General features: G+C 37.7%; 4 protein-coding genes across 4 annotated transcripts in view; 1 reads left to right on the top strand and 3 right to left on the bottom strand.

Annotated features, from left to right (window-relative positions):
• Positions 1-5,344: 5,344 nt before the first annotated feature.
• Positions 5,345-20,563, bottom strand: GOLT1B (golgi transport 1B). The gene is made up of 5 exons (XM_023554178.2): positions 20,398-20,563; positions 14,919-15,010; positions 13,376-13,554; positions 9,670-9,751; positions 5,345-7,082 (listed from the first exon to the last, which is right to left on the bottom strand). The coding sequence occupies exons 1-5, from the start codon at positions 20,420-20,422 to the stop codon at positions 7,044-7,046; spliced, it is 417 nt and encodes a 138-aa protein (XP_023409946.2). The 5' UTR covers positions 20,423-20,563; the 3' UTR covers positions 5,345-7,043.
• A 233-nt stretch (positions 20,564-20,796) lies between these two features.
• Positions 20,797-57,518, top strand: RECQL (RecQ like helicase). The gene is made up of 15 exons (XM_064284495.1): positions 20,797-21,396; positions 22,860-22,907; positions 28,267-28,464; positions 29,742-29,921; positions 40,551-40,657; positions 44,047-44,245; positions 48,535-48,701; positions 50,170-50,251; positions 51,307-51,455; positions 51,542-51,659; positions 52,164-52,302; positions 53,995-54,086; positions 55,176-55,395; positions 55,758-55,887; positions 56,522-57,518. Exons 1-15 carry the CDS (start codon positions 21,381-21,383, stop codon positions 56,669-56,671), a joined length of 1,995 nt encoding a protein of 664 aa, XP_064140565.1. The 5' UTR covers positions 20,797-21,380; the 3' UTR covers positions 56,672-57,518.
• On the bottom strand, positions 55,612-80,803 carry PYROXD1 (pyridine nucleotide-disulphide oxidoreductase domain 1). Its single transcript, XM_003405683.4, has 12 exons — positions 80,622-80,803; positions 77,176-77,256; positions 73,895-74,014; positions 71,130-71,258; positions 68,852-68,925; positions 65,356-65,516; positions 64,521-64,621; positions 62,980-63,118; positions 61,906-62,018; positions 61,168-61,290; positions 58,602-58,739; positions 55,612-57,820 (listed from the first exon to the last, which is right to left on the bottom strand). The coding sequence occupies exons 1-12, from the start codon at positions 80,703-80,705 to the stop codon at positions 57,572-57,574; spliced, it is 1,512 nt and encodes a 503-aa protein (XP_003405731.1). The 5' UTR covers positions 80,706-80,803; the 3' UTR covers positions 55,612-57,571.
• Positions 80,804-144,127: 63,324 nt separating this feature from the next.
• The window catches only part of IAPP (islet amyloid polypeptide), an 8,992-nt gene continuing 8,940 nt past the window's right edge, over positions 144,128-144,179 (bottom strand). Inside the window, 1 exon segment of the mRNA XM_023554167.2 lies at positions 144,128-144,179. This exon segment is cut by the window's right edge and continues 274 nt beyond it. The gene's annotated coding sequence lies outside the window, so the exon portion shown is untranslated.

Raw genomic sequence — 144,179 nt, forward strand, 5'->3', positions numbered from 1 at the left:
ACGTAGGTCTTAACTACTAGGGTTTCTTCTACGGTCTTGCCAGCCAGTGCCGCTTAGGAGAGGATAAATATAGTACAGGTAGTCCCCGATTTACAACATGTTCATACGATGTACAGCACTTAAAACATTATGCATATTCTAAGTAACATGTACTACATACAATGTTGCAGTGTGTAATTTGCTCATGTTATCATGCTCATGCCAACCCCCAAAGACAAAGTTCAGATTTATAAAGATACTGATAATAAAAAGTAGTAATAATGAGCACTAAAAAAAAAAAAAAAAGCTTTTTGACTTATGTCAGATGACTTACGATGGAGTCGTGGGTCATAAATCAGGGACTACCTGTAACTAATGACTAAAAGGTTAACACCAAACATTTGATAACATTTTAATATTTTTTAGATATTAGTTTTTAGGGTTTTAATCTTGAGGGATTGTAGCAATTACAACAAAAAAGCAATAAAAGAATATACATGTGTTTATGTTTTAAATAGAGTCATAAGTGAAATCCAATTACTAAATTGCTTAGCAAGCAAGTAAAATGCCTTTCTCCCCGCTCCACACCAAAAACACACATAGGTTTTTGAAAGAGGTAGAGGAAAATGAGTCACCAATACAGTGTTCTGGACTTAAAACTTTAAGGAAAAATAAATGAATGTGGTTTGCTTATAATAATTTAGTTTATAAATTCAAAAGCGGATGCTTGATGTCAAAGCTGCCATTTTCAGCATAATATGCAGAAATGAGAATGGTTTTGACATGTTATCAATATTGTAGTCTTATCAAAAATAACACGTTAGAACGCATGTTTCTTCTAAAAGGATTTCCAAAGGGCATTGACTACCAATAAAATATTTTTGCTAAATCACAGAACTTTTAAGATTTCTACACATCTAAACCTAGAGATGAACTAAGAGAAGTTATTTGGTAACTGATCTTGAGTAAAATCACTGGATTTTATTCTGCTGACAATATTACCAGGCAGTGGGCATTGCATAAATTGAATCCTAAACCTTTTTTAAAAGGCACATTCAATGAAGACCATTTTCTCTTCACCTCTCCTGTTATCTAGATTTTCATACTTGACTGGAGGGTACCCGGGCCCCATTTAAAATAACCAACTGTCACTCTTTAAACTTATTCTTTCACGTTCAGTGATTATTGTGCTCACGTAGAAAACAGCTGCTATCTTGGATAAGGTTACTTGGACAACATGGGCTAATTATAACAAAATATCCAAATTACCTTGATGACAGACCAGGGAGGATTTGGGTAGGTGTCGTACAAATGAGGTGGTGGGTTCAATCTCCTACAATGGCTCTATTTTCTGCCAGGGCCACTCTTCCCCTTCGGCCAGCTATCTCACTAACAGATGGAAGAAGTCATTTCCCCAGAGGTCTATCATTAGGAGAGACTTTAAGGACACTGAGAAGGTCTGCTACCCAAATAAATTCCCCATTCATTGGCCAGTGTCTTTACCCAGTCATCCTTTCACTTCAGGCTTTGATACCTAAGGAACCCACACCCAATATGGTTGTCTGAAGAGAGATAAGGGGAGTGTTATTTAGGGAGTTGGGTGTTGATTAAGAAAATGGAGGCAGGGAAGGCTGAAGTTCACCTACTTCACAATTATACCTGGATGGGAATATTTTAACACTCATTTCCAAAATGACTGAGCATAGTGTATATGATATGAATGCGCACCACCATTACTACAGGATAACTCGAAGTGCATGCCTGCTAATGGTGTGCTACTAGATGTCATGTAAGTACAGCACAAAGATACAGGGCAAATAGAGCAGAAAGATTTTGGATAAAGATGCAAACAATGAAATACTAATAGCTCTTTGGGACTGTTGAGCCTTGTAAATGTTGGTAGCTCTGAAATTTGAAGGATGTAAGAATCCTATGTGAATTACGTTGAACACTAGGCGTTGCCAGGTATCATCATGCAACAGGAAGATGAGGCAGTCAGTAGTTCTACTTCCAGCCTATGTTCTTGGGCCAGGAATCTCAGGCCAATACCTAGTATTTGCACAGCACTTTTCAAACTTGACAAAGCCCTTTTACAGCCATTCTTTAATTCAATCTTCACAAAAATGTTGTGCAATAGATACTGTGTTTCATTTAGGAGCAAACAGAGAACTTGACTTGACTGACATGACACTAAGTGGTAGAGTTAGTGTTTTATCACCAAAACCTGGGCTTGTACTGCCACGAGACACACTGCCTCACAGGATCACAAACATCACACCAGAAGCCTTTTCTTCAGATACTGGAATTACCCATTATTACCAGCACTGTTCACATATGTAAGAGATCATTCTGCAGGAGAGCCCTCTTGTTGCAGGGTGTTATTTCTGGCCTTTCTTCACTTAAGGAATAAAATCATCTCATATTAAATTTTCTCCTTGGGATAGCTCTTCATATTAGCATTTCCAATTTCAAACAAAGCCACAATCTTGAAAAAGGAGAAACAAAAAACAAAGCCCTCCTAGGTTTCATTCCATATTGGAAAGGAAATCTGAGAATCGCTAATTCAGTCCAGTCTCAAAACTTTAGCAGTGGGTTTCAGGTCTGCCCAGCAGTCACATTTTTTCCAGTAATGAAGGGCAATCAGTCTGTGGGCATGGTCCTTCCCTTTGTCTATGATTCCTCTTCTATTGACGAGCTGCTGATGGAGCAAAGTAAATCTCAGATCACAAGGGATGCTAAGCAGGGGCCAGAACAGATCACTAGATTCTTGGTGATTCTATGAGACTCTCTTGAACACAAGAGGTGACTGATGAGTGGGGACAGCACCAGATAAGCCGGAAGAACTAACTTTCCTTTATCCAATCAACATTATTGAGCACCTACAAGCACCAGGAACTGGAGATACCAATATGAGTAAGAACAAATCTTGAGCCTCAAAAATCTGTTTTCCAGAGGAAAGCAGCCTCATAACCAAATAAATACAAAACAATCACTGGCATGTCCCAGCCCATCGTTGCTGTTATTGCGTCAATTCACCTACCAAGGGTCTCCCATGCCCTTGTTGGCCCTCTTCATTTCACTAAACACTAACTCTACCACTTAGTGTCATGTCCTCTTCCAGCAATTGATCCCTCCTGATGACATGTCCAGAGCAAGTGAGTCAGACAATGTTCTACTTACCAGGTGCCAACCACTAGTATTTTGGCTATAAGAAACCCTGGTGGCACAATGCTTAAGCATGGAAAGCTTGGTGGTTCAAACTTACCCCATGGCTCTGTGGGAGAATAGACCTGGTGATCTGCTCCTGTAAAGACTACAGTCTAGGAAACCCCATGAGGCAGTTCTGCTCTGTCATATAGGGTCACCATGAGTTGGAATTGACTTGACAGCACACAAAAACAGCATTTTGGCTTTACCAAAATTTATGATCAAAACACAGCAGATGTTAATGGTTTCATTTAGGTCACAAATACATATTATATATTCTTTTCACTTTCAGAAAAAAGTATTTAAACATTTTCTCCTCTAATTTCTAAATTGTCCTTTAAAAAAAAATTGCAGTTAACGGTAGCAATTATAGTAACTTTCAGAAAACTGTCCTAATTGCTTGTAGCAATAGCAATTCCATAGCAGGCTTCTGAATACACAAATAGTAGTGGCAGTTCCAAATCTCTAGGTTCACATTAAAAAAAAAAAAAATCTCCCAACAAAACTACAATCAACTGGAAAAAAATATATATATACATACACACACACATATATATATACAGGAAACCCTGCTGGTGTAGTGGCTAAGAGCTATGGCTGCTAGCCGAAAGGTGCATAGTTCAAGTCCACCAGGCACTCCCTGGAAACCCTATGGGGCAGTTCTACTCCGTTCTATAGGGTCGCTATGAGTCGGAATTGACTCGACAGCAACAGGTTTCTTTTTTGGTATATATATGTGTGTGTGTGTGTGTGTGTGTGTACACACACACAGAGTTGAAAAAGAAGTCATATTTTGAGACAAAAATTTCTGAGTTAAAGCTGATGCCATTTTTTTTCTCCAAAGATACCTTCTGAAAATCGCCATCGATCACATAACTGAAGACAGAACAGTTCCAGTAATTCTTGACCAGAAAATAACTCTAGACCACAAATTATTCTACCACTGTTTGTTTCAGTTGTGACTCATGGTGAGTTATTTGGAAATACAGCTAAGAATTTAGGAGTAATGTTAAAGCTATGAACTCCTCATGGCCAAGAGCCGTGTCTTACTCTCCTAGGTCTCCTGAATTCAGCATGGGCATTTTACCACTCAGGAGGTACTCAGAAAATGTCTGCTGAATAACCAAATGGTTACTGGACCTGAGAGTCTGAATTTCTTAACAGCACATTGCCCAAGGTAAGTGACTTACTCTTTTTATAGTTTGTAAAATTAAGAGTTTTCTTGCATACCTCAAATACGTTTGTATTTGATTCCATTTAAAAAATCTGACAATTAAATTTGAAAAAGATGTGATGACCACTTTATAAGAAGCAAATTGCTTATAATGCTTACTTTTAAATATGACGTGGGTTATTTGGCAATGCCAAATTAATTTTTAGAATTTCGTAATAAAGATACACTTGATCACCAATTAATAGAAAAGTACCCTTTTATTGAGAGGTAAGACAAGTGTATTTACAATATCAATTGTTAGGTCATATAATTAGACTGTGAGACTTGTTAAAGCAGCTATATTCCAGGAATTGCAATTTATAAGGGGAAAAGAAAAACATTCCAAATACATGTATGTTTCTGTTACAGAAAATACATTTGAACAATGACAGAAACACTTAAGGCTAAGTAGTATTAGACCTTTTCCTCCCTCTCTAAGGAATAATTGAAGTACATTTTTGTCACAAAGACAGAAGACTAATTTTGGAAAGGAAGAGACAATAGGATGAACACTGCTTTCTGTCCGAAGACTAGTATGTTTCACAATAGAACCTCATCAATGGTGCTGAAAGAGAAATATACAGTGCTGCCAAGCAGTCCCAAACTCATCCTTTGGATTCATTTTAAACTGAAAGCTGCTCCAGCCTCTCAATTTTACTAAAGACTGGTAGATTGTCAAATCCTTTCCATGCTCCTATCCAATAATGCTTTCTGAAATAAGACTGCTGAAAAAGGGAGCTCTGTCACAGTGCAAAGAACATTTTGATATTTATGTCTACAAAGGAATTAATATAGGTGTTCCTTACATTAACAGATACTATTCTTGCTCTAAAAAGGTAGAATTATCTAGTCACTTAAATAGTACAGATCAGTCAAAAATATGTATGTTAGAGTCCTACAGGGCACTTTTTATAAGTCAATCCCCAAAGTGTGTACATTTATATATATTTGACACTCTCCAAGTGAAGCTGATGCTACTTTTTTTTTTTAAAGAACATTAGATACAACACCAGGTCTCTTATTATTCCATGAACTATTGAGGTAGGAGTCTCCATCTGTCCAATATCATTGCATTTTCACAGACTATATCATAAATCAAATGCCAGAACCAAAAAGACAGTAATCCACAAGACTGAACCATCAGGCTATATGCCAAGTCTTTCCTTCTTTAGATGAGCGAGGTTGGGAGTTCTCTGGGCATTAAGAGATTAAATTTAAGAATAACGTAAGCCGTAATATATTTTGTACACGTTTTTAAATAAAAATCACAAACTCTGATTATGATCTTATGCATTAAAAGGCGTTATGGCTGTTAAAAAAAAAAAACAGTGCAATCATTAGTGATAAAACAACTAGTACTGTGGCTGTTGAAAGGTGTCCCTAGATCTACCACGAAAGCTGCTACCATGGGAAGCTACTAAAGAAACGACTGCGCTTTCCTAGTGCCTGTCCAGCAGCAACGGTAGAAAACATTTTTTTTAGTGTTATGTTTTTTAAGAAGCTACAGCCAGTTTAATTACAGTAAAATAACTGCAGCATGTGAATTCAGAAATTTTCCCCATTACTCAAGATGAAGAGTGCTCACATAAAGCATACATCATGGATATTGATTTTTATGTTATGAAAAAGCTGAAAATAAGGGGAAAATGCAGCTTGGATGAGTAGCCCTTAAAAAATTGCCATAAGTTTAATCTTTTAACATCTTACATGTTTTAAAGTAAAGACCGCCAGTAATTATTTTATGAAAAACAAAATAGTAAACTACAGCTAAAAAAAAAAAAACTACATCACAACAGGGAAAAATACATTTTCTTTGCATTATTCAGTACCTTAAATAAAAAAACTATTCACTGAGACAAACCTGTAATAGATTACTTCATGGTCAAGAGTGCTGTCTGTTAAGTGAACAATACAGGCAGATGCTTAGGAGGTCAGACTCCCAAGAAGTATGAGTATTTCCAGAGTGTGTTGCTGACCAAAAAAGTGCTGGTCAGTTGTAATACAGGAAAGTAAAGGATGACTTTTGAGCATTCTAACAAAGAATATCTAGCTCAGATTTTCATCTGGCTTTAAAACATAAAGATTCAGAAGAACCATAAAAGTTTTATTTTAACCACGTTTAAAAAAAAAAAAAGTGATTCATACATCAAAACTGGTTTTTCCTTGGTTTTAATACAATAAAATGACATAATCCAATCTAAGTCATGCATCACCGCTTTCAGAGACACAGTGCAACTGGGAAGACCTTTGCCGTCGCAGTGGACACTTCTAAAAAGCAATGCCTATGGGTGCTCCCGCACCTTCGCAATGAAAGGCACAGGCACCACAGTTCTCTAGGGATGGCTGCGTTTCGCGCATTGTGGAAAAGTAATAAAAACAGCCGTCAAGAGTTTCAATATGGATTGTAACACAGATTTCACCTCCTTCAGTTTGCTTGCTGACTTCTTAGCTTAGGTCACTTGATTACAAACTTGTTTTCACTGCTTCTTTGCTAATTGCTGTTGGTACTTTGTAGGCTATACGTTTTAAACTTCTTTAAAGAACATTACAAGCTATTTCATGTAATTTAATTTTGTGCTGGATAGTCTTCAAAGGATTTTATAAATAATACAATATTTTAAATGAGTCTTCAATTCAGTTGTTGTTATACCATATTGTTGCTTTCTCCAACTTTATCTACAAACTGTAAAGAGAAAAAAAAATTAGAAAAAAGTCTATAGCACTGTACATTATATCATTTCAAATGTTGATTAAAAAACCCAGCTTTACAAGAAGATTTGTGGAAATTTAAAGTATGATGGACAATGATTAATCCGATACTACTCACCACCATCTTCTGACACATAAATGTTTGTTAAAAAAAAGAAAAATTCTAAAATTTGTTTTCTGAATGACATGTCATACACATGAATTTAAGGGTGCAACATGATAAATGCAACACAATGAACAAACCAGATAAATGATGTTAACACTGACAGTTTAACAAAAAACATAAAAATAAATTAAAAAGTGAAAATATCAGCCATTCATGCATTAATGAACCCATAAGATATTTCAACTGACCATTACTGTGGATCTCTTCTGGGCCTATGTAGTCTTTGAACAAACAGATTTAACTCCATTAAGTTCAATAATTACAACAGCTGTTGACTAAAAATACTCTAAATGTGTATTCTGGACTTCAGACTGAAAGTGGCAACAACATCAGAAATAGATGTAATGATGCAAGCATAAATTTATAATTACTGATTATAAATTTTAGCATATATTAATTTAAGTGGTTATTTACATTGGTTCCTCCACTCCATATATAAAGCAATTTAGCTTTCTTCAGCATTCCAGATGGTGATCCAAAGATTGAATCAAAGTATATAATTAGTGGACATAATAAAAATTACGTAACTCAAACGGTTATATTATCAAAATTCAGCAATCATCTTAACTGTTTCTTTCATTTATTATTTTCATTTTTACTTAAGCATCTATTATAATTAAGTAATGCTAGGGAATGTCATCTACACTATTGGGCGCCCATTTATACAAGTACTACAGAATTCTTAAATTAAGGGCATAAATAGCAATTACAACTTTATAACTAGAAGTATCAGTAAATTCAAATGCCATTTTAAGTATAAACAACATTGACAATTGTATGAGACTGGAAGTAAATGCAAATTGCAAATGAAATCAGAATATACCTGGATAGGCCAAGTTCCAACATTTTCTATTACCACAAATAGGTGGTTGGGTCCACTGAAACTAAGAAGTTGCTCTGAATGTATTTGTAGATTCATGAGAACTTTAAAGTAAATATAAAAGGAGAAAAAGCACAATACTCTCTCTCCAGGGATAGCTTAAAATATCTAGGTTGCCTTGGCTGTAGGTTCTGATTCTAAAATTGACCTAGGGATGGAAACAGGATTAGATTTTTGTAGTATTTATTCTTCTAAGGGTAAGTCATCCTTTAGCTCTTTTGGAATTCAAAAAATGCTATGGTTTATCTCTTTAAGATTAACAAAAATCTGTAAGTAACTTTAGGAAATTGATGGACTCTCTGGCACCGCACTAGAACTTGTGATCTTTTAAATTTGTCTTCAAGGCCAGTTCATCTTAGTTGTTCAGGACAGATGTGGAACTATGAAATTTCTAAAGAAAATGCAACTGTGGGTCAGATCTACAGCCAAAAGGATTGCCCCCAACTCAGTTGAATTCCAGATTACCCAGATGCTTTTGAAATTTAAGGATTTAGTTTAGTTTTGAAATTTAAGGATTTAAGCTAAAAGGAAGTCAGCTGGAATCCTTGAGGTCAATGCAATGCCATCCTTCATTCATTCATTTAGCAAAAATGTGCTGAACATCTTTTATGTGCTAGGTATTGTGCTGGATGGGCACTGGGGATAGAACAGGGACTAAAACAGTCTGTTTCTGCCCTCAAGGACTGTAACATTTCACATATAAACCTTTTTCCTGACAACTAAAACAGAGGTAGCGTTATGATAAAGGCACGTGCAGCGTATACTATAGAAGCACGGCCCAAGCCAGTCATAGGGAGTCAGGAAAGCTTTTTCTGAGAAGGCAATGAGGAAGGTGAATCTGAAAGACCTTTGAACCTCCTGCAGAGATGTAACAGTCTTCAAACTAGTAGGCTGGTATCAAGGATTTGCTGAATGAATACTGAATGAAGGGAAGAAACTTCACTTGACAATTTTTAAAACATTGTCTTTAGCCTTTATGAATTATCTAATTTGACACCCTTTATCTTATCAGGATAGAAACTGACGCCCACCCTGGAGAAACCAGATTGCTGAGCTGTGGACAGAATTGGGAACAGAATCATATCATCTGATTCCCAACATGCTATTCTTTTATTGTCTTAATCCACTCTATTTGGTGATGTAGTCTGAGAAAAAAACATTCGCAAGAAAAAATGGTGTCATTTTATATATTGTTTCTAAAATGAGAGATCATATGAAAGTTAACTGAAAAATGCCTTGAACCCTCAAAGAGAAAGGTAGCATTGCACATTAATCTGGATAACATTTAAAATAGAGAACAATATTAAAAATGCATACAGTGAAATACAATTTCAGGGTTTATACATTTAGTGATGGAAACCATGATCTCTATGATGTAAACATTTATATGGTAATCAAAAAATTATCAATTACTCAATCAAGTATCAATTACTCACATTTCTGTAAGTAAAAAGCATCAAAAAGTATTTTATTTTGATAGTTTAAGACTATAATGCTAAATACATGATTACTTACTGATCTAATTCCAGGTAAATTCAAGAGGGATCCAAGGACTGGCACTCTTCTAATAAAGCCAACAACCACAGGGAAGAAGCCCCTGGGAGAGGAAAAGGACAAAGGTTCTTAGAATTTGTATGTTCTCTATCACCAAAATAAACTGCTAACCAAACAAAAAGAATGGATCTTGTTAAAATTTTGAATATTTCAGGAATGGCAAACTTGGAATTATAAATTACAACAAACGTCATTAGACAATGTTGTGATCATCGGTAGAAACTCAAGAAGAACATGAGGCTAAGCTATGTGGTATGCTCAGGCATATCAGTCGTCTCAGTTCAATTGCTGATCATTTCCTCAACTATAGTGAGATGTGTGGGCGGAAAGGGACCAAAAGGAAAGGGCTGGAGATAACATATGGGAAAGACTTGAAAACAGTAGCTGCTATCATTTACTGAAAATTACTAAGTGGTAATATTTAGTAACAGTAAGTGTCTAACATTTAACACTCTTGACCGTCTAGAAGAGTCTATAAGAGTCTATAAGACTTCACATTCAGTCTCATTTTTTGGTTGAAATACAAGCCCTCAGAAGTCACACAGCTTCTAATCAGTTTAAAATTAACTGTGGATCAGTTAACCCACCTCTATACAGGAAGAGTAAGAAAGCATTTATTTAGATATTTACAGAATAAACTCTTTCTGAACCAAAATTAGGTATAAAAACTGACTGACTCATGGCAACCCTGTGTGTCAGAGTAGAACTGTGCTCCATAGAGTTTTCAATGGCTGATTTTTCAGAAGTAGATCACCAGACCTTTCCTCCACGGGGCCTCTGGGTAGACTCAAACCACCAAACTTTCAGTAAGCAGCTGAGCACTTAACTGTTTGCAGAACCCAGGGATTCCAAAATTAGGTACATAGGAATGAAAATACTACAAGGGATAGAATTCAAGAATTAAGCAATAAGGTTAAATTAAAAATATGCAAGAAGTGAAAACATATGGAATAAAAGAAGAGTTAAATAGAAAGCAGAATTTTTTTCAATTAGAATGCAGTTCTTATTTTGATGGTACGTATACATGTTTCGAAAGCAATCAATTATTTCCTAGTAGCACTAAAATTCAAGATGGTAATTTTTTTGGTTCCAAGTTTCAAGTATTTCTTTAAACATGAAAATGTGTGATTTCAAGTGCTACCATTTAGGTATATAAATATCCAGAAAAACAATGCTTAAGACCCTTGGCACTATATACCATATCTCAAACTAAGAATATCTCATAACAAAATCCAGTAACGATAAACAGAATCTTGTACCAAAACCTTCTCTAAACACCATGAAGCCAGTGTATTTTTCCAAGTTTATCAGTGATGCTAAGACCCCTTATTCTTGTTCATTTCTAAGATTAGCTTTGGTTTTTATTCCTGAATGCTAATATTACTATATAATTAAGCCAACGAACTTCTCTTAGTGTCCTCAAAGTAATTAAGTTTTCTGCTGTAAGGCACTCCTGCCATAACTCCTTCCTTACTCTCTTCTCTTAGCCACATGACCCTTCCTCCTGGGTCTTCTCTCCTTAGTCTCTTCCAACATTAAGAGTTAACTTTGTTACTATTTTCCAGGATTCTAATCTTACCATTCTACATTCTCTCTCTACTATATTAACAGCCTCTTAACTGGCGTCCATGTCTACAGCCTTTCTCTTTTCAGTGCAAACTTTATCCTGATATTAGAACAATCTACCTAAAACATCCACCTGGTTATATTATGTCTATCTTAAAAATTTCTGTGGGTAAAGAAGGTATGAGTCCTCAGACTGGGTGGGACCTCTGAAGTGTTGTGCATCAAATTTGGTCACAGGATCAAGTATACTTTTCTTAGCCATTCAAAGAACTTTTGCAACCTGCTCCAAACTTCCTTTTCAGTCTCTTCTCTAACCATTTCATTCCATTCATCAGAGTCTCCTGTCTCACTAGACTATTCGCTCTTTTTAGAAGAAGCCATGTACTTCCACATCCCTATACTTTTTTTATGGTTCAGTGGTAGGATTCTTGCCTTCCACGCGGGAGATCTGGGTTGGATTCCTGGCCAATGTGCCTCAGGTGAAGCCATCGCCTGTCTGTCAGTGGAAGCTTCTGGGTTGCTATGATTCTGAACAGGTTTAAGTGGCTTTCAGACTAAGACAGTCTCCATAGTAAGGCCTACTTTCAAAAATCAGCCACTGAAAACTCTACGAAACACAACTGTCAGATCTTGTTGTGCGTGGGTTGCCCTGAGTCAGGACCAACTCAATGGCAGCTAACAATAACATTACTCTGTCTAGTAAACTGTCCTTCCCTCTCATTTATAGGATGGATGCCTACCCACCTTTTTTTTGAGCGTTCTTTGTAGTTTTTTTTTAAATAATTTTTATTGTGCTTTAAGTGAAAGTTTACAAATCAAGTCAGTCTCTCACATATAAACTTATATACACCTTACTACACACTCCCATTTACTCTCCCCCTAATGAGTCAGCCCACTCCCTCCTTCCAGTCTTTCCTGTTGTAACCGTTTTGCCAGTGTCTAACCACCTCTACCCTCCCATCTCCCTTCCAGACAGGAGTTGCCAACACAGTCTCAAGTGTCCACCTGATACAAGTAGCTCACTCCTCATCAGCATCTCTCTCCAACCCACTGTCTAGTCCATTCCGTGTCTGATGAGTTGTCTTCGGGAATGGTTCCTGTCCTGGGCCAACAGAATTTGGGGACCATGACTGCCAGGATTCTTCTAGTCTCAGTCAGACCATTAAGTCTGGTCATTTTATGAGAATTTGGGGTCTGCATCCCACTGTTCTCCTGCTCCCTCAGGGGTTCTCTGTTGTGCTCCCTGTCAGGGCAGTCATCGTTTGTGGCCAGGCACCATCTAGTTCTCCTATCCACCTTTCAAGGTCCAATTGATCAGTTACCATTTTCTACCTCTCACTAGATTTAATCCGTTTTTTAATTATGCTCTTATAATACTCTGTAATGGCATAACTGCTATATCCTACTGGTATCTTTACATGTCTATTTCCCATATTAGCAATAAGAAATTCCCTAAAGCAATTTGGCACTTAGTTCATCTCCTGTGAGTAATACAGTACCTGAAAGATAGAAGACAGACAATATACATTTCTCAAATAAGTGATTAAGACTACCTTTACTAAAAGGCTTTTTTCACGTTGTACACTATTGTTTATTTACTTGGTAACTGGCAAATGCAAAATATTAACTGATCAAAATCTCCCATAGTGTGTTTGGCAAAGAATTTTCTATTAGGTATCTTCAGTAAATGATTTATGAACACATGGCAGTAACTATAAAAAATAAAGCTCTATGCATTAAAAAGCTGGATCTACCCATATATATATATATATATATATATATATATATATATATATATCTTTCTTTAACTGTTTAGTTGCTGTATTAAATGTAAGGATTGTGTCATAAAATGAATTTTATTGCATTACAGTTACTTTACAAGACTATTTATGTCCTTACTTAGGCAGTCAATTGCATTTGATCAAAATTTTTAGAGTTGACTAAATGGTGTAAATTGTAATAAAAGACTCAATCTAAACAAAAATCCATTAAAGAAAATAATTGTCTCCTTACTCATACAGATGCAAATATCTGGATCTTTGTAATAATAATCTAATATTCTGGTTTACTGAAAGAGAAAATAAAAAAATGATTGCCTTACCTGAACAAGAGAAAGAACCCGTAAATTTCGAAGATCATGCCTATCAAAGGCCAACCAACAAGGACTACAAATACACCACCCAGGAAAAATCCTGTAGCTTTCATTTTATGTTTTTGGAAGAAGAATCTGAAGGTTCTTTCTAAACCAATTACAAAAGCCAAGCCAGCTACAAATAAAACCTAGAACACAAAGAAAATGCAACATAAAAAAAGTAGTTAAATATGCTGCATACATTTGAGAAGCAGGATCAAAGCTAAATATAATAAAAAGGAGCACATTTGTTCGGCTGTTAATGTGGGCAACTAGCCAGGGAACAAACTACAATGCACAACCAACAATCAGAGCCAAGGAGTGGACTGAGCAAGTGAGAGTTGTAGCTATATTCCACTCTTCTCATTCTTCTTCTATCTTGATTTAATGGAGAAAAGGAGAAACAAAGAAAGATCAGGCTTTACCACAGGGCATCTGCATCTTCCCAGTAGTTTTCCCAGTTCTAGCTGGATGGGGACAGTTTAATCAAGCAGATGGCAAGGGATAAAGAGGGAAGGTCCTTTGGATGGGAGAGATTCTGACATGGCCAAGTTGAGAGCAAAGGAAACCATGCAAGGCCAGGAAAGAGTATAGTTTTATTAATTCCAGAGTATATGGCGGCAGCAGAAATAAGAACACGGCCACGTGTTCTCAAATATACATACATTTTATACGTTTTCAGATAGTGGACAAGAAATGGTGGTCCACAAAAGCTTGCTTTACTCCCAAATGCTTGCTCTCCCTCACAAAATTTTTTTAATGAGAAATATTTCATATAAATGCACATGAAGCCTAAAGCTTAAGTTTCATATTAAGAGATACTGATGATGTTTATATTACCATTTATTATAGCATCAATTTTGAACAACTTTGTTATCCTTTATCTCTTCCTATTTCTAATTAAAAGCTCAAAAGAATATACCCTTCAAAAGATACTTAATCATTTTTTGTGACTTTCTATTATCCTCTTAAGAGATATTATTCCTAGAACTCTTGAACCTCCACAAATGAATAGTATAGTACATATTTCAAATGAACTATATAGATCTTTCTAGAAAGTCAATAATTGAGATATATATTTTAAAAGGTTTAAAAAGTTTTTAGAAATCTGTTTATATGACACTGTTGAATCAAATGCAAAATCTCAGATGCTTAAAGTCAAAATATTTTAACAAGTTTACCAAGACAAAGGGTATCACGCTCTCTATTTTGAACTCCCATTCAGAGGCAGCCCTCAGTTAACCTATCACAAATCAAACACTTAACAGAGTAGTTCTGGATTTAGAAAACCTCATTAAGAGTTTACCTTTTATTTAGACAGAAGGATGACAGGTTTCATTCCTGATGGAAATAGAGAGTGTAATGGGAATTTTTACATATTACTAATAGTGAATTATTTCCTCAAATTTAATAAAAAACTAAAAAAAAAAAAAAAAGATTTTTAGCAGGTATTAATTCATTTGTAGTTAAATTTCCTTATGAATTTAGTTAAAATATATATTTAAAAACTCACATTTCCAATAGCCAGTAGTGCTTTGTCAAAAAAGAGAATCATTCCAAAGAACAGGAAAAACACTCCAAATCCTGTTAATCCCATTCCAATTTCTGCAATATAAGTTACACGGTTAAGGGTAGAGAAAAATTACAGTCACATTAAGATCTCTGTGCTAAGTAACAGAATTGATCAGTTTTTCTTTGGGCTGATATAAGGGAATAGGTCCCCAACATTGCAGGCTAACTCATAATAACATTCATTAAGATCTAAAACAAATTAATATCAGCAAATTACCTCAAAATTTGAAATATGAATGGAAATGTCTTACAAGCATAGCAATATAAAAATAAGAAACCAGGATTCTAAACTTTTGGTAATATTTTTTCCCTCCCCAGAGCTCCTCTGCACCAGACAGGAACGCATGGATTTCCTGTAAGGATTTATCTCCCTTCACATTCTATGACTATCATTTATATATTTATATCATTTATATCTGTAGTTCCTCCTTTGCCCTCTTAAAATGAATGCCTTCTTTAACCTAACAGAAATGCTACAGTACATCAGCACAATATGCTCACTTAATTATATACCGCTTTTCACAAGGGTGACAAGGAATATGTTGAGGATTATGGTAGCTGTCTCCCCAAAAGTTAATCTTCAGGTGGTTAGACATCATTTTTAACCTCTCCTTGATGATGTAAGGGTTTGCTACTAATTTATTTAAATTGAGTCCATTCACACATGTAGTCTAATGAGTACTGTCATCATCTCTCTGAAGTTTCAAAGAAAACTGCTTTACCTAATATTAATATTCTCGATGTTTACTCATTCATTCAGAAACAATGAGTTGTTAACAATAGATGCCAGGAACTGTTCCAAGTACTGAATATACAGTAGTGGACAAAGAGTAAGCTTTGAAGTCTATGTTCACCCTGTCTAAAAGATTAATCATTTTATTGACTTTACATTCTTTCTCCAGACTTTATCTTTCTAGTCTGAAGAGCCTTAATTTTCAAAGGTGACAGTGGTACTCTCCTGTTTATGCCACAAAACAATCCACTGAGCCACCTCCTGGATCATTTTAGTTTTGTTTTCAGGAAACGGCCATCAATCCTTATTTTACCTAGAAGCACTTTCTGCATAGACTATGAGTCAGAGGATAAGCCACCGTATTTTTGGAAACACAATTTTAAATCACTATTAATGATTTTTGACCTCTTACCTTTTTTTTGTCTGAGCTCCAGAAAGCTAAAATTTGGGTTACACCTACTTTAGAAAAAATCTTTAGCCATACAAAACTGTCTGCTGACTTGAAAATTTTTATTAACTTTACCTTTTTCCATAGTCCCCATCTCCTCAATTTATAGATAGCTACTGCCTTCCATCCTAGCCATTCCTTTCTTGCAAAGTTAGCCTAGAAGAATTCAGGTACACCAGTACGTGCAGTCCAGAAGCAAATTTCTATGGAAATTTGAGCCTGACGCTTCCATGTTTAAATGCCTTAAGAAAATCTACTGAGCTGTCAGACCTAACTTACTGGAGGAAAAGATGGACAAAAGAACAAGCAAAATTCCAAAAAGTAACTATTTTGTAGTTTGGATTTAATTACTGGCACTTGAGTTATCTGAATATGTCTAATTTCTAACTTTTCACAAATTATCCTAATGACTGTTGTTGTTAGGTGCCGTCGAGTCAGTTCCACCTCAAAGCAATCCTATGAACACCAGAACAAAACACTGCCCAGTCCTGTGCCATCCTCACAATCCATTTGCAGCTGTTTATTCTCAGTTTGAGTCGTACCATATAGGCAAATAAAGATCCAGAAAGCTTTACTCTATCCATGTCATTAAGATCGATTCTACTTTGAGGAGGCAGTTCTTCCCCGGTCGTCTTTTGAGTGCCTTTCAACCTGAGGGGCTCATCTTCCGGCACTATATCAATGTTCCACCGCTATTCATAAGGTTTTTACTGGCCGATGTTTTTCAGAAGTAGACTGCCAGTTCTTTCTTCCTAGTCTGTCTTTGTCTGGAAGCTCTGCTGAAACCCGTCTACCATGGGTGACCCTGCTGGTATTTGAAATACCGGTGGCACAGCTTCCAGCATCACGGCAACATGCAAGCCACCACAATAGGACAAGTTGACAGACGAGTGGTGGAATCCTAATGATTACATAAAAATTTTGAGATTTTGCTCATCATAAAGAAAATTATATGTGTTGCGAACTTATACACTAGATTAAGCATTACGAGGTGCTTAACATACCTTATTTAACTTCATCCTCCCAATACTACAAGGTAGGTATCATTCTATCATTTTAGAGCTGGTGGAGTTTGAGGTTGAGAGAACATTTGGACCCAGATCTGTTTGGATCCAAAGCCCATGTATTTAACGATTATGCCATGCTGCTTTCCACAGGGATTTTTTTTTGGAGGGGGGTAAAATATGTTTGGTTTAATAAAACTTAAGGGCATTGGACTGTAATAAACTCCTGAAGGAAGTTTCTTTAGGTGACAGATGTTTAATATGATTAATTCATTAGCAAGTAAAATGAAGGAGATGCCAGTAGCACTATTAAACAATGACTGCAGTAAAAAAAACAATGTTTGAACATGGTTGCACATTTAATGAAGTGTTTTTATAAATATTCTGTAATTCTTTTAACAAAACTGTGAGGCAAAAAGTAGCACCACCCCATGTTTCATATGGGTAACCAAAGACTCAGAGTAAGTCACTTGCCCTGGTTACAGAACCAGCAGGTGTGTGGGGTGGTCTTGGTGGTGGTGAGTCAGGCCAGAATTCAAATCCAGTCTTCTGACTCCACAGCCAACGGTCTCACAACTACAGTATGGTAACCAAAACATTCCGATTACTTTATCCCATGTAGTCCAGCAGGAAAGGGTTGCCTGTAACATCTCGGCCAGAACTGGCACTGGCATGACGCTGCCAAGTATTCCCTGCCCTGAATGGACCAAAAGAGGCTCCAACTGGCCTCTCTATGCCTGTTTCTCTTATCCAGAATTCTCTTCTTCCCTATCCTCATGCATTCACGTGCCCCAAAAGAATCATATGCAGTGAAATAAATTTAACTCCCTCTTCAGCACCATCAAACCTTCATGCCTCCTGCCCACAAGGTACTGACAAAAAAGAACAGTCTGAAAAAAAGCAATATAATAAAACTAATTTGTTTAATTTAAAAAGCTCATTGTATAAATTTTATAAGAATCATCTCATCACCAATGGCAATCACTGTATCATTTCACATCTTATTATTTTTTTTTTAAGGCAGCATTGTCTTTCCGTCTGTGTCCTTCAAAAAACAGGGGGGCATTAAAAAAAAAGAATTCTATTTAACTCAACTGAATGCCATGGTAGAGTTTCAGGCAATGTAGACTTAGAGGCAGCTCAGGAACTCCTCCTTCCTCCTGATCCTCTCAATAAGCCTTGTTTTTTAGGGGTGTGTGTGTGCTATTTTAGAATCCCTTAAAACGATCATAGCTTTTTACTCTTTACTCTGATCAGGGCTTGGTGACCCTTTCTCAGAATCAGAATCCCAGAGTAATCTTGGCAAATCACTTTTGTATGATGGCCAACTCCTGCAGTTAAACACACACATACACAAACACAGTTTGACAGAAAAAGCTTTTGGTTCACTAATCATTTTATGTTTCAATCCACTCTCACCTCAAACATCTGGCAAGTAAGCAGAGTAAAATTTTATCTTTCTCACCAATTTAATAAAGTGAGAATGCTTCCTATTCTGCCCATAAAGCAACTCTGCCCCGCTAGCTCTGGCTTTTGGAAGGATGTAAATCAGGTACTCATCCCCATAATAAGTCTTCAATGGAAGAGAATTTCTAAAAACAGGGTAAGTACTACATTTATAAAAATCTATTTAATAATTACAAACTGAGATAGGAGAATACAGTTAGATGAGAAACTTATGTAGCGATTAAGTCCTTGCTCTGAGTAACAAGTGGGATTAGGAATAAATCTAGCAATTTTGTATATGGCTTTACTAATCTCCTTGGACAACTTAATTCTAATTTTGGATTTCAATCAAGAAGCCCCATACAATCCCTCAAAAAAAAATCAATGCATAACAATTTTATAAGACGAACATCTACTGTTTAAAGTATTTTTGCTACGGAAGATCTATTCTTAGATCTCAAATAGATTATATCAAGTGTTCTTAGATACAAATGTGATACAGTGAAAAGAACAAAGGTTTTTGGGCTAGCAGGATCTAGTGTGTCATCTTCTTTATGAACACATGGTGAATCTCTTTGAGACTCATTTAATTCGTAAATTGCCTCGATGTGTAAAATCAGCCTCGAAGGCCTCTTGAAGAATTAAGTGCAATAATGACTCATATGAAAGTACTCAGTAAACAGTTCCTGGACCAGGGCAGGTGGCCCCAAGGTGCAGACCCAGTTCAACTTCAGGAGGGAAAGGAGCCTGAGTGGGGTTTCTCATTGCGTGTAGGGTACCTTAGTTCTGTGAAGTTCAAGTCAGCTATAACTTGAATCCAAAGCTTTAAGACTCCACTTTGAAATAGGGTATTTAAAATTAAGTTCTATTTTCACTCCAACAAACTGTTTGATTCTTAAAATCTTAATTATCTGAGTAAGTTAACTGGAATAAGAAAAGAAAGGGATGGCAAATAAAGCAAAGCGAAGTAAAAATAGACTACCGTGTCCATCAAAAGGAAGCACTGGGCTTGGAGAGATTTGTACACACAAAAATCATTAAGATTGACAAGGGGTAGGAAAGTAGAAATGTATCTAAAGAAAAAGAAACGGCGATGCTAACTTTAGAGATGAGATAAGCCTGGAGAACTTCGTGGCAGGCAGAAAGGAATGCTAAAATAATCAAACCTTCCACAAAGCACAATATACAACTTTAACGAATGAAATCCTTTTAACTGACGCAAAGTGTTTTCGCTACTGCTTCTACTACTGTTGAAACATTAACGAGTAGAAAAGTGAAATTGTTGAAAGGGATTTTTGGAAGGTTGAAAAACAAGCGACAAAAGCGAATATTCAAATATGAACACTTAGTAGGTGAATATTTAAAATACTACTAACAACTTGTAGAGGACCCTGAGTACGTCATATGCAGAAACGTCCCCGGGAGTGGGCCGCGGGCACCACGCAGTTTCTCTTGTGGCCGCCCCCAGGAACAAAGCGCCCATCTCATCCAGGGCGAGAGGGCGGCGCGACCCAGGCGCGAGACAGACACTCAGCTAAAGCTCCACCTCCCCAGCTCGGGCGTCTCCCTCGTCCCCACTGCCTCTTCCCCCCAGAACCGAGTCCGCCACAGCAGGTCCAGCACCTGCTAAGGCAGCTTTCTAGGTTCCGCAGCCCCAGCGCACTCACAGGCCGCCGCCCCCAACGCGCAACTTCATTCATTGACCCGGGCGGGCGAGACCCACCCCACCCGAGCGAGGGGTGTGGGGGCTCGCGGCGGGGGAGGAGGTGGCCACGGAGCAGGAGCTTACTCTGGGTATCGGTTAAGGAGATCATGGCTGCAGTGGTGAGGCCAGCGGCGGGAGCAGATGCAGCGGTAGCACGGGGAGCGCAGGGTGTGTAGCTGAGTCGGGAAAAACGAACCCGGGAAGCAGCCCAGGCAAGAGCCGCCACGTCTTCCGGAAACACGCAGCCACCCCCACCCTAGATCCCAAACCGTTTCTCACTGGCTAAAGCGCCTCTCAATTTGACCCAATCGCAGGTCGTCTTGTTTGGCGACGCTCATGGCGGCCACACCCCCGGACCAATTAGAGAAGGATGTCACTTGCGATTGGTTGAACGGACCGACCCGGAAGGGTGGATTCTCTGGTCTAGGGAGAAGGGAACCTGTGGCGGGAAGGCTTTATAAGAGAGCGGCTGGAAGGGTGAGTTAACAGTCTCGAGTCCCGGACGCTTTGGGGGTCGTAGTCTAGGGACCTGGAGGGTCCTCCACGAAGCCCATGGGCAGATGTTCTGGGGGTAACACCTGATACAACTTCGAGGTGCCAGTGGTGTGCCCTCCTTTCATCTTTTCTTTTCCTGCCTGATTGCAAGGTCCTTCCACCCACACATTGACAAGGGAGAAACAAGGGCGTTTCCTTGCTCTCATGGAACTTGGGCCGTAGGGACACACTCATCTGCCAACAGTTCTCCTGTTTTTACAGCTTTTTCCATGCAGGAGGCTTGGGCACCAAAACTTGTTTATTGAAACCAAAACCAAACTCATTGCCTTCTAGCGGATTGCGACTCCTAGCTACCGTATAGGACAGAGTAGAACTGCCCCATAGGGTTTCCAACGCTTTACCGAAGCGGACTGCCGTTATCTTTCTCCTGATGAGCGGCCGGTGGGTTGAACCGCCAACCTTTTCGATTAGCAGCCGAATTCTTCTTAACCATTGTACCACCAGGGCTCCTTGCCTGTTTATTGGCAGCCAACTTTTATTGGGAAACACCATGGAGATGCTTCTTCCACCCTATGCTTCACAGTAGAAGTATGCTTCACGTTAAGTTACTGTTTCTAAACGCAGGTGACGGGAGAGGGGTGTGTGTGTGTGTCTGATTTCACTTGTGGTACCTCAGTGTTGTTTTCTTTTGCATCACATCCGTCTGCTGGCTGTCGCTTCTATAATTTTTCCTGTGGTCGTCTAGCATATACTTTGATAGATCTGCTTTTTTTTTTTTTTTTCCGGATGCATGTTGAAATTTTGCTATTAAATCACACCATTTGGGGGATAATAGAGCTTATGAGCAGTCTTTTAGCGGTTTAATTATAGTCGTTTATATTTGTGAGGAAGAGTTGGTTATAGATTGTATCCTTGCATAACGGTAGAGATAGGCCCTGCTTTCAATCTCAGCAAACCCGTTGAGCACTTTGCTAGGCTCTGTGAATACAGATATGAACAGATTGAACCTGTGTTCTGCTGCAGAACTTTACACTCTAGGGAAGGAGAATTACGTTCCCAGAAAGTGGTGGAGAAATGCTCATTATTATATATAATTAGAAGTTCTAGGTTTACTCCCCTGCTTAAAAATCTTTTAGTGGAGTGGCTATTCCAATCTCCATAGCAAGGCATAAAAAACCCAGCCAGTTTGTCTTTTCCAGCCTAATGGTGGCTTCAGAATTCAACGTAGGAATAGCTCAAGGCTGGTAGTCTGAGTAAGGGTAGGGTGGTGCTGAAGCTTCTTTTGGATAGCATTCTAAGTTTTATAAAATGCTGGTTGTCCATATCAGAGAGCTGGTGTTTAGGGGGAATCAAGCCTCATCATCTTTCACTTGCCCTGTGCACTCTAAATTTTAGTCATTCTTAGATACTTGGAATTCCTTAATACAAACCATATTTTTCCCCACCTCTCAGACTTTTCTGTGTTCTCTCCATCTGAGATCTAACCCCTCCATAAAATGCCAATTAATCTTTGAAGATTGAGTTTAAGTTTTAACTCTTATAAAATTGCGTTGAACAAAGTAATTAATTTGATTATTTAGGTGGGTTTTGCTTAATGTGGGGGCATTTGAATCTATCCAACTTGTTATCTATAGGATAGTTCTGTAATTTCAATTGTACAGGTAGTAAAAGAGGCTTAGAGGAACAGGGTAGGTAATTTTACCAAGGCCACACAATACTTTAGTGCTGGAACTGAAATTGAACTGGCCTGTTTAACCTTAAATCTTTGCTCTTTTTTGTTGTATCACTTTATATCTGGTATGGGAAGGGTTATTGACATTGAACCTGTCATGTATATGTTTATGAGACTTTGGACACTTCTAAACCTATAGAATTTTCCTTGAAAGTTAGTATGGGAAAAATCATGTATGTAGCCTTTATTGAAAAGGTTACCGCAATATATGGTATACTTTCTAATGATTTTTTGTGTGCTTTGTAGTGACAGATTATCATTGATTATTATCAACAGTACTTTTTTAAAAAAATTGTTTTACATGTTCTTTTATTTATAGAAAGAAATTTGAATCTCCAGTTCAGTTTTAGAATGGCATCCGTTTCAGGTTAGTAGAAATAATTACATTTTGTAGTTTGTTCTGCTTTATTTCTAGTTATTGTTTAAAAAAATGCTTGTTTTTAAAATTCTGATTATAGGAATGACATGTTTTGATTGAATTCAGGAAACCTAAGAAAGTAGAATAATGTGTAAATCACTTCTAACCCCACTACTCAGGTTAATACTGTTAACATTTATATGTATATTTTTCAACAAAATTTGTAACATTTTATACATATTGTTTTCCAGCTTGGTTTTAAAATACAGCATATATATAAAACATAGAGTAGTTGTTGAAATAAATTCTGTTTATACTGCTCTGTTGTTTCAAAGTGACATTTATTAATCTTCTAGTGCTGAACTTTTAGGCTATTTCCATTTTTAAAATGTAAATAATACTGTACTGAACATCTTTGAATCTAAATCTTTGTGTGCTTTTCTGATTTTTTCTTAAGATAAATTCCTAGAAATTGAGCTATTGAAAGTGTTTTTAAACATAAAGGATTAAGAACATCTATTATTCTACCTTTCCCAGGCAGCCACTTAGCATTTTCATCTATTATTTGTTTCTATAAACTTGTCCAGATTGTACTTTATTAGTGAGATCCTGATATCTATTTGATTAAGATGTGAACGGCAGGAGTGGGAGACTTATGCTATGGTCTTTTTTTAGCCTTTTGTAAGGTATAGTGAACATGGCCTCTGTTACTAGCTCTGCAAGTGGGTTAACGAGATTAGGTTGTTTTCAAATTTGAAAGAAATGTTTTTCTTAAATATGGACCACACTTCTCTACCCCACACACAGAATTTTACGATTTACTTAAATATAAATATGAATTTTTTGTTCTTAATTGCTGTTGAGTCAATTCTAACTAATGGCAACCCCGTGTGTGTTAGAGTAGAACTGCTCCATAGGGTTCTCAAGGCCGTGACCTTTCAGAAGCAGATCACCAGGCCTGTCTTCCAAGGCATCTCGGAGTGAGTTCCAGCCACTAACCTGTCAGCGATTAGTTGAGTGCTTAACTGTTTGTGCCACCCAGGGACTCCATACATATGAATACATAGTGAGAATACAGATGGTTTTGGCCATCTATATGGCCAAAGGCTTGTTTTCACAGGCTGAGGATTAATAATAATTGGTAACAATGTCAATTATATTAAATAATGACCCAAGTGATGTTTACTTAGAGACAAAAAAGAGTGTTTAAGAGATGTTACTAAACATAGATGGAACAGCATGGTCATTTTAGATTGCGTAAGTTATTCCACTTAACAAGACATCATGCATCATCAGTGGGATATAATTTAAAAATCAGCGAATAATGAAATAGATAATTTTTATTTAAGAAGGAGTAATTATTGTTGTTAGCTGCCGTTGAGTTGGCCCCAGACTCATGGAAGCCCCATGTGTTACAGATTAGAACTGCTCCGTAATTTTTTCCTGACTGTAATCTTTATAGATGCATATTGCCAGGTATTTTCTTCTGCAGAGCCTCTGGTTGGGATTGAACCACCAATCTTTTGGGTTAGCAGCTGATTGCAAACCACCTGCACCACCCTGGATCCTTTTACTTTGGTTAATTTCTTCAAAATATTGATCCCCTTTCAAGTAAGCTCACCTGTTCTGTTGCTGTACCCACTTGTACTATACTTGAAATATGTCTTTGAAATCGCCTTCAGACAGTTTGTTGCTGTGGATTTGATGGCTTTCAGAGTGGCAAATCACTTTCCTTTCATTGTTAGTTTCAGTTTGGGATGTTGCTAGAAATAGTGCTGTTTCTGTCTGCATTGGCTATCAGCTGAGGAAAACCGGAGCGTTCAATGTGCTCTTCAGATACAGCGGTGGTAGGTAATAAGCCCCATGCACTTGTAGTCCTGCTCCGCTGTGGATTAGGTGCTGGTGAGATCGTTTACCAGGCTTTTCAGTCTCACCTCCTGTAGTAAAAGTCTCGTGTTATACAGGCCAGCATTAGATATTGTATGATTTTAAACAATAATATTAAAACACCTCGATTTACTGCAACTACCCATACTTTCTTCTATTCTGAGTCTGTCAAAGTTTTATCCAAGATATGATGATATTGTAGCGTGGATATATCTGTATCAGGTGGGGTTTGATCAGCGAAGCAGAACCACTGTGAATGATGTAAGGGATTTATTATAGAGATTAGACCTTATGTTTATGAGAACTGGCTAAGTACTGTATGTGTGTGTGTATGCACACATACATATGTACATTTATACATATATGTTGCTCCTTTGTTTAGCACTGGGCATGAAGTCAGCAAAGCCAGCAGTTGGGAAGAGAAGATTGATATAAAGTAGGAGAAGTAACCCATGAGGAGAAATGTCTTTATCAGTCCCTCACTGTTCCAAAGCTTCCAACTTGGGTGATGCAGGAGACCTGTCAGGGAGCCAGTGCACTTCACTATGGAGCTGCAGACAAACCTGGCTGAGGCTTCAGAGAAGCTGGAGGGGAAAAACTGATAGAATCTGAAGGAGCTGCGGGCCCAGCTGCTTCCCCAAGACTATCTAGCAGGAGCTGGAGGTATGGGCCTAGCTGCTGCCCCATGCCAGTGGGGAAGCCAGTCCTGACTATACCGACTTCCTTAAATATAGGAAACCTGGTAGTGCTTCACTTCTACCTTCTAACTCCCTGGCAGCCCTAGAACTGTGCAGGGAGGGAAATTCTAGGAAATGTGGTTTTACTTAGCTAAGTTCTCACAGTACAAAGGCTCTAGAGTCTACCCCTTATCTACTTGACACCCATGCACTATTCTTTTAACCATACTTGATCTCCACAAAAAGTTAGCAGCAAAATCATGCTTTTGCCTCATATGGTGCAGCTATCCTATGTACAACCAAATACAAATTGACTCTCTTCCCCAGAAAGGGTACAAATTCTCTTTTTCGTCTTTGGCTGATGCTCATCCTTCTTCTTGCTGAATCACATCCCTCTTGCTAACTGTGTAGCTTAAATCCTGAGATTTAAGTAGCCTTAAATCAGCTACTATTAACGTGTCCTGTATTAGTAGATGATAGGGGACTAGAATAGGAGACCAAAAAAACCTTGGTTAACGTATATACAAATATCAAAATAAGGAAGAAATGAAGAAATGCTCATAGTGATTACAGTTATTGTTTTTACAACTGGTCATGTGGTCACAGCTGGTATTTATAAAAACCTTTTTCCACTACCCATTTCATATTCATTTTTCCTCAGCGACACTTCACTCCTTGAAGGGCCTGGGTCGTTAGCTGTCCTGCATGTATTGACTTGTTATACTTTTCCACTGTCTGTAATCACAGGAAGTGGAAGTACTAAGAGATGCCCTAAAGGGTCTCCTGTATTCAAGACATACTCCTCCAGTTTCCCTGTAATAATCAGGGTACTCACCCCAGGCAGTACAGTGGCTCTCTTCTTTGCCTATTGATTTACTGACAGGAGGAGCCCAAGGTGGCCTGGTGGCAGTCTCAATGTCCAGTTTAATGGAACCATTGCTTTGTCGTCTAATAGAAACATTTCTGATACCTCTAGATGAGCACAGCCCAAAGTTGCTGGCATGGAAAGCAAAAATTTTACTAGTGGATCACTAGTGAAATGAAAGGGCCCACTCTCATTTCCACTTCTTGATTCCCAGGCCCATGAATCCTGACTGTGGAAGGAAAAGCACCGGACACAGATTATAGCATAAGTCTTGCCACCCAGCTGGTACCACAGTTGAGCCTTAAAAATACCATTCTATTATTTTATCAAGCCAGCTGCCCCAGGGTGATGGGAAAAATGGTTAGACCAATTCATTCCTTGAGTCTGAGCCTTCTGTTAAACTTTATTTGCTGAGTTCTTTAGTCAGGAATAATTCTGTGTGGAATACCATGATGGTCAATAAAGCATTCTTTGAATTCATGGATGTGGCAGATGCATGGCAGGCGGGGAGGCACGTCCATATCCAGAGTAAGTGTCTATACCAGCGATAATCCAGAGGACACTCCCTTCACCAAAGCTATGAGCCGCATGATCCAATGAATCTGGTGGTGTTTGCGATGACTTTGACAAATAGGGGCGCTGTCGGGTGCCTTGGCACCATGGATGAGTCACAGCATTGACCGTTAGGATTTTGAAGCAAAGCTATGCCATCCTCCACAGATAACTATCCTTTAGGGCTTGCTGGATTTTGCACTGAGAGGTGGCAAGGGTAGATCCTTAAAAGGGTTAGCAGTCCCGTGGAGGCCCAGGTGGTACAAACAGTTAATATGCTTGGCTGCTAACTAAAGGGTTGGAGGTTTGAGTCCACCCAGAGCACCTTGGTAGAAAGGCCTGGTGATCTACTTCGTAAAAATCAGCTCCTGAAAACCCTGTGGAGCACAGTTCTACTCGGACACACACTGGGTCGCCATGAGTTGAATCAACGCGATGGCAACTTTTTTTTCCCCCCGATCTCATGCAGTGTTCTCTTGTGGCCAGCCCTAACCCAGAATTGGGCAGAGAAGGGAATTCTAGCAGTTGGCATAATACAAAGCCACCACCACCTCCTATTTTATCATAACCATAAGATTTCCTCTTATGAAGAGAGTTTCAAACTGGGCACAGATTACTGCAGGCAGATGAATTAGAAGGCGACAAAGACATCTTTCAAATTTGTTCAGCTTCCACTGATGTGCCAAAAGGAATGTCACTTTGACTTTAATACTTGGATTGATTAGAATCATATATTGCGGCTTCTTTTACTACTTGGATTGAATACATTGAGGCCTCTTTATAAATAAGTTACAATGAAGTTGTAATACCAATTCCAATAGTACACTTGATTTCTCTTTTTATTTATTACACTATCATGTTTACAATCATGAACTTCTTATTATGCCAACAAATATAATGTTTTCTGGAAACAATAGTCAAGGAGTTAGGTGGTTACTTTTTGTAGCTTTCTCTTGCTTCACAGACTGGTGACTTTACTTAAATGATTTAGGATATTGCTGGACTGCTTCTCTACAACATAATAATAAAAAATAGCTATCATTTATTAAATGCTCAGCTATGTACCAGGCACTGTGCCAAGAACTTTCAGTATGTTCTCTCACTTGATTCTTTATAGCAGTACGATGAAAGTTGGGTATTATCCCCATTTTACAGATGTGGAAATTGAGGCTTAGTTAAGCAGCTTGCCTGAGGTCACTCAGTGGGTAAGTGGAAGACCTGAGATTTACCTTAGGTCTGTATGACTCCAAAACATGTGCTCTTAACCACTCTGCTGTACTATTGATTTGCCTGTAGTTTAGATGGTGAGGAAAATCCAAAAATCAACAGAACCTTAAAATTATAACTTAAGTTTATTAATCATTGTATCTTTTTATCCCTCTCATAGTTCTAACCGAGGAACTGGAGTCTATAACCAACGAGCTACATGCAGTAGACATTCAAATTCAAGAACTTACGGAAAGAAAACAAGAGCTTATTCAGAAAAAAACTGTCCTAACGAAGAAAATAAAGCAATGTTTAGAGGATTCTGATGCTGGGGCAAGCAACGATTGTGATTCTTCCCCTGATACTTGGAATAAAGAAGGTTTACTCTTTTTTTTTCTTTTAAATTTGCTAGGTTTTCTTTTTTTTTTTTCCTTCTCATTTCTTTAAACTAGAGTTATATTATTCTGCACAAGTCAGTGCTTCCCATTATGCTTAGGAGTGAAGTTGGTCATTCCTAAAGTGGAATGAGAAACTTGGAGGCAGACCATCTTTACGTACTTTTTGTAGTTTTTTGAATTCAGCTTTTATTACTCAGATGCTATGATTATTTCCAAATATGATTCTAGCAACATTAATCAATGTTTGGAAAATAATGTATTTTGTTAAGCTAAATTTTCCAAGTTTTAACTTAAAAAAGGTAAGCAATTAAGAAAAAAAAATATTCAAACTTCTTCCCCAAACCTAGTTTATTTCCCTGCCCTAGTGTCCCAGCTGGAAACCCTGGTGGCGTAGTGGTGAAGAGCTACGGCTGCTAACAAAAAGGTCCGCAGTTCAAATCCACCAGGCGCTCCTTGGAAACCCTATGGGTCAGCTCTACTCTGTCCTATAGGGTCACTATGAGTCAGAATCAACTCCATGGCAGTGGGTTGTTGTTTTGTTTCGTAGTGTCCAAACCATTCTTGCCGTAAGATCTTGCTAAGCCTCGTGTTTATCATTAATTATAAAGAATACCAGAGCTCTAGAAGGAAATCCAAATGTTTTGGGGGGATTGTTTTCCAGTGATTTGCTTCTAAGCAAGATAGGTATATCATCAGTTCCAGACAATTGCAAACCTTTTCCCTGGTATTTGAGTTTTGTATGATACTATGCTGGAGCCCTGGTGCCTCAGGGGTTAAGAGTTCGGCTGTTAACCAAAAGGTTGGCAGTTCAAATCCACCAGCCACTTCTTGGAAACCCTATGGGGCAGTTTTCCTCTGCCCTCTAGGGTCATTATGAGTTGGAATCAACTCGATAGCAGCGGGTTTTTTGGTTTTGATGTCATACTCTGACATCTCTGATCAACATTCATACTGTTTTACAAATACCTCATCAAACACCATCTTTTGTGTAGGTTAATCCTTTACTGGCAAACAGTTTCCTTTTCTTTCTGATGTAGTATTTCTTAAAATAGATCATTTAATTTGTTTTTCCTTTGCTTTGCTTTGCTTAGCTTAGTGAGTTAAACTAATCTCAAAATTATTATAAAACTTTAATGTTCCGAAAGTATTAAAAGTCTTATATTTATCTTATTCTTTATTATAAAGCAGCCACTCAAGTTTGTGTTTCATTTACAATCCTAATAGTTCTAACAATTTTAGCTTACTTTTCTCTTTCTAGATTTTCCATGGTCTGATAGGGTTAAAGATGTTCTGAAGAATGTTTTTAAACTCCAGAAGTTCAGATCGCTTCAGCTCGAAACTATTAATGTAACAATGGCTGGGAAGGAGGTATTCCTTGTTATGCCTACAGGAGGTGGAAAGAGCTTATGCTATCAGTTACCAGCATTATGTTCAGATGGTATGTATGAATAAAGATTAATTTTAAATTGAAGAAATGTCATTTCTCTTGATATCTCTCTCTCTCTCTCTCTCTCTCTATTTTTTCGTTATTGTGCTTTAAGTGAAAGTTTACAATTCAAGTCAGCTTCTCATACCAAAATTTATACACACATTGTTATGTGACTGTGGTTGCTACCCCTTTATGTGACAGCACACTCCTCCTCTTCACCCTCTATTTCCCATGTCCATTCAACTAGCTCCTGTCCCTCTCTGCCTTCTCGTCTTACCTCCTGACATCTCACCTCATGTATCTACTTGAGCTAGGAAGCGCACTCTTCACAAGTATCATTTTATGTCTTATACTCAGATCTAGTCTCTGTCTGAAGAGTTGGCTTTGGGAAATGGTTTTAGTTTTGGGCTAGCTGAGAGTCTGGGGACCACGTTTTCTGGGGTCTCTCCAGTTTCAGTCAGACTATTAAGTCTAGGGGGTCTTTTTACTAGAATTTAAGTTCTGCACCCCATTTTTCTCCTGCTGTGTCGGGGACTCTGTTGTGTTCCCTGTCAGGGCGGTCATTGGTGGTAGCCAGGCACCATCTAGTTCTTCCAGTCTTGGGCTGATGGAGTCTCTGCTTTATGTGCCCCTTTCTGTCTCTTGGGCTCATATTTACCTTGTGTTTTTGGTGTTCTTCATTCTCCTTTGCTCCAGGTGGGTTGGGACCAATTGATGCATTTTAGATGGCTGCTTCCTAGCTTTTAAGACCCCAGATGCCACTCACCAAAGTGGGATGCAGAACATTTTCTTAATATACTTTGTTATGCCACTTGATCTAGATGTCCCCTGAAACCATGGTCCCCAGACCTCCACCCCTGCCACTCTGTCCCTCGATGTGTTTGGTTGTATTCAGGAAACCTCTTAGCTTTTGGTTTAGTCCAGTTTACTGACTTCCCCTATATTGTGTGTTGTCCTTCCCTTCACCCAAAATAATTCTTGTCTAGTTAGTGAATACCTCTCTTCCTCCTTCCCTACCCTGGTAACCATCAAAGAATGTTTTCTTCTGTTTTAAACCATTTCTTGAGTTCTCGTAATAGTGGTCTCATACAATATTTGTCCTTTTGTGATTGACTACTTTCACTCCACATAATGCCTTCCAGATTCATCCATGTTACAAGAGGCTTTGAAGATTCATTGTTGTTCTTTATCGTTGTATGAGTATACTATAATTTGTTTATCCATTTGTCCATTGTGAACTGTACTGCAGTGAACACGGGTAGGCATATATCTGTTTGTGAGATGGCTCTTATTTCTCTAGGATATATTCCGAAGAGTGGGATTGCTAGATGGTGTGGTACTTCTGTTTCTAACTTTTTGAGGAAACACCAAATCGATTTCCAAACTGGTTATACCGTTTTACATTCTCACCAGAAGTGTATAAGTGTTCCAGTCCTTCCAGAACCTCTCCAACATTTATTATTTTGTGTTTTTTTAATTAATGCTAGCCTTGTTGGAGTGAAATGGTATCTCATTGTAGTTTTGATTTGCATTTCTCTAAGGGCTAATGATTGTGAGCATTTCCTCATGTATCTGGTAGCTGCCTGAATGTCTTCTTTGGTGAAGTGCCTGTCGGTTTCCTTTGCCAATTTTTTAATTGGGTTATTTGTCTTTTTGTTGTTGAGGTTTTACAGTATCTTATAGCTTTTAAACTTTAGACGCTGACTGGATTTGTCGTAGCCAAAAATTTTTTCCCAGTCTGCAGGTTGTCTTTTTACTCTTTTGATGAAGTCTTTTGATGGGTATAAGTGTTTGATTTTTAGGAGCTCCCAGTTGTCTAGTTTCTCTTCTGGTGTTTGTGCATTGTTAGTAATGGTTTCTGTTCTGTTTATGCCATGTTGTAGGGCTCCTAGTGTTGTCCCTATTTTTTTCTTTCATGATTTTTATTGTTTTAGATTTTATATTTAGGTCTTTCATCCATTTTGAGTTAGTTTTTATGCATGGTATGAGATATGGGTCTTGTTTCATTTTTTTGCAGATGGATATCTAGTTATGCCAGAACCATTTGTTGAACAGACTGTCTTTTTCCCCAATTAATGGAGTTTGGGCCTTTGTCAAATATCAGCTGCTCATAGGTGAATAAATTTATGTCTGGATTCTCAATTCTGTTCCATTGTTCTAACTATCTGTTGTTATACGAGTACCAGGCTGTTTTGAGTACTGTAACGGTATAATAGGTTCTAAAATCAGGTAATATGAGGCCCCCCACTTTGTTCTTCTTCTTCAGTAATGCTTTACTTATCTGGGGCTTCTTCCCTTTCCATATGAAGTTGGTGATTTGTTTCTCCATCGCATTAAAAAATGCCATTGGAATTTGGATCAGGATTGCATTGTATCTGTAGATTGCTTTGGGTAGAATAGACATTTTCACAATATTGAGTCTTACTATCCATGAGCAAGGTATGTTTTTCCAGTTGTATAGGTCTTTTTTGGTTTCTTGCAGTACTGTCTTGTAGTTTTCTTTGTATAGCTCTTTTATGTCTCTGATTAGATTTATTCCTAAGTATTTTATCTTCTTAGAGGCTGTTGTAAGTGGTATTCATTTGGTGATTTCCTCTTCGACGTTCTCTTTGTTGGTGTAGAGGAATCCAACTTATTTTTGTTATGTTTATCTTGTATCTTGATGCTCTGCTGAACTCTTATATTAGTTTCAGTAGTTTTCTTGTGGATTCTTTAGGGTTTTCTGTGTATAAGATCATGTGATCTGCAAATATAGATGCTTTTACTTCTTCCTTACCGATCTGAATGCCCTTTGTTTCTTTATCTAGCCTAATTGCTCTGGCTAGGACCTCCAGCACAATGTTGAAAAAGAGTGGTGACAAAGGGCATCTTTTTCTGGTTCCCATTCTGAAGGGAATGCATTCAGACTCTCTTGATTTAGGATGATGTTGGCTGCTGGCTTTGTATAAATACCTTTATTATGTTGAGGAATTTCCCTTCTATTCCTATTTTGCTGAGTTTTTATCATGAATGCGTGTTGAACTTTGTCAGATGCCTTTTCTGTGTCAATTGATAAGATCATGTGGTTCTTGTCTTCTGTTTTATTTATGTAATAGATTACATCAGTTGTTTTTCTAATGTTGAACCATCCCTACATACCTGGTATGAATTCCACTTGGTCATGGTGAATTATTTTTTTATATGTTGTTGAATCCTCTTGGCTAGAATTTTGTTGAGGATTTTTACATCTAAGTTCATGGGGGATATTGGTCTGTAATTTTCTCTTTTTTGTGGTGTTTTTACCTGGTTCTGGTATCTGGGATATGCTGGCTTCATAGAATGAGTTTGGGAGTATTCCATCCTTTTCCGTGCTCTGAAATACCTTTTGTAGTAGTGGTGTTAACTCTTCTCTGAAAGTTTGGTAGAATTCTCCAGTGAAACCATCCGGGCACAGACTTTTTTTTTGTTGGAAGTCTTTAAATTACCTTTTCAGTCTCCCCTTTTGTTATAGGTTTATTTAGTGTTTCTACCTCTGTTTGTGTTAGTTTAGGTAGGTAGTGTATTTGTTCATTTTCTCTAGGTTTTCAAGTCTGTTAGCGTACAGCTTTTCATAGTGTTCTGTTATAATTCTTTTAACTTCAGTTGTGTCTGTTGTGCTATATCGCTCACCTAGTTTCTTATTAGGGTTATTTGCTTCCTCTCCTGTTTTTCTTTTTTCAGTTTGGCTAGTGGTTTATTGATTTTGTCGGTCTTTTCAAAGAACCAGCTTTTGGTCCTGTTTACTCTTTCAGTTGCTTTTCTATTCTCTAATTTTATTTAATTCTGCTCTAATTTTTATTTGCTTTCTTCTGGTACCCTAGGGCTTCTTTTGCTGCTCTCTTTCTATTTGTTTGAGTTGTAGGGTTAATGTTTTGATTTTGGCCCTTTCTTTTTAGATGTGTGCATTTATTGCTATGAATTCATCCCTGAGCACTGCTTTTGCTGTGTCCCGAAGGTTCTGGTAGGATGTGTTTTCTTTCTCATTTGATTTTATAATTTCTTTATTCCATCCTTAATTTCTTTTATAACCCAGTAGTTTTTTGAGCAAGATGTTGTTCAGTTTCCGTGTGTTTCATTTTTTTTCCCTTGCTTTTGATTTCTACTTTTATGACTTTATGGTCAGAAAAGATGCTTTGTAATATTTCGATGTTTTGGGTTCTTTTAAGGCTTGCTTTGTGGCCTAATATGTGGTCTGTTCTGGAGAATGTTCCACGTGCATTGGAAAAGAAGGTATACTTGGTTGCTGTTGGATGCAATATTCTGTGTATGTCTATGGGATCAAGCTGGTTGATTGTGGCATTTAGATCTTCTGTGTCTTTATTGAGCTTCTTTCTGAATGTTCCGTCCTTCACTGAAAGTACTATGTTGAAGTCTCCTACTATTATTGAGGAGCTGCCTATCTCTCTTTTCAATGCTGTTAGAGTTTGTTTTAGGTATTTGGGAGGGCTGTCGTTGTGTGCGTAAATATTTATCACGTTTATATCCTCCTGGTGTACTAACCCTTTAATCATTATATAGTGTCCTTCCTTAGTCTTTGTGGTGGATTTTACTTTAAAGTCTATTTTGTCAGAGATTAATATTGCCACTCCTGCTCTTTTTGATTATCGTTTGCTCGATATATTTTTTCCACCTTTTGAGTTTTAGTTTGTTTGTGTCTTTGAGTCTAAAGTGTGTCTCTTATAGGCAACATATAGATGGATCATGTTTTTTTTATCCATTCTGCCACTTTTTGTCTTTTTATTGGTGCATTTAGTCCGTTTACATTCAGTGTAATTATTGATAGTATGAGTTTAGTGCTGTCATTTTGATGTCTTTTTTTGTGTTGTTGACAGTTTCTTTGTTCCACTTAATTTTCTGTGCTGAGTCATTTTTCTTTATATATTTTCTTTTCATCTTTTTCCTTGTTGATTTTGTATTTGCTGTTTTTCTTGTTTTTTATTTTGACATGTAGGATTGTTAGTTTCCTTTATGGTTACCTTAATATTTATCCCTGTATTTCTAAGTTTAAACCAGTCTTTTATTTCTTTATATCACCTTGACTTCCTCTCCATATGAAAGAACTATGACTACATTTTTTAGTCTCTTTTTTTTTGTTTTAATGTTGTCATCTCTTACATATTGACATCTCTGTTTTCCTGTTTTCAGCGTTTTAGCTTTGATTTATTTTTGTGACTTCCCTATCTGTGTTTTTATCTGGTTGCTCTGTCTTGAGTTCTAGTGTTGGGTTGTTATCTGATGTTGTTGGTTTTCTAACTGGAGGACTCCCTTTAGTATTTATTGTAATTTTGGTTTGTTTTTTACAAATTCTCTAAACTTCTGTTTATCTGGAAATGCCCTAATTTCACCATCATATTTGAGAGAGAGTTTTGCTGGATATATAATTCTTGGCTGGTAATTTTTTCCCTTCAAGGCTTTATGTATGTCATCCCATTGCCTTCTTGCTTGCATGGTTTCTTCTGAGTAGTCTGGGCTTAGTCTCAATGGCTCTCCTTTGTAGGTGACTTTTTGTTTATCCCTAGCCACTCTTCAAATTCTCTTTATCTTTGTTTTTGGCAAGTTTGATTATAATGTCTAGGTGACTTTCTTTGGCATCTAGCCTATGTGGGGTTCAATGAGCATCTTGGATAGATATCTTCTCATCCTTCACGGTATCAGGGGAGTTTTCTGCCAACAAATCTTCAAGAGTTCTCTCTGTATGTTGTTATCCGCTGCCCCCCCCCCGCCACCTTCTGCTACTGCAATCACTTGTAGGTTATTCCTCTTGATAGAGTCCTGCATAATTCTTAGGGTTTCTTCATTTTTTTTAATTCTTTTATCTGATTTTTCCTCAAATAACTTGGTGTCAAGTGCTTTATCTTCAATCTCTCTAATTCTGACTTCCATTGCCTCAATTCTGCTCCTATGACTTTCTATTGAGTTGTCTAATTCTGAAATTTTAGCCTTCTGCATTTCCATTTGCTGTCTCTCTGTGGGTTCTGGCAGCCTGTTAAATTTGTCATTGTGCTCTTCCATAATCTTCTTAAGTTCCTGTGTTGCTTTGTCTCTGTGTTCCTTGGCTTGTTCTGCATTTTACCTGATCTCCTTCCTTGTTCTCTTGAAGAGTTCTGTGTATTAATCCTTTGTTTTCTACTTCCAGTAATTCCAAGAAATTCTCTTCCTCCGGAAGATTTCTTGATTCTTTCTTTTGGGAACTTGCTGAAGCTTTCGTGGTCTGCCTCTTTATGTGATTTGTTATTAACTGGTGTCTCTGAGCCATCAATAACTTATTTATTTTATGTTTTGCTTACTGTGTCCTAGCTTCTTGTTTTGTTTTTCGATATGCCCAAATATGCTGCTTCTGTGAGCTAGTTTGATTATTGGTGCCTTTGAAGCTCTAAGATCTTGTCATGAGGTGGTTAGATTTGTTACTAGTTTTTTTTTATATGAGCCCAGGAGTCCATTTACTTTTCTTATATGGATTCAGCTCAGGTGTCCATGTAGTCACCAGGTGTGTAGCGCAGGCTCTGATCCACAGTCCTAGATGGGCAGGGGTGATTAGAGTAGGCACAGGCATCTGGCTGTAGTAGGGGGTCATGTGCTGAGCAAGGCAGGGGGCTGACAGCCACCTCTGTCTGGGAGGAAGGTGTGTCCCTGTTCCCTGGAGTGTGTAGGTGGGTGGGTTTTGCATCTGGACTATGGGCACTCAGTGCTGTTGGCTGTAAGGACTGGGAAGCACTACTTATCCTTGGACCCCTGTTGCTGGTGGCTAGGTGGCGCAGGTGGAGCCACCAGTCCTCAGGCCCCTGATGTGAGTACGTGAGGACCCTGCTTAATGGGCAGAGTGGTGTCAGATGTCACCCACCTGCCACATAGCTGATGCAGTGAAATTAGGCTTCAGGTATATACCCTGTTGTATTGTGCTAATGAAGGCCTACACTGCTGATATAGGTTCACACAGGTCTATGCAGGGGTAAAAGGCATTTAAAGTCCATGGACCCTTATGTCTGTGCCCAAGCAAAGGAGCTGTACTTGTCCTGAGTTTCTGGCTTAGAGGAGCTGGCACATTATTTTTTCCTGCTTGTTAATTTGTTGCCTCCCCCAGGCCGGGAGAATGCCTCAGGGCGCATGAAGGGCCCTACTTCTGGCCCAAGGGAAGCATCAGTCACTGAAGCCAGCGTGGGACAGGTGCAGAGTGGGGAGGGAGCAGATAAATGGGAGAGAGGTTCTTCCCAAACAGGGTGTTTTTTGATCTGCACAGTAGGTTATATGGGTACTTATCTTTTGCCAATTGAGGGCCGCTTCTCGCTGATTCTGGAGGGTTAAGCAGATTCTCTGCTGCTCTGTCTCTCCCAATGTGGAAAACGTGTCCCAAATGCCACTGCTTGCCTCACATTGTATGGTAGCCATTCCAGCCTGCAGGGTGCTGGTTCTTAGCAGGTCAGGTCTGGCAACTCCACGCTGCTTCTGAACCATCTCTCTCCACACTCCGCCGCTCAATCCGATTCCTTAACTTTGCCTTCGATGTTCAGGGTCCCTAGATTGTCGTATATAATTGATTCACTTGTTTTGGGGGGTCTTTGTTATAAGAGGGACCACCGGAAGCATCTGACTACTCCGCCATCTTGGCCTCACCTCCCTTTTGATATATTTTTAAATATTTTAAAAAATAATATCTAGCCACATATATGTAAAAATCAAATGCATTTTTGTTGTTTTATTCATACATTTGAAGGGTTCTCATGAAGGGGAAACAATAAAAGCTTCTGAGAGTAATGCTTTTTATCTAGTTCCTAAAACATAATTTAAAAACATGATGTAAGGGAAAAAGCACTGGCAAAGGGTTCAGTAGACCTGGATTCTAATCCCAGATTTTTATTGAGTATCTGCTGTGGTGGTAGGCACTGGAGATACAGCAGTGAGCAAAATGGGCACAGTCTCAATTTCATGGAATTCATAGAGTCTAGCAGTGCTTTCTCAAACTTTTGTGTGCATAAGAATCCCCTGGGGATCCTTTAACATGCGGGTTATGATTTAGTGTGAGACCCAAGTCAGGTTTGAGACGCAAGGTTCTGCATTTCTAACAAGCTCCCAGGAAATACTGATTTTGCAGTTGAAATTAGCAAGGGTATAGCGCAGAGGTCGGAATCTTTGGGTGCTGTAAATGGTTAAGTGCTTTACTGCTAGCCAAAAGATTGGCGACTTGAACTCACCCAGAGGCACCTCAGAAGTTAGGCCTGACTATCTGCTTCCAAAAATCATAGCCTGCAAACTCTACGGAGCAGTTCTACTTTGCACATATGGGGTTGCCATGAGTCAGAATCACCTTGAGGGCAACTAACAACAACAAAGAGCAGAGGCCAGCAAACTTCTTAAAGGGCCAGAGAGTGAATATTTTAGGTTTTGTGATCCATGTGGCTTTATGGCAATTACTTTACTCTGCCATTATAGCCATTACAGCATGAAGCAGCTATGTTAAAAACCTGTTGCTGTTGAGTCAATTCTGACTTATAGGGACCCTGTAGGACAGAGTAGAACTGCCCCACAGAGCTTCCAAGGAGTGCCTGGTGGCTTTGAACTGCCCACCTTTTGGTTAGCAGCCGTAGCACTTAACCACTATGCCACCAGGGTTTCCGAAGCAGCTATAGGCAATGTGTGAACAAACAGATGTGGCTGTGTTCCAGTAAAACTTTAATACAAAAGCAGGCAGCTAGCCCTTGGTTTGCTGACCCCTTATCTAGAAAATACATGTAATTGCAAGTATTTGCAATAATGGTCTGGGGATAAAGGTTTTAATAGGGAACTAAAGAATCTGTGTGATAATCTGACCTAGGGGTATCAGGGATTGCTACCCTGAGGAAGTGTCATTTGGGCTGAAAACTAAGATAAGTAGGCAAAAGGGAGCTGGGAGAAAAAAAGTGTTTATTCAGGAAAACAGCATGTGTGAGAGCCCAAATGTAAGAGAGAACATGCGTGATACAGTGCATGCAGTAACTTAGAAGAATTGTCGTATAGTAGGCAGTGGTGAGAGATGCAGAAAGAGCCTTTTAAGCTATTTTTAAAACTTTTCCTTAGATTAGTGGTAAGCTGTTGAATGGTTTTAGACAGGTAAATGACTTGTCATGTTTGTGTTTTAGAAGGATAATTTCAGCAGATGAAAGGGTTTCAGAAATACTTGGGAGGTAGATTCCGTAGGACTTGGTATTGATTGGATGTGGGGCAAAGGAGAAATTTTAGGCTTGAGCAAATGGTGAGATTGTTTGCTGAACTTGGATGCACTAGAGAAAGACCTTATTTAGGAATGGGAAGACAAAAGGTAATGAATTCAACTGGGGACATGTTGAATTTAAGATGCCCCTGGTGATGCAATGGCTAAGCACTTGGGTGTCAACCTAAAGGTTGGCTGTTCGAATCCACCAGTGGCTCCTCAGGAGAAAGACCTGGCAATCTGCTCTCATAAAGGTTATAGCCTAGGAAACCCTATGGAGCAGTTCTACTCTGTCCTGTAGGGTCGTTATGGTGTACAGCAATGGCATAAAACATCCAGGTGGACTGTTTGCGGGGGTATTTGGGTTTAAAGGGTGGATCTAAGAGAGAAAGCTAATGAATGTAGGACAAGGAGTGTGGAAACTGGCTATGAAGGGAAAAAGATAGAGAGTCATAATTTAGGTGTCTAGGGTTTTTTCAAAGATGAGAGAGATGTGACCATGTTTAAATACACTGAGAAGGCACCAGTAATGAAGAAGGTGAAAATACAGGAAAGAGGGTGAAATCTTGGTAACGTCTTAATCTGAGAATGTTTATTTAAATGGGTCTGCTCCCCTCTCCCCACAAGGAGCCCTGTTGGCACAGTGGTTAAAGTACTCAGTTGCTAACTTAAAGGTCAATGGTCTGAATCCACCAGCCACTCCACAGGAGAAAGATGTGGCAGTCGGCTTCCTTAAAGATTATGGAAACCCTATGGGGCAGTTATTCTATGCTGTCCTATAGGGTCACTGTGAGCTATGAGGTTATTACAAGGAACAAACTGCAGAAATGTATGCTCATATGATTTTAACAATGTAGAATAGCTCTGGCAGTTATGAACAATTTCTGTCATAAGAGAAAGGGGTATATTAACAGAACTTCATTTAGTCAATAAACTATTCACTGATTTCTACTCAGAATAAATGAATGTGGTGCAGTAAGTGGAAGAATACTCACACAGCTGCCCTTCTCAGCTATATAGGTTGCTGTGTTTTCTTTGGAAAGCTTTGGGATGATTTTTCCCTGATACAACTGTGTGTTCTTTGACCCAATTTACATTATTTTACTGAGATTACCAATACTGATTGTTAAAAATGATAGCAAATTAAACATTCAAAATGTTGATATCTGTCTTTATTTTTATAGAAAATGAATAAGAGAAGAAATTTCTCTTTAGTCTCGTTTTTGTTTATTTGGCTTATACTCACCTCCTATGACCAAATATTCTTATCTACCTTCTTTATTAGTGAGGGTTAAAAATAGGTGGTAGTTGCATTGAAAATTCGCCTGAATCGATGGGTGCTGCCCACAGGCTATGGGTTATGGTAAAGAAGTTGAATGGTGGCAAATCATTCTGAAGATGATGTACAGTTTAAAGTGGATTTTTGTCTTTTTTAGGTTTTACACTTGTGATTTGTCCATTGATCTCTCTTATGGAAGACCAATTAATGGTTTTAAAACAATTAGGAGTTTCAGCTACCATGTTAAATGCTTCTAGTTCTAAGGTAAGTTGCTGTGGCTTTTTAAAAAAATTTAAACTGTTCACTGAAGTAGGAGCCTTAACTGCATTTGAGTTGCTTATAAAATTATAAACTGACAACTATTTATATCAGGAGTTGGCAGACTACTGCTCACGGGCTATTTCCGGTCCACTGTCTTATTTTTGTCTGGCCTGGGAGCTAAAACGGTTTTAAAAATATTTTTAAGTGGTTAAAAAAAAGCCATAGAAAAAATGTCTTGTGAAATATGAAAATTATATTACATTTAAATTTCATTGTCTGTAAATAAAGTTTTATTGAAACTTTGTTCATTCACTTATTGTCTGTGGCTGTTTTCACACTATACTGGCAGAGTTGAGTAGTTGCAGTAGAGACTGTGTGGCTCACAAAATCTGGTCCTTAGAGGAAATATCTGCCAACCTGTGTTTTGTATTCATTCTAAAATCAAAAGCAATGATTTCTAATTGTGCAATGTAATTAAATACAAAAAATGAATTAATGACAAGATACCCTACCCCTGGGAAGTTTCTTCTGTTTGGGAATAGTTTACCCTCATGTGAATAAAAGCATTGGTGTAGAATAAAGCATTTCCCTGCTATTCTCTTTTAAAAAACATATTACTGAAATTTTCAAAACTATTTAAAAGTAAAGAGAATAATAACTGCCATGTACCTAGTACCCACCTTTGACAGTTATTAACATCTGGCCGATCTTGTTATATCTGTGTACTCCCAATCTTCCCTTCCTCCTCTCTCTCTGCATATTCATTTTTAACAATTTCCAGACATCTATCAGTTTTTCATCTAATGGTTTTAGCAGCCACTGATAATTATTACTTGCCTTAGATCCATTATTTTGTTAAACCAGTTGTCGTTGAGTCAGTTCTGACTCATGACGACCTCATGTGTTTCAGAGTATAACTGTGCTTTGTAGGGTTTTCAATGGCTGTGACCTTTCATAAATAGATTGCCAGGATCTTTCTTCCCAGGCTCCTCTTGATGGAGTAAAAGTGTAAACCTTTCTGTTTAGTAGCCGAGCCCTTAACTGATTGTACCACCCAAGGACTCATTAAACCCCACCCTCCCCCCTACCCAAAAAACCCGAAACCATTGCTGTCTATTCCAACTCAATAGTGACTCTATAGGACAGGGTAGAGCTGCCACCATAGGGTTTTCAAGGCAGTAAATCTTTACCGGAGCAGACTGCCACATTTTTCTCCTGTGGAGCAGATGGTAGATTCCAACCACCAACCTTTTGGTTAGCAGCCAAGCTCTTAACCACTGTACCACGAGGGACTCATTATCTTTCCTACTTTATATATTATCTAGACATTTTCTGTAAAGGAACTTTTTCCTCATTAACTCTTTGCAGGATGAAAATACTTGGTTCTTTCTCTTTCTTTGCCAGTTTTCAAAATGAGTTGATTTCCCAGCATTCTCCAAAGTTGGTCAATATATTCTTTTATTTTGTTCAGGTGTTAGAAAATTATTTATAATAGATTTTTCACATATTTGATGTACTTCATTTTTTGAATTAAAAAAAAATTTTTTTTTTTCAATTCATAGTTACTATTCTCTTTTATGCTGAAGTAGTCTTTTGATAGCTTCCTTCTTTTATAACAAGATATCCCATGTTCATTTTGTACATTTCCCGCCCAGACGCGGAACCAGCCATTTCACTAAGTAGCCCTGGTCCCTTTGGTTTTTCTCATATATTTTTGTTTCATTTAAACTCTTATATAATTACATTACAACTGCTCTCTCATTCAACAGAATGAATCTGTTGAGAACATCGACCTTCTATACTTTCTTAAAACTGAAGAAGAAAGAGTAATAGTGATAGAAAGTAGCTTAGAAAGTTGCCAATAATTACAAGTTGGGGAGGTAAAAGAGAAAACATAAGTCCAGTCCAGTTTTCTGGTTGCTTTCACTAATAGTTCTTAGGGTACAACATTTTTTTGTGTTTTCAAACCTTGGTTCTCCATTGATTCTGCCAGAGTTTCTGGTTCTAGTATTTTATGGCACCTGCCCGTTTTTGAAAAAATAGCCTTATGTTTGCTTCCCTAAGGCTTCTAGGACATTTAGAACCAGTCAAAATGTTTAATACACTTTAGCTATTTCTTAACAGAATTCAGGGTATCTCTAGGAGTTAATGAACTACTTTTTTTGATGGGCTGATGAAAGCAGTTTCGACTGTCTCTGTTTATATCATTTTTCGTGGTTTCTTTACACGTTTTGGGCCCATTAGGTTAGAAGGGAAAAATGGCATCTAATTGCCAAATATTATATAAAATAGTATCAGAGCACTAAGAATGTAATAAATATTACCTTACTTTTTTTTTTCCCTTTGGTTACAATCTGAATTTAATGAATAAAATATAAAACTGTATGGCTTTTATATTTAAGAGATCATAAGTAGATTTGATAGCATTATTAAAGTAGCTAATAAGGAAAAATTTTGTTTATAGATCTGTCTATGAAGTGATTATAAATAAAATGTTAAACTTAATAAAACCTACCTTTATAAGGAACCCTAGTGGCGTAGTGGTTACGAGTTTGGCTGCTAATCAAAATGTCAGCAGTTTGAATCCACCAGCTGTTCCTTGGAAACCTTATGGGGCAGTTCTGCTCTGTCCTATAGGGTCACTGTGAGTTGGAATCAACTTGCTGGCAATGGGTTTGGTTTTTTTTTTGGTTGTAATCACAGCTACTTCATTTAGCTCACATGTTGGCTTTTATTATGAACTTAGAATTATGCCTTCATAGCATAAAACCAAAAAACCAAATCCATTGCTGTTGAGTCAATTCCAACTCATAGCGACCCTCTAGGATGGAGTAGAACTGCCCCATAGGGCTTCCAAGGAACAGCTGGTGGATTTGAACTGCTGACCTTTTGAATAGCGGTTGAGCTCTTAACCACTACACCACCAGAGCACCAGTAAAACTCTAAAAATCAAACTCATTGCTGTTGATTCCAACTCATAGCCACCTTATAGGACAGAGTTGAACTGCCCCATAGGGTTTCCATGGAGCAGCAGTGGATTTGAACTGCCAATCTTTTGGTTAGCAGCTGAGATCTTAACTGCTGTGCCACCAGGGCTCCAATAGATGCTCTTTATTGAAGTGCCTTTTCACATTCAATTTTTGTTCTCTTTGTTGTCAAGCAAGGTTATATTTTTGTCACCAACAATTTGGGTTTAAGTAAATAACTAAAATGCTGTTTACACAGCTGCCACGAAGTTTAAGTACTGGGGCATGGTTTCCACTTTAATGAACTAAACAGCAGCTGCTAGAACACCCCAAGGCCATTGTGGCGTAATGTCTTCATTTAGCACTTAGTATTGCAGTTTGCTAGCTTAGTTATGCTATCATTGTGTCTGTTTTGCCTTTTGATAGGAACATGTGAAATGGGTTCATGCTGAAATGGTCAATAAAAATTCCAAGTTAAAGCTAATTTATGTGACTCCAGAGAAAATTGCAAAAAGCAAAATGTTTATGTCAAAACTAGAGAAAGCTTATGAAGCAAGAAGATTTACTCGAATTGCTGTGGACGAAGTTCACTGCTGTAGTCAGTGGGGACATGATTTCAGACCTGGTATGTACGCTTTATCTATAAAATGCTTTGATGTTAGGGTCTGCTTTCTTACTCAGCTTTGTGTGGTGGGTATCCCTGCTTCCGATAACATTATCCTCTCAGGTAGTTACACCTACTCCTCACTTATCGACTGTCTCGTTGTCTGACATTCACATTTATGACAATAGTAAACAATTTACTATCTATTTTGTGTATTAACAATGTACATCTGGCAGTATTGGATGCCAAGGTGCGAGGCAAGAGTAACACTGACTTTGATGGTTACAGTTATGTGATAGTTAAGGTTATGTACCAGTCTGGCTGGGCCATGATTCTCAGTGGTTTGGCAGTTATGTAATGATATAATTTGGCACTTATGTAATGATATAGTCATCTCCCTTTTGTGATCTGATGTAGTCATCCTCCATTTTGAATAATGCCAGTTTTCACATAATAACCTAGTCTTTGGAACCTAAACATATCGATAAGTGAGGAGTGGGTGTATTACTCATTTTCTCTTTCCCTAATATGAGGGGGACCAAGAGGCAGTACCTACTCTTTGTACTCCCCACTGCAATTTATAGTCTAATTGCCTTTATCTTTTGAAATGTGTGTCTGTTAGCAAATACTTACACTCTCCCATGTTTGTGGAAATTACTAACCTCACATTTGTTGAGGAGTTTGCATCTGCTCAGAATTTTCTTCTTTAGTCATTATCCTGGGTGTCTTCAGCATCCACACCCAAATCCTCAGTGTTAAAGTTCTTTGAGATATTTTAGCAACCCTTTTCTTCACTCCACCAACCTAATCTTCTCATAGCCTGAAGCAGTTTACTCAGACTTGCTCTATGCAACAGTCTGACATTCAAAATCCTACTCCCTGATTTCAACCTCTTTTCCTTCAGAACTTGCTGTACACACTCTTCTGGACCTCCTGGTCCCCGCTTTTCATCCTTCCTTACTTGTTCATGGCTCCAGTCACCACATGACAGTCACTGGCTTTGCCACCCAGCCTCTGCCCTGTTGCTTACTTCTGTTACATTCCCCCTGGACTGCCTAGCCATTTTACAAGTCTGCTTTGGGCACTGTGCTTGGTTGGCATGCTAGATCCATCTAGACCTCTGCCTTCTCCATTTCTGCTTTTTGGCTACTAAACATTTGTGGGAAAGGAATTTGCATAACTGCATTAATTTGTACTTTTTCAGTTTTCGTCATACTCAGCTGTCTTTTTATTTGTCCCTATTTCATTTCCCTAATACATTTCTGAAGTTTTTTATACAACGAACTTTCTCTTGAGGCCCTATCTCATACTTAGCACGTGGCTCCTACCTCCCAGAAAATAGATGCCATCAGATGTGATTCCTCTTTCCAAACATTGCTAATCTTTTTTTTTTTTTTAAGGCAGAAAAGGCTATTTTTTAATATAAAGGTAACCACTCCCATTCCATCCTTTCTTGCCTTGCTCTGTCAAGTTCCTTCTTCCTACGTGTTTAGTTTTTTTTTTAATCCCCTCCCTAAAACAAAAAGAAATTAGAACAGCCTTCTGACCCTTTCCACCTCTTTAAGGTATTGCCCTATCTTTGTTCTTTACTTTCAAACTTCTAAACTCAACGTCTTCATTTCTACTTCTTTCCCAACTCATTGAATCATTTCTGCCTCTACCACTCAACTGAAAAAGTCCACGGTGATGCCACCTCTCAAGGGCTTAATCCAGTGTCTCATCCCCCTTCATTCTCCTTCCCACTGCACTTCAATAGCATTTCATTCCGTTTACCTCTCACCTTGCTACTTTGTCCCCACTGGGTTACTGTGATGTAAGGCTCTTGGTTTTCTTCCTTTCCATTCTCCCCCACGTTGCTCTTCTTTTACTTCCTTAAATATTAGTGTTCTGTAGGGTTCTGGTCTCAGTCTTTACCGTTTCTCACACTCATCCAGAGAGAAGGGTAAAGGCTGAATTCTCTACCTCCAGAATTGTTTTAGGCATAGTTTTTTTTTTTTTTTAATTTTGATTTTAATACTTTAGGCAGGGCATATACTCTCTGGTAAGGACCCCACTGTCTTATCCAGACTACACATTTGTTACTGAAGGTATTTGATTCATGATTCTTGCCCTATATTCTCAGCCTGAGTGGTCTGATTACCATTGCTTTATATATCACCCTAACTTAGGCTGTTTCTGTGGAGCTGCTGCCAAGCTGTAATAAATTTCCCCCCAAAAGAATTTCCCTTTTACCTTCTGTTTTGCAACTGGGAATTCTACTGTTTGCCCACTTGCTGTTCTAGTATCTTGACCAATAACTTGATTTTCTTCCTCTCTCCTTGCTTTAACCCTTTTTCCTCCCCCTCTTCTCAAGCAGCCTGTCCTTCTGTCTTGCCAGTTTCTCCTTCAGTCTTCCCTACCTTAGAAATCATGCCACCACTCATATGTTTGCTCAGACCAAAATGTTAGCCATCATATGTATCTGTATCAGTATCAGGGTCCCTTCAGGAGATAGAAACCATACCAGTTATTCCACACAGAAAATTTAATATAAAGCATCGTTAACAAGGTAAAAAGTAGTTAAACGGTCAACTGAAAAAGTAAAAAAAACTCACGTATCATGGAGGTAGAAACTGAAAGAAGTGACTATCCCTAGGGCTGGGGAACAGAAATAAAAGATAGAATTTAGTAAGATTTGAAACTTGGAGGAGGGGCACAGCACTCTGGTGTTGGTGTCTCTTGGTGGAGGTAAAGGTGGGTTCTCCAAAGGTTGGAAAAACTGCCAGTTGTATTCAGCTGCTACTAAGTGTTAAACATTAAATAAAAGTAATAGCCATTTGTGCCAGGTCCAAAACCTTTCTGAGAACAGTTAAGTCAAAATGGCTAAATTATGCCAACAGAGAGTTTTCAAAACATCCCAACTGCAACGACTTTCCAAAAAGAACAGTTTGACAGTTAAAAACGTTTCTGATAACCCTATCAAATAACCAGCTTCCATCAGAAAAGTACACCTGTGAAACCAGTGGCAGAAAGACTCCCACCCTGGAAGAGCCTCTCTTCAATTAAGGGCACGCATACATACATAAGACCCAAATCATTGTAACTTCCATTCTGGAAACCCCCTCGTTGCCTTTAAAAACTCTGTACTCCAGCTGCTTAAATGAGCCCTTGCCACTATTGGGTTGGATGCTCCCTGTTTTCAAAGAGCTTCTTGCTGAAAAAACCCTATTAACTCTAATAAACCCTGTTACCACTATTGACTGTAATCAAAATTTTCTTTCGCTATAAAGACAGTGCTGCTGCAGGGATGAAGTCTTGCTGAGGTCACATTCACAGGAATACAGGCAAGCCTGTCCTATCCACAACCAAGTCCATCATCCTGTCTGCCTGGAAAGTCCTTCAAAGGAATAGTGGCAGCTAGTTCATTTCAGTCTCTCAAATCTTGCACAAGTTCCTTTTTTGGACCAGCTCTAACTTGGAACCACACATGGAAGGGGATTCTGGAAAATAAGAGTCTGCAGCTTCATGGAGTTGACAGATCCATCTATCACAGAGCTCTGGGATTCAGCCCCACTGAACTGCTTGCTGTTCTCTGAACATGCTAAGTATGTTCCTGCCAGTGCCTTGGCAGTGCGTATGCTATTTCCTCTGCCTGATGTTTTTCTTCTTCTCTTCCTAGTGAACTTCTGTTCTTTCTTCGAGACTCAACTCAAATGTTATCTCCTCTTTGCAGCCTTCACAGCTTCCCAAGCAGCTCTTTTCTCCTCTGTGTTTTCATAGCATTTAGCAATTTCCATCACATTACTTTTTCAGTTTTCTCCAAATAGTTTAAATACTTAAGGGAGATTAAGGACAACTTATCTAGTGATTTAGATGTGTGTGACAAACGAGAGCCCAGAATGGTTTCTGTGAAATAGGTCATATAAGAAGTAATGCCTCACTGCCTCACAGGCTACGAAGCCTTTTCTGGCCAGGGCTTGCCACTCTTGGGTGATACTGGGTGGTAGGATTTTGGCTGATGGCCTCTTTTATCTATTTTCAGTTGTAATAGGTTCAAACACCATGGCTATTCCCCCTGTTTCTTGAATTCGGCAGGTGTAGACCAATGTATACTTTGGTGGAATGTTCACAGGTATTCCTCCTCTTCAATAGCGAGTCCCACCTCTGGCCAAGAACAGTGTATTTGAAGGAATAAGTTATATGTGTAATAAAGCCTGCCATCTCAGAGAATTGTAGTAATCATTGATTATCTGCATAGTGGCGAAAGGTGTAATTTACTCTGATCTTTAAAGGATGGAAAGAGGGCCACTTTGTGTTCTTTTTTTCCCCAGATTACAAGGCACTTGGTATTTTAAAGCGGCAGTTCCCTTCCACATCGCTAATTGGGCTGACTGCAACTGCAACAAATCATGTTTTGAAGGATGCTCAGAAAATTTTGTGTGTTGATAAGTGTTTTACTTTTACAGCTTCTTTTAATCGGCCAAATCTTTATTATGAGGTATTTAATTTTATGGTAAATTTATTACTTTTTTAGGCAGTTACCTTTTTATTTTACATGAGAAACAGTTAACTAAGAATATTTTTAAAATCAGGAGGTATTATAAGCAGATTCATTAATTAGTGCTTATTCATAAGTCTATTGTACTGCCTAATCCTTTGTTAGATTAAAAAGAAGACCCTGCCCTGCTGGGTGGTATTATCATTTGCAAAAGATACTGAACAGGTCACATATTAACTTCATGACATTCTTGCTTATATAAGGATGGAGAGAGAGAAAGATGGAATGATACTAAGGACTCTAGTGATAAACCAAAAAACCAAACCCACTGCCATCGAGTCGATTCCGATTCATGGCGACTCTATAGGACAGAGTAGAACTGCCCCATAGAGTTTACAGGGAGCGCCTGGCGGATTCAAATTGCTGACCTCTTGGTTAGCAGCCGTAGCACTTAACCACCACGCCACTAGTGTTTCCGACTCTAATGATATGTCTATTGAAATTAATTACTTAAATAATAGAAATATTAATATGCCATTAAAAATTTGCTAATACTTGCTATATATTTTTTTCTTATTGGCTTTAAGTGAAAGTTTATAATTCAAGTCAGTTTCTCATACAGAAACTTATACACACACTGTTAAGTGACCGTAGTTGCTCTCCCTACAATGGGACAGCACACTCCTCCTCTCCACCCTGTATTCCCGTGTCCATTCAACCAGCTCCTGTCCCCCTCTGACTTCTCTTCTCGCCTCCAGACAGGATCAGCCCACATAGTTTCATGTGTCTACTTGAGCCAAGAAACTCACTCCTCACCAGTATCATTTTATGTTTTATAGTCCAGTCTTGGAAACCCTAGTGGCATAGTGGTAGCCAGCCTAATCTGTTTGAAACGTTGGCTTCGGGAATGGTTTTAGTTTTGGGTTAACAGAGAGTCTGGGGACCATGACCTCTGGGGTCCCTTCGGTCTCAGTCAGACCATTAAATCTGGTCTTTTTACTAGAATTTGAGGTCCTGTTCCATCAGGGATTCTCTGTTGTGTTCCCTGTCAGGGCAGTCATTGGTGGTAGTAATACTTGCTATTTAGATTTTATTTGATACAAACTTGAAAGCTGAAGAACCTAATAGATGTTTTTCCTTCTTTCTATTGAAGACCAGGTTTAGTAAACTTCTGAGTTTTCATTCAATAGTTGTTTGCTATGGTTTATGTTTTTATCAAAGAAAAAAAAATCTCCAGTTTTACACATTATTCATTGATTGTCTCCTCATCTCTGATAAATTAAAAAAGAAGGGTCAAGAAGAGACTCCGGGAGGTGGCAAGGGTGTTATATGAGGCTAACAGAAGAGTAAATAGAAAAAAAGGACTATGGTCAGGCAAGAATAACACCTGGAAAGTTGTAAGTTAATGGCTACCTGGATGGTACTCATTAATTTACTTTTTAATAAGTTAGCTTTTTTTTTTTTTTAGGTTCGGCAGAAGCCCTCAAACACCGAAGATTTTATTGAAGATATTGTGAAGCTCATTAATGGGAGATACAAAGGGCAATCAGGTAATAAAGAAAACACACCAACTTTGAAGACTGAGAGGTAACTTTCAAAAGGCAGTAACTAATGTCATAATATATTTAGAAATAACTAACACCAAAAATATTAATGAGTGGCAGAAGATTCTTGAAAATGTGATGAAATTATTTTGTTTGTAGATCTTAGAATTGGGTGATATTTGCTGGTGCCACAGATTATAAGAATATAGAACTGTCTGGTTTTTGCCAATTTCTGCTTAACTGCTTTAGAGAATAGACCTGATGACTTAGTGTGAATTATCAGCAGCACATATTTAGTAAGTACTCACAGTGTGTACAAGATAGAGGGGTAAGCAGTGAAGTTCTAAAGGGATATAAAATACAGTCCCTTTAATAAATGGACACATTAAAGAGATAAATAATTAAATAGTACATATTGGATGAGTTAAGTATAGGTGGAGTTGAGACTGTATATTTATGTGTTCCAGGATTAATGAATAAAGTGTTATTGAAGCAAAGAGTTTGTGTAAAAGTAGTATTTCAAATCTGTTCTATAGCTTTTCAGGAGATACTAATGAGTGTCCTGAGTAAAAGGAGTTCCAGGGTCAAATAAGTTTGAGAAAGGCTGCAGTTATTTATCCCTCATGGAGATTCACAGGGTGTCTCAACACATTATAAGCTCTGACCAGCTCTGCAAGTAAAGAGGGAAACCTGTTGAACTTTGTTTTCATGCAGTGTTCCCCAAACTCATTTGCACATGAAACTCTTTTTTCACAGCACACTTGTTTACATCTAACGAAGCTGTGTGACATCAGTTTGAGAAATACTATATAGTGGGAGATAAAGTTGGAGAGTGAAAAGAGGTAATGGGAACCAGAACTGGTGGTTGAGGGCTCACTTCTGCTCTAAAGCAAGCTGGTGATCAGATCTGAAATTATACCAAAAAATATATGCTCAGGGCCTGGATTTTTTATAACTCTTTTTCCCCCCCATGCATTGTATCAATCAGTACCCTGAGTTATGTGTTGAGAATTCCAGAACTGTACTACATACAACTAACAACCGGTCATATTTTATTACAGGAATCATATACTGTTTTTCTCAGAAAGACTCTGAGCAAGTTACTGTTAGTTTACAGAATTTGGGAATTCACGCAGGTGCTTACCATGCCAATATGGAGCCAGAAGATAAGACCAGGGTTCATAGGAAATGGTCAGCCAGTGAGATACAGGTTAAGTATATATCTTTACTAGAAGCCTAGTTTACCTTTAAACATATTTAAACTTAATTAACCGATCAAATGTTAAAACATTTTAGGTAGTAGTGGCAACGGTTGCATTTGGTATGGGAATTGATAAACCAGATGTGAGGTTTGTTATACATCATTCAATCAGCAAGTCTATGGAGAATTATTACCAAGAGAGTGGACGTGCAGGTATGTAGCACTGAAATCCAGAAGTAATTTTTAAAAAAGCTTTTCCAAAAAACAAACTATAAATGATGTTTAATAATTTTGTATTTTTAATCTTCTTTATTGGATAGTCATTTTAGAACAAATAATGAAGGCTTTGGAGTACTTTTCCTTACATATAGAAAAATTTTACTCATCTTCTACTGGAGTGTTATGAATTGTTTCTTCTTAATGCTTGACATCCATCCCTCCCTCCTGAATTTTTACTTAGTGGTTGAAAATCTGTAATTTAGATAACTGGATTGCTTATAGACTTTTCCCCCCCCATTTAATAAAGCTGATTGTTGATAAAACTAGTCTTTTTTTTAATTTGAGGGCAGCTGTTACAGATTAACTCACATCTGTGCTTGAATTTCTATGTAGTATGTATAGCCTATGAAGCATTGCCAGCTAAGTTTACATATATTATTTTTGCATATTTTGAATTTTTTAAAATTAGGCAATATCAAAATTTCTCATAAACCACAGGTCGAGATGACGTGAAAGCAGACTGTATTTTATATTACGGCTTTGGAGATATATTCAGAGTAAGTTCAATGGTGGTGATGGAAAATGTGGGACAACAGAAACTTTATGAGATGGTGTCATACTGTCAGAACATAAGCAAGTAAGCCACATTCCTTTTTGTAACTTTTGTCCGTTAAAAACAATCACAAATATGAATGCATATAGCATCACTTTGAGTACTTACTAAAGTGAGTAAATACATTGCTGTAACACCAAAGTGCAAACCTGTAAATGCAGATAGATGCCTGAAGGGTGGAAACCAGTACATGAAGCTGTGTGATGTACTTTAATCTAAGAAAACATGTATCTACCCATCTTTGAGATAATCCTTTAAAACTGCTGTTTTTATTGGAGGTTTTGATACAAATTGATAGTTCAAGCAGGTGTACAGCTACATGATTTAATAATTTTGAAAAGGTTTATAATACAAGGCATTTTTTTAATGCATTGTATATACATGTTTTAATTTTATTGTGGTTTAGGTGAAAGTTTATAGTGCAAATTAGTCTTTCATTCAAAAATTTATATACAATTGTTTTGTGACAAGATGGGCATTTTGACAGTTGAGCTCATTAACACATCCTAACAGCTGCTGGAAACTGAAGGCAGGGCTTTCTCCTTACAAAAATGAATTTAAATCTATTTAGAGTAGCTTTAATCAGATACAAAGCTTCCTGATGGCTTTTTGGACTTAGTCACCTTTGTACTCTACTGCGTATCACGTAAGAAGGGCTCAAAAAATGTTGAAATGATAATTACCTAGACAGTGATAAGATACAGATATTGATTTCTTATACCAGAACCAAACCTATTGCCTTTGAGTCAAATCTGACTCACTGCGGCCCTATAGGACAGAGTAGAACTGCCCCATAGAGTTTCCAAGGCTGAAATCTTTATGGAAGCAGACTGCCACATCTTTCTCCCGTGGAGCAGCTGGTGGGTTCTAACCACTGACCTTCTGAGTGCTTAACCATTGTGCCACCAGGGCTCCTTTCCTTTCCTACAGATGTTACAATAATCTCGTTAGAGAAACAGGAAAACAAAAATTTTCTTAAAAGCCCAGTCAGCTCCCATGAAGTATATTTTGGGGTTTAAGACTAAAATACTGATACAGAAAATACACAAAACTGCTTTTGAATTCTCTTGATAGTTATAAAATATTGAATCTCAAAAAGAAACTCAGATAACTTCTTAAGCTATGTTTATTAAGGACATATGGAAGGAACATTTTATATTACATGTGGTAGGCAGAATAATGGCCCTCTCAAAGATGTCCACATCCTAATTGCAGGAATTTTTAAGTATGTTACCTTACATGGCAAAAGGGAATTATGGTTGCAGATGCAATCAGTTCACCTTAAAGCTGGGAGATTATCTTGAATTATCCAAGTAGACCAATGTAATCACAAGGGCCCTTAAAAGTAGAAGTAGAGGCAGAAGAGAAGGTGAGAGTTACTCAATGTGAGGACTCAACCTGCCTTTCCTGGCTTTAAAGATGGAGGTGGCGGCGGGGGGAGGGGGGTCCTGAGCCAAGGAATACTGCAGGTAGCCTCTAGAAGCTGGGAAAAAGCAAGGAAACAAATTTCTTCCCTTTAGTCTCCAGAAGAAATAGTCCTGCCAACACCTTGACACCTAGTTTATGGAACTGTAATACATTTTAAGCCACTAAGTTTATGGTAATTTGTTATGGCAACAGTGGGAAACAAATGCAATATATAACGCTGTGTTTTGAAACAGGGATTAAAACTGAATTAGATCATTTAATAATCTCTATCTCTAAATGTGTTTTCAGATGTCGTCGTGTGTTGATAGCTCAACATTTTGATGAAGTGTGGAACTCAGATGCATGTAACAAAATGTGTGATAACTGCTGTAAAGACATTTGTGAGTTAAGTTTTTAAAGCCTTTATAGGCTAATATATATATAGCTAGGACAGGACTACATGAGACAAGACTATCTCAAGATGGCTTAAAAAAGTTAAACAAGGTGTAACTAGAATATTCCAGATGTAAAAGGAACCACACAGTTTTGAAACAGAGGCGAATAGAGGGAAAAACCATATGTGTGTGTACATATTTTATATTGCTGTACTGAGGCATATAGAATTTTTAAGACATAAAGAAACTTTTTAAATTCCTAAATAGAAATGTTACTTATGTAAGAAAAGGGTAACCTTGCAATAATTTCCAATACAGCCACTGATTGGGAAGAGAAATTTATTGCAAGACAGAGATTAGAGTGAATCATTTTTGATCCAGCTGATGACTACTTATATAAGACACTAAGTTCACAATGTGTTGGCAGTGTATTATAACTTTTTCATCCTCTGTGCATGTGTTGTATTTGAAGAGCAGGACTAACCAGTTCATGTAAGGCCTAACTGAGTTCTAATGTCTTGGTGGGTGGAGGTCACTACAGTTTTAACTTTGCAGCTGGAGAAACTTAATTTTATGAGTTTATTAGACTGTTTCATGCTGACCAAACTAATAAGGGACTGATATATAAATTGGAGTGCTAATCTCTTAATGAATAATTGGGGATGTCTGTCCAGGATATTCTATCTCTAAATCAGAGCACCTACTAGTTTTCAGAATTTTGCTTAACTAGCACAAATCAGATAAGAAAGTGTGAAGAATAGACTGGCTGGCCTATGAAGCACACATTTTAGTAACTCATAGTCCTGTCTGGCAGATACTCCCTGGTTCCTAGTGCACATACCACAGGCCTTCAGAAAACTAGGTTATTATTTTCGTCACATCAGTGTAAATCTCACAATGTCTGACAAAGACTGTAACTTGATCTACTGATAGACGTGAATAGCTTAGTCTTAATTCATAACACATTAGCAAACCAGTGTTGAGTGTGGCCCACACATTGATGACTAGTTTTAAACCAGTTTAACCTCGAGGATAGCTTCTCCTTGCCCTCATTTCTAAATTCTAATTGCTTGTACCATGTCTTTTTCATTATAGCATTTGACAGAAAGAATGTAACAGAATACTGCAGAGATCTAATCAAGATCCTGAAGCAGGCAGAGGAGCTGAATGAAAAGTTAACCCCGCTGAAATTGATCGATTCTTGGATGGGAAAGGGTGCAGCAAAACTGAGAGTAGCAGGTGTTGCTCCTCCCACACTTCCTCGTGAAGACCTGGAGAAAATCATCGCGCACTTCCTTCTACAGCAGTATCTTAAGTATATACCGGCCTATTTTCTGTCCTTCCGTGTTGTCTTTAATGACTGTTTCTTCTGATTTTTTCAAATTGCAACAGAATAAATGGGTCTGCAATTGCTCTATGTGAACTTTTAAATGCTGATATAGAAAATTTACCTAATAAGCAAACTGAAACTTTAATTGATCACTTCTAAGTCATAGAATCACTACATGAAAATACTTTCTGTAATGATATATTCATTCTTACAGTTTGCTTTATTCTTATTTCATCATTGTTACTTAAAATTAGTATACATAGTTATTTTGCTTTTATAAATTTCAGTTTTTCGTAATCAGTGACTCCTTCAAAACCTTTCTGATTGTTGATTTTTCTCTTCTGCAGAGAAGACTACAGTTTTACAGCTTATGCTACCATTTCCTATTTGAAAATAGGACCTAAAGCTAATCTTCTGAACAATGAGGCACACGTTATTACCATGCAAGTAAAGAAACCTACACAAAGCTGTTTCAGGGTAACTGGCTGGCTATTCGTTTTAAATTTCTATATATTTTTCTAAAGTACATTAACACCTGTAGGAGGTTTTCCTTTAACTAGTACTTTCCCAGATCCAAGTGAATAGGAGAAGAAATAAGTCACTTATTTTTTTTCTTAGATTTGGGTGTGGGGGAAAAAATAAACTTTGTTTGCTGTAGAGATATTAAGTGGAAGAACTGAGACCTTTTAAGATGGACTAGGGGTTTCCAAACTTTTTGAATGTGATAACTCCATTTTAATGTCTAATCTTGTGCTGCACCCCACCCTCATGATATTGGTTGTGATCAGTATTAGTTGAGGAGTCTGCCTGTATAGCTCCAGAGGTTGGAAACCACTGTTCTAAACCATATACTATCAAGCCTGCAAAATCATGCCATTCATCATTGTATCTAAGGACACTTGGGGTATTCTTTAGAATTTTTTTTCTGACATACCATACATAGCCCCTCTATCGAATAGGTGGGTAAGACTCTTATTTCAGTAGAAATTTGAATATAAAAAAAATAGACTATTAAAGAGCTAAGTGATATGAATATTTTAGTATTATTAATCTCAAGAAAACTGAATAGGTGAATTTTTACCAGGGTACTTGCTTCGTTATTGTTTTGCAGGTTGAATCACCTCAAACTTGTCATTCTGAACAAGCTGAGAGAAAGAGGCCAGAAAAAAAATCAGGTAACTTCCAGAAGTCTGCAAACATGCTTCAGCAATCCGATTCTAAGACTACAGGAGCTAAGAAAAGGAAACTTGATGATGTCTGAGATGAGTGTTACTCAGTTTTCCAAGAAAAGAACAGTTTATGCATGTATACACTATTATTTTTGTAGTTAATTAAAAGCTTAAGTTTTAGGACAATTTCAATAATATACATATGGTAGCTCTATACTTTCAGGGCTTGTCTCTGAGTTATTGAACAACTATATTTTTTGGGAAAATTTGAGATCATGAATTACCACAATAATTTTATAGTATGCAACAAGGGGAGAAATATAAATTTTTTTAAATGTAAAATACTCAAAAGAATAGTTCACATACTATCTGAAGCTCTTTATGCCTTGATATGCCTAGTTTATTTTTTCTTTTGACACAACAATCTTTTGATAGCAGTATTATTATACTGTAAATTTTCTGTTTTCTCACTGAAAGTGAGTGATACATTTAAGCGGAATAATGTGGATGATTTCAGGACATAAAAACAGCTGTAGAATCCAAACAATAAAGGAATAATAAAAACAATATTAGAGAATAAGATATTGCTACAATCTGAGTAGAATAAAACTGTAAGTTTTTAAAACCACAGCCCTATTTTGATATCTCAAAATCTTCATCAAAGAATGACTGTAGTCTACTACATTTTGGCTAAGCAGATAAGCACTGTTTGCTCCAATTCTAAATCACAAATGGACATGTCAGTTTAAAACAAAGAAATGGGTCATTTTAAGATTTCTCAATGGTCAGTTTTATGGTACAAAAATATACATACAAATATTTGAACTGATTTTGTCCTTAGAAATTAATTTTCTTTCTATATTTGTTCACTAAAATCATTATCACTTCTGAATTAACTTCATTGTACTCATCATTAAATCATTACAGTCATTCATTTTACTGGCTTGGGATTTCTTTCTTGTTTGAAACTTCATGTGCTTGAAATGCGTGTTTTAGTCAAAATAATCTTCTATATCAATATTTGGATCTAGCAGGTCTTCTCCATATGAGGAAAGATTCATTTGATTTAGAATTAGATTTTCAAATGTTTCTTCCAAATCAGTTTCACCAATTAAGACTGCTCCCATCATTCGCCCATTCTGCATGACGACTTTGACGTATTCTTGTCCTTTGGTACATCTCAGCATTAATTCATGATCTGAACCTAAACCCTGTGCATTGTATTTTCCCAGTAATACAACCTATACATAAGGATAAGAAGATATTGTAATGAATACCAAAAAAGGAAACATAATATGATATTTTGTATAACAGCCAACAGAAAAATCTATTTATAAATCTTACAGCTAAAACTGTCATTGTGGAGAGTCCTAAACACTACCACACAATGTACAGAGACATTAAAAATTTCCAATGAGCATATTCTACAGATACCAGCACAAAATCTATATGGATAATAAAAATATCTAGTGACTAGTTAAATAGGTAGGATACAGACTACATACATTAGCCTGGAGTCATGGTTTAAAGATTTTAATAAGGAACAGAGATCTTTCATGGGCAAATTACTTGATCTCCTTTAGCCTTCTGCGTATATGTTTGTCTGTGTATCTTCCTTATCTCTAAATTAGCAAGAAAAAAACTGCTCCAGAATAATACAAAGAGAATAAAATGTATATGAAAGCCCCTGGTTCATTCTTGTGTACGACAGCTGTTAGTTCCCCTCACAAAGGAAGGATGAAGCTCAAATAAAACGTAGAAACATACCACAAGGAAGCGGATCTGGAGAGAGTTTTCCCCCTTAACTAAAAAGTGGTGTAGTGTGAAGGTGGGTAGTGATTATCAGACAATTAGGAATTAAGACTGGTAATAATAACAGGTATTGACTTTAAAGAAATGATAAAATATCTCATTTTTATAAAACTATTAACTGAAACCACATAAATTTTTATTCTAATGAGAAAGTCAGATGATTATATTTGGTTACAAGACTAACAAGCAGAAAAAAGGCACCTTACTTACCTTATAGTTAAAAAATTTTGTTACATGAGCAAAAAGTTCAAAGCTGAAATCCATGTCAATAGAGTCTCCTAAACTATCTGCAGCCATGCACTTTGCTGCATACCACCCCATCTGTCTTGCCTGAGTCCACAGCCTCATCTGAAATAGATAAAAAATGGAATGCAGTATCATTTTTCATTATCATTATTTGAAAACTGTTATCACCTTAACCTCGTAAGTTCCTTCAAATGGGTTCAATGTCTGACGATACTTCTGATCAACTGGATCTAGCCATTATTTGTCTTTGTCATAGAAGCACTGACCAACCCAAACCAACCAAACTGATTTTGGCATTTGTTAATTCTATCAAAATTATTGCCTCTAAAATTAAAGGATGGTACTCATCAATTATCCACTTCAGTTCAATTTTTATTTAAATACTACTAGAATGTTTCAGGCTACAACAGGTGAGAATACAATTTTATTTCACCAGTCCCTGGAAGTTTATTATGAGCTTTTAGTAGAGATGCTAAACTATCACTGAAATATTTATTCCATTTCCGGTAACCCTCATCTTTAGACACTGGAAAGTTGGTGCCCTATCCAAGACATCTGAGATTTCAGCAACTGACTGTGGGAAGTTATTTAAATTTTTCTCTATAACAGTATTAATTTCCCTTGCAAAGTTTTAGGATTCCCTGGTGTAACAGAATTGTAACCTTGGGCTTCACACTAAATTTGAGTATCAATTCTTCTATATGTTGACTAAGAGCATTTGGGTCAGTTATTTAACTATTCTAAGCCTCAGTTTCCTCACATGAAAGATAAATGTAATACCACTTACTCGTTGGCTATGGGCAGAATTAAATAGGTTATCCTATAGTAAGTAAGCCATTAGTTTCCTTTTACTCCCGTGTGTGTACATATGTACCTAACCTGTCTTGTTTTATGTGTAAAAATATCATCATGGACATGAGCTTTGAGTATTTCTAGTAGGAGTGATAGATTTTTATTTTTCATTAGGTGAGAGGCAGTCTGTAGCAAGGGAGCAGAGTAAATTGAACAAGGAACCAAGTAAAGAATGGTTAACAGAAGTGGCTCACAATATCACACTGCTAGACCATTACCTACTATATTCTAACCTCAAAATCCCTTGTGTTTGCATTTGAACTATGTGAAACATATTAATTAGTATCTTTATTGCTTCTGCCAATTAAGAGACGGAGTCTACTGGATTCACTCAAAACAAGGGACACCTATGTTTATTTTTGGATATTTTTCCCTATATCAGGTAATGATATACATTTTAGGTATAATTTTTCCTAGAGGGGAATTAAAATGTTGAATAAAAAGACTCCATGAATACTAACTCCTACCTGAGAATTTGTGACAGTTATGCCACAGAAAGGACATAAGGAAAATTGTAGAGAAGACTAAAAACAAGCTACTTTGAAGCATTTTAGAAAAAATTAAACAGGTTGAAGGCATTCTCTCGTTACTGATGTTGTCTCTGCTGTATGTAAAACACACAATAGTACAGCTGCCTCTTTAAATACATTTAGTTCTCCCACTACTTCACACTCAACTCACAGTTAACCTGAGGAGCTGGTCTTTAACAAAGTTAAGTGTTGGCTGGCTCCGTTATCTGTTACCTCTACTTATGCTTCTACCCCGCTCTAAGACAACCTTATCTATGGAATGTTGTCTTTGATTATCTTCTTCAAGTATTTCTGTTCCACTATTAGAAGGAGTCAGAATCGACTTGATGGCAGTGGGTTTGGTTTGGTTTTGGTTTACTAGAAGGAGGTAGGCAACACTGTGAGGGCAGGAGGAAGGCTAGATCCAGTTTGGAGGAGTCATAAGGCTGAGGAAGGGTGCTCATTACAGGAACATCCAGTAATAATTCCCACAGGAAGAGAACAGGGTCATCAGGAACAGAATGCTTTATCTATATGGCTTATAATCTTGGTAGTCCGTTTTGTTTTTTAGTGATCTAAAGATATGCTGTCCTGTATGGTAGCCACTGGCCACATGTAGCTACTTAAATTTAAATCAACTAAAAGAAAATAAAAAATTCATTTCCTCACACACATTGGCCACATTTCAAGTGCACAAAAGGCACACGTGGCTAGTGGCTACCATAACGGACAACACAGAATTATAGACTATTTCCATCATTACAGAAATTGTTATACTGGACAGTGCTGCTACAGCATCAGAGAATGAAAAAGTAACAGCCTATAATTCTTGTTAGGTTAAAAGATATCCTAGCCTATCCACCACTACATAATAACTTACCAAAAAGGGAAAAATTCTTTTTAAAATTATTTTTATGGTAGTTCTATTTCTAACTGTTTAAGATAACGCCAGATAGATTTCCAAAGTGGTTGTACCATTTTACATTCCCACCAGCAGTGTATAAGAGTTCCAGTCTCTCTAAAATCATTTTTAAATATCAAAAAATAATTTCTGTGATTGCTTCCTACTTAAAGTAGCACTGAAAAGCAGGAAGGTGGATTTGCTGGTAGCTGCTTTATTTGCAGGTGGGATCTCTGATAAAAACATGTAATGACATAGGCTGGTTTACCTGCTGCCAGACTGGGCTCGGTTGCCAAGATGCAGTGCAGATATCGCCTGCAGCGTAGATACTAGGAAGTGACGTGTGCATATGGTCATCCACTTCCAGGCCACCATCTTGTCCTAAATTAAACTAAACCATGTTCCTCATAAACATAAGTGGTAAGAAAATATGATTTTTTCACTCTAAAGTAAAATAACAAGCCAAATGTTTACACCTCGGTATTCTGATATTTAACAAGAAGGTGAAAAACAGCTGCAAAGTTTAGACACCTAAGCTGAAGCTCCAGCAAATCATATTCTAGGAAGACAGACTCGTATAATTCTCAGAATTTCTACATCAGAAATACCTAGTAACCATTTGATTACTTCACCCATAATTACAAGAATATTCTTTTGATTTTTAAAATAAGATTTGAATGCTAGATAGCGAATAACAAGACAGTTTCTCTAAAAGAGTCATTTTTAAGAATTTATAGGAGGTGTCAGTCTTTTATCAACCTTAGATAAATGGATTGTGCATTCTATCTCATTAAGGACAACACTTATGTTGGGATATTAACTGCCTAAGAATTTTAAATAGTAAAAGATACTGAAAATCAAGACATGAATATAACCATATTGTTTTTGGCCATCTTAAGTTACAGTTTTGTACTAAAACAATAATTATTTGTGTTTGCGAATTAGAGATCTTCATAAAAAATTAAAACTTTAGAATATCTATGGCTGAACAAAAAATTTTCCTTACATTGTTGCCATGGACAAAAGGCTCTATATTTGGTGTAACTCCTGTAGCACTGACAATGAAATCACAGCCATATATCTTTCCATTGGTCAATTCCACATATACTGGCCACATCTCTTAAAAAAAAAAAATTAAAGACTTTATCCTCAAATGTCATCACCACCACGTGTGTCCACAGCATTAGCAGAAACTATAATGACTAGAAACAAAGCAAACGAAAGATGACTTTAAACAACTCTACTTAATTTTTATAAAGTACATTTGCTAAAACACTTTTTACTCATCTATTTATCTTAAACTAATTGTGCTTTAGAAACTTTCCTGAATCATGGCAATTTTTTTAATGTAGATATCATCTCCTTGTTTTTGTTATAATTATCAAGCTATAGCATTCTAAATGTTATTCCTTCAAATTTACACATAATGCTAACAAAGTAAATTCAAATTATTAATCGCTTTCTAAGTTATTTCTTTAAAAATCTTTACTTACGTTTATACTTTACTGAGTGTCTAGTCCAACTAAGTTATTCATTTTTCAAAAGGTTTTTTCCTCATTATTCGTAATCCAGTTCTAACACTCCCTTTCCTACAGAAAAATTCAAAGACTTCAAAACAGTGGGATATCTCATATACTGGTTTGGGTGAGTGTATTTCTTCAAATGACGGCAGCTCTCACAGGAGGTGTAAAATAGGAGTTAGGATATCTGTGTCTTAATCCTAAATTTATACATTTTTCTGTGTGATTTTGGGGAAGTTATTTCACCTCTAGAAGCTTTAGGTTTTAAACATTTTTGTTTGTTTTGCTTTGCTTTAATCTGTAAGATAACTGATTGACTCACTTATGATGGTTGAAACACCTTGAGCCCTATGCAAAATGTAAAGCCCTATGCAAATAAATTTACTGGAAAACTTATTAAGTTGTGAAAATGAAATGACATAATTTTAAGCTATGGTTTTATTTTTTCTCTTCATATTTAAATTTTATATGGAAACAAAGTTTTTAAATGTAATATAGCAAAATTATGTTATTCTCCTTTTAAACAAGTGGTTGTTCATTTTTCTTATTTCATACCTTACCTTTATCAGTTGTTTTAACCGGCTTATTATGATGGTCTCTTGGAAAAGTCAAGGACTCTTTTTTCAAAATTGTAAATTCTTCCTGAAGGTAGATTTTCTTTACTTCACACATGGTTTCAATGTGAATCTTGTGAGAAAACTAAATTAAAGAAATATTGGTCACCGTCATACTTCCAGAGAGAATGACTTGGGTTGTGGAATTCATAATACACTTGTAGAAAATAATTAATACACAAAAAAGTAATTCTTATACAGTAAAACCTATGAAAGCCAGAAACTTTGTAAGGCAGAAAGGTGTCAGAGAAGGAATCTCAAATATTTTCCATTGACAGCAACAGAAAAGTGGTAAGACTGTACCGTCAAAGGCAGAAACCTCGCAAGAGCTAGAAAAACAAGGCGGTCCCTTCGAGTTCTAGCTCTCACAGGTTTCACTGTAGTACAAATGACAATATATTGGATGCCCTAAAATAAGCCTTTCAATTTCTGTGCAGAAAAGGAAGAAGCAAAAATTCGTTTAGTACTTAAGAGATTTAGTACATTTGTTGGTAGGTGGCATGAAGGCCATACTTTTTATTTTAAACCTCACGGATAATTACAAAATATATATATATTTAATCACAACTGTTAAGACACTATGAAAACCTCCTGAGGGCACAGCCGTGTCAACTTATTGTTGTATCCCAAAACCTTGGTACCAGGTGCCAGTAAACTGCTGAAATTTTCAGGTTAAAAATACTATTAATCTTAGGATCTGAAGGAGCAAAAAGAAATAATTTTATATAATTTGCATGGCAAAAAGTAGATAGATGATGTAACCAGCCCTCTCCCACTTACCTGAAAGGCTGAAAACCTTTAAAGATACCATATATAGTAATGAAGGACTGCATGTATACACTCTTAAAATATTTAAATATCACAGCTTTTTAACAGCTATTAAAATATCTAGTAATTAAAATGAGTAAAAACAAGTCATCAGTTTACAGTTACTTAGGACATTAAAGGTATCTTTGATTTAGAATCCATCTTTTTCCCATTACCAAGTCAATCCCAACTCATGATGACTCTGTGCGTGTCAGTAGAACTATGCTCCACAGAGTTTTCAATGGCTGATATTTTGAAAGTAGATCACCAGGCCTTTCCTATGAGGTACCAGTGGGTGGGTTTGAAGCTTCAACCTTTTGGTTAGCAGCTGAGAGTGTTAACCATTCACATCACCCCGGGACACAAAACTGTTAAAATATTGCGAGTTTACTACGTGCATCTGAAGTGACCTTTGAGAAAAGATAAAATAGGACAGGTGTATTCACTGTATTCTAGGTATGGATGTCTCTATATCTGGGGAGTTAAAAGGACTGAAAATCAGTTCTAGATGAATTTGATATTCACCTATCAAGGGGCTTTGAGTCCTTTTGTAGCATTAAAGGTTCTAAATAAAGTGACCTACCAATTCTTTGACTATATTTTTAACCAGTCGTTATCATACAGAGTTCAAGAATTTAAAACTGCATTTAGATATGTTTAATCAATATACGAAACCATACCTCTTTTGTTCCTTTAAGATTCAAGCCTTCATGCCAATCAGGTCCCAAGGCACTGCCTACATTACTAGCCTTAGCTTTGGTTCTTGCTTCCTTTTTCGTTCCTGAGGAGGTAAAATCAATTCAAAATTCAAATGATGTAATAAAACCTGCCAGGCAGAGAATTACACCTATGTTCTGAAGCTTTTAGGCAATGTAATGATTCTCATATAGGATGACTAAATTACCTATGTTAGTCATTTTATTCATTGTTTTAATATTCTGTGATGGAGAGCTATAAAATGATCAATATTTTAATTGAATGCTAAATATAAACAACATATTTTATGGATGCTACATACACTGGTTAATGTGAAGGGGAAGAAAATAGCCATCACATTTTCAAAATTTTGTCAACTTTTAGCACCTCCCCAGAACTTAAAAATTTTTGGAATTTTATATGCCAAAAGTTAAAAAAAAAAAAAAGAAAAACTATTTCAGATTTAAAAACTATGGAACTGTGAGGCTTGTATTAATTTTCTAAACTCACTGCATTTTTCATAAAATTAAGTGTTGCCTAGCTGTAGTGTCTACTTGCAAATACTGCAAATATGCAGATGGGCTGGTTTATTTTAAATCACGTCAAGTTTCCAGTTTTATTTATACATATTTTGCATAAAAATACATTGTATTCTAGAAAATCTAAAAAATTCATCCAAGGATATAGAAATAAATATCCACATTCCTATCTCCTAAAAATAATACCTTGCTAAGTTTTCTTGTTGCCTTTTTCTATATAGTTAAAAAAAAAAAAAAAAAGGTCTCCTCTGTGAATTAATAAGTCAGATGCTATCTTTACCCTCAGTTGTATATCTGGTTCTTTTATGTGCAACATTAGCCTCTGGTTTTTCCGTAATGAGCTTTGAAGTGAAGAATTCTGCTGCTCCTGCATCGAAGAATGTATTTCCAATATTCTTATCTTTAATGGCCCAAATCACTTCACAGCCTTCAATTTCATACCTAAAAGGTTAATTAAAGTTACTTACAGTAGTTTTAACAGTCCATAGAGAAATATTTGCATCTACAAATAACAATTATTTCCTGAGGCATAAGTGAAGAAAATATTTTAAGGCAAATTGGGAAAGAATGATTATAAATGGATAATAAATACTAAAATTTAACCAGCTTACTGAAAGTGACTAATATATGTATTGGACATCAGGTAAAATTTCATCACAATGATTATCATTTCAAAGTGTTCAATTTCTACAATACAGTTATTATATGACTGTCCCCCAGGTTCCTCAGTAGTAAGCAATGGGTTGTTTGGTTATAATATAATCAATAATAGATGGATGAATGGTATATGGCAACAATATTGAGACGTTGACTGATTTGGTAGCAAATATTTTATATAGTCAAAACATTCTGGAAGGAGATAGAAAAAGGAGAGAATGAGTGTTATAAGCTAAAACTTTGTTATAAAAATTGTATAACTTTGTTATAAAAGAACTATTACCCACAATCCCTTTCATCTCAGAAGTTCCAAATAAACTAGCCAAAGAAAACACTAGTTCACAGAAAGATCAATGATCTTGGAGGAAACAAGGGATGGTCATGGTATATATGTAAGCCACCTTCCATTATTATTCATGATCTAGCCTGAGCTCTTGGGTACCTGCTATTTTATATCTAGGTTTGAACACTGAGAATTTGGCTTTCTTAACAACTACCTCACAAACCGCTTCCTACGTGAAGTCCGTTATAATTAGTGTGCTAACTATATACTAGCTGCTACTGATAACTGTTTTGGGACAACAGATGTAAATTGGGACTGTCTTTGATAAACAGAACATTTGGGCATCCTAACTATAATAGGCTTTTATTTGAACTTACAACAATGCATTAATGTTTTATTTTTTTTAACTTATTTATGGTACAAAATATTGCCACCTTTATTCACAAACCAATATACTATAACACAGGTTAAATGACTTTTCAAGGCTCATCAATAAGCAGATGACAGAAAAAAGAAGGCTTAGTAGATCTGACTGCTGGTCACCTGATGTTTGTACTTTTCAGCATATGGTAAAGAAACCCCTTGCTTCATCCAATTAGCTTTTATTTTTGCTGCTCTTTATGCCAAAAAGGAACATTTACAATCACTAGATCTCAGATTATTTGGAGAACATTCTATTTTATGCTGCTCAGATCATGCATCATTGCAAATTAGCAGGAAGGAGAATACAGGTAGTCCCTGACTTATGACATATTTCACAGTTACGACAAACTGCACTTACGCTTTTTTTTTTTTTTTTGGTACACCTTATCGTAAGTAATATGTACTACATACAGTGTTGCAGTGTGTTATCTGATGTTTGCCTCAAATGTTCACCCACAGATGTTCAAATTTTGTATTTATAAAGATATTGATAAACCCAAACCCAGTGCCATCGAGTTGATTCAGACTCATAGAGACCCTATAGGACAAAGTAGAACTGCCCCCGCCCCGTAGAGTTTCCAAGGAGCGCCTGGCGGATTTGAACGGCCGACTCTTTGGTTAGCAGCTGTAGCACTTAACCACTACGCCACCAGGGTTTCCTAAAGATATTGATAATAAAGGGCAATAATAATGAAAACTAAAAAGAGAGAGGTATTTGACTTATGTCAGAACCAACTTAGGACAGAGTCAGCAAAACGGAACCCAGTCCTAAGTCCAGGACTACCTGTATATACACATTTCATAATAAATTTTGTATTTCAGTATACACACAGTAATCATGAAATGCTTCCCTTAATTTTTGTAAATTGGAAATTTCCTCTATTCCTATCATCTTTCACATTTTAAAGTAACCTAATAGTATTAAACATATCAGTATAGTTTAAAATACTGATGGACTGACAGGCCACGGTTCTAGGTAACCACTACAGGTAACTCCTGTACTTGCTCTGCCTCACAGAACGTCCTCTAATCCTCTCACCCTAATATATACTGTGCTCTCAGCATTATGCACAGGTAACAGTGGGGTATTACAGTTTTGTGAAATTATGAAAAACTATGTCTGAAAAAGAAAGGATTAACCTGCACTTGGAAAGAAGAGATAACAGAAATAAAAAGCATATTGAAAAAAATTAGTAGCCACAGTGGAACACTAAAGCTATTAAGGAGTAGAGGGTTTGGATATGTCATTTTTCACCATGAGAAAACAAGACCTAATCATTCAGAAGACCTAAACTAAGAGAAAAACACTCTGTGGAACTTTACTTAAGTTATTAAAGCAGTTACTGAATAAGTTATTGTTTTTATCCAATTTTCTCCAACTAAAGAAAATGAATACGATTAAATGTATGAGTTTAGACATTTTTGAACATAAGAAAGCTTTTAAATGTAAATAATTATAATAATATTAAGTTATACTTTTGGTTATAGTTGATGGAGAAAATATGTCATGTGTAAACAAGAATTTGAAGCCCTTTTACAATAAATCTGTCCCACCCTGCTCTTGGCCCACAGCTTAGTTTTGATTCTAATTTTCTCTCTTCATTTCTCAGTATAATAACACAGACTTCATAATCACAGTAATGATGAATTGCCACCCCCAGTACTCAGGCAATTTAAGAATTCTTATAATACTGGGACTGACCATTTCCTAAAAGACAGGGGCAAAAACTTTGAGATTTGGGATGGATGAAAGTTAGCAAAATTAGGGCTTGGAGAGATTCCTTATTTTATACAAATTTGTCCTCTTTGTGGCCTGACCCAACTTACTGGCCTGAAAAATACCCAGACTATTCCACAACAGCCAATGGAAGATAACATCACAAAGATAAGTGAACCAACGTTCTACAGATCAGGTTTTTCGAACTTGAAATATACTAACATGAAAATATTTCATATTAACGATTTGTTCATTTTTTTCCCCAAACTTCCAAAAACCAATAGCTGGTAGTATCATCTATCCTAAAATAGGAGTCACAAGTACTTATGTTTTCATATGCCATAAATGAGTGAAGCAGGATGGATATGAGAAGTAAGAAGTGATGGAGGCTATGACTACAAATCTCTGATGTGTACACATTTATTTTAAAACAGTACATGCTTATAAAACACAGCAATGGAACAAATCTGGCCAGTCACCACAGGTCTAAAGTATTCCCTAAAAGGGTCTGTAAGGAAATTTCTGCAACTATGGATTCCATGAAAACTAAACAATAAAGTGAGTTTTTCTCTTTGTAAGTAACATGGAAATTATATTTATCTTTTATTTTTAGCCTATCAAAATGTTTTCTAGTCTGCCAATAAGCACATGAATCACAGAGTAATTCGTAAATAAGATTTAAAAATATATACTTACACTAACTCAAGTGCAATACCACCGTTCCCTATGATCATTATTCTTTTAGCTTTAGTGAGCTGTTTCTGAAATTCCTATATTAGAAGGAAAAGAATGAGACAGTATTTTGTAACAGTGGGCAATATCTAAAGAAGCTTCACTGGTAACATTCCAGAAAGTATTTTTTTCTAATTTACAAAGGGATTATAAATCCACTCTGCCAGGATGTACCCTCCCAATTAATATTACAACTATCCCCTGCTTTTTGAAAGTTTGTTTTACAACACTTTGCTTTCATGAAAGACCTACATTAGTACCTGTTTTTGCTAACTAAAGGAAATCTGAAGAGGATTTTCTCATTTACAAGAAAAATGCAAAAAGCAATAGCGTTCAGCCTTTGTTTTGCAGAGACCTGTTAAAGAGGCAGTGAGCGCCCCTAGCAGCCAGTGGCTTCATCAAGCTCCTTCCCCAGGAATGACACACAGCATCAAGCCACCATAACTCTGAACTGTGTCTGTGAGCATCTGTGCTTTACCTCGATTAATTTTGTTCATCCATTAGCAAGATGTATCCTAAGGTATCAGAGAAGTGTGAGTGCGCTCCTAAGGGTGTTACACTTAGCGTAAAACTGGACGTAGGTTATTTTTTGGGAATGGGAATGCTCAAAAATTTTTCCCATATAAATTAATGGTAATTGCTTCTTTGCTTTATGCCATTTCAGTTCACGAAAGATTTCATAGGAACACTCTACTTTTGGATAGCAGGGGAAACCTGTGTAAACGTTCCCCTTTGTGTTTTATCCCAGCTTGCTTTCGTTGTACTACCTCTCTGATTTTCCTTGCCTTACATGTCATTATATATAAAAAAAAAATCATGATGAGCGTGGAGAAGCCTATGGTCATTCTTCTGCCTCCTTCGAAAGTACAGAATAATCCCATTGCTTCAGGATGACATGTGTACAGCTACATTTCTCCTACTAGGCAAAGTTATCATTTCTACTATAATGACTAAATTTTATCATAATTTTCAATAAATCACCACCGAAATGGACTATTGAAAATTCTATGAGAACAACTGAAGTTAATTTTAGTTGACCTTTGTTGAGAGCAGTGAACAACAGAAGAAAATCCATAAAAAACGCTGGACTTGGAGATGAGAGACATGAGTTTAAATTGTATTTCTGATAAACTTACTAAAAAAAAAAAAAAAAAAACTTACTAGCTACTTTAAAAAACTTTAGTATAGGTAAATTACCTAACCTCTCAATCTGTTCCCTATTGGTAAAGTGGAAGTAATGACTGTCACACAGGTTACTGTGAGGATTCCAGGAGTTCATGCACACAGAGGGCCCAGCTGGAACATAGGTATGAGCTCAATCTTTGATGAATATTTTTGATAATATGAACCTAAAATTCTTAAAAGATAATCAAGTTCTTTCAGTTTTCCTCTCAATTCTTAATTGAGATGAATAGGCTCAAGGAAAACACTGATTTTCAAGAATGTAAAATATTATCATAATGAATGTAAAATCACCTCATGGGGCCGAAAAAAAACAACAATGAGCTTTAGGTAAGACAAAGTATTGTGACTGGACACCAGGAAGAGTTTCTTGACAATAAGGGTTAATGAATCCTGAAATAACTTACCAAAAGCTGTATAAGGTTTCATGCACAGAAGTTTCACCTGACTGGGATAGTTCATCACTATCCTAAACCAAAAACCAAACCAAACTCGTTGCCATGAAGTCAATTCTGACTCACAGCCATCACGATCCTAGGGCGGAGCAATAAACCAAGTGACTTTTTCAATTCTATGATTCTACCATGATTCCATACCACAAAGACTGTGCATCTTTGGAGTATTAATTTCTTTGCTGGGGATTAAGTAAGTTTTGGATATGCTTTTCCCTTTTTGGAAAAAGATCATCACATCATTTATGCTGCAGATCACATATTCCCAAAGTGGAGTAATAAATATGTGTATATTATGAATTGTAACATTTAATGCAGTCAGTACATTATATCTGGGACATCTCATGATCAAAAGAACATCGAACATCTGCATGAATAAAGTAACAAGGTTAGTTATCAAATAAAAACAGAGACTGGAAGTAATGAAACATAACTACTTGAGAACTGTTTCTGGTTTATGCATCATGAAACAAAAACCTCTCTTCTTATGCAGTACAGGCATTAACATAAGTAGAACACTTTGACTCAAATGTAGAAAAGTCTAAGGAATCCACTGTACTGCTTTAGTCTCCATGTCCCCTTCTCACAGCCCAACCTTAAAACGTTACCTGAGCGCTGTCCGTATCACGGATTCCTAACACATAAGGATTTCCTTCACATATCAATTTTGGTTTAGCTCCGGCACACAGGCAGAGCTGCTTATATACATGCTGGTTGCCGTCTTCTGTTAAAATGCACTGTAAAAACCATACAGCAATGAAGGGGGAAGGGAAACATTTTAGACAAGGTTACGATTTCACTTTAAATTAGAAATTCAATAAGGCAAAAAGCAAAAAATACGTTAAGGCTGCCTCTAGGCACTCGGTATTCAGTATTCGTTAAACAGCAATTACAAAGCCAACTCAGCATGAAAATGCATTCTGTAACCCAGTGATTCCTAATCCTTTTAGGGTTATGAACCAGTCTGAGAGTGTGATGCAAACTAGACCTTCTACCCTGGGGGAAAGGCACACTGACAGCATTTTACACAGAACTTCACAGAACCTCATGATGTTTGAAAAGGTATACTGACCTTGGGTTAAAAACTAAAGCTTCTGAAATTTTCAAATTGAGCATTCTGATCATATTATATACCTGGAGCAGGCCTTGATGAACACCTCTGATCTCAGTGGAAATTGCTGTAAGAAGATCTAATGATTCCAATCATATCATACCATAGTATCTATTATGAGTACAGGGAAGGAGTGTGTGGTAGAAGAGGCTATGATATGTCTTCTTAATCTAGTAAGATCATAAATGCCAAAAGAACAGTATTTCTATTTTTCTAAGTCCAAAGAACAATCAATTTACCAGCAAACTAAATGCTCTTTTGGAGATAACACTCGAAGTGAAAAACATGTTACTCTTTAATCTTAACATGTGTTGGCTGTAAAGTTATTTATGTCGCTTAATTTTTAAATAACATTGATATTTCTAAAAATACATATTACAGATAGTTTTCTTCATTAATATTGAATTAAAATATACAGATAAGTAGCAGCCTTGAGGAAGCAGATATATAAATAAATATATAAATACACACACACACATACACACACACACGCCACGATTAGAGACACCAGACTTCGTTGGAATGGTTTAGGGGTTAACACATTGTGCCATGTGTTTTATTTATAAAACTTGGCAAATCATAAGATAGGACTTAATACTCATTAAGACGTGTTGCTCAATTTAAGTCTTCAGTTGCATAACAAATTCATAAAACCAACAATCCAACACAGTATCATCTGTAGAGAAATTTTATATACATTTTCCTTCAGACAATTTGATTAGAGTTTTATCTGACAGAAGTTACAGATGGTGACCAAATTTTAAAAATAATCACATTTACTACTGCAAAAACACAGCACAAACATAAAAATGCTATTCATTAAAAAAAAAAATTCATTAGCTACTGCTAAATTCTTGGAAGCAGACATGAAAGTAAAACACACTATCTCTAATTCACTAAAGAGTGTAAAGGAAGGATAAGGGAATGCAGACACGCATTTCAAAAAGGATACTTTTCAAATGGTAATGAGCACTGATTCAATGCCCTAACATAAAAAGTCCATCACAATTCATTGATACCAACACATACGTAACTGACGTGGATGTTACATGGACTGTTATGTTAACACTGTAAGTATCAGCAACTTCCTCTGGATTCTCGATTCAGATTTCTTATTTTTTTCCTCAAAAAAACTCAGTACTTGCCTCACCTTTTTTTTTTTAAATTACTTGTTTCAAATGTGGCATTATGTGTTTTCTCCTAAAATGGAATTCATAAATTCAAAATGCCTTAGAGAAACAACTGCAAATCTTACTTTTCCCTTTTGCCTAAGGCACATCTGAGGATCTTGTAAGATGACATCTGACAGCACCCTTATTCATTCTCATGTCCAATCAATCACTAAGTCTTGAGTTTACAGCAGAAATCGCCCTCAAATCTGAGCCGTTCTTTCCAACTACTGTCTTTGTCTTAGTTCCGGTCTTATATCATCTCTGGGCTACTGCAACTGTCTCTAATTTGGCTGTTGATCACCAGACACTCCCTTTACCCCAGATCATTCTCCATGTTGCTCTCAGACGTATCTTTCTATCATTCCTACCCACGTAAATCTGTTAACTATTTCTTCATTGATTATAACATAAATTCAGCTTCTTAGCATGACAGAAAAAGCTCTTCACAATTTTATTTATTTTTCTAGCCTTGTCTGCCAATATTCTTTACTTGTCTACACCCCAAGCCCTTTGACATGCTCACTATTATTGCACATGTCCCTTTTCCTTCCTTTAGGTCTTTGAACAGGCAAATCCCTCTTCTATAATGTCCTCTTCCACCTGGAGTACTCTGAATTCACCCATCTTTTAAAGCCCAGCTCATTTATTACCCCCTCTGTGAAGTCTTCCAAGACCCCTAATATTAGAGCTCTGATCATATTTCAACAGCTGTGGATTTCACACGTCATATTATCTGTATACTTGTCTATTCCCTACAACACGGAGGGCTCTCTGGATCAGGTACCTCGTATTATTTCTACCATATCTCAGCACCTAATCCAAGTGTCCAGAACACAGTGAACACTATGCAAACATAAATGCTAATCTGAAATGTGAAACCTAAAATGCTGAACCAAACTAATTATGTAATCCCAATAAACTCGTAATTTTTTCCTAATAATGGAAATCCACATTATTAAACTTCATGTTAGGGACATATATGGTGATGATGATGGTAGTGGTAATGGTAGAGATGGAGTCAAAGGAAGGGAGGCAAAAGCTCACTGAGATTTAATAATGGAAAATGTCACTAGGAAAAAAAATTTCTTACGTGTTCTTCACTCTTCAGCTGCTTTACTCCAGATTCTATAACCTTAATGTTGGGAAAGCGGTTTTCTAACATGGTACTAGGTTGTTCTTCAACATCAAATTCTTCCAATATTTTAGAAACCTGTATCAAAGAGGTATACTGCATGTTTTAAAAAGTATTTTCTTTCAAGGATCTTAAGTAATGACAAAATACTTTCATTTGTTTTTACACACTACTCTTTCATATACATAAGACAGCAAAGTCAGCTATAGCATTATATACAGGGGAAAGAGGACTAGACTCCACATGTAAGACTTGAACTTCTACTACTCCTGGGAAAGTCACCTAAGTCACTGAGCCTTAGTTTCCTGACCTGTAAACTGAGGGCTGAACTGTAAAATAAGGGCTAAAACTACTTATTTCCCCACAGTTGTTTCTGGGGATTTAATTAAGCAGTTTATCTATTTCCTTATCCTTCTCTCTTTACTTATTGTAAAACCTTATCATAATCTAGTCTTTGGACTCTTCTTTCCTGTTGGAGCATCATGAGCATTACTGAGGGCCCCAATAATTGTGTGAGTTATATCTATTAATATTTACCATACTAGAAATTAAAACTCAGAAAAAATCTAAGTACTTATTAATTACAAACCCAAAACAAATATAATTTGAATGAAAAATAATATTTTCCAAAAACAAACAAAAAATTCAGTGAGAAGAGTTTTTCATTTTTTTATCAATCTCTTTCATGTCTGGCTTTACAAAACAAAGTTGCATATTTGCTTCTGCATTCAAACTGTTTCACATTCTGGTTCTGTATTCAACTGTTGCGATAATATTATTGCGGTTGACGCACATAAAGAAATTTAACCTCACACAGATATGCAATTGGGAAAAGAATTTTAAAAGACTTTTCAGATAATTGTAGGTATTCTTTTGATGCTACATTAAAACTAGACAAATCATGGTTTCTTATAGATTAGTTACAATGTAGAATTTGAGACCATATCAAACCAATCTTTTTATAGTCTGTTACTTTAAAATCCATTGGTCTATCCTGCATACTGAATGGACCCCATGACATCAAGCAGCGGTCACCTGGACATACTGATTCACTGAGTTATGCAGATCTGCCAAATACTGACATATTTCAAATCAATGCAGTATCGAAAAATCATATTAACTAGTATTACCAATAATCTCATTAGAAAAGTCCTGAAGTACTGGGACACTCACAGTAGAGAAAAGTCTAATTTTTTGCTGAAAGCTCTAATTTTATCATTGGCAACAACTGGACTTTGTTCATTTTCCAATTCTATGTAACCATTTAGAATATTAAAAAGATATGCACTTAAGAGTCAGGATTTAATAAAATTAATATTTTGTGCTGGCTTTTTTCTTTTTTTTTTTAACTGTGAGTGTGTAGCAGTGAAGAATACGAGGACTACTAGTACAATTTGGTTGCTACTGCCTTAATCCGTGCTAAGGTACCAGCATTTCATCCATTACCACTTTTGTACCATCAGTGCAAAGGTCAAAATAATGAAAACAACATTTTAATAACATCTCCCACTGCCTTGGTGACTTTTCCAAATTTTCATCATTCTAATGCTCCCCAACTATGTCCTATCCTCTTCATTCTCAGCAACTCACCTTACTTCTAAGCTCAGAGAGACTACTAAGAACTTTTACTACGTCCGTAATCTCTGCTATAGTCCACCTTCCTGGACCCATTCCTCCCACCTTTTCAAGATAAATCCATTAATCTGTGCTCCATATCCCATCACTTCTCACCTCTTCAGGTCTCTTGCCATATTATGTATTTCTTTTTCTCCTGTATCTTCAGTCTTCTCCACTGGTTTCTTTATCTCAACAGTAAACATCCTCTAGTCTTTTCCATCTTAAAATAACACAACTCTCCCTTAATGCTAGGTCCTATGTCTTCTTTGCTGCCATTCTATCTTTTCTTTTTTCATAGCCAAGTTGTAAGAGAGAGATGTTTATGCTTACTGTCATTTTACAGCTACCTCCCCTTAGTTTCTCAAAATAATGTCTCAAAGTAACTAATGATTTTCTAGAAATCTGTACTTTTGAATCATTACCTCACCTAACTATTCCATAGGATCACTGCACTCAATTAAGTCTTTTGGAAAACATAAGACCCAGCTAAACCTCTTTGTCCTACATATGTGCTTTTAGCATGTAATTACATATATACTTTTTAAAGAGATTATTAACCATAATTTGTTCTCTGGTTTTCCCAATCCCATAACTCTTTTGGCTGTACCTCTTTTTGGCTGTAATAAGATATCTAAGGTACTAAGGCGGGTTCAAAGGGGCAACATAGTATATGGTAATAAATTATACTTTGTTTTAGGGGTTTACAACATGACAAAGTTATATTCCAATATTAGTGTATTATAAGGGAACATTTGTATTAAAGACTATGGCAGTGGTCTTCACTGAAGTGTGGTAAGAAAAGATCAGAACTTATGTTTTTCAACCTTTTTTTTTGCATTTTATAACATTCATAATTTTAACAATGTAATACATGCATATAATTTATAAATAAATAAATATACATATATTGGGATAGGAACCCTGGTGGCACAGTGGTTAAAATGCTTGACTGCCGACTGAAAAGGTTGGCGGTTCAAATCCACCAGCTGCTCTGTGGGAGAAAGATGTGGCAGTCTGCTTTTGTAAAGGTTTACAGCCTTGGACACCCTATGGAGCAGTTCTACTCTGTCCTATAGGGTCACTACTGACTCCATGGCAGTGGGTACGTTGGGATATGAGCTCAAAGATTTTCTACAGGTTGGTGCAAGATGAAAAGATTTGGAGACCACCCTCTTATGACACTATGACCCAACTGACCTTACATTCCACTTATAATGTATACTATAAATTCGTGAACTATAAAGGGTTCTGAGATGCATATTACACATCTGAAATGTTACCTGTAAGTAGAAACTTGTAAACACACACACACACACACACACTATATAAACATATTTGTATTCATATTTAGATTTGCATAGCATCTTTCCTCAAAAGAATCTTACTGAAAATCTTCTAAGAAGTAGTTGACATATATGGATTGAGAGGAAAAGATGGGAGGAAAAAAAGGAAAAGAAATTAAATACCATTCTCAGCCCTTTTGGTATTCATTTCAAATCATTCTAAATTCCAAGCTTTGATTTTAAAATAAATATCAAAGTAACATTTGTCATTTTAAACAATGAAAACAATACAATTACCCTACTTCTAAGAATTCTAAGAAAAGTTATAAATGTTCTCACCTGCTTGAAATTTGTGATTGCTTTAATAACAGGAGAAGCTGTTACCAGGAGAATATCTTCTGATGGAAAATGAATAGCCAGCTTATATAAAAAAGAGAGAGAAAATACGATACATGAACTTGTGTATCGGTATACACGGTGTGGGGTGGGGATAATGCAATTTCTATATTGTTATTAGCCTAAGAAACTAAAAACTCACTGTTTCTCATCAAAGTCTCCATTACCCTGACTCTTTTTCATCTTTAAGGAGCTATGGTAACATTAAACACTGATATTGATAAAAAAATGAATAATATATTTACACTAAACACTAACAAAGACCCACTATGCAAAAATAGTAATATAAAGAGATATCCCTTATTTACTTGAACTATTTTACATACCAATTAAATCATGCACAAGATGAGAAGAAAATATTTTCCCAATCAGCAGTTAAACCAACTCCTGTTTACTTTTAAATACTACTAGGAAAAAAAAAAGGCTATTTTCATTTGCCTTCAATGGGATGAAATCACAGCAAATCATTTAAAAAAAACACTTAGAATCTTCATTTTCTCAAGTGCTTTGTACTCCTATTCTGCCTTTTACAAATACCCAACCAGTATATGTTTTGGGCAGACAGCTATTTTAGTAATAGCTTTAGCAAAATTCAGAGGTTTAACTTGCTATAGTCTCTTCATTTTCCTCTAGTTTCAATCTCTCTTCCTCACTTTAAAACTTCTTGAAAGCATTTTCTGATTTTACTATCCTGTTCCTCAACTCCACCAATCTTTCTTATCTGGCTTCTAATATGGAATCCCAGGGTAGCACAAACAGTTATGTGCTTGGCTACTAATCGAAAGATTGAATCCATCCAGAGGCCCCTCTGAAAAAAGGTCTGGTGACCTACTTCTGAAAGATCAGTCATTGAAAACCCTATGGCATAGCTCTACTCTGAAATACATGGAGTCGCCATGAGTCAGAATAGACCTGATGGCAACTGGGTTTTTTTTTTTTTTTTTTAAATCTCTAATATACCACTAAAATTGAGCATGTTCAAGTACTCTCTATACACCCTTAAAACTCATCAGATTCTTTTTAGTCTTACCTCATTTGAACTTTTTATAATACTGAGTTATCTTTCTCCATCTTGAATTATTTCCTTTGCATGTTCTCTAATTTATCTCCCCCCTTTTTGTTCCCATTGCTAGATCAGGCCCTCAAAACTTTATACTACTGAAAGAAAGACCAGACTTGCTGGCCTGACAGAGTCTGAAGAAACTCTGAGACTATGGCACCCAGACACCCTTTCAGCTCAGAAATGAAGTAACTCCTGAGGTTCACCCTTCAGCCAAAGAATGGACAGGCCCATAAAACAAAATGAGACTACAGGGGCTCACCAGCCCTGGGGCAAGGACTAGAAGGCAGGAGGGGACAGGAAAGCTGGTGACAGGGAACCCAAGGTTGAGAAGTGAGAGTGTTGACAAGTCGTGTGCTTGTGTCATGGAATGAATTATGTCCCCCCCAAAATGTATGCATCAGTTTGGTTGGGCCAAATTGTTGTCCTCCATTTTGAGATTGTAATTTAATATTAAAGAGGATTAAGGTGGGATTGTAACACCCTTACTAAGGTCACATACCTGATCCAATGTAAAGGGAGTTTCCCTGGGGTATGCCCTGCACCACCTTTTATCTTACAAGAGATAAAAGGAAAGGGAAGCAAGCAGGAGTTTGGGGACCTCAAGCCACCAAGAAAGCCACACCGGGAGCAGAGTGTGACCTTTGGACCCGGGGTCCCTGCACCTGAGAAGCTCCTCAACCAGGGAAAGATTGAGGACAAAGAATCTTCCTCCAGAGCCGACAGAAAGAGAAAGCCGTCCCCTGGAGCTGACACCCTCAATTTGGACTTGTAACCTACTAGACTGTGAGAGAATACATTTCTCTTTGTTAAAGCCATCCACTTGTGATATTTGTTATAGCAGCACTAGACGACTAAGACAGGTTGTTAACCAATGTCATGAAACAATATGTGTACTGTTTAATAGAAAACTCGTTTGTTCTGTAAACCTTCATTTAAAGTATATTAAAAAAAAAACTTTATAACTACTGAAATCACTTTCAAATTGGCCTGTCAGTCTCACGTATTAATCAAATGCCCCCACCTCAAACACACTCTAACCAGTCACCTTTCAAAGTTTTTCATTTATCACCGAACTCCACTGCTCAAAATCATTTGACTACTTATAAATTCTTAACATGACTTATAAGACCCTTTATAATCTAGTCTGTGCCCACCTTCCCAGCTTCATCTCTGGTCACTTTTCCCAAGCACCATGTTCTCTAAACCTTGCTGCTCCCAGATGGTGCCACATTTTTTCACCAGAGATTATTAGACTGTTGTCTCCATTTGGAATGTCTTTCTTTTCCCATCTACCTGGTAAACTTTCATTCTTCTATACTGGGATAAAAGGACACCTCCTTTAAGAAGTCTCCCTAATCCACTCCATACCAATTCCATAAACACCCTAACATAGCAGTTAACATTGATGAAATGGTTTCTTTACAGATGTCTCTTCCACCAAACTGTGAATTCCTAGAAAGGAGGTGCCATGCCTGGATCATTGATGTTTACTAGGTGAATAAATTGAAAATACACATCCAAAGATTAAAAGTTAAAAACAAAACAAACAAAAACTCCTCTTTTATTGCTTGCTTTATTTCTTATGACATCAGTGTTTGTTTACTTTGTAACAACAAAATAACTTAGGTTTCTTTGAAGACCAGATATACATACTCATTGTTCATTATAACCCGAAAAGCATTCCCTAGCTGCATTTAATCCCTTGCTGGTTGCTTTACAAACATCAGTGGAGTTCTACCTTGGGCATTCCAAGTATAGGAAACTTATGTAAGCGCTTCTTTACCAACTAGTTATGACGCACTAAGGATACGGCACTTATCGGGGAATGAATTCAACTGGCTATGGCAATTAAGGTGGCTGACTTTTCTGTCCATGTAGTTACACCAAAACGCTTTGCTGTCCAGTCGATTCCAACTCACAGGAACCCTACAGGACAGAGCAGAACTGCCCCTAAGGGTTACCGAGGAACGCCCGGTGGATTTTAACTGATGACCTTGTTGTTCTCAGCCGTAACTCTTAACCACTATGTCACCAGGGTTTCCGATGTAGTTCAAAATGCCCTGGTATTACTAGGACCACAGTTTGGTTTAGCCAGCTTTGGCTTCCCCACTAACAATTTGCCCCCCACGTCTCCTCCCTGCGCTTTTGGCGAAACCTGCAAAGTATTAAGAACTCCATCTGAGGTCCACCGTGCAGTTTCTAATATCGCCGAGCAGTAAGAGCCAAAGAATGATCCCGAAGAAGGGGAAGGGCAGGGAGGAAGGCTTCGAACGCCACCGCTTTAGGGGTCGGGGAAGAGGCGGAGCCACCTGCGCACCCGCCCTACCTGCTCCGCACAGGTGACGCCCGCGATGCCGCCGCCGACCACCACAAACTTCCCCGCCGTCGGGGGAGGGCGCGCTGGCTCCATGCTCTTGGACTTGTATTGGTTTACTGAATACCGTAGGGTAGCCTCGGTAGTTCGTATTTCTGGAGAGGCAGTCGCCGCAACGCGGTCACTTCCGGCCTCTGAGTCACAGAATCCGACCTACGGGTGCCCCGGAGTCCATACTTCAATCTCCTCGCGTAGCCTGTCCTTGATTGCGGTTTGGAAGAGTTTTGCGTTGTTATTGTTACTGCGCCTGAATGCGGTTTTCCACGTAGATTTCATGAAGAGAAGACAAAGTAAATGGGCCACCAACAGAGATTTGGAAAATCGCCTGTGTAAAGACAAACCAGCGTTCTCACAGGGCAGAGCATTTATAAAATAAATGAATTGCTCGAAAGTTCTGATTCCTTGTTCCTGCAAGAAATTAAACATTGGCTCAGATCTGAAACTCAGCGATAGAAGGAGCCTTAGGGAACATCAGCCTAACTTATTCCTCTCATTTTTCAGATCAGGAAACTGAAGCTTTATTGCCACCTTTCACCAAGCAATCCAGCGTTTTATACAATATTTGTAGAAGCACAAACACTGTTTATTACATATTAGTCAAAGGAAAACAATAGAATTGTTCTCTAAAAAGTTGTCATTTCCATGTAGACTTTTGACCTCAGCTGAAATTTCCAATAAATATAGAATTGTTGGCCATTTTATTAAAATAAACATTTCCTCCCAAGCTTCCAGTAAATAACAGCACGTGTAAGGGCTGAATGAAATGTTCCCAAGCTTAATTTTTCCTTTAATATGTCTTTTTGTGGTATTCGTTTGAGAAATGGCTAAATCATTATTTACTATTTTTACTATTTTCATTATTTTACTATTTGCTACTATACCTTTGCTGTCTCATACAACACTTTCCCAAGGAGTCGTGTTACAATATTAAGAAAGTATTGCTACTTCTCCAAGTGGCTTAGTGTAAAACTGGTAATGCCTGCAGTACCCCTTTAGTTCTTTAAACTTGGGGATTAACCATTCCATATGGTTATTCTGTATGGTAGGAAAATCTACCACGCATCTAATTACAGGTATTTACTGATGCCCATAGTAATTATTTTGGTTCCATTTAGTAAGTTAAATGGTCCCCCCAAAAAGGAAAGAAAACCCCAAACCCATTGCCATTTAGTCAGTTCCGACTCATAGCAACCGTATGGGACAGAGTAGAACTGCCCCGTAGTTTCCAAGTAGCGCCTGGCAGATTTGAACTGCTGACCCTTTCGTTAGCAGCGGTAGCACTTAGCCACTACATCACCAGGCTTCCCAGTTAAATGGTGGCCGGTTAAAAAAATGATCCTGACTCCTATTACTAGTGTAGACAACCAACAAAGCATTTCTAGGAGGAGGGAATAGTATCTTAAGCCCATTTAGAATTAGCCTAAATAGTGTTAAAAATAGAATTTTCACAATATTGAATTTGTGTATGAACTCATAAGCTTTATTTTAATAAATGTCTGATCTGATCTGAAAGTCAGATGAGAGTTCCGAAACATGGTAAAAGCCCGGTAAACAGTCCTGGTTAGCTAGTTAGTTTTCTATTTCCAGGAGAGTCAATAGGTTGACTTGGATTTTGGCTCCTGGAAAAGCTAGGCATTTGCATGAAATGGAAGCTTAGGTTTTGGTTTGCTCCCTGGGATTTAGCACAAGCCACTCCTTTTTTGGCCTAGTTTAGCCAGATTATCAGTAAACCAAAACAAAATGAAACTTTGTGCCATCGAGTAGATTCTCACCTTGTAGGATAGAGTAGAACTGTCCCACAGAGTTTCCAAGGAGCACCTGGTGGATTTGAACTGCCAACCTTTTGACTAGCAGCCATACCACTTAACCACTACTCCACCAGAGTTTCCAGATTATCAATAGGTTTTATATTTTCACATGATCTCCCACTGTGTTCTACCCAGATGAACTGCATTTGCAACTCTGAGCATATGCCATTCTCTCTCTTTTCTGGGTATTTGCATGTATCTTTTCCTTCCCTCTGCTCTTCCTGGAGCCCTGGTGGTGTAGTGGTTAAGAGCTCAGCTGCTAACCAAAAGTTTGGCAGTTTAAATCCACCAACTGCTCCTTGGAAACCCTATGGGGGCGGTTCTGGTCTGTCCTGTAGGGTTGCAATGAATCTGAATCAACTTGACCACTTAGCTGGTTAATATCCTTTTCCCAATGCTCTTCCCTAACTACTTTCCCTCTTTGACCTTTGATTTCAACCAGCCATCACTTCCCATAGGAAGCTGTATCTAATTCCCACAAGACTGGGCTATCTCTATCTATTCTAATACCATCTTGTCTCCCCTGAAGTTAGACTAATCTCACATATAATGGTCATGATGGTCAGCCGGCCAACGATCATGATAAACTCCTTAATCTCAGGAATTATTACTTGTTCCCTTTTTGTTTCCAATGTTCAGTTAGTAGTAGATGTTCAAGAAAACTATTGAGTGAATTAGGAAATGGGTGAGCAAGAAACTGCTCTGAAGTCCCTTTAAAGACTTATAGATTTATTGCCCAGGGGTAGAATCCTCCTGTATACTGAGAGCTTTTTTTTTTTTTTTTCTTTATGGAGGGCAAAGAGAAGAGCAATCTGGAACTCAAGTGCCTAGAGAAAGTGGAGGAGGGAGACAAGGTGTAAACGGGAGTGTCTTAGTCATCTAGTGTTGCTATAACAGAAACACCACAAATGGTTGGCTTTAACAAAGAGAAATTTATTCTCTCACAGTCTAGTAGGTTACAAGTCCAAATACAGGGTGTCGGCTCCAGGGGAAGGCTTTCTCTGTTGGCTCTGGAGGAAGGTCCATATCATCAATCATCCCTTGGTCCAGGAGTTTCTCAGCTCAGGGACCTTGGGTCCAAAGGACATGCTCTGCTTCTGGCATTTCTTTCTTGGTGGTATGAGGCCCCTGTGTCCCTCTGCTAGCTTCTCACTTTTATATTTCAAAAAAGATTGGCTTAAGACACTATCTAATCTTGTAGATCTCATCAATATAACTGCCACTGCCATTAATCCGTCTCTTTACATTATAGTGATAGGATTTACAGCACATAGGGAAATCACATCAGATGACAAAATGGTAGACAATCACACAATACTGGGAATCATGACCTAGCCAAGTTGACAGATATTTTGGGGGGACACAGTTCAATCCATGACAGGGAGGGAGGGTAGATGGAGAGGAAGCAAAATAGTAGGTGGTTCTTCTCCCAAATGAGAAGGGATGGTGACCACATACTCTTCTTCTTTTCCCATTAGAAGTCTAGTTTGTGTCAGAGAGGCTTAGTAATAAGGCTTAGCTGCCTCCTACCCTGGCATGAATATCCAACTTTCAGAGATTTCTGGGAAGTAAGGGATCTTCCAGGAAGAGCACTGAGGGCAGGCTAGCAGTGTATCCCACCTTCATGTTAACTGATTTAATTAGAAATGCATGCTGGGTTTGGGTGGGGCTAGAAGTAAAATGCAGGTGACTTTGAAGCTTGGAATCGTCTGGAATGACAGCAGTAGTTAGGGTTTAGGAGAACAGGGGATTCTTCTAGAAAGAGAAAACTGGGCTCCTGGAGATGAGGGTGGATTAATGCCAAGAAGCAGGAGAGGAGTAGAGAAAACACTGGTCAGAACCATTTAAACTCTTGTCCAGAAGCTTAGGAGTGAAGGCTGCAGCTATCTCATGACCATTTCTAAGGAGTCAAAGAAAGATCAATTCCTTACTAAATGTTGTGGTATATGTTTAGAGGTGAAAAAGAATAGAGGGGACTGGAGTAGACAAAGAAAGCTCCACAGAGGAGTTAAAATTGAAACTAAATCTCAAAAACCCAGTGTCATTTGGACAGGTTGGAGGAATGATCTGGCAAACCATGCAGAAAATAGCTCATGAATCAAAGGCTTAGAGCCAATAATTAGCTTGGGAAATTCAGAAAATGGCAGGAAGGAAGGAAGGAAGGGAGGAAGGGAGGAAGGGAAGAAGGGAGGAAGGGAGGAAGGGAGGAAGGGGGAGGGGAGGAGGGGAGGAGGGGAGGAGGGGAGGAGGGAAGGAGGGAAGGAGGGAAGGAAGAAGGGAAGGAGGGGAGGAAGAAGGGAAGGAGAGAAGGAAGGATGAAAGGAAGGAAGGAAGGAAGAAAGGAAGGAAGAAAGGAAGGGAGGAAGGAAGAAAGGAAGGGAGGAAGGAAGAAGAGAAGGAGGGAAGGAGGGAGGGAGGGAGGGAAGGAGAGAAGGAAGGAGGAAAGGAAGGAAGGAAGGAAGGAGAGAAGGAAGGAGGGAAGGAAGGAAGGAAGGAAGGAAGGAAGGAAGGAAGGAAGGAAGGAAGGAAGGAAGGAAGGAGGGAACAAAGGTTTAGGATCCACCTGGGAAAACTGAAGGAAATAATTCTTTATCTTGCTTCTTCTGCTTCCTTCCTTTATTTTCTTAAAAACCAAACCAAACCTGTTGCTGTTGAGTAGATTCCAGCTCATAGCAACCCTATAGAACAGAGTAGAACTATCCCATAGGGTTTCCAAGAAGTGGTTGGTAGATTCGAACTGCTGACTTTTTGGTTAGTAGCTGAGCTCTTAACTACTGATACATTCCCACTTACTCCCTTGAAGGTGATAACCTTTAAACAACGCTCCAGGAATTGACAGAATACCAGTTGAGATATTTCAACAAATGTGTACAGCACTGGAAGTGCTCACTCATCTATGCCAAGAAATTTGGAGGACAGTTACCTGGCCAACCAACTGGAAGAGCTCCATGTTTATGTCTATTCCCAAGAAAGGTGATCTGGCTGAACGTAAAAACTATCGACCAATATCATTAACACCACATGCAAGTACAGGTAAGTAAAATTTTGTTGAAGGTCATTCAAAAGCAGCTGCAGAAGTATATTGACAGGGAACTGCCAGAAATTCAAGCCAGTTTCAGGAGAGGAGGTGGAACCAGATGGATCCTGGCTGAAAGCAGAGAATGCCAAAAAGATGTTTACCTGTGTTTCATTGACTATGCAAAGGCATTTGACTGCGTGGATCATAACAAATTATGAATAACATTGCAAAGAATGGGAATTCCAGAACACTTAGTTGTGCTCATGAAGAACCTGTCCATAGATCAAGAGAGCAGTCATTTGAACAGAACAAGGGGAAACTGTGTGGTTTAAAGTCAGGTCAGGGTTTCACCATACCTATTCAATCTGTATGCTGAACAAATAATCCAAGAAGCTGGACTGTATGAAGAAGAATGTGGCATCAGGATTGGAGGAAGGCTCATTAACAACCTGTGCTATGCAGATGACATGCTTGCTGGAAGCAAAGAGGACTTGAAGCACTTACTGAGGAAGATCAAAGACCACAGCCTTCAGTATGGATTACACGTCAACACAAAGAAAACAAAAATCCTCATAACTGGACCAATAAGCAACATGATGATAAATTGAGAAAAGATTGAAGTTGTCAAGGATTTCATTTTAATTGGATCCACAGTCAACACCCATGGAAGCAGCAGTCAAGAAATCAAAAGACACATCGCACTGGTAAATCTGCTGCAAAAGACCTTTTTAAAGTGTTGAAAACCAAAGATGTGACCTTGAAGACTAAGGTGCACCTGACCCAAGCCATGGTGTTTTCAAGCTTCTCATATGCATGCGAAAGCTGGATGATGAATGAATAAAGAAGGTTGAAAAACAACTGATGCCTTTAAATTGTGGTGTTGAGGAAGAATATTGAATATACCAGGGACTGCCAAAAGAACAAACAAATCTATCTTACAAGGAGTACAACCGAAATGATCCTGGGAAGCAAGGATGGCGAGCCTATATCTCACATACTTTGGACGTGTTGTCAGGAGAGATCAGTCTCTGGAGAAGGACATAATGCTTGGTAGAGTAGACAGCCAGCGAAAAAGAGCAAGACCCTCAATGAGATGGATTGACACAGTGGCTGGAACAATGTGTTCAAGTATAACAAGGATCGTGAGGATAGCGTAGGACTGGGCAGTGTTTTGTTCTGTTGTATATAGGGTCACTATAGAGTCGGAACTGACTCAACGGAACTTAACAAGAAGTCCAGTAGTTTCTCAAAGCCCTATCTCTAACAAATCCTCTTCTGTTTCTGCACAGCCCTTATCAGTACATTTGCTCCTATTTGGCTCCTGAATATACATTCTTTCCTTCTTCCTTGGTAACGGACCCCAATTTCGTTTGAACTGATGATATGTCATCTAAAAATTCTTGTGTTTCCAGATGCCATGCAGTTAGGCGTGGCCATGTGGCACAGTTCTGGCTAAAGAGTAAATGGATGTTACCTAGGGATTTCTAGGAAAGTCTGTCCTTTTCTGATCCAGGTACTGGTAATTCCTCCTTCACTCCTTCTCCTACCATTTTGCATCTATGAGATGACAAGAGCAAAGATGAAGAGACACAAGCTAATGATGTAGAGGGGAGATATGGAAAGATCCAGGCTCTCTAAAGGTTTAATTGAACCACTTTTCTGACTCTGAACTCTTATTGCTCAAAAAAAGTGAATCTCTATATGCTTAAGCCATTATTAATTTTCTGTTGCTTATTGCTGAACACAGTCCTGAGCCCCCTTTTTATTTACTTAACTAAGGACATATACATTTAATTCACTTCTAATACATCATCTCTTTTTATTGTTCAAAAATATATATAACACATTTGTCAATTCACTGTTTTTCATGTGTACAGTTCAGTGACACCAATTATATTCATCATGTGCAACCATCACCAATATCCATTGCCTACATCATCTCTTAAGCCAAATTCATTTCTATTGCTCAGCTCTGATTTCCCTTCAATGTGTGGTACGAAAGTACATAAAACTGAGGGCAACACTCTGTATCATTTGCAAAGTTAAATAAATTGCTTTTGGTTCAAAAGAATTTGACAATTTAGTCTGGCATTTCTTACTGTATGATTTATCTGCAGCACCTTGCAGTAGGCATGATGCAATTTATAATTTGGGGACCTTGCTGTCAGTTTGATTTCCTTACCCTATTACCTGACCACACTGGTGTCAATTCACATTAATTGTCACTGCAAATCCAGTCCAAAGTAATCTTTTTGTGAATCTATATTGTGAGATGGCGTGACATAATTTGTCAGGCATAGATTTCAATTTGCCATCCTTTCTGTATTGAGGTTGCTTAGCAGTGAGCATGAAGTAGTTTATGCAGACTAACTTATAATTAATACCACTATGTCTATTTATCTATATTATCTATATTTGCTTTATATGCCTTTAAGAGATCTGACTTAGATATCAAATAGTTACATAAATATAACTGTTTCCAAGATTATGGCTTCTTTTTTTCTTTCAAACCACCTTGGATTTCTATTTGATCATTTAATATGATAAACTTCTAAATATGACTGTATTCCATTAGTTTCTCAGAAGTTTGTATTAATCAAAATTAACAAAATATGTTCAATAAACATTGTATTGCTGCTATGTACCAGGCATTGTTCCAAGCATTCAGATGTATCAGTGATATAACAAATTTTTGCCCTACCAGGGAAGACACACAATAAACAAAATAAACAAAAAGGGTAGTATGTTAAGAGGTACTAAGTGTATGGAAAGCAATCAGAACAAGAAAAGTGGGATCAATAATGTAAGTGTAGGTATGTTGCTTGCAATTTTAATTAAGGTCAATAGGTAAGTCTCATTGAAAAGATGGTATTTGAGCTAAGACTTGGAGGAGGTGAGGGAGTCCTGTAGATGTCTGGGAAAGGGTGGGGGTGGTGAGTAGCCAGTGCAAAGGCCCTAGAATAGGAACATGTCTGGCAAGGACAAGCATAAGAAGGAGGCCAGTGTGGCTGGGGCAGAGTACATGAGGGGGAAAGAAGTAGGGTACAAGGAAAGTAAAGAACAGAGAAGGGGTGGACAGGTTAAGTAGGGCTTTGTAGGTCACAATTTTGGCATTTACTTAGTGAAATGGGGAGTCATTGCTGGGCTATGAGTGTAAGAGTGACATGCTCTGAAGGGAAGGACAAAATCAAACTAAATGCAGCAGGTGGAAGGAGATGGTGGCTTGAACTGGTGAGAAGGACTTAGAATCTGGATCTGTTTTGAGGGAAGGATCAACACGATTAAGGAGATTGACCATATAATGTACCAAACTGAACATTTCTAAAATTGAAAATGGAGTCCATTAATCATTATGCCAAAAAAGAGACATAAACCAAAACTGCCCCAGGCAAAACTGGACTTCAAGTCACCCAAGACGTTAGAAACCCTGAATATTTTTTCCTCTCCTTTGCAGCAAAATTCCTCCTTCTTCCCTCCTTTCCTCTTTCTCTCTTAAACCCATTCCAGTCAGACTTTTGATTTTCCCTTTATTCCCGAAGGATTTTTTTCACTGGGAATAGGATTCTGGGTTGATACTGTTTTAATCATTTGAAAAATATTGTGCCACTTCCTTCTGACCTCTGTGATTTCTAATGAGAACAGTACTGTAATTTGAATTGTTTTACTCCTCTATGAAAGGTGTCATTTTTCTCTGGCTATTTTCATGATTTCTTTTTTTTTGTCTTTAATTTTCAGAAGTTTAATTATGATATGTCTTGGTGTGAATTTCTTTGGATTTATTCTTTGGGGTCGCTTAGCTTTTTTTTTTCTTTTTAATTTAATTGTGATAACGTTGTTGTTGTTAGGTGCTGTACGATCAGTTTCAACTCATAGCGACCCTACGTACAACAGAACGAAACACTGCCCGATCCTCACAATTGTTGTTATGCTTCAGCCCATTGTTGCAGCCACTGTGTCAATCCACCTCACTGAGGGTCTTCCTCTTTTTTGCTCACCCTCTACTTTACCAAGCATGATGTCCTTCTCCATGGACTAATCCCTCCTGATAACATGTCCAAAGTATGTAAAACGAAGTCTTGCTAGCCTTGCTGTTAAGGAGCATTCTGGGCATACTTCTTCCGAGACAGATCTGTTCATTTTTTTGACAGTCTATGGTATATTCAGTATTTTTTGCCAACACCATAATTCAAAGGCATCAATTCTTCTTGTCTTCTTTATTCATCGTCTAGCTTTCACACGCATACGATGTGATTGAAAACACCATGCCTTGGGTCAGGTGCACCTTAGTCTTCAAGGTGACATCTTTGCTTTCCAACACTTTAAAGAGGTCTTTTGCAGCAGATTTGCCCAATGCAATGCGTCAGAAGAGACTCGATATTTGCTCTTGAATGTCAAGTAGCTAAAGCAAATGGAAGAAAGGATGAAGTAATAGAGCTGAACAGAAGATTTCAAAGGCAGCTCAGAAGATTAAGTAAAGTATTATAATGACATGTGCAAAGACCCAGAGTTAGAAAACCAAAAGGGAAGAACACACTCAGCATTTCTCGAGTTGAAAGAACTGAAGAAAAAACCCAAGTCTCGAGTTGCAATATTGAAGGATTCTATAGGGAAAACATTAAATGATGCAGGAAGTATCAAAAGAATATGGAAGAAATACACAGAGTCACTATACCAAAAAGAATTGGTTGACATTCAACCACTTCAGGAGGTAGCATATGATCAGGAACCAATGGTACTGAAGGAAGAGGTCCAAGCTGCACTGAAGGCATTGGAGAAAAACAATGCTCCAGGAATTGATGGAATACCAACTGAGATGCAGCACTGGAAGTTCTATGCCAAGATATTTGGAAGACAGCTACCTGGCCAGCCAAATGGAAGAGATCCATATTTGTGCCCATTCCAAAGAAAGGTGATTCAACAGAATGCATAAATTATTAAACAATATCATTAATATCACATGCAAATAAAATTATGCTGAAGATAATTAAAAAATGGTTGCAGCAGTATGTTGACACGGAACTGCCAGAAATTCGAGCTGGATTCAGAAGAGGACATGGAATCAGGGATATCATTTCTGATGTCAGATGGATCCTGGCTGAAAGAGGAGAATACCAGAAGGATGTTTACCTGTGTTTTATTGACTATGCAAAGCCATTTGACTGTGTGGATCATAAAAAATTATGGATAACATTGCAAAGAATGGGAATTCCAGAGCACTTAATTGTGCTCATGAGGAACCTGTACATAAATCAAGATGCAGTCATTCGAACACAACAAGGGGATATTGTGTGGTTTAAAGTCAGGAAAGGTGTGTTTCAGGGATGTATCCTTTCACCATACTTATTCAATCTATATGCTGAACAAATAGTCTGAGAAGCTGGACTATATAAAGAAGAACAGGGCATCAGTGTTAGAGGAAGACTTGTAGCAACCTTTGTTATGTAGATGACACAATTTTGCTTGCTGAAAGTGAAGAGGACTTGAGGCACTTACTGATGAAGATCAAAAATCACAGCCTTGAGTATGGATTGCACCTCAACATAAAGAAAACAAAAATCCTCACAACTGGACCAATAAGCAACATCATGATAAATGGAGAAAAGCTTGAAGTCATCAGGATTTCATTTTACTTGGATCCACAATCAACGTCCATGGAAGCAGTGGTCAAGAAATCAAAAAAAGACATATTGCATTGGGCAAATCTGCTGTAAAAGACCTCTTTCAAGTATTAAAAAGCAAAGATGTCTTTGTGGGGACTAAGGTGTGTCTGACCCAAGCCACGGTGTTTTCAACGGCCTCGTATGAACAATGAATACAGAAGACCAAAGAAGAATTGATGCCTTTGAATTATGATGTCAACAAAGAACATGGAATATACCATGAATTGCCAGAAGAATGAACAAATCTGTCTTGAAGAAGTACAGCCCAAATGCTCCTTAGAAGCTATGATGGTGAGACTTCATCTCAAGCAATTTGGACAGTTATCAGGAGGGATCAGTCCCTGAAATGGACATCATACTTGGTGAAGCAGAGAGTAGTGAAGAGGAAGTCTGTCGATGAGATGGACTGACACATGGCTGCAATAAATGGGCTCAAACATCACAATGATTTTAAGGATGGCATAGGACTGGGCAGTATTTCTTTCTGTTGATCATGGAGTCACTGTGAATTGGAATGAATCCAGTATCTTACAACAAAAATAACATGCTTATATAAGGACCAATCCCACAGAGGTTCAGGGGGACCCCACTATCATTAAGAAGAGTCTGTAGTGGAGTGCATCCTTTGGACCAAGGAACCGGTGTCCCTGTGCTGAGAACATCTGAGACCCAGAAGAAAGAACTATAATATTGAAGATGATGCAAGACTGTGAGAGACGGCATGCTTGCTGGTCTACGGAGCAAGAACTGAGCGCTTTAGGGCAGGAGGCTTGCCTGAGGAGATAAAAGAGTTGTAGTGCTTGCCCATGCAGGGAATAGGCCTGAGTGTACCCCATGCCTGGTTTGCCTTGGAGGATTCTGTGCAGGTGTTTCCTAGGCAGGGCAGAACCAGATGCCTCCGGGTGGGAGGCTTGCCAGTGGAGCTAAGAGTTGTAACACTTGCCTGTGCAGGGCAGAAGCCTGAGTGTACCCCATTCATGGTTTGCCTTGGAGAAATCTGTGCAGGGGTCTTCCTAGGCAGGGCAGAACCGGATGCCTCTGGTCGGGAGGCTTGCCAATGGAGCTAAAAGAATTGTGACACTTGCCTATGTAGGACAGAAGCCGGAGTGTACCCCATGCAGGGGTCGCATACCTCTCCCTCTCCCCCTGGCAGCGGGGATGCAGGTAGCGTGGTGCAGGCCCGGGTAACATGGTGGGAGCTGGCAGCAGAAGCCAGTGAGGATCAGGAGCAGAGCAGAAGCCTCAGGAGCCATGCAGTGCCCCCACCCCAAATCCCCCTCAAGCAGCATGATGGTAGCCAGAGTCAGCGGTGACGTGAACATGGCTTCTGACCTGAATGACTGTGTGCCTGCCCAGTGACAAAAGAATGGATACTGGTAATTTGGGGAAGGGTAAGCCTTTCTCCTTTGGGAATTTGTTTTTATTGTTTATCATTGGTGTTTTATAAATAATAATAACGGGTTTCCGTTTGCCAATGCAGTGTAAGTGTCTCATGTGTCCAGCTGGATCACAAATAAATGTGTGCCTCGTTCCTAGCAGCCTAATGGCTGTCTGGAAGTTTGAGGCAACAACTATCTGCATGTGCGATGCAGATAGACAAACATGTACATACAGCAATCTTTTTTTATATATAATTTTTATTGTGCTTTAAGTGAAATTTCACAAATCAAGTCAGTCTCTCACACAAAAACCCATATACACCTTGCTACACACTCCCAATTACTCTCCCCCAGTGAGACAGCTTGCTCTCTCCCCCCACTCTGTCTTTTCGTGTCCGCTTTGCCAGCTTCTAACCCCCTTCACCCTCTCATCATCCTGAGATGCCAACATAGTCTCAAGTGTCCACCTGATCCAAGAAGGTCACTCCTCACCAGCATCCCTCTCCAACCCATTGTCCACTCCAATCCATGTCTGAAGAGTTGGCTTCATGAATGGCTCCTGTCCTGGGCCAACAGAAGGTCTGGGGGCCATGACCACCGAGGTCCTTCTAGTTCCTGTCAGACCATTAAGTCTGGTCATATGAGAATTTGGGGTCTGCATCCCACTGCTCTCCTGCTCCCTCAGGGGTTCTATGTCGTGTTCCCTGTCAGGGCAGTCATTGGTTGTAGCCGGGCACCATCTAGTTCTTCTGGTCTCAGGATGATGTAGTCGTTGGTTCATGTGGCCCTTTCTGTCTCCTGGACTCGTAATCACCTTGTGTCCTTGGTGTTCTTCATTATCCTTTGATCCAGATGGGTTGAGACCAATTGATGCATCTTAGATGGCTGCTTGCTAGCGTTTAAGACCCCAGATGCCACTTTTCAAAGTGGGATGCAGAATGTTTTCTTAATAGATTTTATTATTTCCTATTGACTTAGATGTCCCCTGAAACCATGGTCCCCAGACCCCTGCCCCTGCTACGCTGGCCTTCGAAGCATTCAGGTTATTCAGGAAACTTCTTTGCTTTTGGTTTAGTCCAATTGTGCTGACCTCCCCTGCATTGTGTGCTGTCTTTCCCTTCACCTAAAGTAGTTCTTATCTACTATCTAATTAGTGAATTCCCCTTCCCACCCTCCCTCCCTTCCCCTCTCTCATAACCACAAAAGAATGTTTTCTTCTCAGTTTAAACTATTTCTCAAGTTCTTATAATAGTGGTCTTGTACAATATTTGTCCTTTTGCAACTGACTAATTTCACTCAGCATAATGCCGTCCAGGTTCCTCCATGTTATGAAATGTTTCCCAGATTCCTCACTGTTCTTTATCGAGGCGTAGTATTCCATTGTGTGAATATACCTTAATTTATTTATCCATTCATCTGTTGATGGGCACCTTGGTTGCATCCATCTTTTTACTATTGTAAACAGTGTACAGCAATCTTTTTAATTTTGTTAGTTTTTCAAATTTTTACATCATCCATAATGTTCTTCAGTTTCACTGTATTAAGCAGCTTCTAAAATGGCCCCTAGTGATCTCTGCCTCCTGGTATTCACATTCCTATTTAATTCCCTGTCAACTGAGTGTGGGCTAGACCTTATGACTTAATTCTAATGAATAGAATAGACAATTGTGATAAAAATGACACTTCCAAGGTTAGGTTACAAGATTAGGTAAATTCCATTTTGTTCGCCATCTCTCACTCCTTCTCTCTCAGAGCCCTTGCTCTGGGAGAAAAACTGCCTGTTGTGAGTAAGCCTGTGGAAAAGCCCTCAAGGTAAGGAGCTGATATCTCAGGCCAACAGCCAGCAATGAGCTGAGGTCTGCCAAAAGTCACATAAGTGAGCTGTAAAGCAGATCATCCCCCAGTTGAGCCTTGAGATGACTATTGCCCCAGCTGATAGCCTGATTTCAACTTTGCAAGAGATCTTGATCTGGAAGTCCCAGCTAAACTATGCCCAAATTCCTGATACACAGAAATAGGAAGTTAATAAATATTTGTGGTTTTAAGCCACTAAACTTTGGGGTAATTTGCTATGTAGCAATATATAGCTAATACATCCAACAAATGTTTTAAATTAGATTTGGTTTTATATAACTTGTCCCACATTGAGTATTTTTTATAATCAGAAAATTCTGGAAATATTCTAGCCATTATTATCCCAAGCATTACTTACTCAATTCTTCCTATTGTCTTCTTTTAGACTTAATATTGGATGGGTATTGGAGTATCTAATTCGGTCCCTTAATGTTTCCTAAATTATATATTGTTTTCCTTTCCTTTATCCCTCTTTTCTACATTTTGGGTGATTTCCTCGGTTATATTTTCTAATCCACTAATTATATCTTAAACATTGTCTAGTTTACTGTTTAGCCTGTTCACCAAACTAATTTTTTTTTTAATGACTGTATTTCTTTTCTAGAATGTCTATTGATCCAGATTTCAACAATGAGTCTAATTGGTCAGCAATCACTGCAAAATTCATACCCTTTGTGTGTGTGTGGGGCGGGTTGATTAAAAATATCTGTATACATCCATACTACCTGTTCACCTACACACAGGTATACACGCTCATACCATTGTATACACAGACCACACCCAGTACTCCCCTCCATCAAAAATGAGCACTTAACCAGATTCCTTTGGAGTTTTCTTTTTTTTATTGTGTTTTAGGTGAAAGTTTACAGCTCCAGTGAATTTCTCATACAAAAATTTATACACATATTGTTATGTGACACTGGTTGCAATTCCTATAATGTGACAGCACACTCCCCATTTCCACCCCGGGTTTCCCATGTCCCTCCAACCAGCTCCTGTTTCTTCGTGCCTTCTGATCTTGCCTCCAGACAGGAGCCATCCGTCTGATCTCACGTATCTGCTTGAGCAAAGAAGCACACTCTCCACAAGTATTCTTTTATGTTTTATAGTCCAACCTAATCTTTGTCTGAATTGTGATTTTAGCTCTGGGTTAACAGAGTGTCTGGAGGCCGTGGCTCTGGGGGCTACTTTGGTCTCAGTCAGACCATTAAGTCTGGTTTTTTACGTGAATTTGAGTTCTACTCCCCACTTTTCTCCTGCTCTGTCAGGGACTGTCTCTTGTGTTCCCCGTAAGGGTGGTCATTGGTGGTACCTGGGCACCATGTAGTTCTTCTGGTCTTAGGCTGATGGAGTCTCTGGTTTATGCTGCCCTTTTGTCTCTTGGGCTAATATTTTCCTTGTGTCTTTTGTGTTCTTCATTCTCCTTTGCTCCAGGTGGGCTGAGACCACCTGATGCATCTTAAATGGCCTCTGACAAGCTTTTAAGACCACAGACACCACTCTTCAAAATGTGATGCAGAACATTTTCTTAACAAACTTTATTATGTCAGCTGACCTACGTGTCCCCCCGAAACCATGATCCCCAGACCCCAGGCCCTGTTACTCTGTCCCTTGAAATGTTTGGTAGTGTTCGGGAAGCTTCTTAGCTTTTGTTTTAGTCCAGTTTTGTGTTGCCCTTCCCTTTACCTAAGACAATTTTTTGTTTGCTATCTAATTACTGAATTCCCCTCTCCCTCCCTCCCCACCGTAGTAACCATGAAAATATGTTTTCTTCTGTGTTTAAACCTTTTCCTGAGTTCTTATAACAGTGGTTTCATGCAATATTTGTCCTTTTGTAACTGACTAATTTCACTCAGCATAATGCCTTCCAGATTCATCTATGTTGTGAGATGTTTTGAGGATTCACCATTGTTCTTTATCTTTGGATTTGTTTTAAGATTTTTAATGAAAAGTTTCTTCATTCTTGAATGCCATAAGCAATTTCTTAGCCATTGTTGATCAAGATACTACCCCTTCTCCATAATGCACTGTAGCGAACAGGGGCATGCCCTCCATCTGGATATCCAGGGGCAGCCAACAAACTGCTGCCTTGTGCCTCGCATTGCCCCCCACTGCAACCAGAGGTCTGTGCCTTCTCCAAACACCCCCATGCAGCCCTGCCCACCCAGGACTGTAGGTGAGAGTCTCCACACCACACACTTCGTGACTGACAACCTGGGCACCTGCATCCTGGATCAACCAGTATATGCAAAGCACACATAGAACACCAATCCAATGGCCAGGGAGAACATACCCTGCACCCACAGCCAGGTAACCAGTAGGACAGATTCATCACCACACCAAAAAAGGGCACCTACATCTTCAGCACCCCTATAAAAACAGTGAACAGACTTCTGGGCTCACACATTAGTAGCCGTTCCAACCACCTGGAGATGGAAGGTGAGTACGTCAATGAGGCAAGATTAACAACCAGAATAGCACACACATCCAGCCTACTTGGACATATCAAAATAAAACAAAACAAAAATTCAGGACGCAGTAAATAAAATACAATAAATAAATATAATAACTTATTGATGCCTCAGAGATAACAGTCAATATCAAATTACATAAAGAAGCAGGACAAGATGGCTCCAGCAGCAACCAAAATAAAGAACCAGAAAACCTCCTGGAAGAAGGTAAGACAATGGAACTACATGATAGTGAGTTCAAAAGACTAATACACGGAGCTCTCCAAGAGATCAAGAAGGAGATCAGACAAAACACAGGTCAAACAAAGGAACACACAGACAAAGCAATAGGAGTATTCAGGAAAACAATATAAGAACAAAATGACAGAATAAACAGGCTGCTAGAAACCATGCAAAAACAGCAACTAGAAATCCAAAAGGTTAACAATAAAATTTCAGAATTAAACGTCTCAATAGAAGGTCAGAGGAGAAGAACTGAGACAATGGAAGTCAGAATTAGTGAGATTGGAGATAAGTCCTTTGACAACAATTTATTTGAGGAAAAATCAGAAAAAAAAAAAAAATGAAGAAAGCCTAAGAATTATGTGGGATACTATCAAGAGGAAAAACCTACAAGTAATAAGAACAGAGAGGCATAACAGAAAGCACAGAGAGAATTGTTGAAGATTTCCTGGCAGAAAACTTCCCCAATATCATGAAAGACAAGAATATATCTATCCAAGAAGCTTAATGAACCTCATAGAGGTCAGACCCCAAAAGAAAGTCACCAAAACATATCGTAATCAAACCTGCCAAAACCAATACAAGGAAAGAACCCTGAGGGCACCTAGGTATAAACAAAAAGTCACCAACAAAGGAAAATCAATGACTAAACCTGATTATTCAGCAGAAACCATGCAGACAAGAGTGCAATGAGATTGATATATATATAAAGACTTGAAGGATAAAAATTGCCAGCCAAGACTTATATATCCAGCAAAATTTTCTCTCAAATACAATGGCAAAATTAGGTTATTTTCGGATAAACAGAAATTAAGGGAATATGTAAAAACCAGACCAAAATTACAAGAAATATTGAAGGGAGTCCTCTGGTTAGGGAACCAGCATCAGACAACAATCCAAGACTAGGACACAGGACAGATCAACCAGACACCAATTACAAACAAAGCTAAAAGGGAATTCACAACAACAAAACAAAAGAAAACTAAAAGACTGAAAATAAGAAACCAGAGATATCAATATGTAAATGATGACAACTTTGAAGCAAAAAAGAGGGAAAAACTGTATAGTCATAGAACTTCCATATGGAGAAGAAGGCAAGGTCAAGGTGCTACCAAAAAATAAAAGACTGGTTTAAAAAATAAAGGTAAATTTCAAGGTAACCAGATAGGAAGCTAACAAATATCCATCAAAATAAAAAAGAAGAAAAACACAAAGACTCAATAATAAACAATAATGACAGAGATGAAAAGCAAACACATACACAAAAAGAACTCAACACAGAAAATTAAGCAGAACAAAGAAACCGTCAATACCACACACACATACACACAAAGTCAACAGTAAACTCATACCTATCAATAATTACACTGAATGTAAATGGCCTAGATGCACCAATAAAGAGCCAGAGAGTGACAGAATGGATAAAAAAACATGATCCATCTACATGCTGTCTACAAGAGACACACCTTAGACACAAAGGCATAAACAAACTAAAACTCAGAGGACAGAAAAAATATATATCGAGCAAACAATCACCAAAAAAGAGCAAAGGTAGCAATATTAATCCCCACTAAAATAGGTTTAAAGCAAAATCCACCATACGGATAAGGAAGAACACTATATAATGATTAAAGGATCAATATGGCAGGAAGACATACCCATAATAAATATTTACACACCCAATGACAGGGCTCCAAAATACACAGAACAAACTCTAACAGCATTGAAAAGAGAAATAGTTCCACAATAATAGTAGTAGACTTCAACGTGGCACTTTTGGTGAAGGACAGAACATCTAGAAAGAAACTGAATAAAGATACAGAAGATCTAAATGCCACAATCAACCAACTCGAGCTCACAGACATATACAGAACACTCCACCCAACAGCAACAAAATAAACTTTCTTTTCCAATGCACATGGAACATTCTCCAGAACAGACCACATTTTAGGCCACAAAGCAAGGCTTAACAAAATCCAAAACATCAAAATAATACAAACCATCTTCTCTGATCATAATGCCATAAAAGTAGAAATCAATAACAGAACCAGCAGCAAGAACAACAACAAAAATCAAATACATGGAAATTCAACAACATCTTGCTTAAAAACTGATGGGTAATAGAAGAAATCAAGGATGGAATAAAAAATTCATAGAATGAAATGACAATGAAAGCACATCTTACCAAAACTTTTGGGGCACAGCAAAAGCAGTACTTAGAGGTCAATCCATAGGAAAAAAACACACTCATCAAAAAAGAAGAAAGGGCCAAAATAAAAACATTAACCCTACAACTTGAGCAACTAGAGAGTAGCAAAAGGAGCCCTCAGACACTGGAAGAAAGGAAACAATAAAGATTACAGCACAGATAAATGAAATAGAGAATAGAAAAACAACTGAAAGAATCAACAAGATGAAAAGTTAGCTTTTTGTAAAGATCCACAAAATTGACAAACCATTGGCCAAACTGACAGAAAAACAGGAGGGGAAGCAAATAACCCGAATAAGAAATGGGACGGTAGGTATCACAACAGACCCAACTGAAATAAAAAGAATCAAGGAAAGTACTATGAAAAATCATACTCCAACAAATTTGAAAACCTAGAGGAAATGGAAAAATTTCTCAGAACACACTACCTACCTAAACTAACACAAACTGAGTTATAAAAATTAAACAGGCCCGTAACAAAAGAAGAGATTGAAGAGGCAAAAAACAAAAAACAAAACAAAACAAAACAAAAACTCTCAACAACAACAAAAAAACCCTGCCGTGCATGGCTTCACAGGAGAATTCTACCGAACTTTCAGAGAAGAGCTAACGCCAGTACTATTCAAGCTATTTCTGAGCAAAGAAAATGAAGGAATACTTCTGAACTCATTCTATGAAGTCTGCATAACCCTGATACCAAAGCCAGGTAAAGACACAACAACAACAACAAAAAACTACAGACTAATATCCCTCATGAACATAGACGCAAAAATTCTGAACAAAATTCTACCCAATAGAATTCAACAGCATATCAAAAACTGATACATCAAAATCAAATGGGTTTCATACCAGGTATGCAGGGATGGTTCAGCATTAGAAAAACAATCAGTGGTCCTTTGATGGTGATCCAAGATCAAAGACTACAACCTTTGCTGTGGATTGCACCTCAACATTAAGAAAACAAAAGTCCTCACAACTGGACCAATAAGCAACATTGTCATAGAGAAAAGATTGAGGTTGTCAAGAATTTCATTTTACTTGGATCCACAATCAACATCCATGGAAGCAGCAGTCAAGAAATCAAAAGACGCGTTGCATTGGGCAAATCTGCTGCAAAAGACCTCTTTAAAGTGTTAAAAAGAAAAGATATCATCTTGAGACTCAAGGTGCTCCTGACCCAAGCCATGGTGTTTTCAATAACCTCATATGCATGCAAAAGCTAGACAATGGAGAAGGAAGACCAAAGAAGAATTCATACCTTTGAATTGCGGTGTTGGCTAAGAATATTGAAAATACATGGATTGCAAAAAGAACAAACAAATCTGCCTTGGAAGAATTACAACCAGAATGTTCCTTAGAAGCAAGGATGGTGAGACTACATCTTACCTATTTTGGACATGTTATCAGGGCGGATTAGTCCCTGGAGAAGGACATCATGCATGGTAAAGTAGAGGGTCAACAAAATAGAGGAAGACCTTCAAAGAGATGGATTGACACAGTGGCTGCAACAACGGGTTTAAACATAACAAAGATTGTGAGGATGGCACAGGACCGGGCAGGGTTTCATTCTGTTGTGCAGAGGGTTGCTATGAGTTGGAACTGACTCAATGGCACCTAACAACAACTGCAAGAAACCAAAAGACCTACATAAGTGGAAAAACATACCATGACCGTGGTTAGGTAGACTTAACATTGTGAAAATGTCCATTTTGTCCAAAGTGATCTATAGAAACAACGCAACCCTGGTCCAAATTCCAACAGCATTCTCTAACTAGATGGAGAAGCAAATCATCAACTTTATATGGAAAGAGAAGAGGCCCTGAGTATGTAAAGCATTACTGAAGAAGTAGAACAAAGTGGGAGGCCTCACACTACCTGATTTTAGAACCTATTATACAGCCATGGTAGTCAGAACAGCCCTGTACTGGTAGAGCAATAGATACATAGACCAATGGAACAGAACTGAGAACCCAGATGTAAATTCATCCACCTATGAGCAGCTGATATTTGGCAAAGGTCCAAATGGGGAAAAGACAGTGTCTTTAACAAATGGTGCTGACACATCTGGATGTCCATCTGTAAAAACATGAAACAAGATCCATACTTCACATCATACACAAAAACTAACTCAAAATGGATCAAAGACTTAAATATAAAATCTAAAATTATAAAAAGCATAGGAGGAAAATAGGGTCAATGCTAGGGGACCTAAATATATGGCATAAATAGTATACAAACCATAATTAACAATGCACAAACACCAGAAGAAAAACTACGTAACTGGCAGCTCTTAAAAATTAAACACTTATGCTCATCAGAAGACTTCACCAAAAGAGTAAAAAGAGAACCTACAGAGAGGGAAAAAATTTGGGGGCTATAATATGTTCGACAAGGGTATGATCTCTCAAATCTACAAATACTTCAACACCTCTACAACAAAAACACAAATAATCCAATTAAAAATGGGAAAGGATATGAACAGACACTTCACCAAAGAAGACACGTGAGGAAATGTTCATGATCATTAGCCGTTCAACCTGTTGCCTTTGAGTTGATTCTGACCCATAGCGACCCAATAGGACAGAGTAGAACTGCTCCACGGGGCTTCCAAGGAGTGCCTGGTGGATTCAAACTGCTGACCTTTTCATTAGCATCCATAGCTCTTAACCACTACTCTACCAGGGCTTCCCATTAGCCATTAGAGAAATGCAAATCAAAACTACAATGAGATACCATCTCACTGAGACAATACCTGCACTAATCCAAAAAACACAAAATAACAAGTATTGGAGAGGTTGTGGGGAGATTGCAACTCTCATGCACTGCTGGTGGGAATATAATATGGTACAACCGCTTTGGAAAATGATATGATGCTTCCTTAAAAAGCTAGAAATAGAAATACCATATGATCCAGCAATCCCACTCCTAGGAATATACCCTAGAGAAATAAGAGCTGTCACACAAATAGACATATGCACACCTATGTTAATTGCAGCACTGTTCACAACAGCAAAAAGATGGAAACAACCTAGATACCCATCAACAGATGAATGGATAAACAAATTATGGTACATACACACAATGATACAGAACAGTGATGGATCTGCGAAACATCTCACAACGTGGATGAATCTGGAGCACATTATGTTGAGTGAAATGTCAATCAGAAAAGGACAAAGATTGATGACATAGACCTTCCTCAAGAGCAGACAGAGAAAAAGCCTTCACCTGGAGCTGGAACCCTGAATTTGGACCTGTCGCCTACTAGACTCTGGGAGAATAAATTTCTCTTTGTTAAAGCCATCCACTTGTGGTATTTCTGTTAAAGCAGCACTAGATGACTAAGACAGCTGTGTTTTATTGTCTATGCAAAGGCGTTCAACTGTGTGGATTATAACAAATTATGGAATGGGGATTCCAGAACACTTAACTGTGCTCATGAGGAACCTGTACACAGACCAGGAAGAAGTTGTTCAAACAAAACAAGGGAATACTTCGTGATTTAAAATCAGGAAAGGTGTGTGTCGGTGTTGTATCCTTGCACCATATTTATTCAATCCGTAACCTGAGCAAATAATCTGAGAAGCTGGACTATATGATGAAGAACGGGGCATCAGGATTGGAGGAAGACTCATTAACAACCTTCGATTTGCAGATGATAACAGCCTTCAATATGGATTACACCTCACTGTAAAGAATACAAAAATCCCCACAACTAGACCAATAAGCAACATCATGATAAATGGAGAAAAGATTGAAGTTGTCAAGGATTTCATTTTACTTGGGTCCATAATTAACACCCACGGAAGCATCAGTCAGGAAATCAAATGATGTATTGCGTTGGGCAAATCTGTTGCAAAAGAACTCTTTAAAGTGTGTCATGGATTGAATTGGGTCCCCCCAAAATATGTATATCAATGTGGCTAGGCCATGATTCCCAATATTGACCGATTGTCCACCATTTTGTCATCTGATATGCTTTTCCTATGTGTTGTAAATCCTATCTCTATGATGTTGATGAGATGGGATTAGTGTCAGTTATGTAGATGAGGCAGGACTCAATCTAGAAGATTAGATTGCTTTTTAAACCAATCTCTTGAGATAATAAAGAGCGACGCTAGCAGAGAGATAGAGGGACCTTGTACCATCAAGAAAGCAAAGCAGGGAGCAGAGTGTGTTCTTTGGACCTGGGGTCCCTGCACCTGAGAAGCTCCTAGACCAGGGGAAGATCAATGACAAGGACTTTCCTCCAGAGCTGACAGAGAGAGAAAGCCTTCACCTGGAGCCAATGCTCTGACTTAGGACTTCTAACCTACTGGACTGTGAGAGAATAAACTTCTGTTAATTAAAGCCATCCACTTGTGGTATTTCTGTTACAGCAGCACTAGATGACTAAGAAAAAGTGTTTAAAAAAAAACGCACAGTTGTCACTTTGAGGTTTTAGGTGTGCCTGACCCAAGCTGTGGTATTTTCAGTCGCCTCATATGCATTGCGAAAGCTGCACAATGAATAAGGAAGATCGAAGAAGAATTGATGTCTTTGGATTACAGTGTTGGCAATGAACATTGACTATGCCATGGACTGCCAGAAAATGAACAAGTCTGTCTTGGAAGAAATATATCCAGAATTTTCCTTGGAAGCTAGGATGGCAATACTTCGTCTCAGGTACTTTGGACATGTTATCAGGAGGGACCAGTCCCTGGAGAAGGACATCTTGCTTGGTAAAGTACAGTGTCAGTGAAAAAGAGGTAGACCCTTAATGAGATTGAACTGACACAATGGCAGCAACAATGAGCTCAAATACAACAATGATTGTGAGGATGGCACAGGACAGGGCAATGTTTCGTTCTGTTGTACATAGTGTCACTCTGAGTCAAAACTGACTCAACGGCATCTAACAACACCAACAACTGTCTCTTGTATGAGTTCGTGGGAGGGAGGAAGAAGAGCAAATTTATCTTCCTAGGTTTCTCCTGATTCCTATTTCTCTTTTGTCAAAGTTCACCCCGTGGGGCGTCAACTTCCCTGAACTTCTGAGTTGTTGGCTGGCCCCGTTGGAAGTCATATCCTTCATCCTTTGATGTGACCTTACATCCACGTCTCAAGATGGCAGGAGAAATTAGTCTCTAGGCATGCGGCAGGTTAGCAAGGCTGTGCAGTGGCAGCCAGTGGGGAAGACCTGTGTCTCCCAAGCAAACATTGCTATACTCCTGGATGTGTCACCATAGGTCAGTTGTGGTGGAACTTGGGCAAAACAAGTTGCTGAGTATCTGCAAGAAGATGGCACCAAGAGGTACTGAGTAGCCACATAAACTATATTTAGTATATCTGAAAAGACTGACCGAGAATAGAGAAGACACAGACTAACAATATTATGAGAGAAAAGGGAGACATAAAAAGGATAAAGTAGAAGTAAAAAAGATATATAACATGTGCCACCAATAGCTGTATGCCTTGAATTTGAAAACTAAAATACGAAAAAATTAATAGAATATCATAACTTATAAAATATAAATGTAAAATCTGAGTGGTTTCATCACTATAAACTAAACTGAAGCAATGGTTGCAAATCTTTCTGCAAAATTAACTCTACCTTTCAATGGTTTTACAAGGAAATCATCAACCCAATTTCATACAATCTCTTCAAGACAATACAAAAAAAGGAAATACTTTTAGATTCGTTCTTTAAGTCTAGTAGAGCCCTGAAATCAAATACAAAGGATAAATAAAAGAAAATTACAGACCCATTTCAGTAATTAAAATAGATGATAAACTCACTATAATCCAATAGAGTATGTACAAGGTAATATACTATGTCAAGGTGAGCTTGTTTTAGGTATGACAGGATGGTTTCATTTTATAAAATCCATGAATGTAATTAATCACATTAGCAGATTAAGAAAAAGACATACTATCGTTTGATAAACATTTTGTCTTTTGATAAAATTTGATAATTTAAAATTTGATCATTTGTTAATCATGATTAGTATTTTAAGTAACTTAAAAATAGAAGATATCTTAAACTGAAAAGAGTATAAAATGATTAAATTTAAAAAATGCATTTGATATTCCTTTTGGAAAATACTAATAAGTATTCTGTATTCATGGATAGCATTGGTATCATGCAGATGTCATTTCTTCCCAAATAGATCTATAGATTGAACACAATAACAGTCATGAAACTTGTTAAGATTATTCTAACTTCATATGGTCAAATAAAAGGCTACAAATAGGACACTTCTAAATGAAAGCGGATATAATTCCATAGTTATGAGCACAGTATGGTATTGGTATAGTAATAGATAAATTGGAAAACAGAATAGAAAGAGCCTAGATGCAGCTCCAGACATGTTTGGAAGTTTGGTATACGGTATATATGGCTAGGGTGGCATGAGAAATCAATGGGGGAAAAGAGCGATTGTTCAGTAAATGGAGCTGGAACAAAAAATCTTATTTGTAAAAATTTCTCAAAATGAAGGATCTTCTAGAAGGATTATTTTCACATTTAAAAAACATAGCATAGAAAAAACTCTGAGACTATACCTGACTTATCAGTGCTCAGTGAGAGGAAAGAACTTGTGCAATGGGGTGAAGAGAACACACATAATGTGATGTTCAGGGAGATACAAGCATGATGTGCAGACTCTGAAGGAAGCTTGTGTACTCAGAAATACGACAGTGGTCTCTAAGACTGCTTTCAAAGACAGGAAGGGTAGTGGCGTCACCAGCCACCCATGAATTCATTCTGATACTTCACACTGGTATCTATCTGTTCAGCTATGTTATTCCCAATTTTTACCAGAGCTTCTGCTGACACTACCACAGACTATTGGCTATTACTGCTACCAGGGTTGTTCTACACCAGGCTAAAATAGTAAATATCTTAGGCTTTGCAGGCCGTAAGATCTCCGTGTAACTATTGAACTCAGCCCATTGTGTCTTGAAAGCAGCCATAGATAAAATGTAGATGGTTGAGCATGGATACCTTTCAATAAAATTTTAATTACAGAAACAGGTGGCAGGCCAGATTTGATCCAGGGCCCTAGTTTGCTGATCCCTGTTCTAGACTATCCATCCAGTGGTTGGTTTCTACCGCCCATAAACCAAAACCAAACTCATTGCCGTAGAGGCAATTCCAACTCCTAGGGACCCTGTAAGACAGACTAGAGCTGCCCCATAGAGTTTCCCAGAAGCACATGGTGGCTTCGTACTGCCGACCTTTTGGTTAGCAGCCGTAGCACTTAACCACTGTGCCGATGGTGAGGGGATATCTATACACCATGCCAGCCAGCACAATGAGATGGTCTTTAACCTATTTCTTAGGGTTTAATGAGTTAACCCCCCATAGTTGTCTCATCTTCCAATGTGAGAAGAAACAGAACTCCATGATCCAGGTGATAGGAATCTTTACAAAGGAATTATTATCAGATGACATTACCTGCAGAGTTGGAAATTTGAGATGAGGAATGGAGGGGAGGTAAAAGGTCAGCAGTTCAAGTCCACCAGGCGCTCCTTGGAAACTCTGTGGGTCAGTTCTACTCTGTCTTATAGGATCACTATGAGTTGGAATCGACTCAACGGCAGTGGGTAGTGGGTTAGAAGAATTTAAAAGGAGGGTTCTCAGTTTTCTTTGTGAAGTGAGACTTGCCAGTGCTTTCAATACCCAGGATGCCTTTCTGAGGATGATCTGTCTACACCTCCACTGCCTGTGTATTTATAAATTTGAACCTGTTTGAAAACAAAAATAAGCTTTATTCTGCCGGCCATGTAGAAGTCGTTTTAGGAGGGCTTTAGGAATCTTTGGAATTATTTTTTTCCATCCTGGTCTTTAGGGTGGATAACAAATTAACTTTATGCAGCGACTATGTATTTTCTGTCTTGACTGTAAAAAAACAAAACAAAACATTAAAAGGGCAGCCAAAGCAACTTCAGAGCTGGCCTCACTGTTTCATATGCCTGCCTAAAATTTATAATTTGCTTGACAGCTTATAGGACTAGTATTTTTAATATGACACAGACCACATTGGATTTTCATCAGCAGAGAGGGAGAACTGGGATACCCCTTTAATGGACAAGTTAGTGGCTCAGGTGGACACTACATGCAGGTGCATAAACTCGAGTCTTTGGGAATAACGTTACATGTAATAAGGTAGCACTGTAAGTTAAGCAATCACATTGAATATTGGGAGCTGCGCCAGGGCCAACAGTGAGAGCTTAAAGGATCCCGTGTTTCACTGCTGCTGGGGGAGGGATGGTGAACTTGTGCAGATATTTATTCAAAGAAAAGGTTTTGTTTCTGATAAAAAGAGGTGACTGATAGAGACAAAGAAGCAAGAAAAGAACATGATGTTTGTGACCACGGGCAAGTATCAGTGTTTTACAAATACTTTCTCTATGGTTATTAAGTTCCTTTTGTGAACAAAACCAGTTATTTTTGTGTATCCCAGGAAACTATTGTCATTGAGTCAATTCTGACTCAGAGTGACCCTATATCCAGGATAGGTCCATTGAGATCAGAAGAAAATTATTTTGTGTGAAAAATTACCAGAATCACTAAGGTACTATAGAAAATAGTCTGGTGCCTTAGCTACTGGGAGACTTTATTCAGGGTTGTTGCCACAGACTTTTCTTAACATCTCCTTTATGGAAAACCTCCTAGAAAACTTCCATAAATAAAACCTTCAGGCTATCTCCAAAACATGTTCGGAACCTGTGCAGATATCTCCATTGCTACTCTTGTGCCTGGGCTGTTGTGGTAGCTTGCTGGTTCTGCTCTTGTTCCTTCTGCCTAGCCCTTACTCCACACAGCAACCCAAATGATCTTTTAAAAACACAAATTTGATCATGTCTTTTCTCTCCTTTGCACCCTGCGATGGCTTCCCATTTCCATTAGAATAAAACCTAAACTCCTTGCCCTAGTGTACAGTGCTGCTGAATGATCTGGCCTCTGTTTACAGCTCTGACTTCTTTCTGTACCCTTGTCCCCGCTTACTCTGCTCCAATCACATCAGCCTTCTTGCCGATCCTCGAATACACCGAGTCTATTTACTTCACCCTAAGGCTTTTGCACTTGCTGTTCCCTGTTCCTGCAGGGCTCTGTTTCTAGACCGTACTGTTGCTCCTTATGTTTTCAGTTTCAGCTCAAGCATTGTCTCCTTAGGGGACTTCCCTGACTATCCCTAAAAAAGTTTATCCTTGGGTACTCTCAATTCCCTCCCTGTTTGATTTTCTTCATAGCACTTGCTATGGATTGAATTATGTCCCCCCAAAATATGTGTCAACTTGGCTAGGCCATGATTTCCAGTATTGTGTGATTGTCCACCATTTTGTCATCTGATGTGATTTTCCTACGTGCTATAAATCCTACCTCTATGATGTTAATGAGGCAGGATTAGAGGCAGTTATGTTAATGAGGTAGGACTCAGTCTAGGAGATTAGGTAGTGTCTTAAGTCAGTCTCTTTTGAGCTATAAAAGAGAGCAGCGAGCAGAGAGACATGGTACCTCATACTACCAAGAAACAAGAGCCAGGAGAATCGCACATCCTTTGGACCCGGGATCCCTGCGCTGAGAAGCTCCAGGACTGGGGAAGATTGGTGACAAGGACCTCCCCTCAGAGCCGATAGAGAAAGAAAGCCTTCCCTTGGGGCTGGCACCCTAAATTTGGACTTCTAGCCCTAAACTGTGAGAGAATAAATGTATTTGTTAAAGCCATCCATTTGTGGTATTTCTGTTATGGTAGCACTGGGTAGCTAAGACAGCACTTGCGCCTTCCTGGAATTTTCTTATTAAATTGTTTCATGAAAAAAACTTTGGATGATTCTGCTGGAAGATGGAGAAGTGGGGGAAGGTGGAAATGGGGGAAAGTTTTGGCTTGGGGCAGGGACGATTTTGAACATTTGTAATGTGATAATTTTTTCTCTTGAGAGAAGAGGGGATAAATAAACTGCTTTATTTATTTATTGCATATGGTTCTCCAAGGATTTGAACACTTGATTATAGAGATAATTTACACAATTTGCACAAAGGAAGGAAAAAGAAACATGCAATTCTCTACAAAATTATTTTAATGCTTTTTCTGGCTTTAATATCAACTATTGAGTAGCAGTGTAGTGTAGTGTTTAAAAGGACATGCTTTGAAAGCTGAGCTGCCAGCATTTAAATCCCTCCTCTACTGCTTACCAGCTGCGTGAATTTGGGGGAGTTGAAATCTGGCTAGTGCTGCCTTAGTGTCCAGATTTATAAAAGCAGGATAATAATAATACTTATCTCGTGAATTTGTTGAGATGATTGAATGAGTTAATACACTTACTGCTCTTAAAATGGCCTGTGACACATAATAAACATTCAACAAGTGCTAACTATCATTATTACCAGAGAATAGAAAACAACCGTGTCTCTTGGGGCCACTTGAGAAATGCTAGGTTGGAATTTGCGTTTCCACTGCAGGTTAAGGCGACCGAAGGGATCGAGGCATCTCCCCACTTTTTTCCTTGAGTTCCATAACAAATGTTACTTCTTTGTTCCTTCGTTAGTTCCTCCCTCCTTCCCTTCTTTCCTTCCTTTCTTCTTTTCTGTTTTGAAAGATAGGTAACACCACATTTTCCAATTCAACATTTTTCACGTATACAATTCAGTGAGATCAATTACATTTGTCATGTTGTGCAAACAGCACCAATGTTCTTTGCCAAATTTTCCGTTCCTACAGAAACTCAATTCTTCCTAAACAATAATTTCCCTCTCTCCCCTCCCCGCTTCCTGTCCCTAGTAACCACTATTAAACTCTAATCTCTATATATTTATCTATTCTATGTACTTCATATTAGTGAGATCAAACAGTATTTGTCCTTTTGTGATTGGCTTGCTTCACTAAACATAATCAAATGCTTTCAAGGATTATCCGTGTTATGGCATGTATCAGGACCTCATTTCTCTTTATGGCAGAGTAATATTCTACTGTGTGTATATACCATAGTTTGTTTACTCTTTCTTGTGTTGGTAATATTTGAGCTGTTTCCACATTTTTGCTAAAGTGAGTAGTGCTGCAATGAGAATTGGTATACATGTGTCTGTTTGTGTCACTGCTTTCAAGTCTCTTGGATAAAAACCTAAGGGTGGAATCTTTGGGTCATATGGTTTTGTCCACAGAGTTCACCAAAGGCAGGCCTTTTTCATGACTGTCCTTCTCCAAACTACTTAAATAGTTGAAAACAATGAAAGAAATCTCACCAGCAGAGACTGAGGCAGAGTACAAGTAACAAAAGAGAATTACAAAAATTATTTTGGGTAGATAAAAGGGATTGTAGAAAAAAAAAATGTTCTAACTGATTCAGTTTCTTACTTAGTATTCACACACAAACACACACACACACACACCTCATAGCTTTTTAAATATATTTATTAAATAGGTCTTATTTGTTGATTTGTTTTTCTTTTTTTCTTCACCCAGAACAAACAAAATTCATGAGACAGTTTTGCTTGTTATTATATCCCTAGCACCTAGAAAGGAGCCCTGGTGGTGCAGTGGTTAAGAGCTAAGGTTTCAAACCAAAAGGTAAGCAGTTCGAATCTACCAGCTGCTTCTTAGAAACCCTATGGGGCAGTCCTACTCTGTCCTGTTGGGTTGCTGTTGGTTGGAATCAACTCGATGGCAGCAGGATTTATTTTTATTTTTTTGGTTTTAGCATCTAGAATAATATTTGTTATAGAATAGACACTCAACAATTATTTATTTAAAGAAAGAGCTGTAATCTCAGTCACCTTTTGAGGTAGGTGTTATAATTACCCCATGGTTAGATAAGGAAACACAATAAGTAACTTGTCCAAGATCACAACTAGTCAGTGCTGGGGCTGGGTTTAAACATCCCAGAACATCTGTATCATTTTTCCCCTTGAAACTACTAATCTAAACAATCTTTTCCACTCCATCCCAAATTTTACCTGGATATCACCACCTCAGTACCTGACACAGTCTCTAACTAGGCCCATTTTTAGACAAATAACGTGTGCCTTCTACGTTTGTTTGCCAACACCTGTCATCTCCTGTGAGGTATTTTCATAAGCACCACTGTGCCCATCTTTTTTTACATGTTGCTGTAAAAAAAAAAAAAAAAAAAAAAAATTATCAGAGCGTGCTCTTACGAAAGTGCCTCTCAGGGCAAGGGGGCAGCTGGCAAGCAAACATAGAAGGTGCCCGTTATTTGAGTAAAATATGGTAATCTTTCACTCATCCTATCCGGCTAGCAAATTACTGATAGGAGAATCTTCAAACATTGTTTTTCTCACATTAGTCTACTGTCCAAAAATGTCAGTGGTACCCTATAGAAATGGATGTTTCTGTCTACATCAACTCTGCTTCCAAGTTAATTCCCTTTTTGGAATCATCTCTTCTTAGATTTTACAACACAGAAAAAGGCATTAGCAACTCAGGCTCAACATACAGGCATCTTAATTTACTAAATAAATCAATAAGTAAATTAATAAGTGATTAATAAGTGACTCTTTGATGTACAAAACTTGGTAAAACTTTTTAATCATGAAAGAAAAAAAAACACAAGAAAATGGAGGCTCAGCAAAGTTAAGTAACATTAACTGAGTTTTTTCTGAAGTCTTGATAGGAAGTTAGAGTTGGTATCATGGCCACATAAGGGTTAACTTTAGAAAACAAAACAGAAAGGAGGAGCCTCTGGTTCTAAGGGACTAATCTTTTCTCTAACCTGTTTTATGTAGCCCTCAGAGTCCAAGAAACTTTACCAAAGGATTAAAAGTTATATAAACAAAGATCTCTTTATTTACAACTCTGATTCTCAGAAGACCGAGAAGCTCTAGATTACATGTTCTCAGTACTTTTTCTTATTGGCTACTTAATATGTAATTTTTCACAAACCTGATGGCCTTTCAGTACAGAAGCAGCAGTGAAAGGAGTGATGGTCAATGCGAAGGTAAGAGCAGCACATTTACTGGGATTGGGGTGGGTTATAACTCAGTCACTTTTGCTTGGAAAATATTCGATGCTTTGGGTTTTCTAATTACTTTGTCTGTGAGTTGAAATCAACTGGACCGGACCTAACAACAATGACATACTTTTCTCCTGGTGTTGGCAATTCTATTTAATACAGGATTTGAATATCATTGTTTGTTTATATATATACACACACATATGAATATATACTTTGGTTCATCAAATATGTAGTTGCAAGTGCTTTGGAGTTTTAGAAGCCAGTCTAAGTGATTCTTAACACACACACACACACACACACACTTCATCGGAGTTTTCTTTCAATTCAAAACTGAGAAATAGTTGTTTTTTAAAAAAGCCAGATATCACAAAAATGTAAAAAGCTAAAACTTTCTGGTACATATCTATCCACATTTCTTTCTATGCTCATGTAAACATATACAAAATATGTATAATTATAGGTATATACATATTCATATAAGTATTCTTGTGTCTATGTATGAAAGTGACATTATAGAAGCAATATATATTGCAACTCCCAACTCCACTCTTTCTTATACCATTTCGTTGAATGTTATGAATCTTTTAAATTTTTGCTAATTTAACATGAAAAAATGGGGGTGTTGTGTTATACTAAATTGCATTTCCTTGGCTACTAGTGAGATTCTTATAAAAAAATTCTTATGTTTTTTCTTTTTTTGTCTATTTGCATTTCCTCCCCAGTTTATATATTTTACTTATGTTTTTTTCTTATCAATTTGTAGTTTTTTTTTTTTTTTTTGCTTTAGTGATATAAATCTTTGTCTCATGTTTGAAATATTTTCTCTTTGTCTATTTTTTTAACCTTGCTTCTTTTTGGGTTTTATTTGCCATTGTTTAGTTTGTATTTTTATGAAGTCAATGCTGTAAACTTTTTCCCTTTATGATTTGTTGGTTTCTTGTCTTTTTAAAGATATTTAACCCTGAAGGTATACAAACAGTTTCCTATTTTTTTCAAATGTATATATTTTTTAATCTTGAAGTTTTTAATCTATTGGCTTTTTAATTTTGAACATTATATTAGGCAGGGGTATCACTTTTTTCCTTTCAGGTAGAAATCTAATTCCATCAAGGCCATTTATTAGATTAGCTATACTTTTCTTATTGAACTAATGTTTTGATATTTGTCGTATATTACATTTTCATTTATATTGGATCTAGTTATAGGCTCAGTTTTGTACCAGTGAACTGTTTGTTTATTCTTGTGCTGAAAACATGCTGTTTTTATCAGTTAGTGTTACAGAAGGTTTTAGCATGTCTTATAGCAAATTTACGCTATCTTTTCCAATAGTTTTAGGCAAATTTTACACATTTATTCTTCCACATAAGCTTTAAAACTATTGCATTTAATTCTAAAATAAACACCAAAAAAGAAAAGCACTATCTCAGTGAAATTTTGATGAAAATTGTATTAAATACATATATCCTGGCTACAACGTCAGGACTGATTTCCCACTACACCTTCAGGATGCCAGCCACAAGTCTGGGAGTCCACGTGACACCCCTATCTTCTGACCTATAGGCTCCTATTGCTGGTTTGGGTTCGATAATTACCTGGAACAATTCACAGAATCCACAGACAGTATCCCATACCATACTTATGACTACAGATTCATTAACGTCAAACAGGATAAAAATGAAAAAAAAAAAGCTTTGGGAGAGGTCAGGGAGGGTTTCCAGTGCAGAGCTTCTATGTCCCAAGGGACGAGCTACCCTCCTGAGAGTAGATATTCTCATCAACCAGGAACTATCTCCAGCCTCCATGTTTAGGGGTTTTTATGGACAGTCCTGCATGATAGGCTAAGTAAAGCCTCCTGAGATCAATTGGTTTCAGCCTTCCTGGGTGAGTCTTTTTTGGTCTGGCCAGCCCCCACTCATCAGCACAAATTCTCAGGTGTGGCCCAGAAATCCCAGACCAGGGTACCCCGATTGCTCCAAGAGTTATTTCTCCATAGGCAATGACAAAGGTCAACTTACTTGGGGTAAAACTGGGTTCTTTATCCCACAATATTTATCTTGTATCATGTCAAAGTATCAAATCCTTTTATTAATTATAATATTTTAAGAAGATTGTTGTATTTTACAAGTAATAATTGTTTGCTATTGAAGAAATGTTTTTTATTTACAATATTTGTTTATTTAATTTTCTTGTCCTCTTTTATTAGCTAGAATTTCATTAACCGTACTGAATAGCAATGATATTAGCAGGCAATCTTGACTTGTTCTTGATTTTAATGGTACTGGTTTTGTTACTTCCTGTGGTGGTTCAGGTTGTGTGTCAACTTGGCTGGGCCATGATTCTCAGTGGTTTGACAGTTATAACATAGTTTGACAGTCATATAATGATGTAATTATCGCCATAATGAGATCTGGTATAATGTGATCACCTCCATGATGGGATCTGCTGTGAGTAGCCAATCAGTTGAAAAGGAGTCTCCTTGGGGGTGTGGCCTGCATCCAACATAGGCAGACTTTCTGGCAAAGGCCCTGAGCTTTTGCTTGCTCTGGACCCTGTAGCTGGCTCCTGTTCATCTGACCTCTGGTCCTCTGGACTTGACCTAGCAGCTCACCTGCTGATCTTGGGATTCGTCAGCCTGTGTGGGTGGTCTGCATCTTTGGCTTGCCAGGCCCTGCAGCTACTGGAGTTGGGAGAAGCCTCCAGCCTGATCCACGGACTTGGGACTTCACAGCCTCTACAACCACGTGAGGCATTTCCTTGATATAAATCTCTCTCTCTCTTTGTATATATAGATAGATAGATACACTTTACTGGCTTTTCTTCTCTAGAGCACCCAGCCTCAGGCACTTCACAATGTATATAATGTTGGAAATAATGTATTACAGTGTTTAGTTTAGAGCCTGCTTTGTTACCATCATCATTTTCCTGCAAAGATGGTAAGCAATTGCTAGAAAAATAGTAGCAGAAGGATCCACTTTTTTATGTGAAACAATCTTCTGTATGTGAATATCAGTGGGTTGTGTGTCCTACCTACTTCTGGTATTAGAAATGTTTAAATTTCCTAAGAGAAAATATTGTGTCATACAGGTCTCTTCCTGAGATAATTTACTTACTGTTCCTCAAGGACAGAATTCTAAGTACCTTTTCTCCTTCCTGAAGAGCTGGATATATAAAGGCGGCCATATCAACTTGTTCAGGGATAGCTTATTGTAGATAATAATTTGTGTCCCTGAAGGTAGTTAGGACATGTCTGGTTTTTGATGAGCTACAGAGGCAAGCTGACCAGAATGGGAAGGATGGCTCCCATAGACTCGGTTACACAGCCAGAACCACTTCAAAAGGTCTGCTTCCCTGAGTTCTGAAGCATCGTCTTGTGCACGGATTTTTGCTTCTCCCTTGAAATCTACCGTCATATGATCTGGGAAGAGGGCCACCACTCATAGAAACTCTAAAAACTTTGTTTCTTTATAAAGATCACTGAATGACCATTGACCTGTTACTGAGCTCTATTTATTGCTAGATTGAGACAGAATTTGTTTTCGTTTTAATTTTTATTACTTTACGGATTTAAATACTATTTATATGGAAACGTAGTTGAGGGAAAGGAGTTTTATTATAATAATGTCCTCAGTTCTTTGAACTTCTTATAGGTAAAAAATCAAATAGTGCTTTATCACCAAAATTATTTTTAGTGCTCTACTGACTGACAACCTGGTTTTCCTTCAGTTTTGTTGAAGGCAAACAAAATTAATCCAGAAGAATTTGTTATTCGGTAATTAGAAGCATTCACTATCTTAATTTCTGAGACATGCGCCTAAGAATTTTTATCTAGACTTAACTAAAGGACTGTTAATTACAACTGTTTCCCTTTCACTTACAGATACCTTTTAAAAAAAATTTGAGGTACAAATATACATAACAAAACATTGCAAACTCAGCAATTTTTACATGTATAATCCATTATCACTATCCTTTTCTGAATTATTTCACCACCACTAACATAAACTCTGTACCCTCTAAGAGCTAACTCCCTCTTTGCCCCTCCCTCCCACCCCAGTTATCACTAGTAAGTATTGATTTTTATATATTTACCTATTTCATATTAGTGAGATCATGCAGTATCTGTCTTTTTGTGACTGACTTATTTCACTCAGCATGTTTTAAAGGTTCATCCATGTTGTGGCATGTATCAGGATTTCCTTTCGCTTTATGGCTGACTAATATTACATTGTATGTATGTACCACATTTTGTCTATCCATTCATCTGTTGATGGGCATTTAGGTTGTTTCCACCTTTGTCTGTTGTGAATAGTGCTGTAATGAACAATGGTGTATAGGTTTCTATTTGTGTTTGTGCTTTCAAATCTTTTGTATATATACCTAGCTTTGCAATTGCTGGGTCATACGGTACGTCAATGTTCACCTTTTTGAGGAACTGCCAATCTTCCACAGCGGCTGTACCATTTTGCATTCCTACCAGCAATGAGCGAGGGTTCCAATTCCTCTAAATCATCACCAACACCTGTTGTTTTCCATTTTTTAAATAATAGCCATTGTAGAAGGAGTGAAATGGTATCTCACTGCATCTCCCTAATGGATAATGAAGGAGCCCTGGTGGTGCAGTTGTTAAGCACTTGGCTGCTAATCCTAAGGCTGGCTGTTGGAACCCACCCAGCAGCTCTGCAGGGGAGGAGACCAGGCAATCTGCTCCTGTAAAGATTACAGTACAGTATAGAAAACCCTATAGATTACTCTTTCATATAGGGCCCGTGTGCGTTGGAATCAACTCCACAGAACACAACAACAACAACAATGGCTAATAATGTTGAGCATCTTTTCATGTGCTTGTTGGTCATTTGTATATCCTCTGGTGAAATGTCTCTTCAAGCCCTTTGCCTATTTTTTTGACTGGATTTTTTGTCTTTTTGATGTTAAGTTATAGAAGTTTTTGTTTGTTTGTTTGTTTTTTAAATATATTTTGGGTATTAGACTCTTATTGGGGACGTGGAACCAGGGATATCATTGCTGATGTCAGATAGATCCTGGCTGAAAGCAGAGAATACCAGAAAGATGTTTACCTGTGGTTTATTGACTATGCAAAGGCATTCGACTGTGTGGATCATAACAAATTATGGATAACATTGAGGAGAATAGGAATTCCAGAATACTTAATTGTGCTCATGAGGAACCTGTACATAGATCTAGAGGCAGTTATTTGAACAGAACAAGGGGATACTGCATGGTTTAAAGTCAGGAAAGGTGTGTGTCAGGGTTGTATCCTTTCACCATGCTTATTCAATCTGTATGCTGAGCAAATAATATGAGAAGCTGGACTTTATGAAGAAGAATGGGGCATCAGGATTGGAGGAAGACTCAATAATAACCTGAATATGCAGATAACACAACCTTGCTTGCTGAAAGTGAAGAGGACTTGAAGCACTTACTAATGAAGATCAAAGACCACAGCCTTCAGTATGGATCATACCTCAACATTGAGAAAACAAAAATCCTCACAACTGGACTAATAAGCAACATCATGATAAACAGAGAAAAGGTTGAAGTTGTCAAGGATTTCATTTTACTTGGACCCACAATCAACACCCATGGAAGCAGCAGTCAAGAAATCAAAAGATGCATCGCCTTGGGCAAATCTGCTACAAAAGACCTCTCTAAAGTGTTGAAAAGCAAACATGTCACCTTGAAGACTAAGGTGCACCTGACCCAAGCCATGGTGTTTTCAATTGCCTCGTATGCATGCGAAAGCTGGACAATGAATAAGGAAGACAGAAGAATTGACACTTTTGAGTTGTGGTGTTAGCAAAGAATATTGAATATACCGTGAATTGCCAAAAGAACAAACAAATCTCTCTTGGAAGAAGTACAATCAGAATGATCCTGAGAAACAAGGATGGTGAGACTATGTCTCACATGTTTGGACACGTTGTCAGGAGGGATCAGTTCTTGGAGAAGGACATCATGCTTGGTAAAGTGGAAGGTCAAGGAAAAAAGGGAGACCCTTGACAAGATGGATTGACACAGTGGCTGCAACAATGGGGTCAAGCATAGCAACGATTGTGAGGATGGCACAGGACCAGGTGGTGTTTTGTTCTATTGTACATAGGGTCCTATGAGTAGAGACTGACTCGATGGCACCTAACAACAACAGACCTTTATCAGATATATGGTTTACAAATATTTTCTCCCAATTTGTAGATTGTCTCTTCATTTTGTTGACAAAGTGCTTTCATGAATATAAGTATTTAATTTATATGAGATCCTATTTGTCTTTTGCTGCTGGTGCTTTTGTGTCATATCTGATAATTCATTGTTAAATACGAGGTCCTGTAGCTATACCTCTATGGTTACTTCTAAGAATTTTATGGTTTTAGTTTTCACATTTAGATCCTTGATCTATTTTGAATTGGGTTTTGTATATGGTGTGTGGCATGGGTCCTGCTTCAATTTTCTGCATGTGGAAATCCAGTTTTCAGTCATCATTTGTTAAAGCGACTCTTCTTTCCTCACTGAATGGGGTTAGCATCCTTTTGAAAAATCAATTTACCACCCATGTATGGGTTTGTTTCTGGGCTTTCGATTGTATTACAATGGTTTATATGTCTATCATTACATCAGTATCAAGCTGTTTTGATTACTGTAGCTTTTCTTTAGGTGGGAGGTTTTTTTTAAAAAAAATTTTTATTGTACTTTAAGTGAAAGTTTATAAATCAAGTCAGTCTCTCATACAGAAATTTATACACAACCTGCTATGTACTCCTAATTGCTCTCCCCCTAATGAGACTGCACACCCTTTCCCTCAACTCTCTATTTTTATGTCCATTCAGCCAGCTTCTGACCCCCTCTGCTCTCTCATCTCCCTTCCAGACAGGAGATGCCAACATAGTCTCATGTGTCTACTTGATCCAAGAAGATCATTTTTCACCAGTATCATTTTCTATCCCATAGTCCAGTCCAATCCCTGTCTGAAGAGTTGGCTTTGGGGAATGGCTTGTGTCTTGGGCTAACAGAAGGTCTGGGGACCATAACCTCCAGGGCCCTTCTAGTTTCAGTCAGACAATTAAGTCTGGTCTCTTTACGAGAATTTGGGGTCTGCATCCCACTGCTCTCCTGCTCCCTCAGGGACTCTCCGTTGTGGTCCCTGTCAGGGCAGTCATTGGTTGAAGCCAGGCACCATCTAGCTGTTATGGTCTCGGGCCGATGCAGTCTCTGGTTTATGTGGTCCTTTCTGTCTTTTGGGGTCATAATTACCTTGTGTCTTTGGTGTTCTTCATTCTCCTTTGCTCCCGGTGGGTTGAGACCCATTGATGCATCTTAGATGACCGCTTGCTAGTGTTTAAGATGGGGGGAGGTTTTTGATTACTGATTCAGTCTCTTCACTTGTTATGGGCCTGTTGAGGTCCATCATTTCTTCTTGAGTCAACGTAGAGAGTTTATGTGTTTTAAGAGTTTGCCTATATCCTCTAAGTTATCTAATTCGTTGGTGTACAATTATTCATAGTATTCCCTTTCAATTCCTTTCATTTCTATAGGGTCTGTCGTAATGGTCCTGGTTTCACTTCTAATTTTACATATTTGCATCTTCTCTCTCTTTTTCTTTGGTGATCTTACTGACCTTTAAAAAAAAAAAAACAACTTCCAGTTTTGTTGATTTTCTTTATTGTTTTTCTCTTCTTTATTTGATTTATTTCTGCTCTGACTTTTGTTATTTCCTTCTGATAGCTTTAGGCTTAGTTCTTTCTTCTTTTTCTAGTTTCTCAAGTTGTAGAGTTAGCTATTGACTTGGGATCTTTCTTCTTTTTTAAGGTAGGTAATTTTTACTATGAATATCTTCCTGAGTACTGCCTTCACTGCATACTATAGGTTTTGGTATGTTGTGTTTTCAGTTCTGTTCATCCAAAAGTATCTTTTTATTCCTCTTGATTTCTTCTTTGACTCATTAGTTGTTTAGTAGTGTGTTGTTTAATTTCCACATATTTGTGTATTTTCTGGTTTTCTTTCTGCTATTAGTTTCTAGTTTCATTTCATTTTTATTAGAAAAGGTATTTTGTATGTTTTCAGTCTTTTTAAATTTGTTGAGACTTGCTTTGTTTCTTTTTAGTTGTTCTACCCATTATCAAAAATAGTGTCTTGAAGTCTCCAGCTGTTATTATAAATCTGTCTATTTCTCCTTTGAATTTTGTCATTATTTGCTTTATATACTTTGGTACTCTAAGGTTAACCAAAAACCAAACCCAGTGCCGTTGAGTCAACTCCGACTTATAGCGACCCTGAGGTTAAGTGCATATATATTTGTAATTGTTATATCTTTCTTGATCAATCTTTTTATCATTATATAGTGTTCTTCTTTGTCTTTTTTTTTTTTTTTTAATCATTCTCAGAGAATTTTAATTTGACTTCTTCTTTGGTTACCATGTCATTTTAGACCCTCTCTTTGTTCCCGAGTTCCTGAAGTGGACATTGTACTCATTACTTCTGGTTAACTCTTTTTTTTTTTTTTTTAATTTTTATTAAGCTTCAAGTGAACATTTACCATTCCAATCAGTCTGTCACATGTAGGTTTACAAACATCTTATGCCCTTCTCCCACTTGCTCTCCCCCTATTGAGTCAGCCCTTACAGTCTCTCGTTTCGTGCCAATTTTGCCATCTTCCCTCTCTCTCTATCTTCCCATCCCCCCTCCAGTCAAGAGTTGCCAACACACTCTCCCGTGTCCACCTGATTTAATTAGCTCACTCTTCTTCAGCATCTCTCTCCCCCCCACTGACCAGTCCTTTTCATGCCTGATGATTTGTCTTCGGGGATGGTTCCTGTCCTGTGCCATCAGAAGTTCTGGTGAGCATTGTCTCTGGGATTCCTCTAGTCGCAATCATACCATTAGGTATGGTCTATTCATGAGAATTTGGGGTCTGTATCCCATTGGTCTCCTGCTCCCTCAGGAGTTGTCTGTTGTGCTCCCTGACAGGGGAGACATGGATTGTGGCCAGGCACCAACTAGTTCTTCTGGTCTCAGGATAATGTAGGTCTCTGGTTCATGTGGCCCTTTCTGTCTCTTGGGTTCCTAGTTGTCGTGTGACCTTGGTGTTCTTCCTTTGTCTTTGCTCCAGGTGGGTTGAGACCAATTGATGTATCTTAGATGGCCACTTGTTGGCATTTAGGACCCCAGGCGCCACAATTCAAAGTGGGATGCAGAGTGTTTTCATAATAGGAATATTTTGCCCATTGAGTTAGAAGTCCCCTCAAACCAAGTTCCCCAGACCCCAGCCCCTGCTCCGCTGACCTTTGGAGCTTTCGTTTTATCCCGGAAACCTCTTTGCTTTTAATCCAGTCCAATTAGGCTGACCTTCCTTGTATTGAGTGTTGTCTTTCCCTTCACCCAAAGCAGTTCTTATCTACAGATTGATCAATAAAAAGCCCTCTCCCTCCCTCCCTCCCTCCCTCCCCCCTTTGTAACCACATAAGTATGTGTTCTTCTCCGTTTTTTCTATTTCTCAAAAATCTTATAATAGTGGTCTTATACAATATTTGTCCTTTTGCAACTGACTCATTTCGCTCAGCATAATGCCTTCCAGGTTCCTCCATGTTATGAAATGTTTCAGAGATTCGTCACTGTTCTTTATCGATGCGTAGTATTCCATTGTGTGAATATACCACAATTTATTTACCCATTCATCCGTTGACGTTCATCTTGGTTGCTTCCAGCTTTTTGCTATTGTAAACAGAGCTGCAATAAACATGGGTGTGCATGTATCTGTTTGTGTGAAGGCTCTTGTATCTCTAGGGTATATTCCGAGGAGTGGGATTTCTGGGTTGTATGGTAGTTCTATTTCTAACTGTTTAAGATAACGCCAGATAGATTTCCAAAGTGGTTGTACCATTTTACATTCCCACCAGCAGTGTATAAGAGTTCCAATCTCTCCGCAGCCTCTCCAACATTTATTATTTTGTGATTTTTGGATTAATGCCAGCCTTGTTGGAGTGAGATGGAATCTCATCGTACTTTTAATTTGCATTTCTCTAATGGCTAATGATCGAGAGCATTTTCTCATGTATCTGTTGGCTGCCTGAATATCTTCTTTAGTGAAATGTGTGTTCATATCCTTTGCCCACTTTTTGATTGGGTTGTTTGTCTTTTTGTGGTTGAGTTTTGACAGAATCATGTAGATTTTAGAGATCAGGCGCTGGTCGGAGATGTCATAGCTGAAAATTCTTTCCCAGTCTGTAGGTGGTCTTTTTACTCTTTTGGTGAAGCCTTTAGATGAGCATAGTGTTTGATTTTTAGGAGCTCCCAGTTATCGGGTTTCTCTTCGTCATTTTTGGTAATGTTTTGTATTCTGTTTATGCCCTGTATTAGGGCTTTCTTTGTCTTTTATATCAGATTTTTACTTAAAGTCTATTTTGTCTGATATTAAAGTTGCCATGCCTGTTCTCTCTTGATTACTATTTGCATGGAATATTTTTTTCCATCCTTTCGCTTTCAACCTACTTGTGTCTCTGTTCCCAAGGTAGACAGCATATAGTTGGGTCATTTTTTTTTTTTATCCAATTTATCACTCTCTGCCTTTTGATTGGTGTGTTTAATCCATTACATTCATAGTCATTACAGATAAAGGAGGACTTACTTCTACCATTTTGTTATTTATTTTTTGTGTGTCTTATACCTTCTTTTTTCTTCTTTTCTGCTAGTGCTGTCTTCTTTTGTGTGAAGTGGATTTTTTTGGTACTGATGCCTTGTTTTTGAAGCTAAAGCTAGATATTGGCTTTAAAAAACAATTTGGACATTGTGTCTTGCAGGATTTTTTTTTTTTTTTTTTTAAATAAGCTGAACAGAGACATTTATCTGTAGAACATTTAATTTTTTAATTTTCTGGTTTGGCTTGTCTCTAAGAGGTTTAAAAAATCTTGACAGATGAACAGACAAATCAACATTTGAGACTTTTATATATGATTAAAATTTTATTTCATGATCGAATGGTTACACTTATAATTATACATTTAACAGAATTAAAAGAGCTTTTTTTTTTATCCTCTAAACAGGAGCAATTAATCTGAATAAAGAAAGCTGATTTTCTAAAGTTCAGTGCATTGTTACCTGGGTTACTTTTTGGGAACATATTGCCCTTCACCTGTATGTAAGTAGATATTCTGATTTTAAAGGTACAGTAAAGTCTCCTCTAGAAAAAGTTAACTGCAAATGTGTAATGATTTGGCCACTTGTAAATGTGAAACTTACAAGAAGCATGGTCTCTATGAGATTCTACCTCAGGGGGAATAAATTTTTTGATAATAGTAGATGAGGGTGGAATGCACAACAGTAAGTTTTGGGTTAGATAAGAGATAAGCCTTTTCTTTTGTAATGAGGGAAAAGGAAATTATGCAAAGGGAGGTAGGAAAGGAGAACTATCATGAAGCCTAAACTGCCATTTCTGGAAGATCATTTTTACAAAAGAGTCTATGTGGATGTTGAAGAATTAAAAATAATTCCCCTAAAAACTATCCATGCCCATGAACCCCTCGGGAAGTCTTCATGTACCCTAAATGTTTACACACCCTAGTTTGGAGACAACCGTTTTAGATCACTTATGTACTTGCAAAGGAGATGGCCAAGAATGGTTCTTATGACTCTTAGCTAACTACCTATTGCCAGCATGTCGAATAGGTTGTATAGGTAGAGGAGATTAGAGGAGGAAGTTAGAGTTATGTTGTGTGTCCACTCCCATCCCTATGAGGAAGGCAAGTGTCATTCTTTTACCTGACCTCAAGCCTAGTGAGCATGGCTGTAAGAAGTTTGCTCAGAGTACTTTATATTTGTCCTCTGCAGTTTGGAGGATACGGGGTCAGGTGTCCAACTTATGCTTAAGAAGTCTATGAAGGCAAAAGGCTATGGCCAGATCCACCTGCTGAGAAGCAAAACAAACAGAGGGCTGCATTTAAGAAGAACCCAGTCAATGGTGGTCAACCACAGATAGTTTGGGGTCTGTCTGAGAGCTTGACTAGGTCGTATGGGAGACATTGATACCTCAGTAGAAAGAGGCTAAAAGAGTATGCTGCATCCCTAAGGTTGAAGGGAAGAATTGTGCATGACTACTCAGAGATGCATTTATTTCTGCCAAGGGTACTGCATTGGTGACAGATCACTAATGAGGGATGGGACCTTCAAAGAGCCCCTGACAGTGGCCATGAGAGAGTCAGTTTTAAATACCTGCCCTAGCCAAAGGACAGTAATATCAGGTATGTGTGATATTTTCTGCTGTCTCATCTTCTCCCAGACACTCGTCAACACTGGAGAAGACAGAGTCGCTTTGTTCAGCAGTGGGAGAGGCATGAAGGGAAGCTGGGATGAGAAATAGAGAAACAACCGGGAATTTCTTTGCCACTGCAGGCTTTGAACCTGTTGCAGTGGGATGGAAGAAGCTTTAATTTAAATGAAGTACAAAGTGGACTAACCCATTGCCGTCGAGTCGATTCCGACTCATAGCGACCCTATAGAACAGAGTGGAACTGCCCCAAAGTGGTCTAGATATGTTAATCCAGAACTGAGCCTTCCATGGGATTAAAAGTGACCAGAGAACTCTTTTTTCCCTTTCTTTTGAATGTGAACAGAAAGGGGTGTGGCTTGTCTGAGATTTCATTTGTTATTGCTACGTGCCAATGACTTGATTCCAACTCACAGTGACCCTATAGGGCAGAGTAGAACTGCCCACATAGAGTTTCCTAGGCTGTAATCTTTAAGGGAACAGATCACCAGGTCTTTTCTCATGTGAAGCAACTGCTTGGTTCAAACCTCCAACCTTTCGGTTAGCAGCTGTGTGCTTAATCATTCTGCCACCAGAACTGGCCCTTTAGAACCAACTTGATAGGAAATGAAGGGCGAGGAATAAGACTCTTTTATGATTCCATTTGTTCAAGTGCTTGCACTTGCAATCCATTTCTAATGTAAACATTGCTTAGGAGCACCAAAAAAAAAAAAGAAAAAATCTTCGAACCCGTTGTCATTGAGCTGATTCTGACTCATGGCCACCCCATATGTTAGAAAGTAGAACTGCTCCATAAGGTGTTCTTGTCTGTAATCTTTGGAAGCAGATTCCCAGGCCTTTCTTCCACAGCACTGCTGGGTGGGTTTCAACTGCCAACCTTCAGGTTAGTAGTTGAGTGCAAACCATTTACAGCACCCAGGGACCTGCTTGGGAGCACAAAGGTGGATTAATTCAGCTTTAAAATCTTTTTCAGTAACACATTCCTTTCAGTAAATATTTGGCCTTCTCCTCAAAAGACAACAGGATTGTAATTTTTTCTTCCTGCAATCCTCTCCTCACTTCAGTATACTGTTGCTAGCTTTTCTGCTTACCCATAAATCTTTTGCCATTTTATCAGTGGACATCTTTATGAACCCCTGGGAATAGATTTAGCTTCACAGGCATACCATCAATTCTATGAAATGATTCTGTTTCATATGAATATTTGAAAGGACAATCAAATCATTTTGGTCAAATTTGGGCCACCGCATAAAAGGAGATTTTTAAAGTAGAATTTATCATTATAATGGAGCCCTGGTGGTGCAGTGGTTAAGAGCTCTGCTGCTAACCAAAAGGTTAGCAGTTCAAATCCACCAGCCGCTCCTTGGAAACCCTATGGGGCAGTTCTACTCTACAGGGTTGCTGTAAGTCAGACTAGACTCGACGGTAGTGGGGTATCATTATAATAATGATGCTGATAATTTCAGGGATTTATATAGCATTTAAAGCCTTTCAAAGTAGGTGTTCATTTATCTATTTATTTTCTTCATGTACCATTTAATGACATTGATTACATTCTTTGAGTTGTGCAACGATTCTCACCCTTCTTTTCTGAGTTATTCCTCCTCCATTAGGTTTTAATGTTCCTATCTAATCTTTTAAGTTCTGTTGTCACTTTGATCCCATTTAGACAGTTTTTAAAAGGACATAATTCTCAATGCAGACATTTTTTGCTAGTTAAGTTAAACTATTGTTTGGTTTTCAGAAGACTTCAGGGCATATTTTTGGTTTAAGGTTTAAAGATTATCTCAGGACAATAGTTTCAGGGGTTCATTCAACCTTTGTGGCTCCAGGAAGTCTGGAGCCCATGAGAATTTGAAATTCTGTTATGCATTTTTCCCCTTTTGATAAGGATTCTTCTATAGAACCTTTGATTAAATGTTCAGTAATGATAGCCAGGCACCATTCACTTCTGGTCTCATAGTAAAGGAGGCAATTGTTCACGGAGGCAATTAGCCACACATTCCATACCATCCTTCTATTACTGAGCGTCCTTCCCCTGTTGCTGTAGGGGCATAGAGACCAATTATTGTGCCTTGGATAGCTGCTTGCACGCTTTTTAGATCTCAGGCACTATGCAACAAGCTAGGAGGTAAAACAGAAGCACTAAATATGTTATTAGGCCAGTTAAGTGGAATGTCTCAGAAACCATGATGCTAAACTTCCAGACCAAAAAACCAAATCCCATGAGGTTTTTGGTTGTACATAAGAAGACTTGGAAGCTATTCTTTTTTTTTTTTGTTATTGATTTTCTATTTTCAATTTTATTTCTTTCTGTTCTAATCTTTGTTGTTTCCTTTCTTCTGGTAGATTTAAGCTTAGATTGCTCTTCTCTTTCTATGTCCTGCAGTTGTCGAGTTAGGCTGTTGATTTGAGATCTTCTTTCCTAATGTAGTCTCTCAGTACTGCCTTCGTTGTGTCCCGTAAGTTTTGGTATGTGGTGCTTTCATTTTCGTCTGACTCTAGGAAATTTGTAGTTTCTCTCTTGATTTCTTCCTTGACCCATTGGTAGTTTAGTAGTATGTTGGTTAATTTCCATATTTTTGTGTATTTTCCAGTTTTTTTTTCTTTCTGTTTTTGATTTCTAGACTCACTCTGTTGAGTTAAGAGAAAATACTTTGTTTGGTTTCAGCCTTTTTAAATTTATCAAGACTTGCTTTGTGACCTAATGTGTGATCTGTCCTAGAGACTGATCCATGTGCATTGGAATAGAACGTATATTGTGCTGTTTTTGCGTGGAGTGTTCTATATATGTCATGTATGACTGTTAAGTCTAGTTGATTTATAGTGTCATTCAGGTCGTCTGTTTCCTAGTTGATCTTCTTTCTAAATGTTTTGCTCAATATTGAAAGTGGTGTGTTGAAGTCTCCAACTATTGTTGTAGTACTATCTATTTCTCAATTCTATCAATCTTTGCCTTATATATTTAGGTGCTTGGATGTTGGGTGCATATATATCTATGATTGTTAAATCTTCTGATTAATTGACCCTTTAATCACTATATAATGTCCATCTTCATCTCTTCTAATAGATTTTGTCTTAAAGTCTATTTGTCTGATATTAAGACTGTCACCGAGCTCTCTTTTGGTTATTACTTGCATGCAATATTTTTTTCCATCTTTCACTTTCAACCTCTTTGTGTCATTGCATTTAAGGTGTATCTTTTATAAAAAGCATGTAGTTGGATTATTATTATTATTATTTTTTAATTCATTGTGCCACTCTGCCTTTTGATTGGAGCATTTGGTCCATTTACATTCACTGTAATTACTGATAAGAAGTGACTTCTACCATTGTGTTGTTTTTCTGTGTGTGTTTTAAGCCTTCTTTGTCTTTACTACTTCTTGCTTTTGTGTTTTGTTGGTTTATTGTAATGAGCCTTTTTGGTTCGCTACTCCTTTCCCTTTGTGTATGTTTTTAATATTTTTTTAGTGGTTACCATGAATATTACATTTAACAGCTTGTACTTATGACATTCTAGGGTAAGTTGGTACCAACTCAGCTTCAGTAACATACGAAACATTATCTACACCATTTCTTCTACCCCCCTTTTGTTGTTGTTGTCACTAGTTATGTCTTTATATTTCATGTGCCCTGAAACATATTTTTAACTTTGCTTTTTATATATTTGTTATTAAAAAACATGAAGGACAAAACATTTAGAATTATCAAGCATGAATACCTATTACTAACCTTTATACTTGTCCATGCATTTCCTTTTATTAGGGGTCTTTCTGTTTATGTGTATCTTTGAATTACTTTCTAATGTTGTTTCCCTTCCATCTACAAAAGTCCCATTAATGTATTTTGTAGGGCCAGTTTGGTGGATATGAACTCTCTCAGCTTCTGTTCGTCTAAGAATGTTTTAATTTCACCCTCATTCTTGAAGGACAGTTTTGCTGGGTATAGTATTCTTGATTGACAGTTTTTTTTTTCTTTCAGTGCTTTAAATATATAGTCATTTATTTCTTATAAAATATTTGAAATGAGGACCCCCCCCAAAAAAAACCCAAATCCATTGCCATTGAGTCAATTCTGACTCATAGTGACCCTATAGGACAGAGTAAAACTGCCCCAGATGATCTCCAAGGAGCACCTGGTTGATTCGAACTGCTGACCTTTTGGTTAGCAGCCATAGATCTTAACTACTATGCCACCAGGGTTTCCGAAATGAGGACAGAAAGTTGAAATTGTCTTAGCCTATTAGCCTGTTCCTGTCAAGCTGATCCTGACACATAGTGACCCCACGTGTTGAGTAGAACTGCTCCGTAAGTTTTTCTTGACTACGGTCTTTATGGAAGCAGATTGCCAGACCTTTCTTCTGTGGCACTGCTGGGTGGGTTTGAACCACCAACCTTTAGATTATTAGTTGAGGGCAAACTGTCTATGCAGCTCAGGGACCTGAAATTGTCTTAGAGGTTACTTAAGACTACTATTTAAAGGCAGAACAAGGATGAGATAGATTCCACACATAACAACTTTTCAGTTATTTTGTCTAGCAGTAACAGTGGCAGAAGCTGCCAGTTATTGAGTCTTATATGTCAGGCTCTCTGACAGGCACTTTACATTGTTTATCTCATTTTTTATTACATGCTATGTGGGTATCCAAAGGAGTTCTTAGGAGGTGCAAACAGTTCATGTGCTTGCTGTTAATCAACAGGTTTGAGGTTCGAGTCCATCCAGAGGCTCCTTGGAAGAATGGCCTGGTGATCTACTTCTGAAAAATCAGCCATTGAAAATTCTGTGGAGTACAGTTCTACTCTGACACACATGCAGCCAACAGAGTCAGAATCTACTCCCTGGCAACAGGTTTTCTTTTTTGGTTTTTGGATGTCTATTCTTTTCAGGATCTGGCAAGAGAAGAATTAGTTATCTCCCATTTTAGCAAATTCTCTGAGGCCAGCAGGTCTACCAAGATGGCCCATTGGCAGCCTGGAAGCATCAGAGATATTTCATTTATTTGGGTTTAAAAACTAAAAGTAAGTCAGATGTGGCAGCTGCAGCTTAGGTGTTCCAAAGTGTCATCAAAGTACATGGTGTGAATGTAGTAGGGAGGGCAAGAAAAAAGGCTGGGAGGGGTTGCTGGGTGATTTAGAGGCTTGAGTACAGGAGGATATTATCTCCCTTTTCCTCCAAACTCATGCACTACACATTGCAAACTTTATCATTATTTTAACTGGAAATATATTGCTTTTCAGAAGTGAAAAAAAGTTATTTTTCACAAGTTTACATTGTTTTCCTTGTTGTGGACGTTAGCCACTCCGAATTTAAAGTTTATGTGTCCATGTTTGTTGAACGAAATAAAGTATGTGACAGCACTTTTGGAACTCGATACTATATAAATTTATCTCGGACTAGTAGTATTTAAGCTTCTATGCTTTTTACCCCTCCTTTACATGATTAAAATCTTTTATGAAACTCAAATAACATCTAGTTTGGTAATATGAAAATACTTAGTTCACCAATATTTTTGACTTACAAATAAATTTTTTTTTGTAGTAACAATCTGTGACTCATTTACTTTTGTAAGAAAATAATATGATGATCTAGTGAAGTGATATAAATTTTATTTGCATTTTAAAATGGAAAAACAAAAACAAGAAAACACAAACCTGTTGCCACCAAGATGATTCTGACTCATAGCCACCCTATAAGATAGAGTAGAACTGCCCCATAGGGTTTCCAAGGAGCCGATGGTGGATTTGAACTGCAGACCTTTAACCATTGTGCCACCAGAGCCCCAGGAAACAGTGTGAAATAGGGCTATGAAAAGCCCATAAGAGGTACTACATTTTCAAGAAGGTTTGTTTCTTTTCCTATCCATTTTCTTTCTTTCATCTCTGCTTGGGTGTGATTATTTCTTCATTTCCTAATAGCACTTATGTCACTTGTGGTTTATGTGCTCCTCTTCTTTATGCTGTAAATCTTGATGTTCAAAGCTATGCTAAATGAGGAAAATCGGAAGAACTACCTAATATTTAAATTCAGTATGAACTACAGGGTCAGAGAACATACACTTGAAGTGTGAACTCGCCTTTGATTTTGCTATAATGTTTTTTTGTTATATTTACATGAGAGAATAAATGGCTTAGAGGGCAAAAGGTAGAATGTAGTCTTGAGTTCCTGTTTTCCAGTTGGGATGCTGACCATTTGCTAACCTCTTAAGCCACTGCTGGATCATAATCTATTAATGATTCTTTCCCATATCTGAAAGTCGTAGTCACATTTATGGGTATTCCTATAAGTTAAATTAGGCTTGAAATCTACATTCCTAGAAAAGGCAGATAGAAAGAAAGTGTGTAAGTGGGTAATAATACCTGAGATTTTCTGAGGCAAAGTTCCAGATAAAAACATACAGCAAAATGTGACTGTAATGATTATAACTATTGTTTAGATGAGTAAACATTATATCCTACTGCCTTTTGATATTACTGAGGGAAAAACAATTCACCTCATATTATTGGTCACTGTGACCAAGCTCATTTTTAGGAGTAAAACAATGCATTATTTATTTTAGGCGATTCAGCTCCTAAACTCAAATATACCAAAAGGGCAACATGTTCTAGAGATGTATGAGATTTAAAAGATATGAAAGAACCTCAGCACATTATGTTTTAAAATATCCACATTTAAGCATTCATTAGTTTGTTGTATTATGTTGTTTATAACGATGAAGCACAAAACGGTCTTTTCTACAGTCAGATACACTCTAGAAGACCAACCTTACACTTTTAGTCTTTTACCAGTTGTAGCTGCTACAATCTCCTAAACATCTTGACCGGTGTCTTTACTTCTTCTCTTATTTTTCACTTAGAAGTCTTAGAATCAAGATGGAGCCAGATGCAAAAGTAGTGAAGTAGGAAAATTCTGTTTTAAACATTAAATGTACAATTTATTGTATATTTATTTATAGTATAATTAAATATACAATTTATACACTAAGTTTTTTTTTTTTTTTCAGGTGCTCTGGTGGTACGGTGGTTAAGAACTCAGTCGCTAACCAAAAGGTCGGCAGTTTGAAACCACCAGTGGCTCCTTGGAAACCCTATGGGGCACTTCCACTCTGTTCTATAGGGTCAGTATGAGTCGGAATTGACTCACTGGCATGAGTTAGGTCTTGAGTTTTAAGTGTTTTTCATGTATTATCTCTTATCCTTGTATGATATATAGCTTCTCAAAGCAGATATTATTTTTTTATATATAAACGATGTAATTGAGGCTAAAGAAAGTTAAGAAATTTGTACAAAGTGTCTTAGTTATCTAGTTCTCCTATAACAGACATACCACAAGTGGATGGCTTTAACAAAGAGGGAATTATTTTCTCACAGTCTAGAAAGCTAGAAGTCCAAATTTGGTTCTGGAGGAAAGTCCTTGTCATCAATTTTTCTCTGGTCTACTAGCTAAGGTGTGCCTGACCCAAGCCATGATATTTTCAACTGCCTCATATGCATGTGAAAGCTGGACAATGAGTAAGGAAGACTGGAGAAGAATTGATGCCTTTGAATTATGGTGTTGGTGAAGAATATTGAATATACCAGGGACTGCCAGAAGAACGAACAAATCTGTCTTGGAAGAAGTAGAGCCAGAATGTTCATTGGAAACAAGGATAGTGAGACTTCATCTCACATACTTTGGACATGTTATCAGGAGGGACCAGTCCCTGGAGAAGGACATCTTACTTGGTAAAGTAGAGGGTAAGCAAAAAAAGAGAAAGACCTTCAATGAGATGGATTGACACAGTGGCTGCAACGATGAGCTCAAGCGTAACAAAGATTGTGAGGATGGTGCAGGACTGGGCAGTGTTTCGTTCTGTTGTACATAGGGTTGCTGTGAGTTGGAACCGTCTTAATGGCACCTAACAACAACAACAACAGGAACTTCTCAGCTCAGGGACCTCGGGCCCAAAAGACATGCTCTGCTCCTAACACTACTTCCTTGGTGGTATGAGGTCCCCTCTGTCTCTTTGCTGGCTTCTCTCTTTTATATCTCTAAAGAGATTGAGTCAAGATACAATCTAATCTTGTAGACTGAGTCCTGCCTCATTAACATAACTGCCATTAATCCTGCCTTATTATATCATAAAGGTAGGATTTACAACACATAGGCAAATCATATCTGGTGACAAAATGGTGGACAATACTGGGAATCATGGCCTAGCCAAGTTGACAAACATTTTGGGAAGACACAATTCAATCCATAACACAAAGTTTTGAAAAAGAGCCGGGATCCTAACAACGGCCTGTATGATTCCTCGAAGCCCTGTACTTCTCACTACACCAGTGGCTTTATCGTAATAGCTTTCAGCATCCTGTGGATTTTTTGTTCTTCGACAACACAGTAGGACCCCTTGAAATGCTTAATTTTACCTTAATATAATAAAGCTGGACATATTTAGATAACATCTCCTGGTATAAACAAATACTAATTATAATTTCAAAGTCTAATAAATCTCCAAAATTGAGTTTGAGTTTCCTGGGACTCAAAGTGGTTACTCTGTCTTAACAGATTCATATTGTCAGTGGTATTCTTACAGGAGAAGGTTCTGGAAAAAGAGCTCCTAATGGAGTCCCTGGGTAGTGCAAATGATTAACGTGCTTGCTGCTAATTGAAGGGTTGTTGGGTCAAGTCCACCCAGGCATGCATAGTAGAAAGGCTTGGCAATCTAATTCTGAAAAATTAGTCATTGAAGACCCTGTGGACCGCAGTTCTCCTCTGACACAAATGAGGTTTCCATGAGTTGAAATCAACTTGACAGCAAATCTCTCTCTGTGTGTATGTATGTTTTAAGGATTAAATACTATCTGAGGAAGACTGGTGAAGCTTCAGAGAAACAAATATGTTTTCATTGTCTTGACTCTTTCCCTGTCTTTTTCTGCCCCATTTTCTCTATCTTATCCCCCAGGTAAACTTTTAGTACCTTCATAATCAGAGTAGAATACGTGTTTTGAATCCTGATCATACTTAGTCACATATAAGAAAAGGGTTGTGAGTGTAATATGCAGGCTCCAAATATTGACCAGAGAAGTTTGAAGGTAACTTGAATTTTTTATGCCTTTCTACTCTCCATTTTTTTTTTCTTTTCCTTGCAACTCATTTCCCTCTTACCAACATATTTCATGTCTTCAGGTACTTATACCATTCTACTAGGACTTTGTCCTTAGCTAGCTGTTAACCAACTTCAACTAGGGTATTGTTTATTAATGATTTAAGGTACTTCCCTTCCACAGGGATTTGTCTTTTAATGAGGGACTCCTGAAGACTTTTTAGTCTTTAGCCCTCAAAATGCACGATAATGAATTTTAAATTATAGAAAGTTATGGGAGTTAATTCTGGATGGGGCTTCTGCTCAAGACCTATTGTTGAATCAGACTATTCAAATTTCTGAATGTAGAGGCACATGTTTAATAAAAAGAAGTGAACTATCACAAACTAGAACACAGTTTTATCACAGTTATAGCCACCATGTGGAAGCATGGTCTTCTAGCCTCATGTAAGCCTATATTAGTTATTTCAGTATTTCAGTTGCATAGGCCTTCATATTCATAGGTATAAGATAATTGGATCCCTGGTAGCATAGTGGTTAAGAGCTATGGCTGCAAACCAAAAGGTCAGCAGTTTGAATACACCTGGTTCTCCTTGGAAACCATATGGGGCAGTTCTACTCTGTCCTATAGGGTCACTATGAGTCGGAATCGACTCAACGGCAATGGATTTTTTGGTTTATAGAATAATCAAGGCATAAGCCCATGCGATAAAAAAATCTTTTTATTTTTTAAAGAATACAAATTTTTCTTGATAGAATTAATTTGGTAAGTTATCATAGATGGGATAACATTTTGGACTACTTAAATCCTATTCTTTAGAATTTTCTCCCACCCTTCTAGTCTACTTACAACCAAATATGCTGTCTCTGTAGAGTCTTCTGTTTCCTTTTTAATATTTGTGTGCCGCTTCTCACTGATCACAACCTTTGTTCTAAACCACAAAAGAAATGTCTCCACAAGGAAGAGGGTGGACAGACATGATTTGGACAATCAAGGCAAGGATTTCCAGAACTTATGTCTTGAATGGTTTTGTCAAAATTTTGTAATTCTAGATGTTGTTGTGTACTGAAAGTGCCTTTGTGTCATTGGTTATTGGAGCAGCTAAGGTATCTGGTAATACAAATCCTATTTAGGCTTGGGTAGATTATTGTCGTCATTTTTTTCCCTTTTTCTTTATTTTTAAATATTCCCCACTGTGTTTTTTTTACCTACTTTTGTTACATATCATTTCCTTTTGTTTTCTCTTTCTATAAATCTTTCTGGTTTGCTATTAATAACAAAAGTACTCACTGTAATACTATTCCTTTGTTTATGTGCACGTTATAATGGCTGTAATAGCTACCAGTGACAGAACACCAATGATGATATTCCAGGTACTTTATATATTTTATTCCTAATTTTTCATAAAACTCTACAAGGTAGGGTTTACTATCTTTGTTTTACAAAGGGATTGTAAGGTGCCATAGTCTATCAATTTCACCACACTGTATTAAGTCATACAACTTTATATTAAAGTCCACTCATTCATTCATGCACTATTTATTCATTTAATCATAAACAAACCCAAACAACGGGTTTATTCATTTAATCATAGGATACATCTATTCATACTCTATATATTGAGCACCTGTTATGTGCAAGTAATGAGCTTAAATATTGTGTGGATTACAGAGATGACTCGTACATTTTATTTTTTTTTTCTTGTACTTTAGATGAAGGTTTACAGAACAAACTAGTTTCTCATTAAACAGTTAGTACACATATTGTTTTATGACATTGGTTAACCACCCCATGACATGTCGACACTCTCCCTTCTCAACCTTGAAGTCCCCATTACCAGCTTTCCTTCCTGCCTTTTAGTCCTTGCCCCTGGGCTGGTGTGCCCATTTAGTCTCATTTTGTTTTATGGGCATGTTCAATCTTTAGCTGAATTGTGAACCTCAGGGATGACTTCATTACTGAGCTGAAAGGGTGTCTGTGGGCCATACTCTCAGAGTTTCTCCAGTCTCTGTCAGGCCAGCAAGTCTGGTCTTTCTTTTTGAGTTAGAATTTTTTTCTGCGTTTTCCTCCAGCTCTGTCTAGGACCTTCTATTGTGATCCCTGTCAGAGCACTCAGTGGTGGTGGCCAGGCACCATCTAGTTGTACTGGACTTGGTCTGGTGGAGGCTGTAGTAGGTGTGGTCCATTAGTTCTTTGGAATAATCTTTCCCTTGTATCTTTAGTTTTCTTCATTCTTCCTTGCTACCGAAGGAGTGAGACCAGTTGAGTATCCCAGATGGCTGCTCACAGCCTTTTAAGACTCCAGAAGCTACTTACCAAAGTAGAATGTAGAACATTTTCTTTATCAACTATGTTATGCCAATTGAGCTAGATGTTCACGGAGACCAAGGTCCCCACAGCCCTCAGCCCAGGAATTCTATCCCTCAGGGAGTTTGGATGTGTTTATGCAGCTTCCATGACCTTGCCTTGTACAAGTTGTCCTGGCTTTCCCAGCATTGTGTACTGTCTTACCCTTCACCAAAATTAGCATTTATCTACTGTCTATTTAGTGTTTTTCCACCCCCAACACTCCCCTCCCTCATAACCATCAAAGATTGTTTCTTTTTGTGTATAAACCTTTTCATGGGTTTTTACAGTAGTGGTCTCATACAATATTTGTCCTTTTGTGATTGACTTATTTCACTCAGCATAATGTCTTCCAGATTCATCCATGTTATAAGATGCTTCACAGATGCATTGCTGTTCTTTATAGTTGCTCTTTATAGTTCATTGTGTATATGTACCACAGTTTGTTTATCCATTCATCTGTTGGTGGGCATCTAGGTTGCTTCCACCTTTTTGCTATTGTGAACAGTGCAGCAATGAACATGGATATACATATGGCTATTCATGTGATGACTCTTATTTCTCTAGGGTATATTCCCAGGAGTGGGATTTCTGGATCATATGGCATTTCTATTTCTAGCTTTCTGAGGAAGTGTCATATCATTTTCCAAAATGGTTTTATTATTTTGCATCCCCACCAGCAATGCATAAGTGTTCCAATCTCCCTGCAGACTCTCCAATATTTGTTATTTCCTGTTTTTTTGATTCATGCCAGTAATGCCAGGGTGAGATGGTATCTCATTGTGGTTTTGATTTGCATTTCTCTAATGTCTAGCAATTGAGAGCATTTCCTCCTGTGTTTGCTGGCCGCTTGAGTGTCTTCTTTGAAGTGTCTGTTCATTAACTTTGTCCATTTTTTGATTGGATTATTTGTCTTTTTTTGTAGAGGCATTGGATTTTCTCGTAGATTTTAGAGATTAGACCTTTGTCTGATTTGTAATAGCAGAATTTTTTTTCCCAGTCTATAGGTTGTTGGTTGTGGTTTGTGTTCTGTTAATGCCATGTATTAGGACCTCTAGTGTTGATCCTGTTTTTTCTTCTATGAACTTCGTAGTGTTTTGGCTTTATATTTAGGTCTTTGATCCATTTTGAGTTAGTTTTTGTATGTGGTGTGAGGTATGGGTCCTGTTTCACTTTTTTGCAGATGGACATCCTGTTTTGCCAGTACCATTTGTTAAAAAGACTGTCTTTTCCCCATTTGATGTACTCTGAGCCCTCGTTGAAGATCAGGTGACTATAGGTGGATGGATTTACATCTGGGTTCTCAATTCTGTTCTGTTGGTCAATGTATCTGTCATTGTACCAGTACCAGGCTGTTTTGACTACCGTAGCTGTGTAGTAGGTTCTGAGGATGACTCATTCATTTTTGTCCACAGGTAATTTATAGGTTTGTCGAGGAAATAACACCCATGCATACATAACTGAAATACAAGGTAGAAACTGAGAACTTCTTAAAGGTATCTTTGAAATTTCAATGAATAAAACTGTACCAAATACAAAAATAAGCTTAATAAACATTCGTTGAATGACGGAGTGAATGATTGTATAAACTGCTATTAGAAGAGAAATACAGAAGAAAATCTATGTAAATACAGAGGGGAGTGAAGAGTATCATGAGAGGTTCAATGGCAACTGTAGCATTTGAGTAAAATCTAAAAAAAAAAGGGTGTATGGAATTCCCAGAGGTAAGTGAAGGGTATTTCAAGGTGAGTAAAGTGAGCAAGTATGGAGGTGGGTTAAGTGTGAGGTGTGAATGGGAAATGGATAGAAGTTTAATACAATGCAGTTAAAAAGGTAGGTTGAAGTATCACGGGGAAGGGCTTTGAAGAACTGGCTAAAGGCTTAGGAATAAAAAATGCAAAGTACCTGGCACATCATTGGTGTTCAATCAGTGGTTAAGTATTATGGCCATTATAACATGTACACAAAGAAACGATATTATGGTGGCCACATTAGTTATTAATAGCAAATCAAAAGGATTTAAGAGCGAAGGAGAGCCAGAAAAACAAAGATAACAAAAGTAGGCACAAAACTAGGTGGGGAAAGTTTCAAAGATAAAGAAATATAATAATGACAATTTATTATAATGGTGACTCTATTCACTGAGCAGAATTTTCACTTCACCAGAAAACAAAGGTATCTTTATTGTATATAGAACAAAGAAATAAAAGTCTCAACAGGAAATCTAAGTGATTTTGGGAAAAAAATCAGTGTTGGAAATATTAAAAATTGTGTTGGATTTTTCAAATTTTTTTCCTTTTGAAACCTTAAAAAAACAAAATAAAACAAAGCAAAACCATCTCAAACTGGGTAGGGTAAAGATTGTTATTCTCAACATCAAGTCTGTCATATTTTGAATATTTTAGCCCCAATATTCTTTTGCCTGACCTGTTTGTCCAGTTCCAAGACAAAGTGATTTGGCATGGTCCTACAGAAAATAAACCACAGTGGAAGTAGAAAAAAATTTTTTTTTGTTTGCACATCGTGTAGACAAATTGCCTGGACTTTGGTGTCTGATAAGCCAGAGTTCAAATCCTAGGTTTACCCTTAATAACTGTGGCATTGGACAAGACAGCTCATATTCAATGCCTTGGTTTCTACCAGGAAATAGGCATAATGATATCTGTCTCATGGGATTTTTGTGAGAATTAATAGTAATATATGTACATGTGGTATGTATTTTATGTGTGCGTATATAATTTTATAATGTATATATATAAAAGTGATTGCAGATGGTGCTTAGAAAATAGTGACTATTTTCTCCTAATTCTTCCCTGATTTCTTGTTTTCTTCAAAATGTTCGTGGTTTAATTTATCTAACTATGAGAGAAAGGCGACAGACTTCTACAAATCCCTTAGGTTGGGGGAGTGGTATAACTCAGTGACTAAAAGTATAATCTCTGTACCTACCCCATCCCAAAACTAGAATGCAAGTTCCATGAGGGCAGGGGATTTTGTCCATCTGATTGATGGAAGCATGCCAAGCACCTAAAGAGTATCTGGTACAGAGTAGGTGCTCAGCAAAGAAGCTCAATGAATGAATATTTGAGTTAAAATATCAGCTCCAGCACTTACTAGCTGTGTGATCTTGGGTGTATCATTGTGCCTCAGTTTCTTCATCTGTAAAATAAGAATAATAATTTATTTTATAGGGTTGTTATGGGGTGTCTTAGTCATCTAGTGTTGCTGTAACAGAAATACCATGCAGGGATGGCCCTAACAAAGGGAAATTTATTTCTTCACAATAAAGTAGGCTAAAAGTCCAAATTCAACGTGTCAGCTTCAGGGAAAGGCTTTATCTCTCTGTCTGCCTTCTTGTCAATCTTTCCCTGGACTAGGAGCTTCTCTGTGCAGGAACCCCAGGTATAAAGGACGCGCTGTGCTCCTGGTGCTTCTTTCTTGGTGGTGTGAGGTCCCATTTATCCTTCAGAGCCACTCTCTGAGTTATTTATTGTTTTCATGTCACATATGACAAAACAGAGGCTCAGAATAACTTGATCTAAGTCACCCTGGTCTATGTGACTCCAAGCTGCACAGACTTGCCACCATATTCCACTAATGGGGATACATACTCATTGGCTCTCCCTAGTCCTTCGTAGGGGCTTTGCCCTGGAACAACTGCAAACCTTCTCAACTGTCAGCTGCATGGGCGACCAACAGCAAAAAGGTGGTTCTCTCTTTTGAGAAAGAGTTTCCTACCCTCTGTCCCCAGGAGGAGACTTCAAATTAATAATGATACATCAAAATTCAGATCTCTGACCCATACATTATTTTTCACCTCATAATTATTTCTACTCTGCCATCATGAAGAAATAGCAGGTTTGAAATCATTTAGGATGCTATTGATACCTCCTACACAACTGAAAAGAGGTGAAGTATTTAACCGCAATTTTTAAAGAGGCTTCCTTTTTTTTTTTCTATTCCTTACTTCTACTCAGCATAGGTGTAGTTCATGCCATTTGTAAATGCCAAAGGACCTTGGATGCACCATGGAATTTTCCTCTGAACCTTGTTACTCAGGGATTTCTTTAGCAGCAAGAAAAATGATACTGTATTATAAAGGTTTCCTTCCCAGGTATAATGAGAGTCCCCATATTTATTAATTATCAAATAGGCAGAAACATTTTGCAGATGTCCAAAAGCAGATATTGGTGTTACCTCAAAACTGTACCATGGCTATCAAATTGTCTCTTTCACAAATAGACTTGCCTTTTTAGATTCTCTGTCTCAACTGAAGAATAATACCTGGTCCACCTACCACCCACCATGAAGAGCTAGTGATCCACCTTGTAATCTGTAAAGCATGTATTTGTAGTCTTGTTCTCACCTGATCTTCTTACAGGAATTTGGAAGTGTTTGGATAGCAAAGTAAAGTGGTCAATACGCAGTCCTCAGGGGAAAAAAATACCTGCTATACTAATGGCTACCGCTGCATAACTATTTAATCTTTTAAGAAATTGTTGGTAGTTGTGCTCATTTTAGCTAATGCAGAGTATGGCAGTTTATTTCCTTTAGGATATTAATTACAAGCCACATGATACGCTGATTTTACTAAAGAATATGTTGCCCCACAGAAAAACACTTGACTGTTTATATCTAAAATATTAGCTCCTTTTTGACTCTAAATTAGCACACTTGCTTAATCCACAAAGTGAAATCATCTGAGGTAAAACTGGAAAAGTGGATTGTGGCTAAATTATGAAGGCATTTGAAAGTCATGCAAAAGAGTTTGGCATATTTTAGTAGACAACAACAAGCCTTTGAAAATTTCAGTGTAGGAGACTGATATATTCAGAGATGTGCATTTGGCATCTTATCCTGGTCTTGATATATAGAATGGCAGAAAAAAACTGGTGGTTGGAGAAATACTGGCAGGATATCGTAGTGGTCCTGACTTCAGTAAAGAGAACCTGGGTTACATTATTGCCAGTGGGACAACAGGCACATTTTAGTAGTAAGAAGGCATTAGAGTACATATGTCCTGGTCACTGACAATGTGTGGAGCAAGGAAGTTGAGCAATCCAAGATCATTCCAAAGTTTTAAGGATGAATTATAGTGGAAGGGAGTCAACAGGAGAAGCAGGTTTGGAAGGAAGGATGGAAAGATTGATTTTGGTGATTGTATTAGGCTAGACTATAGATTAAAATCACAAGGGTGTATTTCTTGCTCATATTCCATGTCCAAAACAGATCAGTAGGGACATTCTCCATCATGAAGTCACTCAGGGACTTAGTCTGATGAGGGCTTTCCCATAATGAACAGCACAGGTTCCTGCACCAGAGGAAAGAGAAAGACGGAAAAATTGCACACAGTCTTTTTATCTTGTCAGTCAGGAAGTGACACCTATCATTGGCCAGACTAGTCACATGACCGCATATGGATGCAATGGGGCTGAGAACTGTAATCTCTTATATGCTCAGGAAGGACAGGATATGAGGGAGCACTAATAATGTCTCTCAGAAACGCATTGAGTGTAAGACGAATCTTTTCACAGCTTTGTGTAGTGCGGAATTGGAAGGTAGACTAATGGTTACCAAAAACCAAACCCATTGCCATTGAGTTATTCTGACTCAGCGAACTTATAGGACAAAGTAGAATTGCCCTATAGGGTTTCCAAGACTGTAATCTTTATGGAAGCAGACTGCCACATCTTTCTCCCACAGAGAGGCTGGTGGGTTCGAGCCGCCAACCTTTTGGTTTGGGGTCGAACACTTAATCACTCTGTCACCAGGGCTCTGACAAACGGGTAGGAAAAGAATATTTTCTCTTTGAATGGAAATCTGTACGCTGGAATCAGACACTGTGTTAGCCAGAGGAGCTTTGGACTCACAATTTTTTTTTTCTGCTATTAACCAAAAGATATTTTTAAATCTAAGCATAATATTGCCTTATAATGATATTCAGGATTCGGAGACTCAAAGGACTGAAAACAGTGTTCTCGCATAATGCCCAAGAAAATTTCTAGAAGTCCAAATGTGGTATTGCTAAATGATTTTTTTTGTTCTCTCTATTGCAACATAGATGAATCATTTGTACTTGTAAATGTTCAACAGATTATAAAATTCGTAATATGCATATATTTGGAAGTTTAACTCTTAGTTTACTCAAAGGTACCAGTGATTTCATGCACCAGAGACACAATAAGAAAGTCTGGGATAAATTTAGTCACCAAAATATTATTGTTAGTAACTCCAATTACATTATTCAATCTACATTTGTTATTATTTTCATGAGATATTTGTGAGGAATCAGGGAATGTATTTGGTAAGCTCCATAGCAGTAAAGCATTCCCAACCTTCATATATTTAGATTTCTCACTGACCTACAAATGCCAAGCTAACAAAGAAAATAATGCTAACATTTTTCAGATGTTTCACTTTGACAAGAAATTTAATGAAAGAACTTTAGAATAATATCTACTATCTATATCTACTGTATTAAGGTCATTATTCCTTCTCAAAAGTCTCCCAATTGGAATAAGTTACGTAGTGACCCTAACCGTATCCTACTTTTTAGCACTGGAGAATGTTAAGTTACTATACATACATTCATGGTAATAGTATGCTACTATACACAAAGTCCTTGAGTATCATATGCACTCAATGAAATCTTGGTTAATTCTTGGAAGATAAATTGCAGAGTTGAAATAAACTATAAACCCATATGTGAATGTGATGTGCAATAAATACTTAAAGTAGGCTATGGTATGAATAATTTTAAATAAGTAAGTTTAAGAGATTATAATTTAATTGTATCTTATTCAATTTGAAAATTTGGACCTGAGTCCACTTTGAAGAAAGAGTAAACAGTTAAACACCACAAATAGGATTTATGCACTAGTTTATTTATTTCAATACGCAATTTAAGACATAAAATTCCTGATAAATATCATGTCCCATCTCTATACACTCACATATACACACACAGAAAAATAACCACTCTATAACTTGGTACGCTAAGGAACACTTCACAACGGAACATTCTAATGTAGAAATCAAGTCAATGAGTCACGTTCTCACAAAGGCAGATGCTTCTTGCTATTTTTTAAAAAAATAAGTTGAGTGTTTTGGAAATGGCATAATGATGCATAATACTGATATCATTGTATATGACTTAATGCTGCTTCCAAAGGTGCCTTACCCACAGTAAGGGAAGAGCCAATACCCTAATCTAAGTTAAAGCAAAGCATTTCATTTGATGTCCAATATCATAAAAAAAAAATAGCTTCCTTAAAAACAGAATGAACAAAAAAACACAAATGCGTTACACACATGTAACTTCTTCCAGAAATGTTCAATCAGTTTAAAAAAGAAAATAAGTTGCCGTATGGTACATAATTTCCAGAACTCTGTGGCCTTTTAATTGAAGACATTAATAGAAACACAGTTGCCTTTGCAATACGCTGCATAAAAAGATGATTGAGGTTTGCTGAAAGCTACTTAAACAGAATAAAGGACACATACCTTTAACAAAAGCTCAACGATGATAATATACAATGAGTCCCTCATGGGCACAAATTGCTTTTATATTTTTAAATAACTTCCTAGTGCCAGTAAGTATGACAAAAAAGAGAATTTTAAAACTATTTTGACTGAGTCAGAAGTAGGATTTTACTCATTTATTTTTTAAACAGCATCTTCATTTTTGAGATCAGATGCACAAAGGGATCACTTAACAAGGGTACTTACAAGCTCTGGTTTTTTAATGTTTAGAATCATAACTTTACTATTCTAAAACCCAAACTCGTTACCATCAAGCGGATTCCGACTCATAGTGACCCTATAGGACAGAGTAGAACTGCTCCATACGGTTCCCAAGGAGCGGCTGGTGGATTCGAAATGCCAGTGAAACTGCTTAACCACTGCGCCACCAGGGCCCCAGCTTTACTATTACCCAGAAAAAAAGAATTTACCAAGTTTCAAGCTACCATTTCCTCCTCTGTTTTCAATTCAGGTCACAAAGATACAAGCAAAAGAAATGAGCACTTCAATTTTTAGGAGCATTGGCTTTTTATTGTAAGACTTTGATTACTAATAAATTTAAAACAGTTCTTAACAAAACAGTTATGTATGTCAGATAAGTGAAACATGGGACACATAGACTCACATATTCACGGTAGAAATTAAAAAGGCACTGTCAAATCATACAAAATCAGTAGAGAATTTACACATAAAATGGTGAGAACTGCAGAGCT

The sequence above is a fragment of the Loxodonta africana genome, chromosome 4 (genome assembly GCF_030014295.1).
Source record: "Loxodonta africana isolate mLoxAfr1 chromosome 4, mLoxAfr1.hap2, whole genome shotgun sequence".
NCBI classification, from domain to species: domain Eukaryota; kingdom Metazoa; phylum Chordata; class Mammalia; order Proboscidea; family Elephantidae; genus Loxodonta; species Loxodonta africana.

Coding starts and splice junctions, on each gene's coding strand:
- PYROXD1 (XM_003405683.4), bottom strand. CDS start 80,705: ATGGAGCCAGCGCGCCCTCCCCCGACGGCGGGGAAGTTTGTGGTGGTC. Junction 65,517..68,851: donor GGTATTGCACTTGAGTTAGT/GTAAGTATATAT, acceptor TTAACCTTTTAG/GTATGAAATTGAAGGCTGTG. Junction 61,291..61,905: donor CTTTTGTCCATGGCAACAAT/GTAAGGAAAATT, acceptor AACATGGTTTAG/TTTAATTTAGGACAAGATGG.
- GOLT1B (XM_023554178.2), bottom strand. CDS start 20,422: ATGATCTCCTTAACCGATACCCAGA. Junction 13,555..14,918: donor CACTACTGGCTATTGGAAAT/GTGAGTTTTTAA, acceptor TTTGTGTTCTAG/GTTTTATTTGTAGCTGGCTT. Junction 7,083..9,669: donor ATTTACCTGGAATTAGATCA/GTAAGTAATCAT, acceptor TTCTCTTTACAG/TTTGTAGATAAAGTTGGAGA.
- RECQL (XM_064284495.1), top strand. Junction 22,908..28,266: donor TAGAATGGCATCCGTTTCAG/GTTAGTAGAAAT, acceptor TCCCTCTCATAG/TTCTAACCGAGGAACTGGAG. Junction 54,087..55,175: donor TAACTGCTGTAAAGACATTT/GTGAGTTAAGTT, acceptor TTTTCATTATAG/CATTTGACAGAAAGAATGTA.